The sequence below is a fragment of the Lacerta agilis genome, chromosome 4, assembly GCF_009819535.1.
Source record: "Lacerta agilis isolate rLacAgi1 chromosome 4, rLacAgi1.pri, whole genome shotgun sequence".
NCBI classification, from domain to species: Eukaryota; Metazoa; Chordata; class Lepidosauria; order Squamata; family Lacertidae; genus Lacerta; species Lacerta agilis.
In genome coordinates this window covers 30,637,594-30,762,682 of record NC_046315.1, presented here as the reverse complement: position 1 = coordinate 30,762,682, position 125,089 = coordinate 30,637,594, and the positions used below count along the sequence as shown (strand labels likewise).

At 41.4% G+C, this 125,089-nt stretch overlaps 3 protein-coding genes across 6 annotated transcripts in view; 2 read left to right on the top strand and 1 right to left on the bottom strand.

Annotated features, from left to right (window-relative positions):
- The first annotated feature begins 12,324 nt into the window (after window positions 1-12,324).
- Window positions 12,325-84,250, top strand: BOC (BOC cell adhesion associated, oncogene regulated). 4 transcript variants are annotated; one of them, XM_033146564.1, is made up of 20 exons: window positions 12,325-12,383; window positions 13,474-13,612; window positions 49,696-49,879; window positions 50,827-51,105; window positions 64,856-65,002; window positions 65,581-65,724; window positions 66,140-66,433; window positions 67,669-67,941; window positions 69,476-69,774; window positions 72,590-72,749; window positions 72,970-73,080; window positions 73,992-74,198; window positions 76,187-76,368; window positions 77,997-78,102; window positions 79,142-79,264; window positions 79,996-80,217; window positions 80,614-80,840; window positions 81,725-81,795; window positions 82,547-82,737; window positions 83,580-84,250. In XM_033146564.1, the coding sequence occupies exons 3-20, from the start codon at window positions 49,792-49,794 to the stop codon at window positions 83,759-83,761; spliced, it is 3,306 nt and encodes a 1,101-aa protein (XP_033002455.1). In that variant the 5' UTR covers window positions 12,325-12,383; window positions 13,474-13,612; window positions 49,696-49,791; the 3' UTR covers window positions 83,762-84,250. The 4 variants fall into 4 exon arrangements, with proteins under 4 accessions (XP_033002455.1, XP_033002456.1, XP_033002457.1 ...); XM_033146565.1 differs by lacking the exons at window positions 12,325-12,383; window positions 13,474-13,612 and adding an exon at window positions 20,757-20,868; XM_033146566.1 differs by lacking the exons at window positions 12,325-12,383; window positions 13,474-13,612 and adding an exon at window positions 20,991-21,254 and having other exon boundaries at window positions 81,728-81,795.
- A 445-nt stretch (window positions 84,251-84,695) lies between these two features.
- CFAP44 (cilia and flagella associated protein 44) lies at window positions 84,696-117,842 on the bottom strand. The gene is made up of 30 exons (XM_033146562.1): window positions 117,698-117,842; window positions 115,720-115,936; window positions 114,081-114,195; window positions 113,173-113,337; window positions 111,399-111,554; window positions 110,699-110,746; window positions 109,737-109,836; window positions 109,434-109,528; window positions 108,674-108,883; window positions 107,471-107,581; window positions 106,773-106,925; window positions 106,052-106,279; window positions 105,278-105,423; window positions 102,896-103,166; window positions 102,559-102,614; window positions 101,796-101,958; window positions 100,403-100,533; window positions 98,560-98,762; window positions 96,732-96,924; window positions 95,797-95,974; window positions 94,118-94,636; window positions 93,145-93,348; window positions 92,490-92,685; window positions 91,993-92,103; window positions 90,651-90,781; window positions 90,239-90,355; window positions 89,334-89,535; window positions 87,817-87,977; window positions 85,897-86,031; window positions 84,696-85,521 (listed from the first exon to the last, which is right to left on the bottom strand). Exons 1-30 carry the CDS (start codon window positions 117,723-117,725, stop codon window positions 85,336-85,338), a joined length of 4,929 nt encoding a protein of 1,642 aa, XP_033002453.1. The 5' UTR covers window positions 117,726-117,842; the 3' UTR covers window positions 84,696-85,335.
- Window positions 117,843-122,824: 4,982 nt separating this feature from the next.
- ILDR1 (immunoglobulin like domain containing receptor 1) overlaps window positions 122,825-125,089 on the top strand; it is a 17,196-nt gene continuing 14,931 nt past the window's right edge. The window contains exon 1 of the mRNA XM_033146561.1: window positions 122,825-123,014. Coding sequence (XP_033002452.1) covers window positions 122,951-123,014 — 64 coding nt within the window. The 5' untranslated portion in view covers window positions 122,825-122,950. The remainder of the gene's footprint in view (window positions 123,015-125,089) is intronic.

Below are 125,089 nucleotides of genomic sequence, written 5' to 3'. Positions count from 1 at the left end.
ATCTAGATAAAAAGCACAGGTCCCAACATCAATCCCCAGGAAGCTCCACTTTGACATCCCTCCGTTGGGAGACTTGTCCATTTATTCATACTATCTGCTTCCTGTTCCTTATCTACTTACCTCCTTGACTACTAGTCTGACACTCCAGCGACTATCCCACCCTGGTTCTCTACAGTATGAAGGCTAACAATTTATGCAAGTTAAGTACCGTAACTGTTGTATGCAAAAAGGAGGGGAAAGTAGCTCTAAACATTCAGATGTTTTCTGTGGCCCTCTTCTGGAAATGCAACCGTAGCACCAGAAAACAGAGGAGTGGAAGGGGACCTCATTTGTAACAGTGAGGTTTCTGGGACCCTGCTAGATCTTTTTTGTCATTGTGAGGCGTTGCAAGATTGGGTAGGAATGTATGAAGAAAATAGCACCTCTGGCATGCAACAACATTTCCTTCCTCCATTCCACGTTAAATTTTCTTTGCATTGCTGTGCATCCGCAGCACATGCAACCTGCCACAGTCCCACCAACAAGTTTCTAGCATTCTACACACAGAGACAGCAAGAGAAAATTAGTTGTCTCCCATAATTCAGGGAACCGTTTGTTTATTATTTGCCCTTGTATTTTTAGCCCGCCCTTCACCAAATGGTCCTGGGGCAAGTTGCAAAAATGTAACAAGTAAAAACAAATGAATTTTACATTGAAACGATAAAATAAAACCACAAAGCAACTTATGACAGAATAACAGAAAAGCAATGCAGTGCAGTGCTGTGCTGTGCTGTGCAGAAGGAAGGAAGACATCCATTCAACTAAAGATCTGGATAAAGCGCTTAGAAAACCACCTTTATGGAACAAATGGGCTTACATTATGGGGTGGGGGTAGGGAAATGACACAACAAAATATTAGGTCATTTGACCTCAATAGGCAGTTTTACTTGAGTAGGATTTGTTTCCAATTCCAAGCATGATCATTTAGGAAGGATTAATTTGCTTGGCTGTGTCCACCACAGCAAACTATGGCAAGTTCTTAAAGAATGGGAGTGCCTGATCACCTCATCTGTCTCCTGAGAAATCTCTATGTGGGACAAGAAGCTACAGTTAGAACTGGATATGGAACAACTGATTGGTTCAAAATTGGGAAAGGAGTACGACAAGGCTGTATATTGTCTCCCTGCTTATTTAACTTATATGCAGAATTCATCATGCGAAAGGCTGGACTGGATGAATCCCAAACCGGAATTAAGATTGCCGGAAGAAATATCAACAACCTTAGATATGCTGATGACACAACCTTGATGCCAGAATGGAGGAATTAAAGAACCTTTTAATGAGGGTGAAAAAGGAGAGCACAAAATATGGTTTGAAGCTCAACATCAAAAAAACTAAGATCATGGTTGGCCACTGGTCCCATCACCTCCGGGCAAATAGAAGGGGAAGAAATGGAGGCAGTGAGAGATTTCACTTTCTTGGGTTCCATGATCACTGCAGATGGTGACAGCAGTCACGAAATTAGAAGACGCCTGCTTCTTGGGAGAAAAGCAATGACAAACCTAGACAGCATCTTAAAAAGCAGAGACATCACCTTGCCTACAAAGGTCCGTATAGTTAAAGCTATGCTTTTCCGAGTAGTGATGTATGGAAGTGAGAGCTGGACCATAAAGAAGGCTGATTGCCGAAGAATTGATGCTTTTGAATTATGGTGCTGGAGGAGACTCTTGAGAGTCCAATGGACTGCAAGAAGATCTAACCTATCCATTCTGAAGGAAATCAGCCCTGAGTGCTCACTGGAAGGACAGATCCTGAAGCCGAGCCTCCAATACTTTGGCCACCTCATGAGAAGAGAAGACTCCCTGGAAAAGAGTCTGATATTGGGAAAGATTGAGGGCACAAGGAGAAGAGGATGACAGAGGATGAGATGGTTGGACAGTGTTCTCGAAGCTACCAACATGAGTCTGACTAAACTGTGGGAAGCAGTGGAAGACAGGAGTGTCTGGCGTGCTCTGGTCCATGGGGTCACAAAGAGTCAGTCATGACTGAATGACTAAACAACAAACAACAACAAAATGTGCTTGATGGGGATCCTTCCTTCATGTACAGGTGAAAGAACATGCAGTGTTATCATAGTGTAGGCCAGGGGAAAGCTCATGGATCTTGGCCCTTTCCATGAGCTTGAAGGTGGTGTACAATGTGGTACTTTAGAGGTGGAGAACGTGTGGTGACTGATATCCATGAGCCCTCAAGCACCTGGACCTTCCCTAGTAACTACACAAAACTCCATTGTACATTCCAGACATCTATCTGGATTAAGAAATATATTGCCCAGGCTCAAGTAAACATTATGGTATATTAAAGATGTTTGCGGGTTGCCTTATTGGTATCTGTGTATGTGGGTTAAACCACAGAGTCTAGGGCTAGCTGATCAGAAGGTCGGCGGTTCGAATCCCTGCGACGGGGTGAGCTCCCGTTGCTCGGTCCCAGCTCCTGCCCACCTAGCAGTTCGAAAGCACGTCAAAATGCAAGTAGATAAATAGGGACCGCTCCAGCGGGAAGGAACAGCGTTTCCGTGCGCTGCCCTGGTTCGCCAGAAGCGGCTTAGTCATGTTGGCCACATGACCCGGAAGCTGTCTGAGGACAAACGCCGGCTCCCCTGGCCTATAGAGCGAGATGAGCGCCGCAACCCCAGAGTCGGACACGACTGGACCTGATGGTCAGGGGTCCCTTTACCTTTTTTATGTAGGAAATATTCTTCTCCAGTGCATATTATATATTATTGTTGGTTTATTAATCACCTTCTAAACTACCATCTCAAGGTGGTGCACTCTACAGTTAATTAAAAACAGTTAACAACACCAAAAGAGGAATTGCATTTAAAACAAAACTAAAACCTTACAAAGGAGACTCTTGGGGTGAAGTCCTATTTATCCAGCTGGGGAAACCTGTATGTCTTGGTTGAAAAAGTGTATCAGTGTACATTTACTAGTGTACCTGCATCACTTATCACTCTCTTTTCCTGTTTTTGCCCTTTTTCTGTCTTTGCCTTGTGCCTGTGTGTCTCCTCTGTTGCTTGTCTGTCTTGTCTGACTGTATTTCCTGCCTTGCAAAGATTTAGAATTCCATCGAGCCAACTTGGCTTTCCTTTCTGCTGCTGTGTATGCAAAATGGAACGATGAATGCAAGTGATTGATTAAAGAAAGAAAAAAGAGAAAGAGAAAGAAAATGCTTTAGGCCCAGGTTTGCTGCTTCCACCCCATCCCCCTTAAAAGGCCTCTTTTTTTTAGCTTGGCTCCAAGAAAATTATCTCCAGTAGTTCAAGCCAGCAGAGGCCCTGCATGGGCCCAGTGTTCATAAAGCCCAGGTGTGTTATAGCTCTGCATGGCTGTCAGCCTTAGAACATGAGCCTCCCTTAGAGCAATGTACTCCCTGCCAAGTGATCGGAAAGAACCGTGGAGGGCCAGCCAGGGCAGGTGTCGGATTTCTGCCTGCAGAAAGGAATGAAGTTGTGCAGCCTGAAATCCCACAACTTGGGAGAGCCACAAACCTTATCAGGATTCAGATTCTGGCTGCGATAGTTTTCCTTTATTGAACTTTCTCTCCAACCCCCCCCCCCCCGCGCTTTCTTCCCCCCTCTCATCTGTTTTCTTTGACACTGGTCCAGGACCACTGCCAAATCTCAGATCCATTAGTGAGGTGCCTTGCTGACTGAAGCACAAATCAGGATGGATCCAAACGCAATTAGCAGCTGCTAGCACCTCATCTGGAAGGCATTAGCTTGGATTAGGGGTGAGGGGAGAGAAAAGAGGGAGCGACTGGAGATGCCAAACTGAATAAATGCTAGCTTATTTCGATCATATTTTGAAACACTCTCCTCGCAGCCAGTGACGCACATAGAGGTGGCAGTGTAAGCAGGCAGGGATGGAAACGTGCAGGGTAGGATAGAACTGTTGTGCCAACTTGCCACCTCCTTTTAGATGCTTTAGGACCCACATGCTCTTTTGAATGATGATTATGAAGTAAGATGGTGCTGACGATAAGGCAATATGAAAGCCACAATTGTGAAGGGCAATTTTGGAGCAGCACATTTTAGCCCCATTTTGTCCCAAAATGTCAACCTTGAGCCCTAATGTCAGCAGCTCCAGCCTCCTGTGGCGAAAGGAACAAGAGAAATATCTCCAAGGCAACATGCAGGTAAACTTGACAAGTCAGGACACATTATTCTCACAGATAAAAGAGAAGGAATTGGTCCCGGAGCATGTCATCCAAAGCCAATTCACATCATCACCACCACTTACAATTCCTTCAACCAAGGGAGACCCTGTATCCCCCCAGAAGCTGTTGTACTCCAACTCCCATCATCCTCACTCAGCATGGCCAATAGGGATGAAGGGAGCTGTAGACCAACATCAGAAGACGTACAGATTCCCTAGCCCTGATTTATAGGGTTTTTTGGGGGGGGGGGGTAAGAATTGGGCTTGGACCTTTTAAGCAGCTTTGGACTAGTCTCCCTTACTGTATAGAGTATCCTTAACAGGAAATACGGTGTTATTGGAAGACATTTGTAACTTCTGATTGCTTTGCAATCTATTATATTACCATACCCTCCAACATGGTGAGTCCCAAAACCAGGATATGCATCTTCCTTTCTGTGCTCCCATGCGAGTCACATGACCAGCATGAGATGATAAAGCCCCAAAGGCACACTTTTTAAAGGGTCATGCTCTTATAGTGCCCCAAAACATGAATTTGGGCCACTGCACAAGATCGCAGCCTTGGAAAAAGCCCTGAGCGCACAATATCACAACACCCAAAATGGCCACTGTGCTCTCGCGGAGGGAGGGGGGATGGGAGATCCCTGTTTTTCCGAGATACTTGTGTGGTATGTATTACTTTATATGATATAAGTTGTTTATTTTACATGCTAAAAAAGAGAGGAAACAAATCACCTCCTTAAAGAGGACATAAAGGTAAACTGTTAGGTCCAGTCGCAGATGACTCTAGAGTTGCGGTGCTCATCTCGCTTTACTGGCCGAGGGAGCCAGCATACAGCTTCCGGGTCATGTGGCCAGCATGACTAAAAAGAAGACATAGATATGCATAAAATTTGCAAATTTAGAATGAGTTACTGTAGTAGAAATAGAGAGCATCTTACTGTAGTGAGGTGATTGTGACCAGGTGACCTGAGTGCTTGCTCAGTCCAAGTGCTGTTGATGGGCAGCTTCAAGGCCCCTGATCTGTCTCTTATTATGCTTTGTCTTTAAACTGGGCTTGGACTGGATATTTCTTTCAAATAGGGGATAGTCCTCAGTAAATCAGGACCCATGGCCACCGTACTGAGGAGAGAGAGGTCACAGCCTGAGAGTTACAAAACCTTTAATAAAACTTAACATTGTTTTAGAGAGAGCGGTACTGTGAGCAATCCTAAAATCGGGAAGCATGTAGAAACTGTCTGGAAGCATAAACATGACGACCCTAACTTAATAAAGCGAGGCATCCCTGCCAGGGAAAAATCAATTTTCCCATTCTGTGGTGCATATTGGTTTTAAGGGGCTTGCAGCTAACCTAGGCCCAGACATTCCCAGCAGGAGATATTGCAATTAAAAAACATTGGCAGTGGGTGGCACAAGACTAATCCAAGCTCACACCAATTTTTGCAGAAGGCAAAGCTGTGTGCCATCCAGAATTGTGAACTTTGCCAAGTCAGTGAGAACTTTGCTGTGAATACTAGTTTTGGCTCCAAGCAACACAGGAAATGTGTATGTGGACTGTCTGTTGGTGGTACAGTAGCAAGTTTCTTAGCTTTTTAATAATATTTTTTTAAATGAAAATATTTTTCCCATTACTCTTGTAGGAATTGAAGCTGCTTATACAGGTAATCCAGTGTCTGCATTCTCCTACAGATGAAGATCAGTATCTTTTCTTAGTACTGCCACATGTGATCTACAAATAGGAACACTTCTGGTGGGTCTCAGTGATGCTAGTAAATGGAAGCAGCTGCCATAGATGTTGGGGTTGCGGGAAATGAGAGTTCAGTGGGGAGGTTCAGGGTTTACCATAGGGATCAAAGACCTGCTTTCGGATATATTCAGAATTAAGCTTCAAAAAAGCAATGCATTTAAAGTGCATTTGCTGTGGTGACTTGCTCTTGAGGAATAACCATGAGGAATAATCACACATGGACACAGCTTAGGGAAGATCTACAACATCACCAGCATACCTCTCTTCTCACGGGATTTCTCTTAATGGGGCCATTATCATACAAAGAAGTTCAGATCTTTTATGTGTACAATTGGCACATGATATTCCACCCACTACGGGTTTTTCCCCACTCACCATATGCATTGCTATTACAGTGCTTGAAACAAAATAGGAAATTCTTTCCAGTAGCACCTTAGAGACCAACTGAGTTTGTTCTTGGTATAAGCTTTCGTGTGCATGCAGAATTTCCTATTTTGTTTCGACTATGGCAGACCAACACGGCTACCCACCTGTAACTATTACAGTGCTTGTTGTTGATAACACTGGGTGGAGCCTTGCAGAAAATATCCTGGATATGTTTTGTACTCATCTCCTGTATTTTGCTTTAAAAAAGATATATATATATATATATTGCACAGTTCTGATTTGACAGAACTGTGTGAGATCTATATTAATGAAAACAAATTGGTGCTGCTTAGTGCTCTCACTACCTCTGTGTGTGCATGCTCTGAATTTTCTGTAAATTAACATAATTCCATTCTCCCAGACTTCTCCAATTGATGTCCAACTTCAGTTAAAGCACTTTAAAGCACCTTGGGATCCTGATGTGCTATACCTGCAAAAAGTATTTTAGCACTAAGTAAAAGACTACTTAAAAATAAAAATAAACAGAGTAATAAAATGGCCCCCGCCACAAGAGTTAACAGTGAATGTGTGCTGAGGTTCAAATACCCACAACAACCGCAACACTAACTGGTATGGACAGAACATAGTGGGGTGTTCACATAAAGAAAGCCCAATACTCTCAATAGTGTGGAAAGTCGATTGCAATTCTGCTGCATCATAAAAAAGGAAGAGAAATAGGGAGTGGTGCTAGGTGCCACTTATTTAGAAGCTGTCAGGCTTCATGTTGCAGATAACATGAAGATAACTCCCATCATCCCTAGCTAACAGGACCAGTGGTCATCTGGAGGGCCAAGTTTGCCTATGCCTGATTTATAGGATCCATAGGAACATGCCGTTAGCAAAGTCACATAAATTGTTTTGGTGCTGTTTTAGAACGATGCCTAAGAGGCTGCAGCAGGAGCTAATTTATGGAAGAATGCTAGCAGGGGTCTTGTTCTCTTTTTCATTTTATAAGATATTCTTGCCAATCCCAGTCTGTACACAGCAGTGGAATTTCTTCAGACTTGTGAAGGAGAATGATGGCCTAAATAAGCATTGGTTGCTGAGCTACTGGACTCAACATCAAGAAGGAAGAGCATTTGTTTTGGGTGGTCCAGGTCAGTAGAAAGTTGGAGCAATGAGATGAAATGAAATGAAGCAGAGTAAAATGTAGGCAGAATATCAGAAGTTTCTTAGAATTAGCTCCAGGAAATAAATGTTTGTTAAAAGTTTTGAAGACTGCGCGTTCAGTATTGTGTGACTGATATCTCCTTCCTGACTGACATTAGACTGGCACCTTTCTTGCCAAACTTCAGGCACATGGCAAAAACTTTCTTATTCCAGCAGGCATTTTAAGGTAATGTTTGCTTTGATTATGACTTTTTATTATTTTATTTGCTATATGATTTATTTTTATATACATTGCTTAGAAATGTAATTAAGCAATATATATAGGTCTTAAGCAGGACATTTGATTCTTCTGCTTGCTTTTAGATGGAGGCCCAAATAGTGCTTTAGAGATGAACCCAGTGGGTGGTATAGCCAGGAACATATTACTTCATTTCATACCCACATAACAAAACGTGTCCTTAAAAGATAGGTAGACTGTTGAACCAACAGCTTTACCTGTTGCTGTCTAAGAGGCAAAAGACATGCAGCTAGATCTGATGGGCTTGCTCATCCTCTTGTGTTTGTGGTTTTTATATATGGATTTAGAACGAGAGCCCAACTTATCCCCAAAACTCATGAAAGGTTACTGTTAACATGCCCCTCAAAGCTATGTTTCTGCCTGTCCGAAAGGCTTTATTGTAGCTAACAGCAATGCTTTCTTCCGGGGGGGGGGGTACTCAGGGGTACGCAGCACCGGCAATGTTTTTCCTTAGAAGAAGAGCACTGGCTAACAGGATTGTTGAAAGGTGCTGTCCATGTCGAGGGGGAAATTTTTTAGTTCTTAAGGAGGCAGGGGCCATGTTGAATCAACATCTTAGCTAGCCTAGCCATGCAATCCACTTGCTGTGCCTTTTCTTTGGCTATGTACCACACTTATTTCAAGTTTAACTTCTTCATCCCAGAAGAGCCAGGACAGTGAGTGTTCCTAATGTTATGGGGGAGAAGGATAATACTACATGGAAGTGCTGGTTGCCACCAGAAACAGTTGACTTAGAGCCTGCTGTGGGACAGACACCACTGCTGTGGAACAAGTAGGGACAAGGAAGAAATTTTATTCAGTTCACATTTAAGGGTGCATCTATCTAATTTACACTTTCCAGAACAATGCACAAACTGAAATTTGAAATATTCACTTCTCAGATTTTTGCAGGGCAGTTCTCTGCTGAAGTGGTTTGTACAGAAATGCATGTATGAAGACAAATGCAAAATGCAGAAACTGCTTTGAGGGGTTTTTTCCCCCTACAATCAAGACGTATATAAATTTTATGAAACAAATTTTTATAAAACAAATAAACAAATATGTTAGTGAAAATATACAAAATGCTTTATATTAGGGGAAACTGCTTTGCGAAAATGTGTATGTTCGGCAAAAGTACATACAAAAATATGTGTATTAGGAGAAATTGCACTAAAATGTTGGTAAATTTTCACAAGGACTTTAAAAAAAGGAGTGCAAACTTACATGGGTATGTGGAGAATTGAACTTAAAATTGAAAAATGATAAACCAAGAGAAACCAAAATGGACAGATTCAACCAAGAGAGTCAACAGCTAAAAAGAGGACGAAGTAAATACTTCCCACGTTAATTTTTTTTTGGGGGGGGGGAATCATAGCTCAATGGTAGAGCACATACTTTCAGTGCAACAGATTTCAGGTGCAATCCCTGGTATTTCCAGTTAAAAGGATCAATGAAATGCCTCAGAGAACTAATGCCAGTCAGAAAAGCATAACTGGGCTAAATGCGTTCTTGGTATGAGCTTTCGTGTGCATGCACACTTCTTCCAAGAACAAACTTAGTTGGTCTCTAAGGTGCTACTGGAAGGATTTTTTTTATTTTGTTTTGACTATGGCAGACCAACACAGCTACCTACCTGTAACTGGGCTAAATGGACAGTCTTGCCTGATATAAGGTAAATATTCCGTATTTCAATAGTGACAGATACTAAGACCACTAAGGCTGAAATCCTGAACACACTTTAAGAATATGCAAACGAAAGAGCCCTGCCAGATCAAACCAAAGGCCCATCTAGCCCAACATCCTGTTCATACAATAGCCAACCAGATGCTAATGGGAAACTCACAAGCAGGACCCAAGCACAACAAATAGCACTCTCTTGTTTGTGTTCTTCCACCACAACCAGTATTCAGTGCCGCACTGCTTAAGTCCCACTGTGCATAGTGAGCTTACTCCCAAGTAGAGATGTATAAGTTTGCTCTGTAAGGGGCATTTTACAGGGACATAAAGTGGTTGTGAAGGATAAAATGTCTTCCATCAGTGAAGTATCTGTAATGCAAAGCAGCCTTCCACAAGTAGGTAAAATCTGGCATACTTGATGTAATGAAGTGGGAACATGATCAGCCAGAAAAGACAAAGAAAGTGGGAAGGGAGAGTCAACTTGAAGATGAACTAAGGAAGCTGGCTAGTCTCTTTCATCTCATAGTCCAAGGGTTTGCTAAACCTATTAACATACTTGCATGAACCCCTCCCTAGCAACTAAGCAGAGAAGAGACAATTTGGTTCACTTCTGCTGAGGCAATGTGGCGGACAGGAGCAATGGGATTTGGTCTGACCTAGCAATTTTGTAGGTCACCATGCAGTCCATGGAATGTTTTGCGTTGCAGGGAAAGAAAGAGGCAGGTGTTTTTTTTGTTTTGTTTTTTGAAAAAGAAACTTCTATGAGGTGGGCTGAGGGGACTTAAAACACTGTGGAGATTTCCTGACATGCTCATTGAGGTGCCTCCCATAGATTTAAGTGCGGTAACCAGTGCATAGGTTGGTTGGTGGGAGATTTGTCTCCACCACCACCACCCCACATGATTTCTGGGGGATTCCTGACAGAAGTCATCAAGGCTGCCTTTTATCAGAGCTGTACACTTTAGTAAGTCTGTTATTGCTCACACACAATGTACTTCATGCCGGATTAATCCAACTATGATTCACACCCAGGATGTGAGCAGAAGGAGGGGAAGACAAGTTGAAAAGATTAGGAAAGTTAAACAACCTCACATCTTGAAAATGGAATTTATATTTTAAAATATAAACTTTAGAAGCAAAGAAACATTAAGCCTGCATCGTTCAAATTTCAAGTTTATTAAGCTGCAAAAAAGGGGAGGAGCACTGAACATAGCAACAAAGACAAACAGAAGGAAATAAATATATTACGAAGTCAATGAACATGGTAGACAAGGGCCAGTTAAAATGGCCATTCTTAACAGTGGTGGACTGTCTTTCTTTCTAGATTGTATTTTACACAGAGGCCAAGTTATCTGAATAATTTGCTACAAGCACAAATTGTGACTTACCATGCCTGCCATACAACACATTTTTGGAAGCCGCTTTCAGATGTTCTAGAATCTAGTGAATGTACATGGAAGAGAGAGACCCTGACCCTAATTTACAATATTTGCAGAGATTCTCCATAGTCACAACTATGCATACAGAAGATTCTCTCAGCTCATGGTTTTTACTTTTGAGGATAAAGTTGCTCAACTCTGCAGCACCTTGCAAGCCATGTTGCAAATCTAGTTGAGGTGCAGTGTCTTCCCATACTCTGTGGGACTGATTTCAGTTTATGAGGCTCGGTGCTGCGGACAAGACTCTTGCAATGATGCATGCCAGTTGGGAAGGGTTGACCAGATGGGTCCAGGCTGTGATGAATGTTTCTTTATGTGACAGAGTGGTGCCTTCTTCCATTAAACACTTGTGAAGAAGCCCACTCTAGACCCTATGGTTTATAACAACTACCACCTGCAAATACCAGGTGGTAGAGAAGGATATATTCCTGGAAGATATATACAGTGTTACCTGGGGTCAGGTGTGGTTTGGGGGCTGAATCATGACCCATATCGAGAGTGATATAGAGAGGATGTGACTCTGCTTCTGCTTCTCGGTCTCTTTGCAGCTCTTGATACCATTGACCATGGTATCCTTTTAGATTGGCTTTGTGGGATGTGTATTGGTGGTTCCAATCCTACCTACAAGGTCATGTCCAGAGTGTAGCATTGGGAAACTGTGTTTCAGCTCCATGGTCCTTAAACTATGATGTGCCACAGGGTACCATCTTGTCCCCAGTGCTGTTTGACATTTTCATCAAGCCACTGGGTCCTCCTTATGAACGCTTCGGGTAACTAACCCGGAAGAATTTTAGGGCAAAATGTGATCAATATGCTGATGACACACAACTCTACTTCCCATCAGGCACAGCCAACATGGCAAATGGTCAGGTATGATGGAACATCTATGGTCTAAAAGCACATAATGCAGCCACTTTGCTGAAGCTAAACAGTTCTCTGTGTGGTCAGTGCCTGGATGGAAGTCTGCTTGGGAAAGTTATATATTAGGGATGGGTAGCCTGTAGCCCTTCAGATGGCAGGCTGCTGAGCTCTACATCCAAGAACATAATGATCACTTCCTCAACTGAACCAGCAATGTTCCTTGTGGAGGAAGACTCTATGCCACCTACTTTTTCTGCAGCAGGTGGAGTTTTTTTTCTGATAAGAGCTTAGTTCTGTCCTGAAAGAAGATTTCAAACCTGAAACTAGAGAGTGTTCAGGATGGTTGAGTTGTTAATGCTTGCAGTTGTGTCAACCTCCCAGCACCTTCCAGCTGCCTACAGGCATATTAAAACATTTCCAGTTGGGTGAAAAGGTATCTGCCTTAGGTTTAAAAACCATGTGTAAGAAATATCTATCTTTAACTTTTTTTGTACTGTTTTAAACACTATTTTAGTTGTTCCTATGTCAGTCTGTTCTGCTTTCTTCAATAAAAATACCATGTTGTTTGATTTTTTTACACCAAGGCAGATCAGTCAGGATCAATCCACTAACGGAGGATTTGAAAACCCAACAAGACACTTTCGCAATGTGTAAATAAACTCCCACAGTTTCATTTACACAGCCCCCTCTGTCTTTATCTTCTCTAATTTCTTGTTTAATTTTCTCTTGCTTTTATGTCAAAAGATGTCTAATTCCTGAATCCCTTCTCTAAAACTCTTTTCTAATCTCTTCACTGACCAAACAAGGTTTTGTTTGTTTGTTTGTTTAATTCCGGAGAGAAACTATCCCATTTCCTATGGATTATCAAACTAACAAATAGCCTTATAACAAAAGTAAACAAAGTGAAACCAGCTTCTAAAGTCTTTAAGCTAAGGGCTTCTTATTCACTTCATTCTGAAAGTGATCCTTGCCTCTCTTATAGCAGTGGCAGTGACTTCTGAACACTTCTAATGCAGGCTGTCTCCCTCAGATTAGCTGGTCTTCATAATGAAATAATAAAAGTTCTCCTTAATCATCTCACCACCAACATGTTCTAGAGACCCCCAACACACCAACAATACATTTTTTTAAAAAGGCTTAAAAATGTATTCACTGGTAGACATTATAGACACATTACCCTACAGTTTTCATTCTCTGTTCGATTCTCACCCAGATTTTATTTTCATTTGAGTTATTGGTTGCCCAAACTCAATATTTGTTTTTCAATAGTTTAAAAATCAAACATTTTAGACAATATGAAATTCACGATTTGGGCCTTAAGCAAAGAAACCAACCCAGAGTGCTGAGAAAACCACAGAGAACTTTTTTTTAAAGTGGTAAATCAATACCGTACATTTCCACCTCTGAACTTCTGCTAGCTAGAAGCATGTAATTATTTGAGTTCCATTGTTAGAGATAAAAACAAATCACAAAATTCAGATCAGAATCTGACTTTGTCATAGTTTATGACTATTTCGATTTGGGGTTCTGATTTGGGGTGCAGTCTCTTGTTCCCTCCCCACTTCAACTATCCTGTTTATTTGCTCATTCAGAATTAGATGGCCTGGGAGGGTGAATAAATTCACCATAGCAGGATGTATGAGAATTCTCACTGGTACAACAGCCTGAATGAGCAAATTTAAAGGAGGCCGTTTCCCACTGAGGATCTTATCGAAACACCACTGTTCGATTTCTTTTCAGCACCATCTTTCATCTGGAGTGTTCCTGTGCCCCCCACCTTCAGCAGCACAATATCAAACAGCTGGAGTTTCGGCAGCTCTGAGGATGCAGAGTTTTGAAGTAACTGGGGAAGCAGAGAGAAGCCATCCATTTTTGAGCAGTGAGTTGAAAATCTTAAAACTCTGTTTTTGTTAATCAGTCACTGATGTTAAATAGATGTTAACACTGTGGAAAAAAAGGAAGCCTTTGTTAAAGGTTCAATCGACCGACCCTTTTAAAGGTGTATGGACAAAGTATAAATTAAAATCACAGAATATACAAGCCAGGGAAAATACTGATTATAAAATATGGTAATCCTGCATGCGAATCTAAACAAAATTAGAGGAACACAAAAGAAGAAAACGTTCAAGCCTTCCAACATACCAAAATTCCCCAAGCTCAAAATCTGAGATGATCTGATTCGTTTTGATGAAAGGTCATTTTGAAATATAACTACTTCATTTCTCATCTGTATAGCAGAAATTATGCTTCATTCCCGTTGTTAGACATTATAAGAGTTAGCGGTGATAGAAACAATAAGCTTTTATCTATATGTGGACAGGATGTGGAGATTTCCTGGTCCCACCTTGTTTTACATATGATGTAATATGCTTCAGACACACTCTTGCCTTCCAAGGCCGTGTCAGTACTATTGTAGTTTCAGATGCAAACCACATGCTCAGAAGTCAGTGTTAAAATGCTTACATGCAAGTTTAAACCTCCAAATAACAAAGCTTAGATGGTCAGAATGGCATTTAAGAACATAAACTTTTATGGAGAACTCATCCTGTTGTTAACTCATCCTGTTGCTGACATATGGAAGTGTTTACCTCCAAAATACCACAAAGAACACCACAGTATAACACACCTCTCAAGGATGCTGTAGTAGTAAATTTCTTGCATCAATGTGGGGTTGGACTTGATGACCTTTGAATCTCTTTCCATATGTTAGATTCTATGACCCAATGACTTCTTCTGTGCCTTGAATAGCTGAATGGTAGAGAGAGGCTTGCCAGGTGTTGCTTTCCCCATCATTTCAAAGTTATGGTGGGTGATGCTTCATCTATTGAATTTATTTCTACCATGCATCTAGCGAAGGCGTGGGAATAGTCTTCCAAGACAGAAGCTGGGAATTATTGTGGGGATAAGATCCACCAAGGAGCTTATACAGGGCAAGTGTCAACAATGAAAACTCAGAAGTTGCTGATACTGGACATTCTCTGGTATCTTAACAATTTGTTTTGAATGCAGAAAAATCATTGCCCTTCACACACTTAAAGAAACAACACATTACAACAGAAGAGGGGTAGGGTGTGTGGGGGGGGAGACACAATAGTGAGCACATTTCCAAGAATCCACCACAAAGATTGTACATACTTGTCAGACACCCTGGCTGATTCACTTGTAGCTTACCTCTTTACTTTTGTTGTTAATCCTAGTTAATCCCCACTCCTACAGTAGGATTGAACCCTGGGAAGCTATACTGTACCAGAAAGGCAAGAAAAATCAGTGACTAGTAGAGACAACATTCTAGGTGTGAATATCTGCCCTGGGCTATTAAACTGATTGAAGTTCTAGGAGGCCATTGGCATGGCACTCTAACATGAAATAACTTTGAATGGTGGGTGAGAGGGTTACAAATTCTGGCATTACCTAGAACTCATTCCACACTTGGGTGTGTTTATTTATTTATTTATTTAAAAAAGCAGGAGATTTTCTGCAATAATCTCAAGGAAGGTATCTATGTACAAGAGACTTCACCCACACCATGGATTTGAAGCACATTAAGTGCACACTTGAAGCACACAGCTTCCCTCAAAAGAATCCTATGAAATATAGTTTGTTAAGGGTGCTGGGAACTGTAAACTCTGTGAGGGGTAAACTATGACTCCCAGGATTTTTTGGGGGGGAAGTCATGTGCTTTAAATGTATGTTGTGGATGTGAACAATGTCCCAATAGATGTTCAGTATAGACCAGTGTGGGGAACCTGTGGCTGTCCAGCTGTTGCTGTATTATAACTCACATCATCACTGACCATTAGCCACACTGGCTGAGGTTGATGAGAGTTATAGTTCAATAACCTCTGGAGGGCCACTGGTTCCCCACCACTGCTGTAGACCAACTAAGATTTATCAGACTTGATCTTAGAAGCCTGCCAAACTCTTGTGGGCTTACAATTCTGAACATACATTGTTTCACAGAGCAGGGATCCATGTGCTACCTACCATGAGAGGATTGTAGACAGCTAGCCGGCAGTGCAAAACGTTTATGTGAATCTGCTTTCAAGAATTGTGACATGTGAAACCCCACTAGTTAGTTTAATGAGGTTTTTCTATTCTAAGCAAATCACTTAAACACAACAGAAACTCTGAAGAAAACATAGGAAAGTACCTTAGGCCAGATTAGATTGTTCATCTAGTGCAGCATTGTCCCACTTGAGAAATTCAACACAAATAAGGTGGAAAATTTTGAGTCCACTCACGCAAATAGAAACTAATACCAACATAAAAAAGACTTTCTATGAATGTGAATACTGTACACACATTACTGTGTTTGTGAACAGTACAGGGAAGGAGGAATCTCTAACATGGTTCATCTTTATTCCCACCAATACAGTCTGTTTTTTTTGTGCGTACTGAGGTGTTTCATATTTATATATCTTTTAAAAGTGTTGCCTAAACTACCTTATTTAAAATAATCACCACCGCCATCAAAAAGAGCTTCCACTCCAGTAAGGGAACAAAAATGTTGTTTTATCACCTTCCATAGAAAACATTAAAGCAGAAAAAAAATTCTGCTTCAGGTCTTATTATTTGTTTTCCCTGGATCTTTTTCAAAGTTTTGATTCCTGGGTAATGCAAGTTAATGTGCACACAACTGGTGCCTCTTTTTGCAATGTTCTAGTTGTGTTATGTAGAAAAACATCTCTGTCTCCCATCCTAGAGAATCAAAGGCATGAAGCAGCTTTGCAAGCTGAATCACTTTCAAAGTCAGCACATGGAACTCAAGTTAATAAGGGTGGGAAGGTAAATAGACTACAAACTTGTTCATTAAAGAAAGTTCAGATTATACTCCCTCACCCTAAACAGTTAGGAGTGTGGGCTCATCCAAACTTCCACTTGTCCTGTGCCTAACAAGTACAGGTTCAAGCGGTTTTCCCTTTGCCCTGCGCCACTTTCTGCTGTAAAACCCGCTTTTTAGCAATAAATCGGAACGAATGGCAATTCATGGGAAACCCTATTGAAGTTTGTTCTGATACAGCGTTAAAGATTGGGTTTCCTGGGGGGAAAGCGGCAGAGCAAACAGGTGTGACTAAGTCCTGCATAATAATAATAATAATAATAATAATAATAATAATAATAATAATAATAATTTATTTATACACACACACACCCATCTGGCTGGGTTTCCCCAGCCACTCTGGGCAGCTCCCAACAGATTATTAAAAATGCATTTAAACAAAAGTCATTAAAAACTTCCCTAAACAGAACTGCGTTCAGATGTTTTCTAAAAGTTAGGTAGCTGTTAATTTCCTTGACATCTGATGGGAGGGCGTTCCACAGGGTGGGCACCACTGAGAAGGCCCTCTGCCTGGTTCCTTGTAACCTCACTTCTTGCAGTGAGGGAATTGCCAGAAGGCCCTCGGCGCTGGACCTCAGTGTCCAGGCTGAATGATGGGGGTGGAGACGCTTCTTCAGGTATACTGGGCCAAGATCTAGCCTGTCTCCCGCTTAAAATAAGCTGTGAGCCACATTTATTTGAACATGGATTCCCCAAACCCTGTGATCCAAATTCTGCTTTCAAATAGGATCTCGATGGGTATCATGTGGTCAAGGAGATACTGTGCTCAAACAAATACACCATCTCTGCATTCAAAACCACTTATATTTATATCAATTATTGGGCAAGTTATTTTGTTCTAAAATGGAGTCAACTTACTCCATGTTTTACTTTAAAATCTCATTGAGGTTTTTCACGACTAGTAGGATAACACAGCTCTTATCCTTGTTTTGTGATTGACTCTACTCATGGCCAGGGCATGGACCAAGCTATACTTGGAAGTCCTGAGACTACTTAGAATTTGGTCGTAGACCAAGTGAGTTACATACTTGACCAGATGTCACCTATTGAGGTCTGAAACAGTTTCACAAAAGTCTGGTAATTTTATTCTGGGTTTTAAAACCTTTATGTGAGTTGGAATAAATTAAGCAGGATAATGAAATGAGTTTTAGTCTTGCACTTCACTATCAGTATCAGCCTACTAGAATCTCAAAGGAATCCCTCTCCTAAGATTTAGCCATGTTTTCAACCTCCTGTGAGGCTTCACTAGAAGTGGAGAAATGGGTGGATGGACATACAGCTTAGAGCAGTTTGGTGGGGTGTTCCCCCAGCCCCTTTCTAATTGCAAGATTTTATTTTTTAATTTTTTCGTGGCCAGGTCTCATGATCTGAAGACAGAAGTGTGTAAGAATGCAAGAAGAGCTCTATTGGATCAGATCAAAGTGTCAAGTGATACACATTGGGGCAAAAACTCCAAATTTCACACATAGGCACATGGGTCTGAACTGACGGTGACAGATGAAACCTTGGAGTCTTAGCTCAATGAAGATGCTGAACCAGTGTGTGGCAGCTATGAAGAAGACAAATGCCATGCTAGGGTTCATTAGGAAAGGGATTGAAAGTAAAAGTGGCAATATCATAATGCCTTTACACAAATCTGTGGCATGACTGCACTTCGAATATTGTATATTGTTCTGGTTGTCCCATCTCAAAAAGGATATTGTAGAGATGGAAAAGTTTCAGAAAAGAGCAACCAATGATCAAAGGATTGGAGCAACCTCCCATGAGGAGAGGTTACAATTTTAGGAGCTTTTTAGTTAAAAGAAAAGGTGAGTAAAGGGGGACAGGATAGTGGTGTATACAATCATACACTGTGTGCAGAAAGTGGACAGAGAGACGTTCTCTCTCTCTCTCTCATAATTCTAGAACTTGGGGACATCAAATGAAGCTGAATGTTGGAAGATTCATTATAGAAAAAGGAAATACTTCCTCATACAGTGCATTGATAAACGATGGAATTTGCTCCCACAAGAGATGGTGATAGCCACCAACTAGGATGGCTTAAAGAGGATAAGACAAATTCATGAAGCATAAAGGCAGGGTGGCTATGTTCAGCTTCCGTTCAGAGCAGTATGCTTTCTGAATACCAGTTGTTGGGAATTGTAAGTGTTGTACCCAGGTACTGCTTGCGGGCTTTCTGGTAGATGACTATAAAAACAGGTTGTTGGCCTAGATGGGTTCTTATGCCTAATAGCCATTGATAGACTAACCTCCATGAATTTGCCTAATATCCTTTTAAAGTCATTCTAAACCAATGACCATCGCCATCATGACCTGAATTCCATAGGTCCAGGATAAGTTGCCATATCAGATGGAGAAATCTGATTAAGAAATACTTTATTTTGTCACTTCTGAATCTACCACCAATTTCACTGGGTGACCCTGAGAGTGCTTCTGGACAGTTGCTGTTTTCCAGTGGGATTCAGTCACATACCTCCAAGGGCAGCTTGGGCAATTAAAGAGCATTTCATGCTCTTGTATAACAATCCTTCCCCCTGCCATTACATATTTTGCAAGGAAAAAAAATTATGGGGAAACACACTGGAAAGTGTGGAATGACAGTTGCTTGACACAATGCTGTATAACCCTCCCAGAGACACATCAGAATGAATTAGTCAGCATTGTCTAACCACCCTGTGAACTTTGTGCAAACAAATCAGGATGAATGCATAATAAGTGGGTCCTGTGGAAGTGGCCTGAGTTCTTATGGGAGAAGAAGAAATTCTTTCTATCAACCCTTTACAACCTAGCCAGATGTGTGGGGTATAAATAATAAAAATATTATTATTATTTCTAACCCTCCATCATGTTTTCACCTTAGCTGGCCTCCCCCTTGCATTATGGCCCTGCAAGCAAATCAGGGAATGCTAGAGAGTTTGAATATAATCTAACCTTTGCATAAACTTTGTGCAAGCAAAACTGGTCGACCGCTCACTCAGTGAACAGGTCCTTTGGACCTGCCTACACTATCAAACTCCCTGTGCAACCTGTCCCCTCTTGTTGGCTGCTGCACCCTCCCTATCCTTGTCCATAGCTTGTAATATGCCATAACTACGTTGTTTAAATTTATAAAAAAATAACTTAAGATGCCCTGGGGAAAGACGCAATGGCCCTCAGTTCAGAATGTGGCAGCTAGACTGGTGACTGGGAGTGGCCGCCGAGACCATATAACACTGGTCCTGAAAGATCTTCATTGGCTCCCAGTACGTTTCCAAGCACAATTCATAGTGTTGGTGCTGACCTTTAAACGGCCTTGGTCCTGTATACCTGAAGGAGCATCTCCACCCCCATTGTCCACACTAAGGTGCAGTGCCGAGGGCCTTCCGGCAGTTCCCTCACTGCGAGAAGTGAGGTTACAGGGAACCAGGCAGAGGGCCTTCTCGGTAGTGGCACCTGCCCTGTGGAACGCCCTCCCAGATGACAAGGCAATAAGCAACTATTTTACTTTTAAAAGACAACTGAAGGCAGCCCTGTTTAGGGAAGTTTTTAATGTTTTTAATATTCGGCTGAAAGCCGTCCAGAGTGGCTGGGGAAACCCAGCCAAATGGGCAGGGTATAAATAAATTATTATTATTATTATTATTATTATTATTATTATTATTATTATTATTATTATTATTTAGTTCTACAATCTCATATACGCAATGCACACCCGCCAACCCAACGTTCAACAACGTACTTATGTGCAATATAGGGGGGCTTCTGTTAGTGGTGCTAACTTTCCAGGACAAGGGGAAGTAACTTGTTTAGTAGGAGCCAAATCTAGGCAACCTCGTGGGTCCGCCGCCCCCCCCCCCCAACAGCGCGGCAGATTGTTCCGAGTGATCTGCCCTCTCCACATCCCTGCCTAAACAGCCTGCTGTGATCAGTGTAGTGTGCTCTAAAAAATGAGTCTCCGCTATAGTTAAAGACGCTGCTCCTGACTCCCCCTCGCCTCGTTACACCCCCTCCCAGCCCAGCACTGATGAATAGCGATCGGGAGCTTTGACGGAGGACTGCCACATACCAACTGCAGAAAGCAAAGGGGTGGTATGGGGAGGGAGGGAGGGAGGGAGAGACCCTCCTCCTTTCTTTGCAAAACTTTTCAGCCCAACTTTCCCAGCTTCCGCTTCTCTCGGATTGGCGAGGCCGTGACTGGCGGGGGTGTCGGTTTTCCTATGCGATCCGCTGAAACATCACCTTCCCTTCTTTAAACCTCAGGTGCAAGAGGGCGATCTGCTCTCATCCCGCTCCGGACTACTTCTGGGGGAGAGAAGGTGCAGTGATTGCTTGGCTACTTTTCTTTTTCTTTCCCCCCTGGCAGTTCCAGTTCCCCCTTTCCCCTTCTGCGGCTCCTCCCCTTTCCCCTCCTCCTCCGCAAGGGGAGGCGGGGGCAGGAATGGGAGGCTTCGGAGCCGGGTTAGCAAAAAGAAGGGAATTGTTTGAGAGTTCAGTCATCCAAAAAACCTTCTTCCATATGGAGGCTCTGGCTGCCTCGATCCCAGTGGCTTTCTCGGCTCTCTGCAGTTTCTTCTTCCTCTTCCGCTCAGCTTTGTAGGGAAGCTGCGGACTCTTCCTAAAAGCAGCCAGCTCCCAAGTACAACAACCTCCCTTTCTCCCTTAAACCTCCTCCATCCAGATTCTCAACATCAGCTTTATTTTGGTGAGTGCCTAGTTGAACTGCCCGGGTTGGGACCTCCCCAGTCTTGGGGTTTGGGGTTCTTTGTTGCTCTTTCTTTCCTTCTCTTTAAAAACTCCCTTCTTTCCCTTTCCCCTTTTCTTTTTCGGTAACCGCTCTCCCTTCGGCATCATCAGAGATCTTGGGTGAGGGAAGCAGCAGCAGCAGCAACAAAACAACCGCAAAGTTTGATTTTTAAACAAAACCAAACAAAACCGAGGAGCAAAACAAAGTCATAGGCTTCCCCGTGTAAGAGTAATCTGTGCTGCTGGGAATTTGGGAAGACAGAACCGGGATGTTTGGTTGGCTGCCTTTTTTTGGAGGGGGGGGGAGATGTAGGATGAGTTTGATAGTTTATAAGAAGTCATGATTTCCCCATGGTTCTTTTAACTTCCTCTGGTTTGTGCAGGTTTGTTTTTCACTGGGCAGGTGAGATTTGCAGCCTGGCTGTTTCACTTTTTCGCCATCATCCTGGCAGTAATGGAGGACCTGGCAATTGCTCTGTACAATTCAGCTCCAGCTCTTTGCCAAAAGTCCCCCAGAGATTGCAATGTTGTTGTTTTTAAAAAAAGAGAGAAATAAACTTTCTTTATCATCTTAGTTCGGGCTTGTAAGGCAACCTAGGAAATGCCTTGTAGCAAGCCTGCATCAGTAGGGTAGTTTTATTTAAAAGTTTTTAGAAACTTGAAAAGATTTGGGGGGGGAGCATGTAAATGCTGCAGCATCTTTTGCTTGTGACAATGCAGGCTGCTGCAACACAGAGAATGCATGAATGAGTTTGCTCAGAGTAAACAAGTTGGTTGTCTGCATCTGCCTGTTCAACTGCTTATTTTTGTAAACTTTTTGTTTCCATCTTTAAATGAAAAAGAAATTGGCGGTAGTAAGTAGAAAAGTATTTTAGAGGATTTTATATCTTAGATGCCTTGTTTTGGTTGTAAGATTTTGTCAGAGACTTGTGATTGAGAGGTAAAAGTTATTTGCAGGAACATCCCAGTTCAGCTTTTCAAGAGGATATTTAACACTTGCTAATAAAGTGGGGAGAATCCTCAAGTAGCAAAATTTATGTAAACACCTTTGGCATAATCCAGCTGCCGTTAAGCCCTTTTAAGATTTAGAGATTTCATTGGAAGAGAGTTCTGCACCTGCTTAATTCTCCAGTTGGTTTCAGTAGGTCAAAAAGGTGCTTAATGTTGGCTGGGTTGTAACCTTGGTGTTCTTGAGAAATACTTCCAAGAGCCCTCATTTCTGAAATACTTCAGTTAACTGAAAACTCTTACTAACATTTTAGTTTTTTAAAAAATTGTATGTCCATATATTGTAATTGTATATAGCAAAGCTGTATTGATATTGTGCTTATGTTAAACTTGTAAAAGTTCTAGGTAAAATGGGATTTTTCTGTGAATTATGGTATGACAAATCTAATTTTGAAAAACTTTCTTATGTTTTTTATGATCCCATCCCTATTACTTTTAAGACTACAAACCTGCAGCTCATCCTATATGTACGTAAAACTCCCTATGATTTTTTGGAAATTAAACATATCTATTATAGTTTGTTTAAGCAAAGGAAAAAATAAGATAATATTTATGTGAAAGATGCATAGCTGGAAGCCAAGAGCTGTTCACCACCCTCTGTTTAGCTTTTCAGGTTCCCAACCACTTTCTTAATGAAACCTGTAGAAGATGGTTATGTCCAGGCACAATGTCCTTGCTTGTAGCTAAAGAGTAAAGTTTAAACTGCATGTGGCTGTTTCTAACAAGGATTCAGATATTATGACAGCTATCCAGGAGATTTGTGTCTATTTAGGTGTGGATTTACCTCTCTGTGGTTTGTGTAATGGAACTGAATTGTCCTATATCAATGTACCACATGTTCTGTTGGGGTTCATTGTGCAAAATTTGGCCATTGTTTTAATAATCAAATGTTTCCCCAGCTATTTGTTTTTTAATGTGTATGTCTGTTTTTGTTGATAACTGATTTTTGGAACATCACTGGCTTAGTCTGAAAGAATGAGAGTCATAAAATAGAGAGAGTTTTTATTGGTCCTGCATCTGTTGTTGAACTGGTACATACTTGCTGAATAAATCTCAGAGGCACAACCCTTTTTAAGGTAGAGTTGACCCATAAAGAACACCACCCTAACTACTTTTAACCAGTGAAGGGTGTGTGTGTGTGTGTATTCTTCCTTTTCATCCTAATCCCCTCTCTCACACACACACAAAATATGTTGCTTCCTGTTAATAATAAACCTTCCCAGACCCTTTCCGTAATGTCTTCTTTAAAATTTGCCACTTAGAAATGTAGATTCTGCTCCCACTAATTCCCCACTAGCTGCAGAGTGCAGGTTCCAGCTTTTACTATTTGCATTTAAGTCTTCAGTTTGTAGTTTGTTTCCAGTCCAGCGGTTCCACTGCAGTGACTAATGAAGGTCCACAATGTGAGAATGTGGCAGTTTGAAACAGACCCTAGCTCTTTCTTCCAGAGATTGTATAGGGAAGGCATAGACAGTTGGGAGTTTGAGGTAGGAGTGGTATACATTCCTGCGTACAAAGCACATGATCTGGAAAGTCTATTCCTTGCTCAAGCTGACTTCTATGATTCTTTTCTACCCACAAACCTGTGATGATAACATATATCTAACTCATGAATGCAAATCATTATTGCATTCATCACAACTTGCAATAATAAATAACTGCAGCCACAATCATGTGAAAGAGAAGTTGTTAAACCAGTCACTTCAGTTGATAAAGAAAGGTTAGTAGTATTGAGATGCTGAAAATTTAGCTACAGCAAAAGAGTGAGTCAGTTTTCTGATTGATTTACACCCATCTTTAATTCCTAGAAAGGAGGAGTAACCAAAACACTTTCTTTATATAGGCTGGCAAAGGAAACAAGCACAACCCATATATATTTTAAAACACTCTCTACCTTTATAGCTTAAGGGCTTGTTTGTGGTGAGTAGCTTAAGGCCATGCCTATAACAGCTATATGGATAGGCAGAACATTGGTTGGTAGAGGGGGGGTACACTTGGGGAAGCTCTTTATCTTGGCATGTTTTTGGCTCCCAAAGGTGATGAGAGACTTGTGCCATTGACTTCAGTAGGAGTCATAATAAGTTGGTATGAATCTGGAAGGTATGGTATGAATCTGGAAGTCTCCCTGTTAGTGATGGTGTTGGTGAGTTCAGCTTGTGAACTTTTTTAAGATTGCTTCTTCATACTGAATAGCCTTCCTTGATATTCATTTTACAGGCTAAACTGATCTTGGAGGATTGCTTTATCAGTCTTTTGCATGGTGGTAAATTGAACTTTGCAAAGTTGCAAAATGGAACTTTCTAGACAAAAACAATTAAGCATATTAAAAGGTCAATGCATAATAATCCTATCTTAGCAACAGGTGTTGGCTGCTTCTGATGAAAAGCTCTGAGACTCCTTAATTTAGCTACACTTTCTTTTTAAAAATATTTTATTAAGGGTTTTCTTGTTTTACAAAGGTATATGCAATGTCTCTCTTGTATTTTTCCATGTAACGTTTTTACACATCAGTTTCATTTGTTGAGACATTAGGAAGAGAAAGGGGGGAGAAAGGTGGGCAGAATGGAGAGTTGGGTGGGGTGGGGTGGGGATGTTTCTATTTTACTTAATATATGTAGGGTTTGGTGTCAGCGTCCTTTGTGCAGCTTCTTTGTTGATCGCTTGTGTTCCTTTGGTGGTGAGAGAGGTCTGGGTTAGCGTAGGGTGTGGTTGTTCATTTGTGGTTGGCTGTGGTGGTCTTTGGTTTCCTGTGTGAGTGGGGTGGGTGAGTGTTTTTGATCAGGCCAGCTATATTGATTTGTATGCTGTTGGTAGATTTTTGTCATTGTCTTTTTGGGCTGTGTGTGTGATGAAGGGGAACCATACTGGGGTGAAATTGTCTTCTTCCGTTTGTCCCCGTGTCAGTTTCAGCTTACTGGTTAGTTTTTCTAGTAGGGCTGTTTCCCATATTACTTGGTACCATTGGTCCATGCTTACACCTGACAAGTCTCTCCAGTGTCTGGTTATGATGTTTCTGGCTGCCGAGAGTAAGTGGGTTATGAGTTCTTTGTGGTGTAAGTGGGCATTGTTGTCTTGGAAGATGTTTAGTAGGACCAATTCTGTGGTGATTTCTAGCACTTGCTTGGTTATCTTACCTATTTCTTGTATGATTGTTGTCTAGAATAGTTGGATTTTGGGGCACTCCCACCACATGTGGAGGTAAGTGCCTGTGGAGGTGCACCCTCTCCAGCAGTTATGTGAGGTTCCTGGGCATATTAGCGCTAATTTTCTTGGCGTTAGGTACCACCTGTGGGTTAGTTTCAGGGCAAGTTCTTTTCATTGATATGGATTTAAAGGGGGGTTTAGACCACATTCTAGTCCATTGGGTGGGGTTGATTTCATATCCTATGTCCTCCTCCCATTGTTTTTTGATTGCGTTTAGGGGGTTCGTGGGATTTTTAAGTAGTAATTTGTATATTGCGGATACCATCCCTCTGCCATGTCCTTTTGTCGTTAGGATGAGGTTTTCGAAGGCTGTCAGGGGTCTAGTTGCTGCTGATTTTACTGCTGGGTTGTTTAAGAGGGCATGTAATTGATGTTGTGCTAACCAGGGAATTTGGGTGTCTTCTAGCTTGTCTTGCATTTCCTGTGTTGACTTTCAAGGGATCATACAGAAATCCAGTATTCAGTACATTCATAGTATAACTACAAATACATGTTTAATGTTAGGTCTGAATGAGGTCACTGTTACAGACATTGCTAAATGTGTTCTAGCTGTGATCTTGGTATGGGTGTTGGCTTTGGTCACATTACCCTCTGACAACAGAATGGTGTATGGGTGGGGAGCTTGTGGTCCAACAGATGTTGCTGGCCTACAACTCACATCTTCTCTGACCATTGGCCATGCTAACTGAGGCTGATGGGAGTTGAAGTCCAGCAACATCTGGAGGGCTACAGGTTCCCCACCATGAACTTCTTAGTCGTGGCACCTAAGTTGCAACTTCCTGCTTAAGACATTTCATCTTTCAGTTTCCTTGCTAACTCTCAGGAAGACTTTATTTCAAAGAGCTTTAGTCTGAACTTTTCCAGTTGAAAAACTGATGATGGTGCCTGTGTATATTTTGATAGATTTTACTCATTGTTTGATTTCTTAATGTTGAAAACCAGTTTTGCTGCAGATTGGTACAGAACTTTAATGATAACTTTTAACCCATTGAGCTTCCATCTACAAACACCAAAATCTCCAAAGTTGATAGCCTTCATATGACCATATACTGTGATAATGTGTTATTACAAGTGATGATTCAGCAAATTGGGGAAATTTCGTGAGGCAAATAAACCTTCGTCTTGCTTAATAATTTTGTATTTGTGAAAGGAACAGATCTTCATGTTGCCTTGCATCTTTCTGCAAAGACTCTGGCAGGAGAGTTTGTTTCTGCAGATTTTACTGAGTCATGTTTTAAGGTGTATAGAGTTAACATTTTAAATACTACAGCTTACAATAGTATTAGGAGTTTATTTTCTTTCACAGCATCACATTGCAGAGGTCCATTTCCATAATAACAGTGAAACCATGGTTAAGCATTCAAGAGTAGGCCACAAAACCATGCAGACCTTCCTGCTGTAATGCAGTTATTCCCAATCTTGGTTAAAATTAACATAAGTCTGCTTGTAAATTAATGTTGAGAACCCATTTTTAGTCCCCTTCTGCGTTGCCAGTCAGATGGAGAAGATAGATATGGTTAGATTATTTGCATATATTCCCCAGTGACGTTGGAATGTACTATGGTTACTGTGCAGTGTGTGTGTTTGTGTGTGTGAGAGAGAGAAGAGAGCTGTGTCTTTAGTGCAGGGATGAAGTGTCTGTGATTCTGCAGATGTTGCTGGACTACAATTCCCATTATCCCTAACCATTGGCCAGACCGAAAGCAAATATAATCCAGCATTTTGTTCTCGCATTGACCAACCAGATGCCTCTGGGAAGCCAACAAGCAGGGCATGAGTGCAACAGCATGCTACCATATACTTTTAAACTACAACTATCATCCCTTCTGACCACTGGCCATGTGGGCTGCAGCTGATGGGAGTTGTAGTCTAACAGTTGTAGCAGGCTACCCCTGTGTTATGTATGGTCATGCTACATGCATGATGATCGGGCTCACATGATCCCCTCTTCTCCTCTGATGCAATTTTGAGGGGGAGATTGGAAGTACCTGCTTCTTCAAAACTTACCAGAATTCCTTGTTAATGTCTGAACTTTGGGATCTCTGGTTATTTTGAACTATGGTTAATGAACTAGCCAGGATCCTAAACAACAGTTTAATCCTGGCTTGTTTGAACTAACTAGAGTTTCACAAGTGTGAATATTATGGGGAGCTCTGGTTTGTTTAAAAGTAATTCCCATGTGGAGAGGAGGAGAGGGAATGAATAGTGTGTGAGCCTTAGATTCATTAGCATCGATTGGAAGAGAGATGGTGCCAATGTAGGTGTTCTGGGAAGGTGCCTTTGTGCTCTGTGGGTTGGCAGCATGTCAGTTCTGTCGTGTACTTTGACAAATGGAGATTCAAACCATTAATGCCTGAGTTTGTATAGTCTTCTCAGAGGAGTGTACCTCTTCAGTTTTCATATAGGAAACCACTTGTTTGAAACAAGTCAAAATGTATCACTTCAAAAAGAAGACTTGCTTTCATGTCTTCTTTCAGATGTGGTACATTATGGTGTGCGGAGATTGTACTAAAGCATTAGAGGATTATGCATAGCTGAATTGGCCCTGAGGATGGTCAGCTGACGATCTTGAGCAGGTAGGCAACTGACTTAGACTTTTAGCCAATAGCTGCACAGAGAGACCATTGTAATCTTCAGTCACCCCCTTCCTCCTATCCCGGATGACTGACTCCTACATCTTCTCTCTGTTAAACAATTCCTTCAAATTCCCCACTCCGAAAAGCAAAGTTGGCCTTATCTTTAGAGAAGCTTTTGAATGCCAACATTTGAGGGTTGGGAGCAGGAAAGAGCAATGACATCAAATCCATTAGTCAATTTTTAGCACAGTTGCCAAAGAAAATGTTTTTTAACATACTTGGGGTGCAAATTGTGTGAAGGACCTAACTGTAGATGAAATAAATGTAGGCCATTCATTTACAGAGTGATCATAGTGGGAATATTCTGGCAGAATTATGCAACAAAGATTCCTTCCAATTTGCCATAAACTTGGAAGCCTCTGGGTTATTAATAATTATTGTACATTTATGCAGTCTTTGTGTCTACCCCAAAATGAATAATGCATAGATCTAACCAACTCTCTCCACAATAAAACACTTTGAACTGGTCTATATGTTAACTTGCACCACAGACCAGTAGACCTGTGGCAAATTGTCCATATAGCTCAACTGTATTGTGAAGTCAGACTCATTGTTTGACTTGAGGGTGTCATGTTGTGAATTTCTCTTTTCCCATTCATCATGAATGGCAATCGTGGTGGAGCACAAAAATATATAGTTTGGTGCATAAACAACCCCCTTAATGGGTAGTCAGATTCCATAATAAAGTCAGTGCTATTTCTTGCCAAGTTCTGGAGCTCTTGCAAGCAGGCTTAGATACAGTAGCGTGTTACAAATGAAAAACAAATAATGATGTTACATTTTTTTAAAAAAACTTAGCTGGTCAACCCTGCTTTATGATTTGGGGTACTAAAGGCTGTGAAAAGCACTTCAAGTTTAGGCTGCGAAAGTTTAGAAGGGTAGAAAAGGTAACTGAGGTATCCATGTAAATAATTCTTGGCAAAAAAAGGGAGGTTAAAAAAACTTGAGGAAAGGCTTGAGGAAAGAGAAGGTGGAGTTTGGGCAAACATCAAAAATGAAAACCATCTTTCAAGGAGGATAGTATTTCTTGACCAAATCCCCAGTGCAAGAACTGTAGCGATCAAAGGAATAGTTTCACCCTTCATCTTTGAGTTAGATACCTCCTCTGCAGAACTGATGGTGAGAAGACCCCATTGACCTTCTTCCCCAGTCCTTTTGGGTGGGATCTTTGCTGCTCTCAAAGTGTTTCCCCTTACAGTGACTCCTCCTTGGATACTTCCTTTTTTCTGGTGTGATGTGCATAACAGCTGTCTGGATCACAAACAATTGCTGTTTCACTGTTCTGTTTCTCTAGGATTGACATTAGAGAAACAAGGTGATAACCATGCAGCATTTTACTCATTTAAAATCTATAGGAATTATTTTTTAATGTTCAAATGCTCTCAATTTCAACATGGAGAACATGGATCACTCATCCTATTAATATAGTAAAAGGTCCTAGGTGGTACCTTAGGCTGCAGTTAGTGTGATTGTTTTCACTCTTTCTAGCCCTGGGATACATCTCTAACACCAATCTGTAACATGAAGTTCACTTTCAATATTTTATCTTGTTTGTTACTCTTCCTTTTAGTCTATCGACAGTTTACATATGTGCTGCTTGCTTTATTGCACTCACTGATTCATCCAAAGTAGGTTGTGGTACTGCTGTTACAACTTACCTTAACGCCAACCAGTTGAAGACTAATGTACAGAATATTCAAGGAACGAGAATGCACAACCACACGTCACTAATTCTCAAAGACCCAGACAGCCTTGACTGAGATTGATAAGAAAAGTACATGACAAATGGAGGCTGTAGATGGCTTGCCTCAATTTAGTTTTTCTTCTTGTTCTTCTTCTTATTATTTATTTCATTATTATACCGCTTTATATTTTAAAGAAAAAAACTCAAAGCGGATTACAACCTACATTAAAGCATCAAATGAAACAATCCAGAATAAAACTTGGCAGAAGAAAGTCAGATATAAAGAATGCATTCAGAGAAACATAATTAACAGGAAACTAAACTTTTATCTTAAAAGATTTCAAAACAAAACATTACAAAGAAGGTCAAGCACAGGATGCGCATTTAATGCACCAAGAACAAATTATCTTAACATTTCAAGATAAAACATTACTCAAGGAAGCCAAATGTAAAATGCACATTTGAAACAGCATTATCAACAAGAGTATAGAATACTATCTTAAGCTGCTGTTGCTGCCAGTCCTGCCAGTGGTGGTTCATGGCAGCCAGCGGCTGTGGAAGCTCAGGCTCAATGACCTGGGTCTGCACTAAGAGACAGCCAAGAGACAGTTCTGCCTGTGAGCAGCATGTTTTGCCTGTGAAGTGCCTCTAATTCTGCTGCTTGGAGAGGGGAGGAAGAGTACCCGGAGAGTTGGCTTCTTCTGATGACTCCTGATTCATCCTGGGCTTGTGGGAAACTCAACCCTCTTGTTTTCAGCCACAGGAATGATCCTCTGAGACAGTTGTCTGTGTTCCTGGCTCTTGGGTGTGGGGCAGGATGTGTGCCAGTTCTGCTCTGTTCTTGGATGACAGTGGCTAGAAGTAGGATGCAAATAAGCAGAAGCAGAACAGAGGCGGGATGGTGGTGGAGTGAGAATTGTAAGCTGCTAAGTTCTAGCTGTAAGGGAAGGAAGGATCATATGGGTAACGGCTGGTCTCTTGTGGCCTGTTTGATCCTGGCTTCAAGACAATCTGAGATCTTCTGAGCAAAATCTCTCCTCTCTGTTATTTCCAACTTCTTTCTATAGGATATTCAGCATACAGTAACCTCTTCTCCTTCCTCTGTCCCCCCCCCCTTCTCTCCACATACAAGCGTCTTCTCCCCTCCCTCCCTTTAAATCTTCTTGGCAGAAGTTGAAACACACAATGAGCTTGGACCAAGATGAAACTAGTTGTGGAGTGTGTTGGGCAATGAGATTCATTTGTTCTGAACCTCGAGGAGAGAAGGCGGGTGAAGGAAAAGGAGGAGAGAGAGATGACCCTCCCCAGATTGGGCACAGTGCCAAAAATGTGTTTTACTTGGAAAAAGAAAGTTTTGACGTTATCCTGGAGTTAACTGTTTCGCCACCCATAATACAAGGACCATTTGACAGAGCAGCAGACATCTTACTGCCCTCCTAAGGGCCCTATAATAAACCCTGACTTAACTGTTGTACTACATTAGTTAAGATTGCCATACTTATTTTGATAGGCCAAAACCTTTAGTACTTAGCAACTAGCAGCCATCATCAAGGATACTGACAGCAAGTGGCATCCCTCGACTGAAGAGAAATGTGCATTTCTTTTTCAGAGAAACAGTTATGATTGTCACCATCTTTAAAAAGTCAGAGTTCTTCAGTTAGAGATGGAATATCTGTTCTATGTTCCCTTCTTTACTACAGGCATCATGTTATTATGATCACCCTTTAAATCAGTTCCTTTTCACTGCAATACCTATAACCCTCCTCATTTGTACAATGAGGAAAATGTTATGCCTTGCTTCACAGAATGTAGGAAGTTTGAGCTGACTATTGCTGTTTAGACAGGTATTTTCATACCGTGACATGAACGGGATTGACAAGAGCCTTGCTTTTTCACTGCCAAGTAGCTGTTTTAATTGAAAAAAAGGGGACTGCGGGGGTGAGGTGAGAGGAAAGAGGAAGAAAGATGATTAACACAGAAATGTTGCTTGCAGCAACTGAATAATCACAGCAGCTGGCATTGGATTATGGCTTGCAATTTGTATACTTTGAGTCATCACAAGGGCTTGATAAATTTTCTCCAGATGAGTGGAAAATACGGTAAATGTGGTGAAAGAGATGGTGGTGAGGACATCCATTTTCTCAGAAAAAAGTCTATAGGAAGACAGCCTCATATCTGGATTCTAGGCCTAGTAGATCTACCCAAAGCCAGCCTATTTCTTATTAGTCTTTCACATTAGCCTGCGTGTGCACATCACATTAAGACATAGTTACAATAAACCAAGGTTTAATGTGAACAAAAGGTATGCTGGTGCATGCTTCTGAAATTGGGGGCCTTCTGAAATTTCCTACCCTGATCCTGCTGCATGGTCTGGCTTGCTGTGTTGTCCAAACCCAGACTCCTTGTTTGTGTCTCTCCGCACTATGAACAGTAAGCCAAAAACAAACCTTGGCTTCTGTGAGTGGTTTGATTGTAGGTGGTAGCAGTTGGGTGATAGGCTTTTGCTTTGAGCCCCACCTCCTGAGTTGGGTCATTGGCTTAAGACAAATTTGACAAGCATAGTGCCACATGAGCTTCTCCTAAGTACTGTTATAGCACCTGCATCAGCAGGATTTCCAGGTAATGGGAGTTAATCACAAAAACAATGCTCTGTATTTTGTTGGCCACCAGATATCTTGTTTGTCTCCATTTGTTTTTTCAGTTTTTTGCCATCACTGTACTATTTTTTAGTAGGTAGACAACACTGATACTGTGATGCCTGAGGGCTCATTTTATGTCAGTATTATGTTACAGTTTGTCTTCATTACAATATATGTAGTTCAGTTGCACTGATATAACTAGATTAGATTCCCTGCTGCCACAATAAATGCCAAGACCTCAGTCCTCAAATCCGATAGCATATTCCACTGAAATCAGCAGGACATGATCATGGAGTGAATGTGCTTAGGGATGGTATTTAAATTTAAACCAGGCCTCTTGTTAGTTTGACAAACATTTTATCTTGGGTCTGTGATTTTGAGATGGTTTATTTGATATATCCCTGTAAAATTATCCTGCTGTTTTTGTCTATACCAGCCTCTTACCACACTGCTTTGGCATGGTTGCTCCTTCCCTTAACCACAATATTTTGTGTACACTGTAAATTGCTTTGTTTCCATTGTAAAAAGTATACTGATCTGTCCTTCATCTCTTTGGTGCTATTGGACCTTCAGAGTGCTAACACTTTGAATTCTGGAGATTAGCCAGTTGATTACTAATTTATTTTTTTATTTTTTTGGGGGGGGGGGGAGAGAGAATATAATTAAGTGTTTTACAAATAGTAAATCTGTAACAGCACAATCCTGTACATATCTACCCAGAAGTAAGGTCCATTGAGTTTAATGGGGCTTACTCCCGGGTAAGTAGGGATATAAGATTGCATCCTGTCTCGGAAGCAGTTGATTCTTTAGTCTGCTTGTTAGCATCCACTATAATGTAGATATAGATATGGTAGGAATTATTGTCACTGATTAATGTCACCAATTCAACAAGACTGTGTGTGAAACTCAGGTTGTCTTCTCTGTTGTGAGAAATAATGTACAGGTTGATTTTTTCCCCCACATTATTACTCTCTTTTTTCTTAACCGTAATCTTATTTTGTAAACTAAGTAAAACTCTTAGGGTTCCAGAATCATGCCAGGACTTGGATCACTCTTGATCCACAGTGCAGTTATTTTAATCTAAAACATCACTTCTAGTTTTGAACCCATAGAGGTATGAAGCTATTCATGAAAGGGTTTTTGGTGTATATACTGGCGATTTCCCTGAAAATAATACTTGGGTAGATGTTCTAGCAGAGAATATTTTTTTATACTAAGCCTAAGATTAGGTAGGACTAATCTGGTTTTGCAGCTATCCGAAAACACATCTGCAAATCTTTTGAGGAAGATTGGTCAGAATTATGGTTAGGGGTGGAAACCACATGGAACCAAGCCACCCCACAATGTTTCTACCCTGAACCTTGCAAAATACATTGGAATGGGGGAAGGTGGAGTTCAGAGGGAGTGCAAGTTGACACATTTTATTTTATTTTTAATGGTGCGAGACCCTTCTGGATCAGAGTTACCACTTCTCTGACTCTTCTTCATGTGCTCTGCTTTCTGAAAGCTGCATATATAATGTTTCAGACATATAGGAAAGGCAGGCTATATTGCAGTCAACAATGGAATAGCTTTGGACTGCTTGAGAAAACTTGATTCTGGCCTTGAAGATAAAAAGTAGATAACTGTGTTTTTAAATTAAGATGTGGGCATCGACTGAAACAGTAGCATTACTTGGAAGCAGGACAAAGTATTTGAGTTCATTGGGAGCTGAATGCATTGTTCTTTGTATTTTATACATAAGTTTTTTTGTGACTGGTGTATAATTCCAACTGTCTTTCTTGCTCTCTTTTCTTCCTATTCCTTATTCCTTTTGTAAACAGAGCATACCAAATCCAGCTTCATTGCTGGCTATGCTCCACATGTTTGATTTCTGTATACGTGCTGCTCTTGCCAACTCTGTTGGGCTTTGGCTGTTGAGAGGGGGAAGGCAGGATGGAGGGGTGGCAGAGTGACATGAGAGCAGGCTGCTGCTTTAGAAATTCATATTTGTTTAAAGCTTAAAGGCTGCTTGAGAGAACTTTTGGAGTGAGGAGAAAGTAGTAGGGTGGGAATGGGGAAGAGGAGAATGTAAACTGTGTCAGCACTAGCAAACTTTCCAGCTGGGGCCTGCTCCTGTTGCCTGCATGAAGACAAGTACTTTTAAAGATCTTAAATCTCAGATAAAGCACAAGTGGGGACTGCAACAAAATGTTGCAGTATGTCCTTGCCTACAATACATCGTTTAAGGTAGTAGCTAACTATTTTGCCTAAGCAGGGCATCTCCTGCCCCTCCCCATATATGCACATCCAGCACACCGATTTCCTGTTTTTCTTTTCTAACTGATATTCGACATTCAGTGGTTACTGTGCATGCTCAGAAATGTTAACATGATCTGAAAGCTTAAGTCTCATTTTGCAAGGCATGGGATACCCAGCACTCTGTTCTTGGACAATGGCCCACAATACGCCCCAGGAGAATTCAGAGTTATGCATTACATAGGAATTCCAGCACAAGGCACCATTCCATGGATACTCACAGAACAATGGGAAAAGCAGAATCAGCAGTAAAGACAGCCAAAGCAAACAAGACTGCAGGGGATTCTTACCTGGCTTGATTGGAATCATAGAAACACACCCTTGCAAGGAATGAACAGTAGCCCAGTTCAAAGACTGATGGGAAGGAGGACAGACATTGCTGCCCTTGGGGGACTATTTGCTACAACTCCAGGGGAAATGGTGAGACAGTACACTTGGATTCCACAAAAGGAAAGAGCTAAACAAGCAAAGTACAACACACAAAACAAAGACAATGTATCACCTGGAACAATTGCACAGGCATGAAGCGGGAAGCTGGTACAACAACCAGCCCGCCTGGATGACTATGGACCAGTGGTGAAGGCTAGGTCTCCACTGTGGTCTGTTTGCTAGCAGCAACCTGTTGCCAAAACCAACTGATTAAGTTAATTGTCTGCTTTAACAAAGATGTAACTACATGTATAGAGTTCAGAAGTAAAGCTAGATTAGCAGAGGGAGGAGTCTGAAGGAGAAACCGGAAGTACAGATAGGTGGAGATGGCAAGAAGAGAACATCATGCCCTGTAACTGTTCTGTATGAAACTATTTTAATGAAGTACACTGTTATGTGGGGAGTTGCTCCTTTGATTGCACAAACAGTGTCACCTTAAGAAGCTCTAACTTGTTCTAGATGCTCTATAAATATATGGGGATTTAGTTTTCTTTCACTGGAAGGTGAAATGTTAAATTAACTGTCTCCACTGCTCAGTGGCCAAGAGGGATTATGGGCTATTATGAGATTTCAGGGAAACAGAAGAGCCAACCTGTTTCAACTTGCTCTTAAGGTTTTCTTAGCTAAAACAACTACTCTGCTTGTTTATGGTGCTCAGGTTTGGGAACTGGCTGTACTTCTTCAATAGACAGTATCCAGAATAAATATTTAAGATCACGTTTGTGCTGCTTTCTCTCCCACCATCATTTCTGAGGCTAGAAAACAGGTTTAAATTCCTTGGAATGTAAAATCCAGAGGCTGCTTCTTAATTATTGGCTTAGTTTAGGCTCACCAGAATGAATATTTCTAATGTAGCACATTTATGTTTTAGGCCGGATAGCCAATTAGGAACCAGCACATAAATCCTTGAGATCTGTGACAGAGGAGCACATTCATAGGGTGGGTTTTTCTTACTCTTATTCATTATAGTCTCAGCTGGAGCTCGCATTACAGTTAGATTGGCTGGTAGATATAGAACATCAACATTATTTGTCCTATGTTGAAGGAGCAAAAATTTCCCATTGGTATAGTATTTCAGAATACCTGACCTGACTATCAGGCATTTTTGCTTTCCTTCAAACTAAATAAAATCTTTTCTTTATTATGGGTGGTTTCATAGAATCACAGAGTTGGAAGAGACCATGAATATTTTGTTTTGGTTTTTCATGTTTTGGTAATCACTCATGCGCCAAGACAAAAAAGTCATTTAGAAGAGTTTGGATTTGATATCCCGCTTTTCACTACCCAAAGGAGTCTCAAAGCGGCTAACATTCTCCTTTCCCTTCCTCCCCCACAACAAACACTCTGTGAGGTGAGTGGGGCTGAGAGACTTCAGAGAAGTGTGACTAGCCCAAGGTCACCCAGCAGCTGCATGTGGAGGAGTGGAGACGCGAACCCGGTTCCCCAGATAACGAGTCTACTGCTCTTAACCACTACACCACACTGGCTTTACAGTACTGTTTTACCTTTTAGCTTTCCCTACTAAATGACAGATACCCTACCTCTGGGATTTTCCTTAGTGGGAAAATTTGCAGCACCAAATTTGCAGTAACAAATTTATCTGATATTTATTTGATATTCTTGATTTATGAAGGTGACTATTCAACCTTGATTCAGCTGTGTGTGGAGGTTTTTGATAGAAGTATGATTCTGTTTGTTGGTAACTGAAGTGTAATATTTATTACCTGATTTTAATTATACTCAGAGCCCCACTTATATTTGAAAATGTTTAGTTGTGCTTGACATAGCTTAGTCAGTAGAGCATGAGACTCTTAATCTCAGGGTCATGGGTTTGAGTCCCACGTTGGGGAAAAGATTCCTGCATTGCATGGGGTTGAATTAGATGACCCTTGGGTCCCTTCCAACTCTACAGTTCCATGATTCTCTGATCTCCTGTGATCTAATTACTAGGTATTGTAATGGCCAATGCCTCAGTAATAAATTTTAATCTGACCAGGGCCCATAGAGGTTCATAGTTTGTAAGCAGAAACACTGAAAGGCTGCTCTCAGGCAGATTTGAGCATAGCAGATGATTTCATCCTGGAGCATAGGGTGATCAGGTCAAAAAGCAAGGCAATAATTGAAGAGATGCTAAAGTGGAGATTAACAATAAGACTTTCAGGCCATGCAGGAAAAGTTAGGGATTCAGAGAGGGCCTGAATCTCAGTTCAGCAAAGTTTAAAGTTCACACAAGACTGAAAGCTGAGAAGATCCAAGTCGCTAAATTGTGAGGAGAGGCATATTGTTGGACTCAATGGATCACTGGATGTTTGCATCTCTATCTCCAAGTGCAGTTTTTTGTTTGATTGGAGTATGTATACTTTCCAGCTTTCATGGCAGCACAGGAAATAGAGAGCTCATGCTTGTTCCCCAAAGACCAGGGTTTGAAGCCTACAACATCTGATGTCATGCTGCTTCTATAAATAGCAACACTTGTCCTCTCCAATGAACTAAGCCCCACATTAAAATGAACGTGCACTTAGTGTGATTACAGTCTCAATTAATTTGCAAATTATAGTCTCAATTAATTTGGTATTCCCACATGTTCTTTCTTGCAATTGGACATAATTAAGCAATATACTTGCCTTATAGCTCAAGATTGCATTTGAGATTGGCTTTGCAGGAAAAATCCTATAGAGTATCTAACATAATTAAAATGAAGGTACTTGTGCCTTAATTTTTATTTTATTTTAGGGAGTGCTTAATTTCATAATCATCATTTTACTTGTATGCGACCTTTCCATAGTTAAAACCATGCTCAAAGTGACTTACAATGTGAAAAAGGTACATAATTTTAAAATAGCCATAGACAATAAGTAAAACACATCAAAAAGTACACAAAATTGATCAATTTCTACATAAATCCTAAGGAGATTAATAACGGCAACATCCCCTGTTAAACAATGCCCAAGCCCAGTTTTTGAAGCTGGATTTAGTCAGGGCCCTGCCCTCCCAGGCCAGGTGGGAAAAGGCTAGCAAACCAGGGAGCAAGTCATTCAGAACTCACAGCCAAGATGGTCAAAGCTTACACCAAAAACTATAACTTGAAAGAATGACTTTAATTGTACGTCAAGAATAAAGTTCCTCCAGATGTAATAACCATGAAAAAAAAAACCCTGCTTTATATAAAGACATTTTGTTTTAGGAGCATATTGTGATGTCTCACAATGCCACGAAACTAGTGGTGCTAAAAATAGCAATTACAGTTGCCTGTTTGAATTCCCAGGCAGGCATTATGTGTGCTAAAGTTATGGAGGTTTTGCCAAGGATTAATGAAGTCATGGAACTTGAGATAGCTGGAAGTAATTTCTGCAATATTTCATCCAAATGTTATGTGAATTTTAATTTAATGAAGAAAAAATAGAATAGGCTCTTACTTAAGATCCAATTATAGTGTGTGTGTGTTTTTAAATTCTTTGTTACAGCAACATAATTCCATATTAGCTGGCAAGTTATGGCTCAGTATTCAGAGGGTCACTTTGACAGTTTAGTTGCCCACAAGTGGGACCTGCCACTACTTGTTGTAGTGCAAAGTGTTCCTGTTCATTGTTCCAGTCATCCTGATACTCCATTCCCTTCCATCTGGTTTTCCATCCCGTTTCCAGCAGTCCACTGAGCATACTCGGCCATCATTGGGCAGTTGTGGGGTTGTTTCTCCTTATACTTCAGCAGACCTCAGGTTTTCCTCGCAAGTACTACTGATACCGCTCCTGTACATGGAAGATGCCATTTTGGATTCATAAAGATCCATACTCAAGAGATTGAGTTCTCCGTAAGTACATACAGGGTATCGATATATAACCCAAGCTAAGTGATGCTGCTATTGTGCCAAGTCCATGATAAGAAAAACTAAATTAACTGAATAATGAAAATGTCAGTATAAACAAACTAAGGACACAATATACCCACTTGCAGCTAACTATACATGGAAAGATTGGCAGTGTTTGTCCTCTGAATGTGCATAGGCTTATCTGAAGTAGAGCCTGCTGGATCAGAACAAAAGCTTGTCAAGTCCAGTATCCTGTTCTCACAGTGGCTAACCAGATGCCTGTGGAAAACCAGCAAGCAAGATGTGAGCAAAGAATATTCTTCCTTCCTGTTTTGGGAACAGGCAGGCCATGTTTCCCATATCTCGTTTCAGCCCTTCCTCTTGCCCAGGTGAAAGTTTCTAGGGCACCATGTATACCAGTGGAGGTTAAGGGGACATGACACCTCTATTCATCTTGTGAAATGTCATCTTTGATGTATTTCCACAATCCATTTTGTTTTGTACCTGATGCATATTAGTAAGCCACTCCTAGCTGATAGAGGAGGTCGACGTTGGAGAGAAGTTGATTTCTGAAAGTGAAAAAGCCTTGGTGTACATACTAGACTGAGGAAACAAGAATAGATAACAATTACAAGTATGACAGATAGCATCTCCTCATTTCTACAGACAATGAATAAGTGCTGAAACACAAAAGGTAACTAGAACTACTGTCTGCATTGTATCTGTGTCAGCAACGTAAACATTCCTGACAGGTGGTATTACATAAGAAAAAATGAACTTATCAAAACAATCCCAAAGGAGGAAACAGATTGATTCCAGTCATAGAGAATCAATTGTAATGGTAGGGACTAGACAGCATAGGAGGTGTGCTAGCATACATTGCTAAACTCAAGAAATGCAAAATCACCATAAATGGCAATCTTAAGGTGTTGGAATTCATCTACTTCACTGGCTAAAGGAGGAATAAACGAGCTTGGTACTTGCTGATATATGGGCAGGCTATTTACGAACAAGTAACCAGTACACCCACACACAGAGTGGCCTGGTTGACAGGTAGGCTTTATTACCAGTTTATGTAATCAGCAGCAGCAAAGCTTTGCTGGGTATTATCACGTCAGGCTCCCAAGTGTAGCATGTATATGGGATCTTTATAGAAGCTTACTGTACCTAGAAAAATGCATGTGAGGGGGAAGGCTAGGCTCCATGGTTTGATGAACTGTCTGCTATTCTAATCACCTCATAAACACTGTAGTATGCAATAGAAGAAACTGAAACAGAAGAATTGCAATTTGGCATCGATGGTTCCACCAGCGCTGAAGCTGTGTGAATTGAGGGCCATAATGTTTGCATTGTGCAGTGAAAACCTAAGCATGCTGAATCAGAAGTAAGCCCTGTTTTTATTTTTATTACGTATTTTGTTTTGTTTTTTACTGCAATTTTATGCTGTGAACTGCCCTGCGACCTATGGTGGTATACAAATGATGATGATGATGATGATGATGATGATGATGATAAGAAGAAGTAGTAGAAGTGGTGCTTATTTCTTAGTACTACTTAGAAAGTTTGTAGTACTTATTACTACTTAGTGTTACTTACTACACATTAAGTTTACTTAGGATTGCAGCTTTCATGCTGAATAGTACTAAAATTTGTAATTAATTAGATTTTTAAATTAATACAATTTTCCTAAATCTACACACAAACACAACTATACACATATGTATGTCATACCTGCTAAGAGAGACTATGGCTCAGTGATAAAGCACATGCTTTGCATTTAGAAGTTCTTATTTCAATCCCTTGTGTTAGGAAAGGCAAAATTCCAAAAGAGACACTGCTAGTAGAGCAGACCATACTGGGCTAGATGGGCAGACAGTCTGATGGTGTTAGGCAACTTCCTAGATTCCTATCCAACCGCAAAAGTTTTCTAGATATACCGGTACTGTAATTGCTAGCATTTGTAACCAAAAATACATTGAGACATAGAAGCATTAATGTTGCACTTAATGATAGTGAGAGGGACCTGGTCCTTCCTCTGGCATCACAGAGGGTTAGGGGCAGGAGGGCTCAGTGCAACTACAAATAATTGCCATCAAGTAAGCCAGGACAAATTTGTGGGCCTCTGTCTTCAGGTCAAGTTTTTCATGCAGTCAGGAATCACATCCAAACTACAACAAATACAGTATCTCTCTTTATAATATTTAGTCAACACATGCTGGGATTTGGTTGGTGATCTGACAACCCATTTGGTTTCCTCAGCCACTTTTCAATACAGGTCTGGTGATATTAAAACTAGTTGTCTTGGGAGCTAAAGTAATTCCCAGACTATCCCAGGCAGTTCTATAATCTATGGATGTTGGAGGGATGAAGTGAAGACACAGCAAAAGAGAGGAAGGATGCAGATGTTTAACTTTCCACTAGGGGTCCTCCTGGCTGGAATGGTTTGTTTACATGTAGAAAGGTTTAAAGTCATCTTAAATTCCTTCCTTTCTAGATGATGCTACCTATTTTTACAATGCTACCTACATTTACTTACTTGTATTTAATTTTAATCCCACCTTTTCTCAATATTTTTACCTTCATCTTAGATTTATGGCTAACAAAAATCATTTCAGGCTAGATATGCAGAAATGAGATATAAACTTATTTGTTGGACAAGATAACATACAGAAGACTAGTAATGAAGGTGTTTTCATGCTATTGTATTATGAAAACTGATAATCCACTTCTGTTCATATACTGTAGATCACTAAATGTTGCACTGGAGGCACAATGACGTGATTTTTGTTGCTGCTGCTATGGAATAACTTCATTGTAGCTTGAAAGAACTGACATTTTACCATGCTAAAAGGGATGTGTGAATTGGCCTTCTAATTTATTAGTACTGATATTATGCGGCGTTCCCTTAGTGCTTGATACTACACATTCCATACTTGGAACACAGGGTGAATATTGTCTTACCTTATTTACAATATTCTGGTTGTTTAAACACTCTCTTTACGATAATAGAACAAAAATCTTGAGTTTTCAAATAGGAAAAAAGTGATTTACTGTTTTAGGGGATTAGTGTTCTCAGTTTTCTTGAAAGTTATTGTGGACACAGAAGGCCAGTTTTTGTTAAGCTGCTGCTGGAAATCTGGTAAGAGCTAAAGAGCTAAGAATTACATGATATGACAGCATTATGTAATTACCATATTTTTCGCTCCATAAGACATACTTTTTCCCTCCTAAAAAGTAAGGGGAAATGTTGGTGTGTCTTATGGAGTGAAGGCTCCCTGTCAAGCAAGAGGCGGGGGGTGCCAGGGGGCAGCGGAGGAGATGCTGCTTTTTCCTCCCCGCCACCTCCGTTCGCAAAACAGACTTCTTTTTGCAAACGGAGGCTGCGGGGAGGATCCAGCAGCATCTGCTATGCTGCCCGCTGCCCCCGCTGAATGCGGCGAGAGGCAGGGGTGGCGGGACCTAGCAACCCGAAAGGGGAGAGCCGCCCTGACGCTGTGTGCGGCGCTAGTGGTTCTCCCCCCTTGCTTTAAAGCCAGCTGGGGAGAAGGGACGGACCATAGTGTCCCCCCCCTTCCCCTGCCCCTTTGCCGCTGGTGGCGGCGGGTGCGGAGGAGGAACGTGCAGCCAAAAAACTGCTTTCTCCTCCTCCGCAGCTGCCTCCGCCAGGTTTGAGGCAGAATATTTTTTTCTTGTTTTCCCCTTTAAAAAATAGGTGCATCTTATGGTCCAGTGCATCTTATGGACCAAAAAATTACGGTATTTTTAGTTTATTATCCCTTATGTGTTTCTCCTGCCAACCTAGCAGTTCGAAAGCATGTCAAAGTGCAAGTAGATAAATAGTTACCGCTACGACGGGAAGGTAAACGGCGTTTCCGTGTGCTATTCTGGTTCACTAGAAGCGACTTAGTCATGCTGGCCACATGACCCGGAAGCTGTACGCCGGCTCCCTCGGCCAATAAAGCGAGATGAACGCCGCAACCCCAGAGTCATCCGCGACTGGACCTAACATTCGAGGTCCCTTTACCTTTACCTTTTTGTAAGTGCTTGCAAGTTATGTATTCTCTCTTGTGTCATTAACATGTTCGTTAGTTAGAGGTGGAAAGAGTGAGAGAGCCATTTGAGAAGAATTGTAGTTAAGATTTAATTTGTGGTATGGAGCTGTGGCAGGAAGTGCTTGGGTTGCAGAAAGCATTATTAATAAAAAGAAACATATTTGACATTTTATTGCAAATTCAGTTCCTGGTTAAAGGCTACCCCCGCCCTTTGAGCGGAGAGAGAAAATGTTAGCCATCTTCTTCAGCTCTGAATTGGTTTGTAGTGCCTGCTTCCGATAGCTTTTATCTTCTGGAGTAATTTCCTTGGCCATTCTAGTTCCTGGCACAGTTTACCTTTATCATGGATATTTACCACAGTCTAATTTGTAAGCTCATTATAACATCCTTCCATGTGGCAAGGAAAGTTTTACCACATCCCTGGGCTTCACCAGAAAGCAAGGGCTTCAGAGAACTGATAAAATCCTGCTCACCATTTGACTGGATACTGTGGCATTCCCCGTGGATTCATACCTAATTCTGGTAAACTACTGCTCGCTAAATGGTAATCTGTATTCACCTTCCACCCAAGTCATCCAAGTTTGCAACATTCCTGCGAAGGACAAAGATTCCTATGGTGAAAGGAGACTCCCTCCGCCTCTGCGCACAGGTATTTGCACGAAGAGGAGGCATTGTGGACATATTGACAGCTGGCCCACGGCATGCTTATTAGTTGCTCCTTTACTGTCCACTCCACTTCCTCATCTTCCCAGCCATCTTTCTTCCCTTCTGCAAGCGCCAAACCCTGTCCCTTCACTGAGCCCCAGCCTCTCCAGATTAGAGCTCTCCAGGGACCTTGTCTTTTGAAAAGAGGAAAGAAAGAAAAAAAAGGGAGGGAAAAAGAAAGAAAGAGGGAACAGAAGAATGAAAACAGACCCAAGGGGCAATAGTCCCTCGAGCCATCTCACTGCATTACAATGAATATGGACTCTATTAAGCTCCGTTCTGCCTGTTAGCGTTTCCCAGGGCAACACAGCTCCCATATGGCAAGCATGCAGCAGATTAGCGTAGGCCTCTAGGCCTCATTGAAGACCTGAGGCTTGACTGGCAGTTGAACTCCCTCCCCCCTTCTCCTCACACTTGACACTGCCTGTGTTTATCTAAAGCGGGGTGGGGGGGTGCATTTGGAAGGTTATTGTCCAGGGCAATGAGAGATAGGAGAGGGAATAACTGAGCCAAGCTGGGAAGGAAGAAGGAACATGGGAGGGAGTGGGGCCGGCTGGCCAAAGGAGGGAAAGAGGGAGGTGAGACAGAAGCAAAAGGAGATAGGAAGGAGGGAAGGTTGGAAGGGGGATGGCAAAACACTTCATAAATATTCAGGAAGGATGCTGAATAGGGAGAGGAGAAATAAAGCAGATGGAATTCATGTTAAAGAACAGCCACAATCACCCTCCAAAAACAAGAAAAGAAAAGAGAACTGCTTTAAAGGAGCATAGGGAACGACGTTTATCCAATTAGCAGGGTTGTCAAATTGAATTTATACAGAATTGAGGGGGGGTGAGGAGTGAAAATTAAGTGTGTGGGTTTGGGTGGGGGGAGAAATATATAGAAGAAAGGAAGTGTATCCCCCCCCCACTCCTTCCCACTCTAGTAAGGATATTTTATCCTTTATAGGGCTAAGGCAGTTTCCAGAGTGTGTGGAAGGTGGGCAAAGCAAGGGGTAAACTGACTATTCCATTTTACTGTGATGTTCTCACTTTGGATAAGAGTGTAGAAAGAAGTTACAGAAGTGAAGCATGATGCAAGAATGCCAGCATTGCTTTTGATTAAGGCTGCTTTGTGCCTGAGAACTCTATGAATTTGGGACTGGGATATTAAGTATATTGGATTATCAGTGAAAGTCCCCTATCATACACAATTGTGATAGGCAATTGTCGCTTTAGCTGGTGACATTGGTTTCTGGGTTGCAAGAGAGAGTTCACGTGCCATAATTACTTCAGTCCTTAGTCTATAAGCAAGGGTCTCAGTGGTAGTTGCATGATGGTTCTAAATGCTTTCAGTGGCAGTGGATTGATAACTGTCTAATTTTCATGTAGACTACCAAAACAGCTAGGGAAGTTTTGATGATATGACTATATGTGTGTTAATACTGATCCACTGACTAACACTGAAACAGAATTTTTCTGCTTTTTATCACTCGGTCAAATGGGCAACCTAATCTGTAAATTTCCAGGGCGGTAGGTAGCCACATCAATCTGTTGCAGCACAATCAACAAAGATCCTTGTGGCATGTTAAAGACTAACAAATGTCATCATTGCATAAGCATTTGTGGGCTTCATCATGAAAGCTAATGCCTTAATAAAATGTGTTAATCCTTTAAAGTGCTACAATACTCTTGGCTGTTTTTTCTCATAGAAATGTACCTGTATGTCTTTGATTTGTGATTGTGCAATACAGTACAGTAGGTGTGAAGACCTGGGAAAAATAAGAGTTTCCACCTGTTGTTTTTTTAAAACACCTGAGCTTTCACATCTCATTCTTCCCCTCCTTCATCGCTACTTTTTACATTTTGTCCTAATATACCCACCAAATTCAAGAATTGTTAACAATAGCAGTATGCATTCGTGGTCTATCTGTAAAGCATAGAAAACCCCAAAATTATATTTTTATTCAAAAGTCAGTTATGTGAAAGAATGCAGCAATACCTATTCATTGATCTCTTAATGAGAAACAGCTGTTGTCAAAAGCCCTATTTGGGTGTTCTTCGTCATGCAATTATAGTTCCGTGAGGAGTGACAGCGGGCCATGGTAGATGGCTCTGACCCTACTGTTGTGTCCCCTTCATCACCTTCCACACATTGGAGGGTGGGGGAAACTGAATTGGGGAGGCTGCTCTATGTGTTTAGGCTCACTCCATGATTTAGAACTCTGCTTGGGCAGATGCCCTACACCAGACCTTCCCTTTTCAGTGTGTGGAAGGTGGTGAGGGGATCATGATGGAGGGGCAAGGCCAGCAAGTGTTGTCCCACTTTTCCTCTCACTCAGCAGTAATTGCAGAAGGGAGAACGTCTGAATAGGGCTTAAGTTTCAGTGAATTCTCTACATGCCATAAACCTTGAGCTTTCACTAAGATGGATTCACATTCTACTACTCACAAGCTGTGCACACACCGTGCCTTTAAAGCACATTTAAGGCATGTTTCCCCTTCCCCAAAGAATCATGGGAACTATTAATTTGTTAAGGGTGCTGGGAACTATAACTCTATGTAGCGTAAACTGCAATTCTCAGGATTCTCCTTGGGGGTGGGGGCAAATGTGCTTCAATGGTATGGTGTGTATGCAGCCGCAGTCTCACCTCTATGGGAGAAACCACAAGTAGCAATTCAACAGCTGGTCTTAATGTGGTCAGTTAATGAGCTATTTCATAAGTATTTGTGTCACTATTCTGTGTGGGCTTACTTGACCTATGGTCATGACCTATTGTCCTTAACATATATGGAAATGTATGTGTTACTGAGATCGATGAGCTAATTTTTTTTTCAAATACTGTACATTATTTTGTTCTTTTTAAAAATTGCCCCCTGCTTTCCCCCTTCACAAATGAGTTGCTCAAAGCAGCATAGAAGAAAGCATAAAAGTAATAGTGATCCAACCATTAAAACAAAAAATGAAATTAAGCCTGTAATCTTAGTTGACTTGCAAGTGACCTACTGTAAATCTTGTCTTGCAGATAATTGCTTATCTTAATTACCACGAGCAATGATGCAGACAAAACTAATTCATGCAAACAAAAAACAATTAGAGATTACTATATTCAGATCAAGAGGGAAGCCTAAAATTTTATGAGGTCTGATGTTCACAACATTTAAATTGTGTATTTAGCTTGGCTTTCCTGTTTCTAAATTCAGCCTTCAAGAGTGGCGTATCTAGGGCTGATGCTATAAACTGGTCTGCCACCTCAGATTCCTTGTAAATGTCACCAAAGTGGAGAAGATTAATGGATTGGTTTACATCCTTGGCCTGCACTTTTTTTTAAAAAAAGCTTTGTTTTCTATCATTTTTCAGCCTCAGAAATGGGCTGAGAGCACATGGCTAATTGTGGGCATGCCTTCTCTGCAGGATCCTGCTGCTGGCTGGCCTCTGACAAGAATGGGACATCATTTCTAGTTGAGTTTTTTTTTAATCAATCTAGCCCAATACATGGTCAATATGGAACATAGTTCAACTTCATAAATACCGGTAGATTCTCTTTGGTCCCTGACAACAGGAGCAAAAGTGGCAAAGACAAGACTATCTTGTTTGGCAGCCCATTTAAAACCTAGACTTCCCTAATCTGGTTACTATAGAAGTGTTGCAATGTCTGCTTATTTTCCTGCATGATAAAATATATAACTCGTGCACTCTTCCCTTACATCTTTTCTCAGCTTAAGTAGTGCAAAGGCTAGCAAGATACTAACAGTTAAAAAGAGTAGTTATTCTTCTTCCCCCATGCCGTAGCCTTGAAGTGTTTCTTTATTTGTTGCTGTCTAAATTGTACCTGTGACTAAGCAGGGGCAAAAACTGAAAAGTACAGACTCTTGGTTGTGTTTTATGCAGTGGGATCCTATCCTTATTTACTCATAAATTCAGTGGGAATTACTACCAAATCACTGCTCATAGCACCACAGGCCAGTTCACTCAGCTTGTAGAACTTTGATACGTCAATCCCTTTGAGTGAAGACCTGGCAGAATTGCAGTTGCCCTTAGACAGGAAACCACCTTACAGGCTTTGACAATTCTGCCTGCCTGTCTGAGTTCCCTTTTCATTTCTCCTTTCCCCAAACACCTTCTCCCTTCCCCCATCGTCCTTCATCCATTCCTCAAGTTGCAGCAAAAGGCTTTCTCATGCCCAGCAGCTGAAACCCGGGCTGTTTTTCATTTAGGACCCTCCTCATAAATTTCAGATGGTGTGGTAGTAACAAGAATTGCTTGGCTGGCCCTTATTTAAGCAGCAGGGGGTCTGGAGCTGCAGGCAGCATTTCCTCAATAAAACCTTCAGATTCTAATCAACAAACACCTCTATAGCTGCCAATGTTACTATTATAGGACTCCCTCAATCTTCCTTTGTCTCTTCCTCCATCCCTCTTCTTGTTCTCCGCAGTGTATACAGATTTTTCCACATATGCACTCTTTTGAGCAGCATGGGGATAGGTAACACTGATGATATTAGCTTTTACACCTCATGCATCTGATTCTCCCCCTCCTTAATCTCTGCCAATAGTGTAGTCCTTTGATTTAATGAAAGTGACTTCCATGCCCCCAGTCCACAGACAGGAAATTGTTTTTAACCTGAAGGGAAATAATTTTTAAAAACAAAGTTCTTACTTTTCATTCCCTCTAATCCATTGTCCCTGTTGCACCTTTACTGGTGGAATAATGAAGGATGCAGTCCAGTCAAAGTTGAGCATTTTAAGAGCTCCATTGATTGAATGGAAGAGTGAAGCATGGGCTTATATCTCTTCCCCTGGAGTTAAAAATGACTTTAAAATGCTTTACTTTGACTGTACCATGCTCAAAGTAAAGTCTAAATCTAATTTGACACTGCCTTTGAAGTCAGTGGAGTTAGGATTCTAGCCCGAGTCTGGATGCATTTATATTGGTCTGGTTTTATTTTATTTTTAAATTCCATACTGCAGTATGTGAGCACTGTGTCTGTCTATAGACACTGTAGTATCTGATGTATCCTTGTGTGACAATTTTCTGTGTCTCCTTTTTACGATAATTTCTTCCCCAAAAGCTTTTCTTTTCCTGTCCCCCCCCCCCCTTTCCTTGCCTGTATTGTATCTGTTTGTATTAAGAAGAGCCCAGGGGCTGAGGAAATCTATTCATTTGTCTTTCTGTTTAAACCAAAATATTTTTTATAACCACAGCCAAGTAAAGAGGTAACAGAACTTGGCAAACAAACTATTTAAGCTGCACTTGATTGGACGTGTTCTTATTTTATGTCCTAAAAATATCTGTAATAGCACATTAGTTCACTGCGATGTTTCATTTGTGGTGGATAGAGTGTGTACAATGGGAGCTAAGCAGGACTGTGTTGTTCACATTAATTTTACTACAAATGTATGAATGCTTAAGTACAGTTGCAGCTCGGTACATTCACAATCCACAGGCTTCTATATGCTTAGTTTACATGAGTTTGCTGCTCCAAGAGGCAATTACTGCTGCTAACTTCAAGTAACCAAAAATCCACTTGTTTAAATACCCATCATTCTTATAGTACACTGCTATTTGCAGTATAATTGTGGCAGTTTTCTTGACCCTCTGGCTATGAGACCTTCTGGATCTTGTACTGAACCATTTATTGATTTGCCGACATCAGAGAAGATAAATGTGCATTGCGCTGCATTCATGTTTATGACTTCCTCTTGTAAAGGGTCCTTGCAAAAGAGGCGATAAGATCTCAACCACCTAGTTTCTTCACCTCAAGGTGCCTTCATGGCAAGATGGAATGCCACCTTCACTTATTAGGGTTAAGAGGCACAACTAACCATGTTTGCCTTTAAATTTGTAATTCCATCCTCTGAAGACAAAATACTGACTCTGGGTGTTGATGTGTGTAAAAAGAAACACCTATTCTCTTGACTAACCTACTATTTTATCTCTTATCTCCCTATCATCCAGGGCGCATCACGAAGCTGAATTTCCACCCTTAAGTCCTCTGGGGCAGCTTATGGGAACTTCACTTGGCATCTTTTGCTCCAGACTCCTCTGCATGGGATGGCCATGATATCAGAGGGGGAAAGACCAATGACTGCTATCATCGTCTGTTTGCTCTTGGCATCTGCTGGTTGCATTGCAAATTTGGGTGAGTGTTTCCCCCCCACCCCATCCCCACCCCTAATAAAACTGCTGCATTTTCAGGGACTCGGCTTTATTTCCATTTTGCTTATGGGATTGGTCCTACCTCTCTACTTTCAATGCTGCCTTCCCCTTAATCTTTTTCTGTAGTGTTATTTTCAGCCACTTAGGACCACTTTCAAATCCCAAGTCAACATTTGAGAATTATTGCTGAGTCATGAAATTTGCTGCTCACATGGAGTGAGTAGCAATTGCCTGTGGGTGAGCAGCCAAATGGCAAACTCACCTAATTCCAGAAGTCGTATACCTCTAACCATGAAGTGATGGGGACAAAATAACAGAAGAGGCCTTTCTTGCTTTATGAGATTTCCAGGGCTACGGTATATCCCTGTTAAAAACAGAATGTTGTCCTTTGATCTGACTCAGCAAGACAGTTCTTACATTCCACTTTGTACTGCTTTTTTACTTAGTCACCATAGGACAGTACTTTGCTTCTCTCACTATGGAAGCAGAGTATTACAGATGTTCCTTGTGTGTACTGTCTCTCCTGAAGTAGAGGGCAGGACACACAGAGAGAAGGCAGCTAGAATAGTGTGTGGTGGAACATGCCTTTACTTACATATAAAGCCACATATAAAAACTCAGCATGGTGCCCTTGTTGAGACTGAAGATCTATATCTATATTAATTAAAATAAAGTCTCAACAGTTGAATGTGATGTATTCTTATGATCTTACTAATAAGTAACCAACCACCAAATGCCAATAGCCTTCAACCTGTGGTATCATCTTGTTCCATTTTTATTGAATTCTGCTCAGAATGGTTAATGCATGACAAGCCTAAACAATGTGAATGTGATTAGAATGTAGATAGCTGGCACCTACAGTGTTAGTAGAACTACCTCCCTTTTGTAAACCAGTGTTCATGAGGATTTCTCAATTGTCCTCTTTTGCAGGTCAATCTCATCAGGTCACCGTGCAGCCTGCTTCTATGGTCCAGAAGTATGGTGGCTTGGTAAGCTTGAGGTGTGTGGTCGAGCCCTTGACTGTAAATGTGTCCTGGAGACTAAATGGAAAGGAGCTGTTTCACTCAGATGACATCCCGGGGATCCATATTGATCAGAGATTGCTTACCATTGCTTCCTTAAACAACGACACAGTGGGCCGATACCAGTGCATAGCCCGTGTGCCTGAAGGTGTTGTTGCCAGTGTTCCAGCCATGGTAACATTAGCTAGTGAGTAGCTTTGCTTCTTTTCCTCAATGTACAACACATTGTCTTTAGTTGCCTGATTCAGTGTTAATCAGATGATCTAGGCATCCTTCATTCTCAGACATAGGATATATTTGGGACGTGAATGCTGGCCTCATGCTGGGTTAACACTGTTACACATATGCTTCACAACAAGCCTCATTTTGGAGTAAAGAAGAGTGCCTTGTACTTGTCTGACCTCACATAGGCACTCCCACAAATAGGACTAAGTAGGATACTCAGATTGGGATGCTGGCATTGTTTAAGAGTCAAGAGTTCTAACATGGCAAGCCTACAAGGTAAATGCTATTATGTGTATGAGTCATAGGACAGAACTGCCTAGTAACCTGTCTCGGCTAGTATCAGGAGGGTTCCCTCTTCAGGGCACCACAGGGCGTGGAGGGAAATAGAGAAAGGAGATATGCCTTTAAAAGATTGAAGGAGATACATTTGTGAAAAACAGGGGCTGGTTTTGTTTCAAAGCCAAGAATTATTGGCTTGTCATCAAGATATTAATCAGAAGTGAAATGTTTAGGTTGGGCCGGGTTAGAAAAGGAGAATGGAACAGCAGCTCCAAGGCTCCATGGGAGGGGTCTGCCATTGGGTTGAAGCCTTTTGGGGATTTGGAGTGAGCTCTGCAGTTAGATTAAGTTTCGGAGAGTGCATTCCAGAGCAGAATGGGGGCTGTGTTTTGCTTGTGGGCTCATAGAGGAGGGGAGTGAAAAGGTGGATGAGATTACTCAGAGCATGGTTTGCATTTAACAGGGACTGGGAAAGTGCTGCTTGCTCAGCCTCTTAGCACAGTTGTTTTGCTTATGGGCCTTTCTAGTGTTCCCTCAAATGTTTTTTATTTGGACAAAGCTGTCATTGTTCAGCCTACCTGGCTGATGGCTATCCATTCCAGCCTCAGTGAATGAGGGGAGTCAGGCTTCCACAGCAGAGCTTCTAGTAAATCTCCTTGAATGTCCATAAAATCTGGTCCACAGATCCAGCTTGCTTTTGTAAACTGTTGCTGTTGAAATAAAACAGTTTTAATTAAAATAATGAAGACAGCAAAGTTAGCTACTGATGTTACATCACAAATAGGCCATTTAGAATATTCACTTTCAGAAGTAGCTATAGTTTGGAATAATATGTGATTATTAAATAATCTTGTATGCAAAAACTAAATGAGGCTGGTATATTTCAGCACAATGTATGCTGTTTGCTAATAATAAATGTAGACTGTGAAAATAGTATGGAAAAAGACCCAGAACACATATTTTCCTAGATTCCATGTGAAGTAGTTAAATTAGGAATGTATGTTATTAGAGAAAAGTGGAGAAAAGTAACAACCAAGAACGTGATGTCAGATGTCCAGATTCAAAGTTTCCAGTGTACACAGATGAGGAAGTAACACCTGTTTTTCTAGAGCTTATTTGAATTGGAGACACATAAAAATTTCCACCAAGTCACTTTGAATTTGAGCCCATTGATACAGGCTAAACTTCCATACATATTTACTGGAAAACTCCAAGACTCGCCAATCCAGCTTGCACATCACATTAAGCCATAGTTAAAAACAAGCTGTGATTGAATGTGCAGTGTGTTCATGCATGCAGCTAAATGGTTCTTGCCCCAGTCCTCCCTTGCTGCCGCCATACCACTAAGAAACAACTCAGAATCTGGCTTGTCATGACATTTGAATCCAGACCATGAGTAGTAACCAAGGTTTATTCTTGGTTTAGTGCTTGTGGTTTGTTTATGGGAAACAAACCACAAACCTGGGTTCAGACATCACCACAAGCCATATTGTTTCCCAGTGTTGGGCAGCAATTCTACCAGGAAAGGAGTAGAGTGAGAATTTTTCAGTGTGCACCATCATAATATGGGCACTGAAGGAACCCCTACTAAAATTAGGCTGAAGGCTTTGATAACTGACTGAAATAACACTGAGGACAGAGTCACATTAACTTGTTGGGGGACTTGTAGGGCCAATTGGATTTACCCCTTCCCTTCAGCCTGGCTTAAATTTGCACATTGTTAGATCATGTGTCATATCAAACCAGGTTGACAGGAAAGAGTTGAATCACTGTGTAACCATATTGTCAGTATGCTTATGTTGAGTTGTTAGTGAAGATTCTGTATGTTACAGGTTTTGAATTATTGCCTTTAAAACAATAGTTTAATGTTATTGTGAGTGTTTGTTCATTTGTTGCTTTGCATAAAATGAAATTTGTTTAAATAAAAGATAATCACAATATTTCCCCTTTTGTGTATGAAAGGAAGAGGCACAACTGGTAATTTTATTTCCTACATGTATGAAGTGAACACTGACAGACTGAATATGATAAACTACATAATATGCAAGAAGATCCATTATGTCTTATCATTTGTAAACACAGAGATATTCAAAAGATCTCTGTTCAAAAGATGCCCATCCAATTTCTGTTGTATGCTAGTTGCTGAACATTTGCTCCACGTGCTGTTGAGAGAAGGCCATGAACACAAATAGGCAAAATGCTCCTAAGATATTAAGAGAGCTGGACAGGTAGGCAGCAGAAAGATGGGCTTATGTGATGCAAGGTTTAGTGGCAAAGTACATGCTTTGCATGCAAAAGGTTGCATATTCAGTCCCTGGTATCTTTAATTAGGGCTTGGAAAGAATCCAGTCAGAATCCTGGAGAGCCACTGTCACTGTAGACAATTCTGAGATAGATGGACCAACAATCTGACTTGGTATAAGACAACTTATTGTGTTTGTTCTTTAGGGGAAGGATGCTGGAGTCATTGAGACTTAAGGTGTAAAGGGAAAGAGCACTGGCCTCTGGCACCAGCCCTCCAAGGAAAATGACACCTTGGAAAGGGCAAGACTAGACTAGCCACAGCCATCAACCAGAGAATGAGTAGTTGCAAGAACCGGCTCTCCTGCACCTGGAGAAAGAAGCCTGCCATGTGCCTTGGGATTGCACTAGTGAGGGAAATGTCACCCTTATCTCTGCCACTGGCCACAGCATGTTAGTTTGAAAGGTGAAGTATACTTCTGGTTGCAGAAGATAGGCAAGGAGAGCAGTATCTTGTAGGAACCCTGAAGATGCCCTAGAACAGTATGTGGTGGAGAAGTTTCAAAAAAATTGAGGAGTCTGTTGGGGTTTGGCTGAGAAAGAAGTTGCAATTCAAATCCAATGGAGGTTGTTTAGAGGTATTCAGAATAGGCATCTGGGCCCATTGTGGAAAGAGAGAAGCAGAGGGACACATAAAGAGAGAAAGGGGATGTGGGCAGACATCCCTGGTTGTCAAACAAAGATGGATCCTAAAGAATCCTTATTCAGGATTCCTCCCCTCCTTAAAAAAAAAAACAACCCTTCCTTTGGTTCTTGGAAGGTATGTTAGAGACTATATCTCCGTCTCTTTGGTGACAGTTAAGGTTTCTTACGAGGTTTACACATCACCCTTCCTGTTTCCCAAAGGCACCATGTCTGAATGGGATTATCCCTGCCAATATTTTTGACATGTTGGCAGCTGAACTTTAGCCTTGGGATATGCCTGCCTTTAGTGCAGAGATGCTGATTGACACCCTTGAGCTGGTCCCTGCTCAGGCTACTTTGGAGAACTAGTTGAGACTAGCAGTTAATTCCTGCAGCAGATTTTTTAAAACGTAGAGATAAATTGACTATTGTTATATAGTCCTTGACAGAGGAAAGGAAATGTGGAAATGGTAGACCTGTTAAAGCAACAATAGAGTTGTAGTTGCTCATATTAGCTAGTGAATGTGTGCAGCCGCTCCCAAGCAAAGGTAAATACAGGAAAATAATCTTCACACATGGCAGTGTACTTCTTTTATTTGTTGCGGTTATATTATTCATGAGGGTGAAAAGTTGCACGTGAACTGGCATTCTCTGATAAATACTACATGTTTCTGACTCTGGTGGTTGCATAGGAAATCCTGTGCACGAGGATAGGGATGCTTGAGAAATTCATTTGCTTCATATTCCAAAGTGAACTGACCTGATCTGTACCCTCCTGACTAATGTGACACTCTACATTTGTTGTATTCAGTGTTGCTTGAATCCTAGTTGTTTTCTGCCTCTGAGCAAAAATTGGAATAAAAGACCCCCAAACTAAACACACAAATGGAATGCTAGAAGGGTTCATTGTAGCCAAAGTACAGAAGGATTCTCTCCAACAGTATTTTCAATGCAATGTCCCTCCTTCCGAAGTGGATCTTTTGCTGCCTCCAGCTAGCTAGATTGGGAAGAACCCTGTTTAAAACTGGCAGGATTCACGTAACAAACCCTGTCAGCAGAAGCCCTGTGCAAGGACTTCCACTTGCCCAGTGGGGCTTCCCTCTCTTCCCCTATGTGCCCTCTAGAATTGGCTCTGGTGGCAGGTTGTGAGAACCCCCAGAACAGCCTATGGCGGGAGGAAAGGAGGGGGTTCCAGCAAGTTGCAATGTTTGTGTGAATGGAACGTTCAACACAGCAAAATGTTGAATTTCAGCATATAATTCTTATCAGCAGACACCTCTCAAATCTGAAATTGTGGCAAGATGAGGCAAGAAAAAAGATGATAAAAATGTGGAATTCAGTAAATATGTAACTAGCATATTTGCTAATATAATGAAAGAGGGCCAGTTTCAGCATAAGCAAGAACAGCTGACTGTTCTAATTAACACCAGGTGAATTTAGCATTGTATATGAAGAATTCAAAGAAGAGGCAGTCTGCTTTGTAAACAAAATTCTCTTGAGTATTACCTAAAAAATCTACAGTTTTGTGAAACATCCTTCATTTTCATTTGTATGCTCCATTCTGAATATTAAGCTATCAAAACAGCCTTCAGCTGGAGCTGGACACCTGGGTGTTAGCTTTTTGCAAAGTGGCAGTGGGCAGTGACCCTTGCACAGAGGCATCTTTGGGGACCTGGGAGCATTTGCAGCTGTCTTTTCAACAACAAAAAGCCTCATTTTTCATTTTGCTTCTGTCAGGGCCTCTAATCTGATAAGTCCCTTGATACAGCTGTTGGCTCCATGTTGAAAAGCCATTTTCACCCTCTAAGAACTTCCAGGGTAGAATTACATCGAGGGAGAGAAGGAAATGAAAACATAGGACTATTCCTGGATTTATATAATGGTGATACTAGAGGTGAGAGGAGATAAATGGAATATGTGATACACAAGTTTTGAAGGTTATATAGGATATGTATATATGCAAGGTAGGGAAGGATGTCTGAAAGATTTGTGGTGGCTATGCACATCTTTGCATATGGGGATGTGGGTTTACAATAGAGAGTGGGGGAGAGGCTGCACGTATGCAAGTACACGTAAAGTACATTTTGACAGTGGCACAGGAACACAGCAGCTGAGAACAGAAGAAGGATATGTTTTAGGTATGTAAAAAAGGTGGAAATAATGGAACTGTGAACTTACATGGGGTGGAATTCAACATCTTGCTAAGGTGATCATCCCATCAGTGCAAGTGTTTCTGTTTGCCAGATGGGAGGATCTCACCTCTCCTCCCTGACATGCTGTTCTGGGAGTTTTCTTGACCTTCCCAAACAGATTTGAGGAGGGCTCAGAGGAGGGCTCAGAGAAGTAGAGCAGGGCTGTCCAACTTCCAAGAGACTGCGATCTACAACCACTATAAAAAAACTTAGGGAAGCCAAAGTTGTTGAGCTTCTTTTCTTTTCTTTTCTTTTCTTTTCTTTTCTTTTCTTTGGGGGGAGGATCCTGCGATCAACCAGGGGCATCCCGCTATCGACAAGTAGATCGTGATCAACCTGTTGGACAGCCCTGCACTAGAGGGTCTCTGTGATCACTTCCGTTGCATAATGAGTTAGCAGAATCTGGCCCATGATGTTTTGTGGGTGTATCAAGAGTCCCAGTCTCCTAATGTTCAAGGCACCAATCTCTGTGCTGGTTGCTGCTGGGCTATATAGACTTGTAGGACCAGCATGGTTACACAACCACTGTTACACCAAAACAGCAACAGTCAGTTTAAACATCTGCTGTAGGATGTAGCTCTTCTCTCAGATATTCTTTGTTCTATGCTATTATAGCCATTTCAACTCAAAAGAGGTTTGCTTATGTTGTATATGAAGTGAGTTAGCAATGTAGCCAGAGTTTAATGGAAGCCAGGCAAAGTGTTCCACCATTCTGTATTCCTGTAGCTTAAATGTGGATTACTAGTGAAACATATCATATTCTGCTTTGCATTAAAAGAGGCTTTTAGTCATTTTCTTTTCCTGAAATTGCATCTTTCCACAGTAATCCTTTGCTGAATTTGATGTAATAATATATTTGGAGATTTGGTCATTTTAATTATTTTTTATTTCCCCCCAGGAGCACTTCTTTCTGTCTAGTACATTTTCTTTTGCCTAATATTATCCATTGTGGGATTTGAGTCCTTCAGAAAATGGGGACAAACTTAAGGGGGATTTGCAAAAATCACCAAATTTGGGCATGATGGATGGCAACTAAGTAAAGGACAGTGCCAGTTTAAAGCAAACTGACAGCAGATGTTCTTAACTTTACATTTCAGTTCAGTTTAAGAGCTCCTTGGCTTCTTATATATAGAACACAGACTTCAAGTTCCAAGCAACATCAGTGTAGGGGCTGGAAGGTTTTCTTTACGATTGCTCTGTTTTACTCCAAAGCTCGTAATAACACACAAGGCCTTTTTGTTGTATATCTGTTTTCTTCACTTTGGCTTCTCTCCCCCCCCCCCTCCACTTCTTCTTTGCAAAACCAAACAAAAATCCTGAAGCTGAGTTGTAAAGTCGTTTGCCAATATGTAGTGGTCATTACAGGCAGTTTTATCTTCTAGCTAAAGTGTGGGAAACTGGATATGGCAGGTGGGCAAGATATTGATCTACACCACTAACCCCCACGAACTATTTTGATAGGTAGGCCACCTGTCCAGCACCTAACATCACCATGATGTAAGGTAAAATGTTTTTCTTCAGCCTATATAGTTTGGAATTGTATTGGGCAGGGGTTTTGGGGGGGTTTCTATCTTAAAATTACAGGTGCGGTGAAGGCTGGACTCCGTAATACAACTATTCCAAAATAAAGTGGAGCTGTTGCTATGATTTACTATGACCCTGTTTGCACGGCACATTAGATCATAGTTTGTTTACAATGAATGCAGGGTGTGCTAGTGCACACTGCTGGAAAGTTCTTGCTCTGCTCCCCTGCTACTGTGCTTATGTAAATAAGACAGAGTCTGGCTTGTTGTGACATCCAAACCCATGCTTGTGTTTTGTTTTTCTCTAAACAAACTATGAATAGTAACCAAGCTTTGTTCTTGACTTACTGCTTGTAGTCTGTTTAGGAGATAAAAACCGTGAGACTGGGTTTGGCCACTTCAACAAGCCAGACAGTGGCTTGTTTTCCCTCTTGTGCTGCAATGTGCAGAGCAGAATCCACTTGCAGCATTCATGTTGCTGTGTGTACACATTAAGCCATAATTTTCTCTCAACTATGGTTTTTAGTGTGAACCAGGCCTATACAATTACAACTTGCTTTCTCAAGAGACAGTTCAAGGCCAAGAGGACAGAGCGTTAGACATAGACCTGTGCTTGTTTCGTGTGTTTCAGATGAGCAGTTATATGGTATATATCCCATGACAAGTGAGGTGGCTACATTTTGCCCCACATGTATGGAGAGCCACAACTGAAATAAGCTTTCTGTGCATTACAAACTGTGCATGATGTAGCTGGCAAATCTTGAATGTGTGAATATCACTGTTACGCCATACAGTATTACTTTTGCTAGGTTACTGTTTAAAGATGCAGGCACCAGTATTACAAAAGTGACAGAATATTGATGTGGAAATCTGATCTTCATATAGATCAGATATTAATTTTCTCTGTTTTCCTGTTGGGGAATTTGAGGACATGGGGAAAATAAAGTGACATAAGTAAAAAAAAGGTAGCAGAGATGTAAATGCATTGCAGAAGACAAGTCATAGTTCTTTTTTATTATGAAAAAGCCATTCTTACCCTTGTGAAACTGTGCTTGGGTTGCTTCTTCCTTCTACAAGCAAACCTTGTAATAGCAGAAAATGTTTTATATTCCATCTGCAAAGAAAGTTGCTCCCTGGTGGCTTGGCTTGCAGAAGTGTTGGGCTGTTCTTTCTCTGCTCATCGGCTGAGACGGCTTTCACTGTTTTTTGTTTAAAGCTCTGGATCTGCTTTTGTGCATACATATCCTTTGCCAGTAATTTTGGAGCCTTTGCCTTGGCTCTGGGATTCAAAAATGGCTGTGATGAATTTGGACCACCAGGATGCACATTAATTTTTCCTGATTCTATTTGTATTTTGTTGATCAGATAAATGTGTGATGTCAGCAGCCAAGCTTTCAATTCTCTTTTCTCCCACCACTGTTTTCTGTGCCTCCTAACATTTTGTCCCATGAGAAAAAGAAATGGGAAAATAAAGTCAGCACCAGTGTATCCTTAATTTTTGTCCCATCGATATCTTGGGAGTGAAGAATTAACCTCCCATCTGTCTGCAATACCCAGTGGAAACATGGCTCTCCCTCCCCAGCCTGCCTTTAAAGAATTAATCACTTTTCTGAAGTTCACCCCTTTACACCTTCTTTTTACTTTTATTATTATTATTTTAGTTGCATGATGCCAAGACATTCCTGAAGCATTAAACATGTTTGCTGCAAATCATTTTTATGTCTTTGTTAAGTCTCTCCCCTCCTTCCCTTCTTGAATCCAGGCACTAGCACGGAAATATTCTCCTGACAGCTAATACGTTTTTCATTTGGGGAGGCTTTTTGCTGTGCTGCCAAGGGAGCTGTTTTTTATTTAAAAATGTTTTTGAAGCAATCTTGCTTTAATTAGCCTGTTTGAGAAATTTCATGTCACTTTTCCATAAGCGTGGGTGGGAGAACCTTGGAGCCAGAGCTGTCTTTTGCTGTTGGAGAGCTGGTATAAATCCCAGAGAAAGAAAACATATTTTTCCACTCTTCCAGTCTGCCAATAGAGACTTGGCCATAGTTTTCAGTTCATAGGCTGTTCTAGTTTTTGCTGTCCCAGCTGCCTGAATACTTGCATTGATCCAGTCCAACTGTAGACGGCACACCCTCTCACTAGCACGGGTCATATGAAAGAAGTCAGGAATCGCAGGCTACCAAATCACAAACTTTGCAGGCAAAAATCCCAGACTCCAGTCTTATGAAAATGAAGGGCTTATTTGTAGTTTTCAGCTGAAGGTTAAAATTAAGAACTGGTGCAGTAAGGGGTATTGGTGCAGCTTTTCTTATCGCAGCACTTCAGTGAAGGAATACTTGATATCTATATCTTGTGAAAAATTCCCTTCAGTTTAACTAATTTCTTGATGTTAAGGAGTCCTTTTAGCCTTTGGACCTAGCAAACATGTTTTTAGAGCATTGCATGATGCAGCACAGAGCTGTTTCTTTCTATTTACTACATTGTTTCTCAAAATTATTGAATTCGTAGCGCCTTCCAAATTTACAGCCCCTAGATCAAAACCAGTCCTTTATTCCTCAAATGAATGTGCAGAGAGTTCCTTGCTCACAGTTGTGTGCATACACCCTTATGCTGCACTGGGGTAGTAATTCCACACAAGCATTAGGAAAGGAGTAGAACACAGACGGAATAGTCATAAGCATCTCCTTCCGAGCTCTCATTTCCCCATATCATATTGGGATGATGGGGTAGAAAGGATGCTGATCCCAATGTGGATCAGTGAGGTTCCACTGCTAAGAGGGCATTTGGTTTAACTCAGGGCTTGGCAGTTTGAGGAAGATAGCACTACAAGAAACCATGAGGACTAGATGTGAGTTCTTTAATTAAAGTCAGATTAATAGGATCCCACATAGCTACTGGGTTGAAGCATATATTTGCCACAACAATCATGCCACACTGAAGGCATTCCAAGGAGGAGTGCTATGGGCAAAGGCTTCAGTAGTTCATCTTGATATTTCCAAACATAATAGTTATTTTGTGCATGTTTTACCATTAGGAGATGTAATATGTACTAAACATGAGTTTCATATGGGCTTAGAAAATTATTCCTATTTCTGGAATAACCTGGACTTCGAAATAGTGATTTTTTAAATCAACATTTGATCAAGGGAATTCACTGGCAGTGGTCTATGTCTATGACTCACTTGATAATTGTAATCCCATACCCAGAATTGGAGTCCCCTTTAACTGTTTTCTGCTCTGGAGTCCTCAGTACCTGCTAACAAACTAGTGAGCTGCTCTCAAACACTCATTACATACTGGTAGATCCTGCCTCACCATTGGAAATCACAGTTCTAACACCACTCATTATATGTAGGTCACTCAGGTCCTCATTGCATTGCCCCACGGAACTTTGCATTGTAAGTCCTTGGTAAAGATGGCATTGTATCTCTGAGATACTATTATGTTTTGCTAGATAAGGAAAGGGGTTTACTAGAGCAAGAACCAGTGAAATAGAAAGTTGTTATTATATGACAACTTCATTAGAGGTTTCAGTTTTGGGCACCTGATTCTTGAAATCCTGTGCAGATGGTTAAGAAGTGTTCAGACACAGTAATAGAGAAAACAGCAGGGAAGAGAGGAAGAAGGAAGGCTGAGGTTGTTGGGTTGTTTTTTTTTTTGGCTGGTTGTGGTGAGAACTTGTGCAAACATTCCCTCCTAATGGATTTCTCAAATGTACTGGCAGGCAGGCAAGCAAAGGCAGGTGTCACGTCAAATACTCCGATGAAACTTGATCCATCCCTCTTGATCTGGTATACTCATTCTCACTTTTAAAGGACCTCTTTGTTGGTTGTTTTGCTCCTAAGAGCTCAGAGAATAGTGCAGCCAAGTAGTTTAGCAGTCAAAGTAGACCTCAATAAGAAACCTTTCTCTCTCTCTTGCTCTCTAATGTTAATTTTGTAAGTATATCTGGAAACCCATTATATTTCTCTTTTTCTCAAGGTTCACAACAGTAGAACATTAGGACAAGTATCGTCAACAATTACAATTTGATTACAAACATACAAAGCTGAATAACTGTTCCCTGTTGATATGGGTTTCTGTTTTGAACAACATTGAAGTTTTAAGCTTGTTTATTATGGTTATGGCAATACACTTTGAAACTGACTACTTCTTCATAAAAGAAGTTTGTTTTGAGAACTAATTATCTGTTTGGGGGGTTTGCGGTAGTGGGCTAAGTTTTTATGGAATATCCTAGATTGCTTCCCACACTAGCAGTTTAGGGCAGAATCGAATCGCCCGATTTGCCTTGTTGCGGGGTAGGTTGTAAGGAATGGAGGTCTCTCACTGCCCAGGCCAGAACAGCTGTGTCAGCCTCCACCTATGGAGTGACACTAGCATCACTCTGCCAGCACATAGCTCCCCATTCCAAATTGATTGTCTGTGTATGTGTGTTTGGGTGCTACCATGACAGACCATTTGGATTATACATTTAATACTTCAACCCACTCCCCCTCTGTCCATTGTCTTTTTCTGTCTTTCACCAGAACCGGATCTCCAATTATCTTCTTCTGAGTGTCCACAGATCCAGGCATTCACAACAAACCTGGCATCGAGCTTCAGGGTGTTCATCACTTCCTTTCTGGGCTCCTCCGTACCTTTGTGCCATACTTCTTCTTCTTGTAGAAATCTTAATTCCATGTCCCTTGCCCCCGAGCTGCCACCTCGGAGTCTGGATATTATAAATTTTCCCGTTCCAGGGCTGCCACCCCCAGAAATCGGTTCCTTTTCCCGGAGTTGCCCAGCCATTTCGAACCATCCTTCAAGCACCCCTCCTAGCTCTTTGCCAAGGTTTGATTCCATTGTATAAAACTTTTGAAAAGCCTCCTCTGTGGAAAGTGAGTCCTTTTTATTTATAATTCCACTCAAAACTTGCAGTTTCCGATTAAGCAGTTCCAGCTTCAAGACAGTGAGCATTTCCTCATCCTTTAAACCAGAGTTCAATACCAGTGCAAACACAAAGTCCAGCATTTTAGAAGGGAGGGTGAGTGTCAGATTTCAGTTCCTGTCTCTTCCTTCCTTTGTTTCAATTTCTTCCCACGACAGTCCAAGTCGTCGCCATTTCTCCGAAGCCGGAGTATAAAGACCAAAACTTCAAATGGAGATATTTTTCCCCCCGTTAACCCCCAAAGGGAAATCTCAGCAGTCTCAGTTTTCAAATTCCAGATACTTTCTATCGATTGTTGTAGCAGCAGTCACTTAAACAGTTAATTTCTTTCATCTCCCGAAGGGAGGGAGGCGGGCTGCCTTTCTTCTTTCCCCCAGATCGTTCCAAGAATACAAAGAGTCAATCAAATACTCACAGCCACTGGGTTCTTATCAGCTCGTTAAAGACAGGTAGAACTTAGACGCTCATCACAGGCTTTGTCGCCGCATTTACATCCCGGTTGGGGCAAGTCCCCTATAGCCCGGCTCCGTCGTCCCTTCACCCCCACTCCCCCTTTACAGGGGGAGCGGGGGAAGGGTTCGGAGCCACAACGGGCACAGCCGGGGAGCCCAGGGTGCGGGACGCTCTTCCCGCACCCCAACCGGAGCCCCGCTTTGCGGTAGCAGGGCTCCTAACCCCCGGGATGGACTGGGTGCTTCGCAGCCGAAGCAGCCCACGACCACCCGCAATGGCGTCGCCGCCGGAATCGGGCTTCACCAGATAATAAATGCCTTACTTTGCAAAGCAATGTGATAGGTAATTGGAAATCATATGGTCATAATGGATAATTTCAAGAATTCTGCTGACCATTTTTAAAAAGAGATCAGCTGTAGTCTACACTCCTATTTGATGTGGCAGAGAAATTAGATAGTTATAAGAATAAAGAAAACAAAAGATGACAAGCGAAAAATCAGTTGGGCTATTCAATCTGTTTCCACTTAAAAGTCAATCAATCAATCAATCCATAGGCATTATGATTTGCTTAGTGGCATGGTGTATACATCCATTATACACCATGCAAACAGGACCATGCCTTCAGGAAACTCCCCAAATGATTCCTAGAGACACAAAGGCTGCACTCTCAAGCACACTTGCATGTAAATCCTATTGATATCAGTGAACTAGCTGTCACATTGGCAAAAGCGTCGTCCTACCCACATATTGTCAAGGTGATGGGAATATTGGAGCTATTTGTGAAGGGGAGATTGGAAGACAAATGTCAGTGTGGCTTAACTCCTCCTGTGCATCCAATTTCTATCCTGAAAACATCCCACCCAGGCCATGTTTCTCCTGCCTAGGCTTGTTGTGGAGCCCAGCTAAAGAAAAATATTTAAAACTTGACATTTTGTAGGGGAATTTGCTGGACTGAATATGGAGGGTGGGAATGGAGAGAGGGAAGATTAAGTACCCTCCTCTTGTCCACCTGCACTTCTTACAAGTGAGCACTCCACAATAGTACAGTATTGCAAAGGAAATGGAGAGCTTAGAACCCCATGTTACCTTCCAGCATGCAGTTTGTTCTTTATTTCTAGGTTTAGGATCAGGAGGTTAGGAAAGAATGAGCACTTGGAGCATAAGAAATGGTCATATTTCAGACACCTGCGTATGCTATGGTTCTTGGAGTTTTTCAACAGTACATGAGATTGTGATATAATCTCATGGAAAGGATATAAGCTTCCTCAGTTTGTAATAAATGCAAATCCTTGAGCACCCCCCTCCCTTGTGATTCTTTTTAATCTACTTACATTGTCCACCACTTTTACTTTTCTACCATGTGTAAAGCCCAGCAGTTCAGCTTTTAACAGATCCTGTTGCTATCCTCTTAAACAGATCTCAAAGACTTCAAATACGATGGCCAGCATGTGATAGAAGTTGATGAGGGCAATACAGCTGTAATTGCCTGTGATCTTCCTGAAAGCCACCCAAAGGCCCAGGTTCGATACAGTGTGAAACATGAATGGCTGGAGGTCTCCAGAGGTGAGTTGTGACTTACAAAGGAAGAGAAACTGGAATTGGTGTCTGCTTTATATCTCACATACCTTCTAGTCAGTTTTTACCCCTCCCTACACCTTCTGGTCAGTCTTTTGGGCTGATCTGTACAATCATTTTTCTGAGTTCTCTTAAGGGCTATGGCTTTCTGTATAGTAGACATAGTCTTTCATAGCTCCACATTTCGGTCGTCACCCAGGAGCAATTTCTTGACTGTCCTGTAACTTTTTTGAAGCACTAAAAATATACCTGTGAAATAAATATCTGAAAGCTGAGAAGTGCTGGGAGGATGAGTGAATCCCTTATTTTAATAATAAAACCAAATGATTTCCTAATTATCATACCAGGTTTCCCATGAGAATTAAAGCTGATTGTTTTTTAACTCAATCATTTTATTCCATTCTTCCAACCATTCACCATTTTCTTTCTCTCAATCTTAGCTGGAAACTTCTTCTGCTCCTCTTATTATTACTCAATAATGTTCCTTTTGTGTTTACAATATGCTAGAAATCGTATAATACGGATGTTCCCTGCCTTAGGAATCTCTTGCTCTTTTATCTTAACAGATAACTATCTGATCATGCCATCTGGGAATCTTCAGATAGTCAATGCAAGCCAAGACGATGAGGGAACTTACAAATGTGCGGCGTACAACCCTATCACCCAGGAAGTAAAAACATCTGTGTCTAGCGAAAAACTCCGTGTGAGACGTAAGTCACTTCTTCCAAATATTTGGGTTCACTGGCTTCAGGCTGTCTTAAGGTGGTGGTCCCATTTTGCAGGTGCCACCAAATGCAGTCCTTTTAAGCTGCATGTTTTACACAAGCCCTTCATATTTGAGGGCTTGCTTTCTATACAGGAGTGTTAAATTCAAAGTATCCTCTTGCAGTGCAGGTAGCAGAAGCTTACCTCACAAGCATTGTATATTTTCTGTTGCTTTTGGTATTATATATGAAGTGATGAAGTTGTTGATGGCAGAGTTGGTGAAATTCCAGTTGGTGAAACTTCTCATTTGGTGGTTGTTGTTGTTTTGCCCCAGTAGGCTTTTCTGCCTACACAGAGCATCTTGTCCTATTCTACAAGACTGTCTTACTTTTGTTTCACTGATTTCTGTCTTGGCACTAGGCTCCACAGCTGAAGCAGCTCGCATAATTTATCCACCAGAGGCTCAGACCATCATTGTCACTAAGGGTCAAACTCTAATCCTTGAATGCGTGGCTAGTGGGATTCCACCTCCACGTGTCACGTGGGCTAAGGACGGCTCCAATATCTCTGGCTACAACAAGACTAGATTCCTTCTCAGCAATCTTCTAATTGATGCAATCAGTGAGGAAGACTCAGGGACCTACAGCTGTATGGCTGACAATGGCATGGGTGAGGCTGCAGCAGCATTCATTCTCTACAATGTTCAAGTGTTTGGTGAGTACAACTTCATTTTCCTTCCTCTTCTCTCCTGTTATAACCATGGTCTGGAGACTGCTCTGGGTAATCCCACATGGTCATATATTTCAGAACTGTTTTTGAGGTGAAAGTTAATGCTCACAAGCAAAATTCCTCCAGCTTAGATTTCACTCAGGGGCCTAACTCCTAATAACTGCCTAAGTAAGCTTTGAGGGCAGAGCCAAAGCTTTGGCTTTCCAAAAAAGAGCCAGAGGATTAAAACAGAGTTATTTATTGAGGCACAGTAATTCTAGGCACACACACATAAATATAATCAAAAGACAGAAAATTGTATTCAGTAACAAAATGTTCTAAGCTAGATGGAATGTGCTGTGAAAAGCAGGCATGCGCTTTTAGCTGAACTGTAATTTAAAGATCCTTGGGTGAATTTGGTCCTTTGAGTGTCTCACAAAGAAATTAAAGAGATATCAACATATAATATGCCAAACTTAATGATCAAGCAAAAAGACAGAGGCATTTCATAGAATCATAGAGTTGGAAGAGACCACAAGGGCCATCTAGTCCAACCCCCTGCCAAGCAGGAAACACCATCAAAGCATTTCCTTTTTAAAAGAAATAAATGTCTGGGCTATAAGCTAATGCAGGCTAGGTAATTCCTGGCCAATCAAGAAGGCTGCTTCATCTACCTGCATAATAAGCCCAATTTGATAGGATTACCTGGTATACGTGCATATAAAAGAAATACACAAAACACGCAGTTCTTGAAGGAGTTGATTTACAGAATCAACACATGAAGGTTTTACCTAGGTCCTTTGCCCAAGAAAACTGTATCAGGGAGCTCTTGGAAGAGATTGAATTAATGGAGAGGTCCATTAGTTTTCTGGTCTAGAGCCTGTGGTCATAGAAGAGCGTAGTGACTGCCCATCTGTCATGGATGCTTTAGCTGAAATTCCTGCATTGCAGGGGGGTGGATTAGATGACCCTTGGGTCCCTTCAAACTCGTAAATTTCTATTATTCTATTATCTTGAAAATATAACATGAAGGATCTACTTACAGGACACTTAATGGCTGTGCACAAGAATAAATAGGTTTGGGTATTGCTGTCTTCATAACCCCGTTTATAACACAGCAACATAGGAGGATAGCTACAAATATTTCAGTTCTGCCTGTTTCAGAGGTGAATGGTTGTTTTCACACCTGCTTGCCTCCCCCCGCCCCATAATTTGAATTGTAACTCGTATTTCCTTTTCAGAACCCCCGGAGGTTGTCATGGAACTATCTCAGCAGATCATCTCATGGGGTCAAAATGCAAAGTTCACCTGCAAAGTTCGGGGGAACCCCCAGCCATCAGTTGTGTGGCTGCGTAATGCAGTTCCTCTCTTCTCCAGCCACCGAATGCAACTCTCTCGCAAGGCCCTACGTGTCTCCAGTGTGGGGCCTGAGGATGAAGGGATATATCAGTGCATGGCAGAGAATGAAGTTGGGAGTGCACAGGCTATGGTTCAGCTGAGGACTACTGGGCCTGGTAAGTCCAAAGTGAAGTTCAAAAGGTTCATATAGGGATGATGAAGAGGCACCAAATTGTGCTTCGCACTTGCGCAGACGCGGCGCTTTGCCCTGCTTCCTTTTCTGCTAGCGGCCGGGGCTCTGGAACGGATCCTGGCCGCAAAATGAGGTACGACTGTATTAAAAATGCAATACAGCATTAAACATTAAAAACTTCCCTAAATAGTATCTCATTGCTATTAGTATTAGGGGTGTATCTGTCTGTACAGTACATGGGACTGCTTATTCTGTTTATGCCAAGTCATGCAGCTCAAGTTACTTTCTGATCTGGAAAGGAACTTCCTGAGATTCCTACTTCTCAGTTGTATGGATTTCAGTGTATTGGAGAAATGAACCTGAACAAATGCAGGTTGTATCTTGAGTAGGTCCCTCAGTACTTAGGGGGAAAGCTGCTTTCCCTGCATAGCTCTATTTCATGGACTGGGCTTCTTAAATTCTTTATCTGTCCATTTACATATGTATTAAGTGTCTGAATTACCCTCCACACTTCAGCTGCCATAGCAACACTAAAAAGTAGTTTACAAAAATCAAAATGACAAAATATTTGTAAAAATTCAGTGCTGAAGTGATAAAATAGATGATTGTGACAAAATGACAGATGTCTCTTTTCTGACACTACTCTTTCTCTATTGTTTGTTCATTAGAAACCCCATTCTCTGCCAAAATAAAACTGCACAAATTAAAATTCGCCAACTAGAACATAATTTGTAAAGGGACTGAGTCAGATGTACCTGGAATTTAATGAATGAATAGTTAACATGCATACATACATAACTTTATTTGTATACCACTACAACATAAACAATAAAAAAACTGGACAGACAGAACCAAACCAAACAGTTTCCACAGAAATTACAACAAGATCTAAAATAAAAATACAAAAAACCAACAGCAACAATTCCTCCCAAAACAACCCCCCTAAACAGTGCCCAAGCCGAAGAGCTTTTGTAGCTGGAGTCAGTCTGGGCCCCACCCTCCCAGGCCAAGTGGGAAAAGGCCTGCAAGGCAGGGAGCAGGTCTTCCAGTACTCACAGCCAAGATGCTCTCATTGGTGTCACTGAGACAACATTTGGATTTTGTGTAGACAAGAGTAGGCTGATGCCTAGTGCACCAAAATCCCAGGTGCTTAGAACTTCCCCTCTGGCTACCTAAAGCAGACTTTATATCTTCAAAGAAGCCAAAAGCCTATGAAAAAGTTAGGCTTGTTAAGTTAAGAGAAAGAAACCTAAAGCCAACTGAAGACTCATGCAGTAGTTTATAGCCATGGGAGAATGCAAGAATGGAAACTTAACCACCTTAATGGGTGTTATTCTATTGCAGTGCTAATACGATAGATAGATAGATAGATAGATAGATAGATAGATAGATAGATAGATAGATATATTTTTAAAAACATATTCTCCTTTTCCTGATCGTTGGGAGTAAGTGGGTATCAGTTTTAAGGAGTGTTAAGTGCTCCAGTGTTTGTCTAAAACATCTCTCTTGCCTTCTAGGAACAACTCTGAAGCCACAGCAAGGTTCTGTTGCCGATTCAGCTCAATCTGCCTTGTCACCTACCCTGCTTAGCAACAGTGAAAAAATGCTGAAAGACAAAGCAAACTTCCTAAGACCCAGGCCCACGACACCATCTGTGTCTGTTCAATGTACTACCAAAGAGTTGGTGTCTCCAGCTGAGGCCCCAGTCATCCTTAGCTCTCCCCGGACTACTAAAACTGATTCATATGAGCTGTTATGGAAACCACGGCATGATGGCAGAGCCCCCATCCTCTACTATGTTGTAAAACATCGCAAGGTTAGCACATTCCTTTTAAACTATTTTCTGGTAATGATGCTGAATTACAGTTTCTCTGGAAAGCTCTGTATAGCTCACATTTTCCTGCCAGTTTAGGTAGCAGCAGCCCATCTTTTGGATGGGCAGAATATTTGTCCTGTGTGCGGTCTCTGAATGTCAGTGAGTGATAGCAGTGTAAGGGACAGGCATAAGGAAGTGGGTGCTTTGGTGCAAGTTTGAGATCAGCATGGGAGAGAGAACTGCAGAGATGTATGTATCAGTGAACAGCAGCAAACCCAGGATGTACATAACCCTGTGATTATGCATATACTTTACTTAGTCTGGGGCATTTCTTCCCTCTCCCACTACCCTCCCTCCTCTTTTGATGAACTTATCCTTACCATAAGACAGATTCCTGTAAAGTAATGATTCCAGACCATCATGGTATCTTAGCTTGCTGCATGTCCCTCGCTTTCTTTGTTCGTTGGTTGTGGTCTCTCTTTTTTCAGTCGCTTCACCTGGAAGGCTCTTGGGTCAGAGGGAGTCACCATGGGTCACTGCACTTAGGACTAATATGTTTCCAGCACAGAGCAAATTCTCAGCTGGAGATTCTTTCTTGTATCTTAAAGGTCTTTACAGAAGGAAACTGTTCCTGTTAACCCTGCTATCACTTTCATTTGCGTGGCTGGTAACCAGACAGAGACCCTGAAATGGGCTTTATGTAACGGAGAAGCTGGGTTTAGCCAAATTCTGAATAAACATGATTATATCAGAGCTCATTTCAATAAATCTATTCTGACATGTGTTTACTTGAGGTGTAAGTGCATTTCAGAGAGTTTTAGCCAGCTAAGTCATACTCAGAAATGACCTATGGAAAACAATGGATAGGACTAAGTAATGTTAATTGATTTCAGTGGGTGTATTCTGCATTGGATACCATCCAGTTTATGGATTGCCCATGTGTACTACATGTGCTAACTAAATAACCTGGACTACTTAGAAATCTTTTAACTAAAGATAGCACTGAAAACTCGTTAACCCTGTGCAGCTTTGTTCAATACATCCACACCACAAACTATAACATTGTGATTACATATTCCTTGGGAGACGGGAATAGTGGTGAATGGAGAAGTGGTATCTACCTAATAAGTCAATTGATTATGGGAATTAGTAGCAGTGGGTATCAAATACCAGAATATCAGACATATGCCGGGAGACAAGTAGTTCTGCTCATTTCAGATCGCAGGTTTGTCTACAGCTATCTGTGATAAATATGGCACTGGTCTCATTTTCCTATTGGAGGCGAAATAGGATGTTCCATTTTCTTTTTTAAGACAAATTTGTAGGCTTGTTTCCAATTCAAAGAAGACACTGTAGCCTATAAGAGCCTTTCACCAATGGAATGTGATTTCAGCGATTCCTCATCCTTTTCCAGTCCCCTATGTCCCTCCCCATCTGATCCAGACTAATGGGATATTTGCAAAAAATAAAAATAAAATGCCTCCCTCTTTCTCATATTCATGGAAAATTTCACTGAAGCTAAAAGCCTGCAGTGAGTGGAGGGACACAGTTGGATACAACCTGTAACTGTATGGTAAATGCAAAGATACGCAACCTGTGTAGCTTGCAGTTGCTAAGTAGACATTGGAGTTCTTTCCTTTGAGGGTGTTGATTCCCCCCTCTACTTCTTGATGATACAGCTCTACAGCTGATTTTTCTTTCATTGTCATATGGTTACCGGTATTTTTGACTGGGAAATAGCTAATAATCTTAATCTCCTCCTACTCGGACAGAAGGGCTGTAGTTCAGTAATCAAGTACTTGTATTGCATGCAAAAGGTCCCAGGTTCTGTAGTTTCCAGAATCTCCTGGTAGGAGAGAGAGCCATTGCCAACCAGTGTAGACCGTTACGAACTAGATAACGGGCAGCTTCCCGTGTTACTTTATTCGTATGTTATCTCATACCAGTTTGCCAGTGATTATTTTAAATATGTAGCACACATGTTTAAACAATTTTATTTTATAATTCTCAATTGCTATTAGCAGGACTTCCTGTTACAACATGGAATTGTAAAGGGGTGGTATCAATTTAATAAGATCATGCTGCAAAGTAGCTTAATGCTTCTGGAAATTTACTTGTCATAGCATTCTTGCTGTTGTCATTACTACTCAAATCCAAACTGCTCTTGTCAGTTTGCATGGCACTTTGCAGAATACAAGACAATCTAAAATTTACACTGGGAAAAACATAAAGGAAGGGGAGGAAAGGAGAGGTGGGTTAAAAAGTGAAGCAATAATGCACTTGTTTCAGCTGCATTTCCTTAGGCTTTATTTCTGCATGTGCTGTAGTGAGGGGTAGATGGGTCTTATCAGCCTGGAAAAGTAGCCCATCTAAAAGAAGGAAAACCCTGATCCTAAACCTCTGCTGCCTTGTGGGATATCTTTGGGAGAAAACGGTTAAGGAGTAGACCAAACAAAAATCCAGAGTGGAGTCCCTAACATGCTTGGGTGGCGCCTTGTACACCTCCTTCTGACAACTCCTGGTGCCACAATGGTACCAAGCATATTGCTCTGCTTTCCTTTGGACCACATCTTGTCATCTGGACAGCCCAGGACCTCTGTACTTGCTTATGCCCTGGGGAAATCACTTAGGTGCTGCTAACACAGCAGTTTGACTTCATCCCTGCACTCTATTGTCTCTTAAGACAGACAGATGCCAGCAACAAGTTTATTTAGATCTTGCTTTGGCTAAAAATACTCAATAACCCTTTTATCCATAATAAGGTGAAGGTAATTGAATCCACTCATAGGTGTGCTTGTTCCTTGTCCTTCAGCAGGTAATGAATTCTTCAGACAGCTGGACAGTCAGGGATGTCCCTGCCAACCAGCACCATCTGACTCTAATAAAACTGGACCCAGGAAGTTTATATGAGGTGGAGATGTCTGCCTACAACTGTGCTGGAGAGGGGCAGACAGCAATGGTGACCTTCAGGACTGGTAAAGATGTAGTACTTTCCCATGAGTTGTAAATTGTCTCCTTGTCCTGATGCTGAAGGCTTTATCATTTAGAAATTTGCTTTCATTAATAATGTTAATAAGCTGCAGTTACATCCATGGAATGTAAGCCACCACAGAATGTTGGTGAAGTTTATCATTCAGAGCAATAAGACACTAAAAGTTTATCTCACACCATCTTTGCTATCTTTGTCTTGCTTAGGACGTCGACCCAAACCAGATATCATAGCCAGCAAAGAGCAGCAGATTCAGAAGGATGACCCTGGCACCAGCTCTCGGAGCAGCAACCAATCCGACAATACTCGCCTGTCGCGTAAGGCCATTTTCAGACTTGCAGCAGAAAGGGTTTTCTGGCTCTAGAAGTCTGGTTATTCTTGGGGGAGGAGAGCTGGGAAAGATGGTGGTGTGAATGAGAAAAAGACAAGCCTGGCACAAGCAACAGGAAGGGAATTTGCTTATCTCTGCTGCTTCTGTCCAGTCCTTATTAGGCCATGTTGCTCTTCAAGGTCTGTTTTACTGGCAACAAGCACCTATCAGACAAACGGTCTAGTAATATGATAGTGAGCGAATCATAGAATTGTGGAATTGTAGAGTTGGAAGAGACCCTGAGGGTCATCTAGTACAATCCCCTGTAATGCAGGAATCTGAACTAAAGCATCAATGACAGATGGTCATCCAATCTCTGCTTAAAAGCCTCTAAGGAAGGAGAGACCACCACCTTCCGAGGGAGTCTGTTCCACTGTCAAACAGTTCTTGGTGTCAGAAAGTTCTTCCTGATGTTTAATCAGAATCTCCTTCCTTGTAACTTGAAGCCATTGGTTCAGGTCCTACCCGCCGGAGTAGGAGAAACCAAGCCTTCTCCACGCTCCATGCAACACTTCAACAAACAGAGATTTGATTATGATTGTTGCGGTGGGGGGAGCCTTGAAAAAATATGCAATTTCAAAAGGACACTTTTTACTGAGTCCAACTTGTCAGTGTATGCACCTTTATTATTATTTATTAAATTTCTATACTGCCCTTCATCCAAGGATCATAGGGTGGTTTACAATATAAAAATATATACCATGATAGCAAGAGCACCTTTTCTCTCCCCCTCTCCATTTGTCTTTTCCCTCTCTCTAGCACACTATTTAATCTTGCAAGGAAAGTTCACTACAGCCCAGCTTTCCCAGTCTAAAACTGGTTGTATATCTGCTATTGTTATTCTTCTTTTCCTTACAGCTCCCGAGGCTCCAGATCGCCCCACCATCTCAATGGCATCTGAGACATCTGTCTATGTGACTTGGATCCCCCGTGGAAATGGAGGCTTCCCCATTCAGTCATTCCGAGTAGAATATAAGAAACTGAAGAAGCTGGGGGACTGGGTGCTGGCCACAAGTGACATCCACCCTTCTCGTCTCTCTGTGGAAATTGCAGGACTAGAGAAAGGTGGGAGATCTTCTATTCCCAGCATATAGGCTTTCTTTTGTCCTTGGAAAGACTTAATGGTGGCTTCATATCTTTCCTGCTGCTACAGAAACCATTACCCATGCCAAGGAGAAAAGGTCATTTTAGAGTTGATTAGTAATTCATGGTCTCCTTCTGGAGAAATGTGAAATTCTGCAGATGCTTTCTTTAATCCTGAAATTATTCTGTGGAGACCAAAAGCTTTGAATCACTATATCCGTGCCAAACTACATATTACCTGCAAATGTATCTAATGGCAGCCCAACAATTCTCTTTTTTTCACACCGAAAGCTACCACAGATGGGTCAGTTAGGAACAGAAACGTGTGTGCATGTGAGCAGAAGCTTAACCCTTTCCCTGCTTGCTGTTCCCCACTTCAAGTGGAACAGATTGCCTCAGGAGATGGTGGGCTCACTGCTGGAGGTATTTAAGTTGAAGCTGCCGGGGGCGGGGTGTCCACAGAGATGCTGTAGTTGCAAGAGTGCTAGATTAAGCAGGGGATCCATCACAAGTCCATGGGTGTAGTCAAAGGGGGGCAGGGAGGGCAGCTGCCCCCCTAAACCAAGTAAATCAATACAAAATAACTAACTTTAGGTTCTGCCTCCCCTAACATAAAGCCTGGCTACACCCATGCCCAAGTCTACAGTTGTTTTTTGTTTTTGTTTTTTGTTTTCTGAAAAATGCTCAACAATACAAAAAAAACACAAATCAAAATACATAAAACATGACTAGACTAACACATATCATTACTTAACATAACCTAACACAACACCCTCAACCCACCTTGACTCCCCTCCACTCCATCCCAATTTCTATTGTAAATTACCATTTTTCTGTCTATAAGACACCCCCTATTTTGGGGGACTCAGGTTGAAGAAAATGGGGGGGGGGTGTATGTGTGTATAAGGCGCCCCCTAATTTTTGACATTTTTAAGGGGGAAAACCTAGTCTTATACACGGAAAAATACAGTATATTGAATATTTGCATTGCATTTCCTTTCTAGATTTTCTGTTATATCCTTTTGAACATCATTCTTCTTATAAGCTTCTTATAATTCTATTACCTTAATCTATGCATATCAACATGTTTTTTGTGAACAGTGTTTTTCCATATATTGTTCAAAACATTCCCATTCTAACCTTAATCTTTGGTTTGACTGTAGCCTTATGGCTGCTGTTAATTTTGTTAATTGTGTGTAATCACTCATTTTGCATAGCCACTCTTTTGAGGGGATTACTTTACTTTTCCATTTACTTGCTAGTACCGTTCTCGCTGCTACTGTGGCATACAAGAAAATTGTTTTCCTATCCTTTGGAATATCTTTCCCCAGTAGGCCCAATAGATAATCCTCTGGTTTCTTTTCTATAGAAGTTCTTATATCTTTTTTATTTTCTCATGTACTGTCTACATGTTTGATGGCTCTACAAAGTCACCCACTTCCCTAGTATCTTCCCTCACTGCAAGATTTCAAGCCTTTGTTTACCCTCACAAATATAATTTTTTGAAGAAATGGCAGGAAGAAAAATGGTTAATTGCGTGTGTCCTTGTATCCATTTCTCCACTCTCCAAACTTCCACCCTAAAGCAGCTTTTCATGCAAAGATGAAAGCCACAGTTCAACTATTTTTTACACTTGTTGGCATGTAGCATGTACATTAGCACTCTTCTGTGCATCTGAAGTAAGGTAGCAAATGTGGTCTCTTGACCATTCAGACCAGGTTAAAAAAAACACCTGAACCTTTTTAAAAGCAGTCATTGTCTGGGGCAGCAAGAAAGCTCTGCGATTAGACTTTGGTTGCTATTTTGTTTCTTAGTTCATTGGGACAGGAAACACCGGCTCTGCACTATGTCATTTTGCCACCTGCTAATGTGGAATGTCTGAGTTTTCAGGAAGAGATGAACAAGGAAAATACCAAGGTCAGAGGTCTGCTCACTCTTCTCCTGCATTGTTTCTCCATTCCATATTCTAGGCACATCCTACAAATTTCGAGTGCGAGCATTGAACATACTGGGGGAGAGTGAGCCAAGTGCTCCATCTAAACCACATGTGGTATCGGGCTACAGCAACCGTGTATATGAGCGCCCGGTCACAGGGCCATACATCACCTTCACGGATGCCATCAATGAGACCACCATCATGCTGAAGTGGATGGTAAGCAGGGGAGGCAGGAGCTGGGACTAGAATTCAAAAGATAGGACAGGATTTTTTTTAATCTGTAGCAAAATGTGCTCAGTAAAATCGCACAGGATTTCTTACAACATTATTCCTGTTAACATTGCTGATACTAATGAGTGCCAAATTTTAATTATAACTACCTTAAATTTCTCTGTTGCTTCCCTTCTTCTACTCTATTGTGCTAGACACTTCAATACAGTCACTGTTCTGTGTTTCAACACTCAAGCACACATTTGATTTTATTGACTTTGTGGCTTAGATCATTTGTGTTCATTGCATTACAATTAAAATGTCCATAAATGAGCAGTATTATTCCTCTCATATGTAGCACTTTCCAGCCTCTGCAAAGTCCACATAGAGCTTTAATATTGGCATTCATTTTGAAACAGAGGTTCTCAAACTTCTACAGGGTAGTCTCCTTTAGCTAAAGAAAAATACACAATGCACTATCTGAAACACAAATAGGTGCCTTTCTTTATAGCTTGTACATTTCCCCCCAGTTTGTAGCAATTGTGGGAAAGTTTCCCATTATTTCTCCTGTTCTCCTACTGCAATATCCTGCGCCTGGGAATAGTCAGTGCAGGCGTGTTAAAAAAAAAACAACGTTATCAAACTGCTTATTGGCTAGTAGATTCTCATGCATCAGCCCCAAATCATCTCCATTTTCCTGCAAACAATGAATTCTGAATGGTTAATATGAACACAACAGCAGGAAGAAGGAATGAGTAGGCAAATGATGGATACATAGAAAAGGGGAAGAGTAGAAAGAGGTCCCCAGGGAGATGTAGCTTAATGGTAGAACACTTGCCTGGTAGTTTGCATGCATATATGAGTCTCTGGGTAAATCCCTGACATCATCCACTAATGATTTCAAGTCGCAGGGCTAGGAAATAAAACTGCTAGTGTTATACTGCCAATTAGTATTGATTGTACTGTGCTTGATGTATCTGCTCAGATGCAGTACAAAATGAGTAGTGAGCTGAAGATTGACAGTGAGAAATAGTGGCCTGCTTTAAGACATGTATCTGCCCTACAGTTTTGAGAACTGCTTTAACCAAACAAGACAGCAATTGGTTGTAGGCACAAATTGCTGGGTATTTCTTTTTTCCATATCTTCCACTAGAGAGACGACATACCCAGCAACTTGTCCCTAGGGCCATAACTCTCTTTTTGGTGGAAGTAGGAATTCTATCACAGTGATAATTATAGTGTTATCGTATCCTATGCTATCATAATGGATTTTTTAAAACTCGTCCTCATCTGCCAAATAACAGTGTTCAGGGCTGAAAGAACAAGATACATAGTTCAATTCATCATATGATGAGAGAGAACATCAAACTATAACTTGTGCAAAATATTTAAGCCTTGGATGCAGCTTTACTGAGGATCACAACACTGAAGCTGCACAATGCCCTATTCCTTAAAAAGCCTCCACACCTGGCTCTACTCATTACCACTATTTTGCTGTTGTCAGATCTTGGTGTTCCAATACACAGTGAAATAAATCCCACAATCCAGAAGTCTGCCCAGTCCTGCCTTATTCTCTGCCTCTGTGATGAACACCAACACTTTTGTTAATTTCTTCTTTTTGCTCCTTTTTATAGTACATTCCAGCCAGCAATAACAATACTCCAATTCACGGTTTTTACATCTATTATCGACCAACTGACAGTGACAATGACAATGATTACAAGAGGGATACGGTAGAAGGTAAGGACACATCAGCTGGTTGGGCCCCAAATGTTAATTGCCCCAAATAGTCTACTGAGGGCTTATCCACACTTACCTTTTCTGCCCTTTTCCCAGGCACAGGCTGCACTTTAAAGCTCCGTGTCCAAGTGCCCATTTTTGCCCTGGAGCTTTCCTCACGAAAACTCGCTCTTTAAAGCTGAATTCAGAGCAAATGCCAATCTGCGTAAAACACAAATTGCCATTTGTTGCGCTCCAACTTTAAAGAGCAACTTTTTGCAAGGAAACCTCTGGGACAAGAAAAGAAAAGAAAAGAAAAGAGTGTTCTGAGTCCCCCCCCCCCTCTGCAAAGTGTTTACATGAAAAGGGCTGCTCAGTTGAAGCTCTCTGGGTGACTCTTTGGGTTGCTGTGAAGATAAAACGGAGATGGGGAGCCATTTTGCTCCTTGGAGCAATAGAGGGATGTAAATATAATAAACAAATTGTTTGCATTGAGAGGAAAGGTCTGTTGGCTGTGTGGTGTGAAGATTCAGCTACTGTACTTCTGGCTAGTCACAGCGATACAGAAGCCCTTTCAGTACAATGTCCCCCTCCCCGAGAGGTTCAGAGGGTGGCAACAGGCCTTTCCTGTGGTAGCTCCCCAACTGTGGAATGCTCTCCCCAGAGAGGCTTGCCTGGCACCTTCATTACATGTCTTTAGGCGCCAGGCAAAAGCATTCCTTTTCAACCAGGCCTTTCACTATTACATAATCTATGACTTGTTATTATGATTGTTTTATTATGCTGTCTGTTATGATTTTTATTATGTTTTTATTATTGGTGCTCTGAAATGTATTGTTAAAGTTGTACACCACCCTGGGATATTTTGATAAAGGGTGGTATATAAATTGAAATAATAATAATAGGCATTTCCCAGCAAGTGTGGGAAAAATTTGTGTTTGCTGTTAACTGTCCCATGTCTATATTGCTGTGTGATAATACAGCGATCCATTTATGGCATTGGGATAAAGGTGTGAATAAAAGGAAAGTGACATTTGTGTGTATGTTGCTTCCTATTCAGGTGACCGGTACTGGCATTCTATCAGCCACCTCCAGCCAGAGACTTCATATGACATTAAGATGCAGTGCTTCAACGAAGGTGGGGAGAGTGAATTCAGCAATGTGGTGATGTGTGAAACCAAAGGTAACTATTCCAACACTATATTCAGGTGTCTCAGATGCTCCTCCTCCACTTTGCAATATGAATAAGCTTGTGAAGAGATCAGGAAATTTAGAAATATATTATCCATGGGTGACTGTAAAATACGTGTGAGAAACTGATTAGGAGAGCAAGTAATATGAAACTAAGGAAAGGAAGGAGTTCTGGTGATAAAAATTCATTCATTAACTGCAGAATTTGAAGGCTAGGTATAAGTCCCCCCATTGATGGAAAAAAGTGACTCAACTGGATATTATGTAAGTCAGGAGTGGGGAACCTTTTTTTCTCCCATTCCCTTCTGAGCCACCTTATGGAGGCCATGTGCCAGCATTGGGCAGAGCAAGAGGCAAAAATGGGCTGAGCAATGAACCCAAACAAGGTTCATAAACTATGAAGAAGCTGCCGTATGTGGAATGCTCTTCCCAGGGAGGCTGCCTTGCACCCTCACTACAGATCTTTAGGTGCCAGGAAAAACATTTTTCTTTTCGCAGGCCTTTGACTGCTTAAACAGTCTATGGTCTTTTAAATGGGGGGGGGGTATTTTGCTTGTTTATTACTACGTTATGTATTTTTATGTGATCCTTGGATGAAGGACGGTATAGAATTTTAATTAAATAATAATAATGATAATAATAAGAACCATGTTGAGACTGAAAGATTGGGGTGGGCATGGAGGCTGTGTAAAGATCTTAACTATACTTTTCTTTCTCTTGAAGCTCGCAAATCTGCAGGAGTGCCTGGTCGCCTCCCACCATCTACAGTATCTACAATACATCACCCCCCACCCAACAGTGGCCATAATTTCTTAGGGGCAGGGGCCATGGTGGCTCGCTCCAGTGATTTGCCATACTTGATTGTAGGGGTGGTGCTGGGCTCCATCGTTCTCATCATTGTGGCATTCATTCCATTTTGCCTTTGGAGGGCTTGGTCCAAGCAGAGTAAGTGACTTTAACAAAAGGTACCTGTAACTCTGAAATAAAGGGCACACACACAACTTTGATTGGAGTTTATGGGCTATAATAAGGGAAACCAACCCAATTTCATGATATTCCTATTCACAGGAAATGTTGCTTGAATAACTTGTGCATGTGATTAAATTCTGACTTCCCAAACCAAAGTCATTTCATGAACATAAGACTGTCTGAATTGGCTCCATGGCCTTAAAAATCCCACTCGTAACCAAGGCCCAAAGATATTCTATACTGTCCTCAGATGTTTTTTTCCTGTTTTCTTTTTCTTCCTCAGTGGCTATGCCTGCAGTATTTCCAGTTATAGCAGCAGCTCATGTTATGTTTGTGTTCAGTCTTAACATGTATATTATTTTGTCATTTCAGAGCAGAGCATAGACCTGGGTTTTCCTGGTGCAGGGCTGCTGGTGTCCTCTTGCCAGTACACCATGGTGCCCCTGCAAGGGGTCTCCACTCCTCGAGCTAATGGGCTGCGTTATGCGAATGGCGTGCATCTGCCAGCACACCAGGGAGCCAATGGCCATTTCCCCTCAGCTACAATTGGATATCCCAACACAAAGTCACAGGATTACAGCCCAGATGAGGTTCAACAGGTAAATTTATTTAGCAACAGCAGGGGGTGTTGGGTGACTTCTTTTATCTCCTTGCCTTGAATAATGGCTCATTGCAACGCCCAATGCCTAGTGTTCTATTTCTGCCTTAGGGGGCAGAAGAGGAAGGAAAATGCTTTGCCAGAAACTTCAGTTCCCAGACTAAAATTTATTTAGAAATTATATACCCTGCTGACTAACCAAAGTTCTCAGCGTGACTTACAATACATTTAAAATGCAATAAATTATGGTAGGGCAAATATAATATTTATATAAGCTTTCCCCTAGCGCCCACTGTTCCAGTTGCCACTCTGCAGCTGAATCTTCACATTTGGAAATGGCTGCTGAATCAGCCAGATGTTAAGTTCCTGATATGCCACGGTTTCTTCATTGGACTGTTGCCAGCGTTCCTTACAACCACTGCCTCTGGGAGCAGATGCAAAGGTGTTATAAGCCTTCCTCCCAGAATGTAAACCTGGAGAGGTCAGTCTTGCTTTTAGGTCTTTTGGACAAGTAGAAAATTTTGAATCTATACATTCTGAATATGACAGAATAAATAGCATGTGAGCATCTAACTGGTTATTAATGAACATTTTAAAGCATCACATCCTTTAAAATGCAGTACATAAATTCCCCACTGCCATAGAAACTGGTTTCAGAAGCCATTTGTATGCAAAGACCCAGAGAAGCAGTAATCCTATGGTTCTGGGTCGATGTAGAGTCCAGTTCCCTAAAGCAGCTCAGTTTTTATAATCCTAGAAGCAGTAATGGTTCTGAATATCTAAAGATGAACTCCTTTGGCATAATCCCATGCATTGGCTTTGGCATCTAGACTCTTTAATTATCTTCCAGATTTTTCTTTTTCTAACTTATTTTTTTATTCTCAGCAGAATGAGACCAATGCGTTTCTGCAGGGGAGGGTGCTGCAAAATGGAAATATTCCAGCTGAACACCAGAGGTATGGCTCTAGCCATCAGGCTGCATGTGTAATGGCAATATAGTGTCACAGAAATGATGGAAACGCCTCTTATGTCAGCATTTCTGTCATGCAAGATTATTTTCATTGGGGCCGTAAAAAATCAAAGCTCATACCACTTTTTGTTTGGCAATCTGTTCCCTTAAAGTTTTGTAGAAGTGAAATTGGAAGTCCTTTAATTTCATGGTACTGGTGGCACAATAGGACTGATTCACTAATTGCTTTTAAACTGAGGCAGACAAAACAAATGTATTTTATGGTAGCAGGCTAATTGCAGATTAAAGAACATCTCAGAATCAGATTAATGACCTAATAGGTAATTATCCAAACATGTCTCAGCAATTTAGTGAGATATAGCCCCACAATTCTGCTCCCCTGCCTTCGTCATAGCTCATGATCATTACCCAACCCAGTTAACCCTACCTTAACCCACCGAAATCAATCACCTATCATACCTAGTCACTGTCTGCTCCAAAATACATGGTAACCTCATCCTCTTGATAACCTCTGTGAAATGTAATGCTCAGTAATCACAACGCAATTGAAATTGCACACTATATTGTTGTGTAAGATTATATCCTACTGCAACCTAGAACAATGAGCATGGAAATGAATGTATGAACTTGTCAAACTGTGTCCTTTTTCAGTTTCTTCAATTAACTTGTATATGAGGAAGTTAATCACAGGATAATTGAAGATGATGTCCTCAAATTGGTTTTTCTCTGCAACTTAGGTCACCTAGTCCTGGACCAGAACAGAATTGTTTTCTCTATGGGCTTCCAGATGACTCCACACACCAGCTGCTTCAGCAACATGACAATTGCCATCATCATGAACAATACCTTGGCCTGGGTCACTCTGTGCCGCAAGGCAAAATGGGCAACTCCACTAAGGAAATCATGAAGGATCCTGTCTTCCATACAGGTCAGTGGGACATAAACCATAAAAGGAGATTTTTGTTGCTGTTGCTTGCTATGCATTAACCTTTGGAGGAAAGTTGCTGCTTTCTACTGTAAATCTAGGGCAGGGCAGAAAAGGACATTGATGTGAAAAGCAGAGAGAATGGTAGGCATGGACTTTGTATTCAGTTAAAGTTCTGCATTATTTGCAAGTTATATATGGTGGCATATACAGAAACTAATGTTCAAGCATTTGAAATATACAGCCTAGAAAGATAGATCCAAGTATGCAACTGGAGCATATTCATCTTTCCAGTGACATTGCTGTGTGCCTCCAGCCCAAAACTGCCCGCATCTATATCAATTTCAGTAAATGACAGAGAGTGAATTTTGAATGGGAAAATGTCAAGTATTTTATACTAATGCAGGCTTCTTTCACACAATCATTTTTGTGTTAGTGTCACAGAAATGACTGCATGAAATAACTGTGTAGCTCAGGTCTGAAATGTCAAAAACAATTACCAAAGGCTTACTTGGCATTTACTAATATGCCTTTTGCTGGCAAATGGAATAAATCAGAGTAGAAACTTGTCATTAATTGGCAGAATTTGCAGACATTTTCCAAGCGCATCACTTTTACTTAGAAAGTCTTAGCATTTCAGTATATGTCACTTCATTTTTTATATTTTCAGTAATACAATCATAGCTTGCTATCTGACAAATTGTAGTAACCTTTCTGGAAGATCTCCAGAGCAGGGATTTAAGCTCTTTTGGTGGATTTTCATAGTGAATTTCTTTCAAAGTATGTTGAAGAATAGTGGTATCTGACCAAGGACACACTTTCATTGTCCTTCCTTGTCTTCCCAGATTCTGCCTGCTGCCTTGGTCTAGTACCAGTTGAAGACGTAGAGAGGACAGATTTCTGCCAAGATAAACGACAAGTGTGGCCCCCAAACACAGTGGACACTTGCTTGGCCGGAAGCACAGAGAAGCATCTGAACAGCCTGCCACTGCATGTTCCCTTAGAGACTCTTCCTGGCACCAGTTAGGGAACTAATTGCCTTACAAAGACTATTCTAAACAGAAAAAGGGTTATTTATTTTTGTATTACATCTCTATTTATATATTTATGCACTTGTAAATAGATGTGTATCTGCCTTCTATAATGACGCTGAAAGAAATGGCATCATGTGCAAGAGGTAATAAACTGAGGCAACAGCATGTATTTCCATCAGATCACGACTTGGAAAAGGCAGCTTCCTACTCTCAGCAACAGAATAAGCACAAGGGCAAGAGCTGCATTTCCAGCTGCAAGAAGGTTCTCTAAATGGTGAGATTATGGGAAAGGGTCTTTACTTGCCTCCCAGCAGGAGGAATCTCATTGCAGAATGCCAAAAGAAAACAGATATAAAGTAGGTACCATATTTATCTGCATTAACAAGCAATATATACAAGCACAGATTCTGTGATAGTGTGCCTATATAATGAAACCAATGCCATGCTTCATCAAGTAAATAAAGACTGTTTCTTCCCTTTGACTGAAATTGTACTTGCCAAATGCATCTGCTTTAGTTAGGTAAAGCCTCCTTTCCTCATGTTACAGTCCCCTTAGCATTCATTTTTCACCAAACACACACCTCATTTTAAGCTTCTGGTTTCAGTGCAAATTTAGGGGTATTAATGTGATCAGCTTCTAGTCTATAGAAAGATGAGTCATCTAGGACATGGTTTTTACCTATAGCCATTCATTAAGCATCATGAATATCTACGGGAGCAGACAGAGACCTTTTGTTTCTTTAAAGGAATAGCTGCCCTTTGATGTCAGAGTCTGGCACAGAAATGTTTTTAAAAGTAAATCAATGCAATATATACATATATACATACACACACACTATATATATATATATAATGTGATGTGCTTGCTGAGTTCAGTACAAAGTATAAGGTGAACAGTTGCAGGGCTGAATGAGGACATCAGAACAATTGCTATATTGACTCAGATTTTATTCTCAATCTCAAAAGTATTAATCAACAACACAATTTCATGTTGAAAATACAGATATGGAGACACATCTGCATCAAGATACTAATTGCCAGATTAGGAGGACAAGGTTTTATATCCATTGTGCCTGAACTTGCATATATTTGGATCAGGAAGTAAAACATCTATTTGATCTATTTAACTATAGCATAGTTAATTGTGCCCGCCAGATGTTGGCCTTCAACAACCCTGACCATTTGGCCAGGCTGCCTTGGTTGACCAACACCATGTCCCCACGTACCCAAAGCCAACGGGGTACACTAAGTAAATGAGAGATAGATGGGGTTGCTACTGTTTTCTTAATAGTGCCTCTGTGCCTTTAACAGCCATATGAAAGACAAATTCCAGAGCTGCAACTTTCTCCCATCAATGTATCAAATGGCTGAAGGCAAGGGGAAGTTTTAACATTCTGCCTGGCCTATGCTATTAAAAGGTCCAGAATTTCCACCAAAAGGGGAAGAGCCTTAAGACCAGGACACATCATACGAAACTTAAATCTCAAAGGCTAGCTTGCTAATTATTCTCATGCAGTAGGATTGATATGCATATAAAATGAGAACAAGGGGACGACATGAAAAGGATTTAATCCAGCACCCCACCTTGAGGATATCCAGGCTGAGATGGTGGAAAGATGCGGCCATCCTTCCTGCTTAGGAGAGTGATTTCTTCTTTCAGGACTTCAGCTTCTTGGGCTTGTAACTGGACCAATGCTATCAGCTTCTCCTTCTCCTCAATATCTGCTTTGCGAGGCCCTTGGAATTCTGCTCCCTGAAGAAACAAAAGCCAAAAACTGTCCTCAATCACAGATGAAACAATGGCACTCCAGGCACAGAACACTTAAAACACTTTTGACCATAATACTACCAAGGAGCTCCCTTCTGGATGTTGGGCAAATTACTTTCTCTGGTGATTGGCTTGTGTCATTCCTCTCACCCACTGTGATTTAAATGCAGGCACATATTCAATACAAGGAATAAACCATAGAGAAAATGTGGATCGGGTTATTGAGGAACATGGGTAACACCCTCCCTAGGTAGAACAGCAGCTAGTAGGGTCAGTTTACAATTATAACCTCTAAAGCAGCCCGAGAAAAAAGTTTATTTGGCTTGCTAGTCAGGAACAAGTGATCAAAGCAGCACATACCAGGTTATTCTGTAGTGCGTCCAACTTAGTTTCAAGTGTCATCTTCTCCATACAAAATGTGTTCATTTGCTTCAGTTTGCCAGTATTTTCTTGTGTCACCATCATCAACTCTTGACGCAGGTCAACAATTTTATCCTGCAACACAGCAAAGATTTACTGGAGTGATAAAAATATGAAAGCAGAACTATGAGAATGCCATGGTCTGGAAGCTACAGAGCCAGAGTGGTAGCAGCCAACAGGTCAAAGAACAACTGGGGGAGGATGGGGAGAAGAGGGACATGGCTGAAGAGGTTTTTTGCATACTAGCCGAAAACAAAATGCATCCCCATTAGCAGTTTTAACAGAAGCTTTGCCTTAGCAACACTGGCCCCCACTGTCCTCTGGATCTCACTGCCCTGGATAAATTATTAGCCCTCCGGACATTAGTTGGGCTACCACATTCTACTTGTGCATAGATAATGACAGCAATAAGTAAGGAACCTTGCAAGTGCTTTGAGATTGCACTCTGATTACAAATCCTAGATTCAAGGGCCTGGAGTTTTGCATATAAGATCCGTCTCTCTTAATCTCTGCTGTAGAGGAGTTCCTGGGTCAGCAAATCACCATTCAGAAACCTCATTCAATGCCACAAAAAACCTGTTGGCATCTGATAAAGAGAGAAGGAAATGTGTTTCTGCAAACACCATGAAGCATGTTATATAATTTTCAATTTCAAACTGTTGTCAGCTGCCCTCCTGAGTGTTACACAGGCAGTAGAAGGCAGGAGCAAAAAAAAATTATACATAATAAAGAACTGAGCTGGGCTCTTGCCAGCAGGTTGGAAGAAAAGGTCCTTCATTTTTCTGGGTGTTCTTTAAAAAAAATAAATACTTCCCCGCTCACCGGAAACAAGGGGAGTGAAATAATTGGGACTGAGCTACATCCACTTCAGCTGGCTTAGTTCAATATCCTGTTTGAGGGTATCTTAGGGAACTTCACATCACAGCCTTCTCCATGTCTTTTCAGGGCATGCTGCCAATCCACCCCTGACATGACCTCTTTTTCAGCCCTACTGATCTTGGAGTTGACATTGGTGGGGCCACAATTGCAGAAAGGGGAATTAGATATTGGATAGCTCTCTCCGACTTCAGGGCAGGAGATCCAGTGCTTCCTATGGCCCTTGTGATCCCCTATCAGGGGCCGAAGATTGTAGGCTAAATTATATATTGCAACTGGTTTGGTGCGGAGAGGATAGTTTTGTCTCAGTCTTTGCACAGAAGCACCGAAGTAAATTCTACAGGCTTCCTAACAGAAAGGGCACAGTACCAAAATAGAAGATAAACGATTCCTCCCTTGAAAGCTATCCCAGTTATTGAAAGATTGTCCTGAATTGAGCTTCTGACAGATAATCTGGTACGCCTTCAGGGTAAGGGTGTTCTACAGTTTAGGAACAGCAAGCAAGAATAATTCACTGCATATTCTTGTTCTCCTAAATTGTAGGATGGGTGGAATAGTTTAAAAAAATGGGGAGGGGGGTGCGCGGCTATAAGATGCAATACCTCGCATATACATACATATACACACACACGCCGTGTGTGTGTGTGTGTGTGTGTGTGTGTATATATAATATATATAATAGATTTATTAGATTATAGCAGTTACATGGTTCTGACGTGCCAGGAAACATTTTCATAGCACTGCATACATGATTTTCCAGACTGAGCATTTGGATAACTACCTAATATACTTGTCCAGGATATCCCGCTCCTTGCTTGACAAGTGTACCTTCTAAATAATGATGATGCAATTACCACATTGCCTTCTGCCTCCTAACCAGGGTTTGAACTGTTTCCTGATTAAAAGGCAATTTTAGCCCTACACCCTGGTCACAATTGCAGGCCACCTGGCTGCATTAACTATGTGATTTAGAACAAGTCTTACCTCCCATTTTCTTAATTCTGCAGCATGAGTTTGCTCTTTTTCCATCATCTTCATTCTGAGTTCTTCCAGATTTGTGTTAACAGAAAGAGTCTGCAGGGCTTCCAAGTTCACTAATCGGCCAAATTTCAGCATCATCAGCTCATTGCATTTCTCTTCCAATCCTGCAAGATGAGTTTAAGGCCTTTGTGTTCTCTCTATTTTCCTTTTTAAAAATATGTATACCTACATATACAGAATACTACTGTGCATATTCAGAAATCCAATCCTAAACAGTGCAGCTCATGGTAGCACAACCTGTGGGAATGTGCAGGTAGATTAATTTGCATTGCAACAAAATGATGGATGAGGTGGCTTTGGAGAAGTTCTTCCCATCTCCAGAATACCACGAGAAAAGGTGGATGTGGTTATCCTTTTTTGTACCAGATTTATGAGATACTTCGATCCTACCAGAATTTTAGCTGTTGCGATCTTTGCCACAAGAGCCGTCCGCTGCACTTTCAAGAAGCCCTTATACCCAGAACTGTGCAGCAATAAGCCATCACTGGCACAGCAGCAGTGACAATAGCCTCCAAAGTGGCTCTGACATAGGGTCCCAAAGTTGGTATAGCATAATGTACAATCACACTGAGGAAAGGGTCTAATCCTATGCACTGCCAAGCAAGCTAATCACTGTTTGAAAGGATCATTTCCTCTTGCATATAACTGCCTGATGCCCTTCTATAGGTATCCACACACCATCAGAAATTAAGCATGGTACCCAGCTTATGGAATGCTCTCTGCAGAGAAAATCACCTGGCACAAAACTTTGTGGCTTTAAGGCACTGGGCAAAGACTGTTTTTTTATCAGCTCAGGCCATTTAAAATGGTAATACTGTCATTTTTCTGTTTTAAGCTGCTCATCCTACCTGCTGTACTATTTTTATTTTTATTTTGCAAAAAATAATAATTAAAAAACCCTTAATTTGTAAGATGTCTTGGGAGGCCATTTTTTTTAAAAAAAGAAAAAAAGGTGGGATAGAATTTTTTTAAATAAAGGAAGAAACAAAGCAAGTTGAGCAGTGCACAGGGTGAGGTCTGCAAAGTTCTCATGTGTTTTACATGCCTCAATTCATTTCAGGTTCGCAACAATCCTTTAGGTTGCTTCACACATTAAGTTGGGGAAAATAAATGTTTTCTCACAGGGGCACACACCATGGGGAGGCATGGGCAACTGGGAGTTCTCAGTAGCATGCATTCATATTGCACATGTGTTTTACATTAGAATGCTACTTTTTCACCATGTATAATATGGATACACATCATATGTCTCTGTGCAGCATTCAGCTCTCGTTTTCAGAAGTAGGAAAGGATACACATTTCTTCTGAAACTGTGGCTTTGTAGGGCATCTACGCCTCTCTGTGTAGAAAGAAGCTAAGTATACCTCCCAAGCAATAATTGTCAGTCATGTGTGATATGCAGAGAAGAAAAGCCTTCACACACCATATAAAAAGAAACTGGAAACCTAGCATACACTCACGGTCAATCTTCAGCATCATGTCCCTCCTGTCTCGAATGAGCTGTTTGTGCTGCTGCCGGGCCTTCTTATAGAGTTCTCTCTGCTCTAGTTTCTCCTCCTGCAGGACCATGATCCTCTGCTGCAAGTTCACCAAAGACTGGTTGGTAAACACCAAAGACTGCGAGAGGTCAGGGGGGATTTCTCCATTTGAGATATATTCCACCTGCCAGAAATAACCACAGACTTATAAACGTCTCTGGAGCAGAGCATGTGGCATTGTTGCATCTATGGAATTCCCCAGAAGTACACATGGCACTCTTTGCCCATGAGCTGTAACCCTCCAAGGCTACTTATGAGCAATAGGGGTCCATGGTGGCAGGGGGAGCAATAGGCAGACAGCAACTCCTCACTGGATAAAACGTAATCCCCAGAGTCCCAGGTTTCCTTTTAAAAGAAAGGGCAAGTTTCTGGCATTTGCGGAGCCTGACACACAAGACAAGATGCGCAGGCACCATTCTAATTGTTTTGTGATAAACTAACCAGCTTCCACCTTTCAGTGTTTTGGCCAATGAATGAAGCCATAGCAATGATGGACGCTGAGGAGAGAGCGTAGTCAATAAGATGAAGAGAAGGCTAGAGTGAGAGACGCTTTATACAGACCTGGAGTAGCCAATGTGGTGCCTTCCAGATGGTGCTGGATTACAGTTCCCTGAAGACCCTTGCCTGAAGAGAGTTGTAGTCCCAGCATCTGGAGGTCACCATGTTGGCTATCCCTAAGCTAGACTCTGGGCTCGCTTTTTAGTCTTTCCTGCTGGTCTTCCCTGCCGACCATAGAAAACAATTCAATTCCTACTGCAACTCATTGCAGAATATTTTGGTTATCAAGAAGTCAAAGTCGGAAACAGGAGCCCCGATTGACTTGTTACCTGGTGAAGTTTTAGAGGCACAACTACATAGAGCTCATTCAGTCTCTGCTGCTTCTCCCGCTGATAGGCCTCCAGTTCCCAATCTGCTGCATCTAGGCTGGCTGCTACTACTTTCACCTTAAAACAATAAATAAATCCAAATTCAAGCAGCAAAACCTTGCCATGAAGTCCTAAATCAGCAAGAAAGTGTGATGACTATGAGTTGCAGGGTCCAATCCGTCCATGGTTTCATGAAAAGTTGCTTCACATGATCCTTTTGGGATAGAGAACCATGGGCTGAATCAGAAAGTGTTGCAGTTCTGCCCTTGGCAAAGGACTTGTGTGACGGGTTACCCACCGTGGCCACATCCCTCAACAAAACCTAGAAATGGCAGGATTCCTGTTGGGTTGAACTGGAAAGAAGTCACTGTACCTTCTTGGCCAAGACATCGTACTCTTTTCTGACATTTTCAACAGTTTTCTTTTCCTCCACCAAGGCCTCCTCAATGTCCAGCCGCTTCTCTCGGAGCAGGAGTGTGTTTTCAAAGAGTGCCTCGTCACAATCTGAGAAAAGGAAGGGTCCGGATTAAGCAACTGCTTCTGATTGTTTTTTGTGTGCTTTGGGTTCAAGCTCCACGTTGGGCAAACGATTCCTGCATTGCAAGGGGTTGGACTGGATGTCCTCATGGTCCCCTCCAACTCTACAATTCTGGGATTCTACACACACCACATGTACAGCACTGACAACCAACATCACCACCACCCCAGGAAACATAAGAATCTGCCTTATACAAAGTCAGAGCATTGGTTCACCTAGCTCAGTATGACCAACTCTGACTGGCAAAAGCTCTCTAGGGTTATAGACTTGGGGGATTCCCAGTTCTGCCTGTATTTTCCAGGAATGGAAGCAGAGCACACAGAGAGAGATGCACACATTGGCATTGTGCCAGTTCACCAGAGCAGGGTCATTCCTGCTGACAAGAGCTGATCTGATTAGCAGTGTAATGTCAGAAGGTGGGATTTCTGAGATTGCAAGTTCTCCTCCAAGGTTCATGGAGACAGATTGCTCAGCAATATCTATGTGTAAATATGTTGATTCAGAAACTGATTTACAAAACACAACTCTTGACAAATAGGATTGCATCAGCCCCAGTGTAACAGGCCTGTTTATAGGGGACTTGTGATAATGTATTACCTAAATCTGCATAAACAAAAATAGGTCACTTGCAGTTTTTGTGAAGATTTACAAACCTATTTCTGAGAAATCAAAGTATGGTAACGGGACGTTATTGCTTCATACCATTAGATGGCAGCAAAGGGCTTAGACCAAAGTTTGAGCCACTAGGGATTTCTATACAGATAAGTAACACTTAGAAAATTAAAATTCAGTAAGAGTGTGAAATTCTTCCCTGGGGCTTACCTGTCCTCTCGGGAAAAGACATCAAGGCTTCATATCATACATAAATTGGTATTTGTCTAGTGTTAACTCCTTCATATTGCTAACATACCAACTACTATATTAGCAAAGCCACCCTAAAAATCCAGAGCTACTATATATATAATAAATATGAAGGAGGCTGAGCTTCTAGAATGTGGCCAGTTCTTGATATTCTAAAGTTTACATATAAGCAAAGCAGATAGAAGGAGATGGCCCACACAGGAGCAGCATCTCCTTAAATCTCAAGCGAATAATCTCTTTTCAAAGGCTGATACACAGCCATCTCCAAAGATTAAATGAAACTTGGTATTAGCAGGAGGAGGTGAACATGACTTACTTTTTGGACAAACGGAGTCATCAAAGACTTCATCCTCAGATCCTGACTCTTCTTCATCACTCTCCAAACTAGACTCTTCATCACTCTCTTCCTCACTCTCTTCATCTTCATCTGGAATAAGAAAGCGCCATTGTCACACAGAAAACTCCTGCTGAAGTAACACAGCCCAGAGAGCAAGCTTCTTCATCACGGGGGTCACCAGGGTAATATTCAGAGAACAAAATGCAGCCATTAAAATGGCAGAAGGAAGTGTCCAATACCCGCATGCTAATCACTGATCAGGCAGCACAAAGCAATTTGCAGAACCAACAAAGCCAAGCCAACTCACAGGCTTGTTAAAGAGGACTAGATTGAGGCTAAGGCTGAGATTACGGGTTGAATACACTGAGCAGAGGTCACAAGGTGGGACACGCATAGTTTAGTTCTGCCTCCACAGCAATGCAGAATTTGGTCAAAAGGTATACGGGGCAACATTGACATGAAACAGTATTTCCAACCTCCTTCGCCTTCCACTTCTTTCTTCTTAACACGCTTGATCCTCTTCTTTAGGACTTTAGTGAGGAAATTAGCAAATTTGTTGTTTTCTCCCAAAGACACTTGGAAAGTGGCATAAAGGATCTTCTCTCGTTCCTGGAGCTTTGCAATCTCTGCTTTCTTTTCCTCAATTTGTGCAAGATAGCTATTTAATTTGTGCTTCAAAGAAAGATAAATAGCATTTAAATTCCACGTGAGCAGCACTGGACACAACTACTACAGTTTGCTTAGCTACTGGGATGAAAGGAGGACTATCTGTAAGAGAGGACAGAAGCACTTTTCTCCCCTGTCTGAAGAGACTCCTTGGCCAGCTACCTATATTGCAGCCACCTGGGAAAATCATAAGAATTGTAGAGTTGGAAGGAACCACAAAGGTCATCTAGTCTAAACCCCCTGCAACACAGGAATCTTTCACCCAATGTGGGGCTTGAACCCTGAGATTAAGAGTCTTATGCTCTACCAACTAAACTATCCTGCATACAACTCCTTCCACCTGTGCACTTTTTGGGGAGCAGAAGTCTCCACTGATGAGGGCTGCCCCTATCACATCTAGAATGGCCCTTAAAACCAGCAGAGGAACTTCAAAACTGTATAAAGCCTTTTATATGCCATGCATACTTGCATTTCCTCCTCCTCACTGGAAAGACTGTTGACACGTTCCTGGAGAATGTTTTCATGTTTCTCAAAGTTCTTCAGGAGAAGCAGCTCTTGAAACCAAGTGATGTGACGTAGGTCAGCAGTTTTCATCATTATGTCCAGTTTCAGTTTTTGGTGACGAAGAAGGCGAAGCTCAGCATCAAAGGTAATCATGAGCTCATGAACCTGGAGAGAGTGTTAAGTCAGAAGTAGCACTCAAAAAAAGGAGTAAAAGAATAATGTCAACAATACTACTGTATTAAATGAACAGCTTTAACTGTGCCTCATTACTAAATTAACAGTTTCCTGCAATATTGTTGTCGTTCTAAAATAGCAATTAGTGAGGCTGAAGAATAGACTGAAGCCATTTCCTTCCAAATTGACATTTGTCAAAAAAAAGGGGGGGGGAGTATCAGCCAGGGATACAGTTTTTCACCTACTTCCAAAGCATGCATTCTGACTAGTGGTGGGTCAATAGTATAAATTCTCCCATGTTCATGCAGTTCATTGATGTGGGATTAATCGGAGATTTGAAAATGAAAATCCACAGAATTTTTCACAATTGCTGACATAGTTCAACTTTACTTTAGAAACTGGATAGGGTTCATGATATGCTAAATAAAGGCTAAATACAAAATTCTCCTTGCTTTCATATTATCATTAGCAGAAGTGGACCAGTTGCCTGACATATCAAAGTGGGCAAAAAAATTGGGAAATTAAAGACATTTTTATTTTGAGAAGCATTTCCAGCTGGGCAAAAGGGCACTGATTCTGTAGTGTTTTTAAACCTACATTTAATTGCATGTAGTTTTGGTACCTTATTAAAAGCTATTTTTAGTTGGTTTGTGCAAATTAATTTGAGGCCAATGGGAAAAGGGAATAGGGATGAACAAATTTAAAAGATTTCACTTGGGAGCAGAGTATGCCCAGTCGGCTTTGAAATATTTTCACTTACCCTCTTGACCAAAACCTCTTGCATATAAATGTTCCGAATCTCCCCCCTCTTTGCAATTTCCAGTTCCAAGTCTGTAGGCTCCACTGCCTCAAAGTCAAAAGATTTGACTGTCTGCCCAGCAGTTCCAGATGCTATTTTCATCGATTTCAAACTTGTTGAGCGCATGGCAGCTTCTATGTCCTTTGCTGAAGGGGCACGATAAAAGCCTCCTCCGAAACCCCCTAGACCTCCGCCCTCTCCTGAAGGAGCTACTTGCACCGTCTCCTTGAGCCTGGCCCGCTCTTCCATATCATGTTTGAACTTCATGAGCATTTCATTGTCATACTGGAACTGTTTCTCTGGAGTCTCTTCCGGAAGGAGTTGGGGAATTGGAGGAACAGGGACATGTTTGGATGGGTCGAGGGATGATTGGATTTTTTTCAATTCGTGCACCACACACTGGATCTCTTCAATAATAGCCACCTTGAGGTCTCGGAGGGACACAATCCATTTGTTCATTTCCAGTTTCTTATCATGTATCTGGAGAGGGTTAGAACAGGCTTGCATTAAGGAACTCGCATTACGTCAGTATTCATGAACCAGTCCACCAAGACACTCTGCTTCTGGTCTTAACTCTACCTAAGCAAAATAATTTCAAAAGGAGACTCCGGTGTGAAACTGCTGAATTGCAATTCATCAAAACACTCAACTCAAGCCATTTGGGTCTGAATAGAGACAAAAGTTTGCTTTCCAACTACAGATGTTCATTTGCTCAGTATGCCAGAGTGATTGTTTTATCATCTATAACTGCTGTTGTATAATGTCGCCATATTTATTTTGTATACATTCTAACTCAAATTGAATTGTTGAATTCCATTTCTATCTGATCTCACTGCTTACAACCTCTTCCCCATTTTCCCGTGTGTGTATTTATTGCTACAAAAGAGGATCCGAATAAGTAAGTGGACTCTAGTCCATGTAAGCTTATCTCATAATTAAATTTGTTAAGTCTATAAGGTGCTGGAAGACGGTTGGGGTTTGTTTGTTTTTTTGCTGTAGCAGACTAATACAGACCAGATACAGTATTGCATAAAAGATTACTATTTATAGTACAAAAGCAGGATTACACAGTAATTTTTTTTGGGGGGGGGTGTCCTGTATTCATTCATATGGGCGCCCTGTTATCTTACTCATCTGCCTCCTTTAGCTCAATCCTAGAAGTATTAATAAAAATAACTACTACATACCAAGCCAGGCCTCAACTTCACACCTATACTTCGGCCTGCCAGTTGTGGCTCCCTTCATCCAGTTTTCCATTTTCTTGCTCTCCATGATCAGGCAGCATTTAGTGGGGAGGCTTTTTCCCTAAATATTTTTTGAACTTCTGCAGAACTCAGGCTTCCCCCAAGTCTGCTAATATTTCTGTCTTGTGCATGGGTGATACGATTTGAAGTAAAGAAGCAACAGCATGCAGAAAATTAAATCAGGAATGGGATGGTTTAAATAGCTTTTTTTAATTGATTATGTTATGGTTTTATTTGTTTTTTTAAACTACTTTTGAGTTCTTTCTTACAATCAAGTGGTATATACATTTTATGAAATTATGAAGGAAAAAAGTTTCTCTGCCTTCCAGTGCAAATGCTTAGGAGAAGACAGAGTGAATCACACAATCCAAAGGGGAGGGGGCAGAATCTACTTACAGCCACTTCTAAAGATGCCAACTGATGAGTTTTCTTGTCAGCATTAATTCTCATGTGTTCAGGAATTTTGTAGTTAGTAGCTGTTTTCAATTTGAAGTCCCCCATATTCTGTTGGGCCTCTTTGATATTTTCTACATCTTGGGGGTCCTCATAGTCATCGCTTGGTTTGCTCTTGAATCTGACAAGCAACATTGGAGATAAAAGCTATCAGTCCAACAGGCAGCATCAACTCACTCACTTTATAGCGTTTCATTCATCAAAGAAGCTGCGGCACTGTAACTGCCCAGCTCTCATCTCATGCAGAGGCAGCAGGAAAAAGACTGAAACCTTTTTATACTGAAGGGAGGAAACACAAATGGCAACAGGGAAGAGTGCTGTTATACTGAGCTCCTGCTTCCAGGCTCTCCATAGGCATCTGGTTGGTCTGTAAGACGTTCTGTTCCCTTCCTACTAATTCACATGGAGGGATTACTGGAGAACAGACCTAGAAGAAGACTAAGCCCAGAGGGGCTGGTTGGCACCAGCCTGACCCCCTGCCAGGTCTGCTCTCCCAGTAAGCAAGTCTGTCTTTCTTGATGTAATTGCTACCTGCCTGCAGGTGAGAAGTTTCTCTAGCTGATTTCTGGGGGGGGGGGAGAGTGTGTGTTTGGTTGTTGGCTGAGTGGATACAGCTGGGCTGTGGTCAAGAGCCTGCCTTATAATAAGGGCAGGCTTTGCCACTAGCAATGGGGTGACTCCTTTGGGTCTCCACTTTGAGGAGATATGAGACCATATACCACTCCACATGATCCTACTGTTATGCCACATCACAATAACATTTTGAAATTTTGAAGTAATAGGGGCCAGGTATGATTACTATTTGTTTATCAGCAACATCCATCAACGATGGGCATTTAAAAAGTCCTTTCTTTTCTTTCTTTTTACTCTCGACTCACAGTTCTTCCCATTCATTCCTTCTTTGTTGGATCTTAGCTTTGGCTCTGTCTGCTTTTTCAATAATTTTTCTAAGTTTTTCCATTCGATTTTCAACAATGCGGCTTGCCACCGTGTGTGGATGCGCCTTTTTTGGCAGCTTTTCTGATTCCACTTCTTCTTCACTAATAGAAGCCTGGGTTGGAAATTTTGGCTCTGCACAAATGTGAAGAAAAATAAGGTAAAATGCTTCTGTCCATATCATCCTCATGTCAATATATAGTTCACATGATTGTCTTAGTAGAGTGCTGCATTTACATCCACTTTGACAAAAAAATGTTGTTTCATGGGAAGAGTTTCCAAATTCAGCTTGCTGAATACCAAACTGGAGCTGGCCCCAAGGGATTTCCTCATGAAAGTAGGTTTTAAATGACATCTTCTGATATTTCCTGCTCTTTGCAAAGGCTAGTCTGGTAGCATCTGAGGAATTCTCACTATGGCCCCTCAATGTTGTAAAATGCAAAGCCCACCTAAGCTTCTGTGTGCAGGAGGGACTTTGTCCCAGATTTTATCTTGTGAACCACCCTGAGATCTTTTGATGAAAAGTGATATATAAATCTAATAAATAATGCCTGAAACATTATTTCAGCATTACTTTAAATGTTAAGAGAAACCATTGTAATATTCCTTCTATATAAAAACACCACCACCTTTACTAGTTGCCTTCAACCTAAGCCAAGGAACAAATTCTCCACTTTTCTGGCTGGTTAGAGTTCCAGGGGCAACACTTTATAAATTGGCTTCCTTTGAAGGAGAGAGCACTGGAGGCTCACAACATAGATTTGGTTTATTAACAAATAGACAAAAAGCACCTAAATGGAGGTAAGCAGCAAAGCCACTGGCTTATCAAGTAGCAGATCTGCTACCCGACATCACATCGCCAGAGAGAGGCAACCTTTATCTGAATATCCTTTTAGCCTTCTGCTAACTTTGCACTTCAATCTGCCCTTCTTTTTCTATACACAGACAAACATACATACAGCTTTTACATTAGCACCCTCATCTTAGCTGGTGTGTCACTTTCTAAACTCTGATAGAATTCAAACACTCCAACAATTGCCTAGCTCCCATGGAGGAACTATCCATTAGCCATTCCGGACCACTTAAAAGCCATTTCCCTTAAAAAATAAAAAGCAAGGTTTCCTAGGCACTGTTAATAATAATAATGATCTACCAGCCTGTGATATACAATCCCATGACAGTGTTCCACATGTGTTAGCACTATATAGAAAAACTATATATATATATATATATATATATATATATATATATATATATATATATATATATATATAGGTACAATCGCACAGCTGGAAAAGAGTCACATATTGGCATGGAGTCTTCCTGCTACATTTCTGCCCTCAGTAAACACATACAGTACAATTTTGACCGGACAGAACTTCCTTATACATCAGAGTGCTAAAAGCTGACAAGTCAAAGGCACCTCTACCATCTGCTCTGATAAACTGCAAACCCAGTATATTTCTGAAGAACCAATGACCTACTTGCTTAGGCACTTACTACTCCACTATATTTAAAAAAAATAAATCACAGTATTTCACCAAGAAGAAGAAGAAGAAAGTATTGTGCTTGTGGAGGAAACTGTTGACATTCAATGCAACGTGGGAAACTGTTTTTGAGCAGCATTAGGGAACTGCTTTTTGAAATACAATGCAAGGATACCATCTGACAAACCCTCTGGTATACAACCATAACAAGTAATATAAGATGAAGGCTGGAGAAAAAAATATTATCTTATTATCTTATGCCACAATGTTTTCAAACCCTTACTGGCATCCTTTTGGGTCTCTGTCCTTTGGTCTGTGTCTTTTCCTTTATGGTCATATTTGCTCGATCTTCTTTTCGCTGCTTGACTTTGTTTACTGACATTGTACAATTTTTCTGAGATTGACAACAGTCTGTACGTGGAGATTCGGTGGTTGCTTCTCATGGCACAGACCACAATGGTGTCATATTCCAAACTGGCCCGAAACCTGAGGAATCAAAGCAAAGATCTAATTTTTTTAATGCCACATTTTCTGCTCCATAAAGTTGTCTCGGCAGGGATCAGCCAAGCAGCAACAGCCGCTATGCCAGGGTCTAGAAACCATTTTTCTGTCAAAGGCAGCATTCCCTCCAGGTTAATCCATCAAGGACTACATGGCAGCCGCTGGGAAGGGCTGGAGCTAAAATTAGATGGAGTTTGCAGCGTTGTGTAGTTCTCTCTTTCTCTGTGCCACCCAAAGAACTCCCTTCCTGGTCTGTAACTGTCAACTCAGACCCCTTTAGCGTTTATATGCAAAGTTTGGGATTCTTTACCCCAATGTACAGGTACATCATCACTTTACACTTGTTTACAAGTGTATTGACCCGGTGTGAAGCAGCTGTGATAAGGCAGATTCTATGTTAGTGAACTTTAGAAACTTTAGGAAAGGGGCTGAAAATAAAAAGCAAAAATTATTTATATAATAAAGGTAAAGGTAAAGGACTCCTGACCGTTAAGTCCAGTCGCAGATGACTCTGGGGTTGCGGCGCTCATCTCGCTTTACAGGCTGAGGGAGCCGCCGTTTGTCCGCAGACAGTTTTTCCGGGTCATGTTGCCAGCATGACTAAGCCGCTTCTGGTGCAACGGAACACCGAAACCAGAGCAGCGCACGGAAACGCCGTTTACCTTCCCGTCGGAGTGGTACCTATTTATCTACCTTCATACAAATGTATGGGTGTCCTTGCACTTGGAATACCATGTACAGTTCTTGTTGTTGCACAGCTGGAAGAGGGTCAGAAAAAGGGCAACCAAAATGATGAAGGGGGTGCAGCACCTGTCCTATGAGAAATGGTTACAACGCTTAGGTCTTTTTAGTTTAGGGGGGCAGAAGGAAACTAAGGGGAGACATGATAGAGCAGGCTTCCTCAACCTCAGCCCTCCAGATGTTTTGAGACTACAATTCCCATCATCCCTGACCACTGGTCCTGCTAGCTAGGGAACATGGGAGTTGTAGGGCCGAGGTTGAGGAAGCCTGTGATAGAGGCACATAAAATTATGCCTGGTGTGAAGAAAGTGGACAGAGAGAAGTTTTTCTTTCTCTTCCATAACACTAAAACCAAGTGAGGGTCATCCAACAGAATGGTGGGAGATTCAGGACAGGCAAAAGGAAGCACTTCTTCACAGAGAACATAGTTAAATAATAAAATTTGCTACCACAAGTTGTAGCAAAGGCACAAACTGAGTGACTTTAAAGGGGGATTAGGCAAATTCATGGAGAATAAAGCTACCAATGGCTACCTGTCTTGATGGCTATATATTGCCTCTAGGATGAAGGATGGTATGCCTCTGAATAACAGCTGCTGGGGAACAGGAGCAGGAGAGTGCTGCTCTGCCTCCTATAGGCATCTGTTGGGCTCCTGTGAGAACAGAACACTGGACAAGAGAGGCATCTGGTCTAATCCTACCGTTCTTCTCTTACGTTCAAGCAAAATGAGTAATACCAGAAATACTTCAGTTTTCAAAGAAAAGTTTCCAGCTTTTAAAAAAATAAAGTAAAAACTTAGCAACATCTTATAAAAACATCTTAAAACATTTTAGCAAATTAATAATCTCTCCCAAAATTTGAGGACAAGGGGAAATGGCACTTGCCGATTCTCTACTTTCTGCAGCCCAATGCGATGTTTCTCCTGTTCCCAGGCCAATTCCTTTAGGACGAGCCGGATCTTATGTGCAGTCTTTCTGTCCATCTCTGCACGGATTCTGCGGTCCAACTCAAATTGCTGCATATTGAAAAAGTAGCATCATTTTATGGTGGCTACGATGACGGTTTGTTTGTTTGTTTGCTGGATGTCTATTCTGCTTCTCGGCAGCGCTCCCGGGTGCTGGGATGTAATGGATCATGATGGTCCAAAGCAGAGATGGGGAAACTGTGGCCCTCCAGAAGTTGTTGGACTCCAGTTCTCATCAGCCCCATCAAGAATGGCCAGTGGTATGGGATAATAAGAGCTGAAGTCCAAAAGCATCCAGAATCAGAGGTACCCCAGCATCTGTTTACAGACAAGGGGTGGCCCATCCGTTTCACCACTTGAGGCAAAACAGGACTGTGCTGATCCATGCCCATGTTGCCTCCCCTGCTTTTGCCATCACCATAATGCACCTCTTCTCCTCCTGAATAGTTCTACCAAGGGCAAGATGTAATTTCTGCTCCCATGCTAGAAAGATTGTGATTTTATTTTGATCTTTTTGCAAGCTGGTTTTTAGAGCCTTTTGGAGCTATAGAGTGAGATAAAAGTATTCTAAATAAAATGAATGAAGAAATAAAAATATTGGTGAAATCCTAACTGCCACCAGCAATTTGCCTAATTTAGGAACAGCCTGTCAGCAACGTTAACAATATTTTAAAGCAGCCATAGTCGCGCCTCAGTTAATTCATTTCTCTACTTTCAAACTGTTCCCAATGATGTCCACTTGTAAGATTCACTGTTCAAAGCTGAATGTAATACCTGTATGAATGTAATACCTGAATGTATTAGTCAATCTCTACATATACATGGAACCAAAGCTAAATCTTGTTGTTCTTAATCCGCTTTACACTTTACATGCATGGTAAAATGACATGAATACCCTCCTAATTTACTGGTATTCTATGTTCCAACAAGCTGTTCCCTGGGGAGTACTGGGCTAAATACTTAACCATGAAAAGCAGGTTGGAACCACCTTTATAGGACAAAGCAATTCAAACACACTGAATCTGAAAACTATCAAGGCTAAACTAAGAAATGCATGCAAAGCACAACTGTAAAAAGCAAAACAGGCATTTTTCTTTTTAAGAAAATATCAGGCTTCGTTGTTTCAACTATTGGGAGTAAACACGGAAGCAGTGGACTCACTTTTGGCTGGTTGTTTTATTTAAATTGCAAACTGACCTGAGCCCTTAGCATAAAAACCCTAATACAACAAAATAAACATTGACCCATTACAAAAATACAAGCCACACTAAGACATTAATTTGTACCTCTAAAGAAAGAAAAACCATACATACTGCTCTGTGAAGTTGCATGTGAGATGGCAGCTGACGGTTCATTTGCAGCAAATTCTGAAACTCCTCCCTTAGAGTGCTTAGTTCTTGTCTCTTAATAGATTTCTTCTTTTCTGCTATCCTCATTATATAATCATGTTCCTTTTTTTGCTTGGCATTTTCAATACTAGAAATGTGAGAAAATAAAGAAAGAGAAGATAGAGCAGTTTAAACCTAAACTCTGGAAGTGGGCCTACAGAAAAGCATAACATTTCATTATGCCAAGAACAAACTTAGTTGGTCTCTAAGGTGCTACTCGAAGGAATTTTTATTTTATTTAGTTACAATTATCCTGACAAAGCCAACAGTGGCTTTTGAGGTGGTCTGGGTGGGTATGAAACCTTTATGCGTTGAAGAACTGTTTCAACAGAGTAGAGCGTATCTAGAAGTCATCTAGATCTGACCTCTTAATTCAGGCATCCCCAGACTGTTTTGGGACTACAACTCCCATCATGCCTAGCTAACAGGACCAGTGGTCAGGGATGATGGGAAGTGAAGTCACAAAACATCTGGAGGGCCAAGTTTGGGGGTGCCTGTCTTAATTCATACTGGCACCCCAGGCACCGATCCAGAAGTGAGAGAGATATTTGAGGGGAATAGCTTTAGCAACATGACTTGCCAATAGGCCACACCGGATGAGGGTGCACTGCCATTTCAAAGAGGCCATTAGCAAAACCCGTTCCTCATGAGGGATTTGGAAGCAAAGTCTCTCTTTCAGCAGCTTTACCTGTAGGCAGTAGGATCCTCAATATCTTCTGCTGCTTTCTCTTTTTCGATGCCTCTCTGTGGAAGAATGTAATTAAACAATTGATGGCACTGTTAACAGTTGGCATGGCTGTTCCTGAATTTAGGTTTGGAATTGCACGCAGCTCCTCACAAGCATAGTACTGTAATTCATATAGGATATAAAAGACACAATGGTGTCTTTCTAGTAATCAACCTCCCCGAGGCCCAACCCTAAGGAGACTGAAAAAAATGTTCATCAAGGAGAAACAGGTGAAAGTTTCCCAATAATTGTGCACTTAAAATATGAAGTAAGGCCTATCTTCTTGGCTGTTACTTACCCTTGGAGAGGGCACCTTAGCCTTTAGCACTTTCTTAACCTCCTCAGCTGAAAGGATGTTATAAGTAAAGATATTGCCATCTGCTCCACAGGTCACAAGAAACCGATCATCAAAACTTGGACATATGCCTTGAATTTGCCCATAGTTATTATCATGCATGCTGTATGACCAATATCCAGCTATATTGTCCTTTGAGAGCCATTTCTCGTGGAGAGCGTAGATCCGTACTGCTCCATCCTGCATGCCACAGATCATTAGCAAGCCAGTGGAGCTGTGGTAGTAATCAAAACGTAAACAGCTGAGGGTAATTACTTTCTCCACAATACCCTGTGAAATGGATATCTAAGGGAGCAATCCAAACCCAAGATCTACTGGTATGTGCAAGTTAGGATCCAGAAATTCAGGCTCAGACAACTGATTCCTAGCACAGCCAGCCTAGGTTGAATCCTGGTTCAACCAAAGATATGCCAGCATAACTCCCACAACCAAGCTCAGCCAGGATTTAGTCAGCTGAGCCAAGACGGGCAGATTTCACATGGCTGTAAGCCCTGAAAAATGGGCATTCTGGGGAAGTGGTGGGATGGGACCAGACAGAGGAACTTGTCCTGGATCCTAACTTCTATTCATCTCAGCCACATAACCTGTCAACTTGGCAGGACTCATGCTGTTATGAAGAGCAGTGTATGTCAAGCACTATTTCAAAGGTCTGTTTTTCCATTGCCAGGCTTACACCAGCTGAGGCAGCAGTAGTTCTGCTCTCGAACAGAGTTTGGAACAGCTCAATTGAAGGCAGTGTAAGTTCCACATGCCTCCAATATTTAGTATTGTTCTATGAATCCTAAGAAGGCCCAGGTAATGTGAGGCATCCAAAGTTCTAGTAGGAAAAATGTAATGCTGGCAAAGGTCTTTTCTGCAGCTTTTGACTAATGGATTTGTGGGGGGGGGGGGATCACAGTGTTTCCTCAGTTCTAAGTTGTGGTTGCATTCACACTACACACTTAAAGCGCATGGCTTTCCCCAAATAATCCTAGGAACTGTAATCACCCATCACAGAGCTACAATTCCAAGCACCCTTCATAAACTACAGTTCCCAGGATTCTTGGAGGGGGGATCTATGTGCTTTGAATGCATGGTGTGAATGCGACCTGTGTCACATTTTAGGATTTTACCTTAAAAAGGTATATGAGCAGAACAGGTGGGTTGGAGGTTTCTGGAGCCTTTAACATCTCTTAAATCCAATTCGGGTTACACATAAACTGATGCTTATGAACTCTTTGCATACAAAGTGACTGCTATCTTCACCACTTTGACTTGTGGCTCCTCCTGGCATCAACGCTGGCCAGCAGCAGAGCAAGCCGATCAGGCGCCTGGGGCAGCACACATGCCCTGTGCCCCGGGCCTCTGAGGAGTCTGCCTGCCTGCTCCCACTCAGCCGCCCTACAGCTGGGGGGGAGGCGGCGGGTGGACCGTTTGGGGCAGCGTGGAGCCTGCAGGCGTCCAAGCCACCGTGTCACTCCCAGGAGAGATGTGTGGCTCGGGCATGCTGCAGGCCCCACAGTGACTGCCACCTGGCATTTTGTCACCCCCCTCACTGGTGACACCCAGGGCGGACTGCACCTACCGCACCCCCCTTCCTCCGCCCCTGGCATTGGCACAGATGGACAAGGGCCGCTGACAAATGCCAATGCACTGCAATGGCCATACAATCCCACCCTCCTCTCAATCCCTTGTTTCTCTCTCTTCCATATAGATACATACAGAAGGGTATCTCGTTCACCCTTGCATCTTGCATCCAGGGCCTGCTCTACCCTGATCTCTGCAGAGAAGAGGCAGCTTCTCCTCGAGGATGCACATTTAGTGGGGGACCAGCCAACCCAGCACTGCAGCAACCCACCTCTATATCTGCATGCATATAGTGATTTATACATTATGAGGGTGAAAAGAGAACCATTGGGTCAGTGAGAAGGGGCCCCCGAGCTAGTCTGGAGCCACATTTGCTACTGGATGTATGGAAATCATTTCAGTCTTTGAAAATCCAAATACTTGGGCTTTTATAAAGAAGGGTATGAAAAAAGAAAATTTATTTCTTGTCCTGCAATATGCCCTGACCAGCATGGAGAAGTAGCCACTTAAACTAATTCAGTATGACTCAGTATGTCTAATAGTATTCCATAATATTTCCTCAAAATACTACTTTCAGGGGGTGACAGTCATGGAGTGCTAACCAGCCTGCCATTATATCAAGAGATCAGCTCCTGCAAATATATACACAGGCATATTGTCTATAAAAGAAAAACAAACAAAGACCAAGTGTTTCACACTTATTTTAAAAACCCAACTCAACCCATGAAACCAACCAACATACTGTAAAAGTCGTATTACCAAAACACAATCCGTCTAATGGCAGTGTCATCTGTATCTTCTAAATGAATATAGGCAAAAGGTTCATCTTTCCGAGCCTCGGGTTCTTTGTCGCCTTGCTGACGAGAAAATGCACAGTGGAACAAGAATCCAGTATCATACTCTCCCTAAAGGAAAGAGTTATAAAGAATTGTTAACTTTATTTCTTGATTCCTTCTTTCTCCTCCCCCCCCCCACAAAAAACTTTCTCCTTTCCCAAAAATGGTTTCATCACCAGTTGTACTTCATACCATATTATAGGCAAACATACTTCATTTCTACCTCCAGGTAAGGAGCTTCCTTTGAAAAATAAGCCTGCAATTCTGCTTAAAAATTAAACAAAAGGTGGGGAACAGCACTAGAATGTAAAGAAACAAGAGTGAAAACTATGCTTACATGTTTAAGACACATTCAGAATCAGCGTGACATTCTTGCATCTGGTGGTTTTTACCTTTTGCATTTTACCATTTAGATTTTAATCTCGCTCTGCATCTGAGGTTGGCAGGAAGAGTGCCAATCAAAATTGACAATGGGAGTGATGCCACTACTGAAGTCCTGAGAGATTGCTTAGCATCCCTCTAAGTGAAACAAAAAAAAACCCCTCAAACCTCTTTCAAACAGAACTGAGACAGAGGTGAAAACGTACAATGTGAAAAGCCAGCTCCTTTGGCGATTTTAGCTGCATTCTAAATATACTATAAAAGAAGGGAGAAACTACTCTCCTCATTTTGTTATCTGCGAAAAAGATTGGCTTACCAACGACAACCAAAATTTCCCTGGCCGAGAGTAAAACCCACACAGGATGGGGCTTGGAGTCTCTGGGATGTAGATTTCAGGCAGTGGTTCCTCTTCCACAGCTTCTTCCTCTGGAAATTCAATTTCTTCCATTGTTTTCCCCTCATTCAGTTGTTGCTTTATCCATTGCTGCTTTGCTTTCTCCTTCTCTATTCTCACTTTTTCTCTGCGTTCAAGTTCCTCTTCAAGCTTTTTAAAAGAGCCAGTAAAATAAGAGCATTAAAAAAAAAAAAAACAACTGTGTTGATCACACCAAAAGCCCATCTAGTCCAGCATCCTTCTCCCATGGGCAACCAGGAATGTCTGCAAAGTCCACAGATAGGACTTCATTCACTAACTCTCTCTCTCTCCCCCCCCCCTCTGTTTGTTTGTTTGTGTGTGTGTGTGTGTGTGTGTTGCTTAGTTTTATCTGTTTGGGAAGTGAGGGCAACAGCCCACACCTGCCATTGTTCTTTAGTGGTTGGCATTCAGAGGCAAGGCCTCTCTCATCCTGGAGGCAGACATATTCATAATCAACACGTGCAGATCCTAATATTTTAGGAAATAATTTCTGCTGGGCTACAAAGTCCTTAGCTGCAGTCTTACATCCAGGACCACAATAACTAACGAGTTCAGCATTTCTTACTTCAGTATTCTATAATGACTACGGATTGCATTTCCTTATTTGCATGTGGTGCTTTACCAGAATCCGAGATTTTATGCTGCTGAAACGAAAATATTCTGTAGGCAAGTCTTTTATCCTATAGGTGGTTGCTGCGTTGTAATTCCCAGGGTCTGGAGCAGGAACCTGGACAACAATGCCGTTCTTGCATAAAATAAGTAGCATGCTCTCAGGCTACAGAAGGAGGACATGAAACACAAGTATCAGGCATGTGTATGTTGCTGAGTTTTGACGGTGATTGTGAAACATTCTTACATTCTTAAAAATAGGTCACAGCTCAGGGACAACTGTTGCCAAAATGAAACACAAACTTAGTTGTAAACAGGAGGGAATGGAAGCGGCAGATCACCCACCACTTCCCTGCTGGCTCATGTTGGCCAAAGTGAGAGGTGCAGAAAGTGGGCATTGTATATTTCTCATGCACATTTTGAGATACTCTAAATTTCACCCATTGCTGCCAAAGTGGGGTGGGTGTGGATGGGGATTAGTTACCCCAGATCCAGGCTGGCATAGAAAGGGAGTTGAATCACTGGGGCATTCCCAAAGAACAGAGGGACCTTGGACCCAGTCCCTGTCCTGCCCCAGAAATGCTTCATGGGAGGGGAGTGTTAAATGTGTTACTGATGACAACATAACCAACATTGGATAAACACAGCATTGCAATGTGTTACAACATAAATCATGAGATGCAAATACTATGAAAAACACCCGCTACTCACATGAGAAAGAGGAGACCACTGCAATGCCTGAACGGGCCCTGGGACAGATATGAAGCCAATTGGCTCATATTTCTCTTCAACGTTAAAGAAGAACACAGTTTTATCGTTACTCTGAGAAGGAAAAGACAGAAGAATGAATAAAGCCACACATTCCACAACAGTAGCCATGCTAGTCTGCTGCAGCAAAGAACAGAGTCCCACCACAACCCAACCCTCTGTTTTAGCATCAACCTTGATATACAAAAGCCTACTTCATCAGCTGCACCTAGTGTTACAAGGATGACAAGGAACAATTAATGAGTACTCGTTAGGTTTGGTCAGTCAACCAGCTACAAATTCACCTAACAGTTACCTCATTCAACTCACATTTTACCAACTTCCTCATGAGAATATCATGGAGGACTTTGTCAGAAGCCTTACTGAAATCAAGATAAACTATGTCCGCAGCATTGCCCTGATCCACCAAGATTGTAATTCCATCAAAAAAAGAAAAAAGATTGGTCTGGCGTGACTTACTTTTGAGGTTCAGTTACAGGTGGGTAGCCGTGTTGGTCTGCCATAGTCAAAACAAAATAAAATAAAAAATTCTTTCAAGTAGCACCTTAGAGACCAACTAAGTTTGTTCTTGGTATGAGCTTTCGTGTGCATGCACACTTCAGTTAGGGTCTTATCTGCTCTAGTAAGGCATTATCTAAGTCTTCAGTCCCACAGTAAGCTCAGTAATGAATTTAATTAAGAGAAAGGACTTTTAAAAACTTTTAAAAATCAAACAATTCTTACGTAAGAAGAAGAAGATATGGGTTAAAGCATAGAACATATACAAAAACACAACACTGATGATTTTAACAAGCAAAATCAAATCTAAAACCTTTCCATGAATCCTTAAGGAACGAGCCTTTCTTTTAAAGTCTCAGCCAAATGTTCTCTCTGAGCTGGGCCTCAAAGGAGCAGAGAAGAAGCTAAGATGATGTGAGAAGCAGAGGTGTCAAAAAATCTCCTGAATAATTCTCTGAACTGACTCATTATACACTGAAACTTGTATGGATCAGCAAAAATCTCTCATTTCAAAAATATCTTGGACCATAATTCTTAGGTAACGAACCATCTGAAGTTCAGTTTGATCACCTACATCTCAGCATTTGCAGCAGTAAATTTCCACTAACATTCAAAAGAAAACAGTTTTTAGGTTTGGTTGAAACATACCCCTGTGGCAAGCAATTCCCCATTACGCTCATAGGCCAAAGCTGTTACAATAGTAGTATGAGGTTTGAACGCCTGTTTCAGACGCAAGGCTGCAGGTGCTCCTTTGTCCCGTCCAGACACAACAGGAAGTCCCTTTGGATTGAAAAGTTCAATAACGCGTACAACGCCATCTTGAAAACCTACAACCATTATGCCTTTCTTGGGATTTACCTTCAAGAAAACAGAATAACATTGCGATTAAGAGCTAATTTAAACCCTGCCCTATACATCGTCTCATAAATCTATGTGAAGTATGTAATTGTTTGTATAGAGGGAGAATAAACCATGTTGTGAGTGGCATTTTCTTCTCAAATACCAATACTAAACTATTTTCTTTCACTGTCACCGGAAAACTCGGGAGGGGGTGCAAAAAACAAAATCCATAAAAATAAAATGTTTGCCAAATAATAAATATGAAAACCCATCAAAACAAAACTGAAAACCTTAGATGTTATGGACTACAACTTGCATTCACCCCAGCCAGCAGACCTCTGCAGGTCAAAACATCTGGAGGACACCAGTCTGTGAAACTAGAGGAACAGGAATTAAGAACAATCCAGACAACCTGCTTCTCAATCTCATTATGCTCCATTTTAGGAGAGGAGCAGAAGAAACCATAAGCCATTTGTACATTAAAACAGCTAGGCTCTAGCCAGGGATGTCCCCATTCTGTCTTGCACTATCATCGATATACTTCCTCTTTCTATCTTGCACTACTTACCACGTTTGGTGCCCAGACCATTACTGTTCCTCCCTGTTTAAACCTCATCTCAGCCAACTGCACATTGTCAATGAAATCAAAGACACGAACTGAACCTGCGTTAGATGGTTAAGAGGGGATCAGGATAAGAAGGAGGCTAGATCTCTGTTGCTTTCTAAAATTTAAGCAACACATTTTACAGAAACAACACCATTACAAGTGATCTGTTGATTATTCCCCAAACATGTCTACTTAAGATAACTAATTCTAACCTTGAAAACTGAGTGTGGGAAGAGTCAGAAGGAAAAAGATGTATGTACTTACGGTCAAGACCAGTGGTCGCCATGATATAGGTGACTGGAGAAACACACATGGCTTCTATCTTTCCTGCATGAAAAGTAAAGAGGCATTCTGGATCATGAGTCTACAGGGGGAAAGAAATAAAATGAGTTTTTTTCAGAGGCCTATTTGTAAAAGTATTTTGAAAGTTTTGTGTAACAAGGTCACCTAGGGACATATCATTAAAGCCCCTCTGAAAATCTAATCTCTAAAATGCATTGGACATTCAAACTGGGGTTCCTGGTTTTCAATCTAGGGCACAAATTGAAGATCAGATAAACAAAGACAAAAAACACTGATATTTGTTAATGGTTTTAAACAGTGCTCTTTTTCATTTTAGAAAAAAAAGTTGCTGGTGCTCACCATGAAGTTGTTACAGTAAATGCCACACTTTTAACATTTGAGGGGGGGAAGGTGCTGGTACTGCACACCCTTGAGTACCCCCAGGAAAAAGCACCAGTTTTAAATCAGTATACTTTGTATTTTCAAGGAGGAAGCATCAGTGTTGCCTTATATCTGTCCTTTTTTAGACCTTGTTTGTTGAACGCTTAGGGCCAAGCTAACAAGACATGAAAGATCTGACCGGATCTCCCGCTATGTTTTTCTCTTCCTGAAAATAGCCAATGGGAAGTCAAAGCTTGGATTGGAGCCAAATTACATCCACAGAAACAGGGTAATGTCAGGGGGGGGCTATAAATACAAAAGAAGGGAAAGTGAGTGCCTCACCTTGCATGAGTACTTTCCACTGAGGCAGCAGCACCATTGGAACCACCAACAACTAATACTGACATTTCTGAGGCCATCTTTCTCTAAGTAATAAACTACAGAAGCTGCACATCTTTTAAAGATAAAATATTAGCTTCTATTTAACTATCAGGTATAACTACAGTGGAGGAATGATTGGGGGGGGGGGGGAGCAGTGGAACAAAACAGAAAGGAAAACTTACAACATTTGTGAAACTCAAATCAAGCTTCCAGATGGCTCCATTGGCATCCTAGAGGGGGGAAACACACTTAGCTTTTGGCTATTACTTCAAACAGTATTTACACCCCTCTCCTAAAAACACTGGCTTGGATTCAGAGAAATTTAGCAGCACTTTCCCAAGCAAATCAACAACTAACTTGTTCCATGTCACTGTTTTAAAATTTTTTGAAATTATACACAGCAGGCACAAGGAGGCACGAGTAGGACAATGGTGCAGGAGGGGCTTAGCTTTTTCTCCCTGCCAACAACAATCAAGATTCCCATCCCTGTAGTGACTATTCTTACATCCCAGTGGTGCCAATGGGAGGTTCCCCCTTAGGGTTAACAGGAACTGTATGAAAGGAAGTGAGAACTGAACACTCAGTCTTGCCCTTCCTCCAAGCTGCAAGGTCTGGAATAAGATTCATTGAAGCCCCTGGAGTTTTATTCCTTCCTTCCATTTTTATTTTTCATTTCATCTGACAGTGGTACTTTCCTAGTTTGGTGGCTGGTTTTTTGCTTTAGCTTCAAATGTTACCATGACATCGTCACATCCTACACATTAAAAAGGATTGTGTGCACCACTGAATCAGGGCACACATTCTCTATTGACTAATGTGCATCCTAAAAAACAACAACAACACAACCCTTATACCACAGAGGATGACTAAAACAATGCTTACCTGAGCATACCAAAATGGTTCTCCACGTTCATGAATTTTCACCATATAGTTCAGATTTACATTTTTGCCAACTAAAAGTTCATTAATGTGTTCCACCTCCAGCAGTCCAGTGTCATCCACAATATCAGCTGTATCTATTGTTTCAAAATCCCAAACCTTCATGGAGTTTGGAAAAGAAAATATTATCTATTGTTGCCAAATGTCAGTACCAATGCATTAAATGTGAAAATTTGGCTAGTATGAGCAAACCTAAGGGGAGGAGTAGTTCAAAAGGATTTTTCATTCACATGCAACTGATGGGAAGGGATAGTTTAAACCTTTCTCTCCCTACAATGCTTCTTACAAAAAATGGCCTCTTGAAGATGCTATCTGGATTTCAAGGGAAGCCTCAGTTGATGTCACTGGTGTCAATTGATGTTTCCCTTCAAATGCAGAAAGCAGTTTCAGAGAGGCAACTTTTGTCAGGACTGTGGCAGGGAAATAGTTAAATCCCCCCCCCCCATATTTCTGAGGCTGTGCAGGCTCTACAGTTGGCATTTACACAAGAAACAACAGGCACATTAACCATCACATCTATTTGGGTTCTTTTCTCTGTGCATTCTTTATTATGCGTGCTCATGTCACTATTGGGGTAGTCATATGTCACCCCGCTTTCAAAGCTATTTGTGCCTGCAAAAGTTTTAGGGTAGCCATAACCGCTTAATTCCAAGCTGTGCACATCCTGCAACTTCCTATTTCACAACTGCCCTGGTGGGTTTTTTTGTCTCGCTTTTGTTGTGCTATTGCCTCTCTGACAGCAATCATGTGGTCCAACTGGGGGGCATCACAGAATTCATCAAGAAGGGTAAAACCATCATTAATGTGTCAAGAACATGTTAGCCTACAGAATACACTGTCAATCAAATGAGATATGTTGCAGTTCGAAAGAAAGCCTTAGCAAATGAAAAAGGAAGCAATGTTCTAATATGAATGGCGTTTCTCAAAGGTGTTGAACACATTACATGATGGGTTATGCTGCCCTCTTTCCCCAAAAACAGGTCTTTGTCAGTCTGCTCTAGGCCAAGACAGGAAATAGATTGAGAAGGAGGGGGTGTCTAAAGGGCAAAGACCTGTCTGCACTTCCTGTCTTTGGGCACAGGAGGGCAAGCTTAACCCACTACCTGTTTGTATAGGTACTCTGATTGTGAAATAACCACCCCAAGCACACTTGTAATAAATCTCATTCAGTTTCAGCACCAGGTTAATGAAATATTCCAGCAGGAATCTTATTAGTAAAAACCAGTGGTCACTGTTAATAAAAAAAAAGGTAAAGGACCCCTGGATGGTTAAATCCAGTGTTTGTCCACAGACAGCTTTCCGGGTCATGTGGCCAGCATGACTAAACCGCTTCTGGCACAACGGAACACTGTGGCGAAAGCCAGAGCACATGGAAATGCTGTTTACCTTCCTGCCACAGTGGTACCTATTTATCTACTTGCACTGGTATGCTTTCAAACTACTAGGTTGGCAGGAGCTAGGACAGAGCAACGGGAGCTCACTCCATCGTGGGGATTCGAACCACCGACCTTCCGATCGGCAAGCCCAAGAGGCTCAGTGGTTTAGATCACAGTGCCACCCGCGTCCCACTGTTAATAATTTGATACAAAGTGCAGAAGAGTAAACAGTACCATCAACCCATGAATAATCCTGGGTACACTCAATATATCTCTTCTTTATACACTTAATATTTAAGAAATCACATACCCCCTCAAAAAAGACTTAAGAAAATACTCACCCTAATATATCCATCTGATCCAACAGTGACCACCTCTCCCTCATCCAGAACCAACTGATTAATTGGGCCGTTGTGGCAATTTTTACGGCCAGGTCGACAAAGTTCCACTTTTATGAGGCCCCCTTCCCAGAGCAACAAGTTGCCCCATTCTGACCCTGAAAGTACCTTTCATGCAGACAAAACAAAATGCATTAATATTCTATCATATTGATGTATATCTGAAAAGGGATCCAGGGAAGGACACATTATGTTTGAAGTAAGTTACACCCCAAGTTTTTACAGACAACAGACACATTTGCTAGGAAAATGGCAAATGAGGCATGTTTGTAAGACCAAGGCTGCAGGCACATCATACACATCTCAAAGAACCTGGGAACTGTACAGTACTGAGAATTGTAGCTATGTGAAGGGTAAACTACAAATCCCAGGTTTGTTTATTTTTTGCAATGATTTGGAAGTTAATTTCAATGATAATGTCCAACCATATGCTGCTTTCTAACTGCTGCAACAGTATTTCTTTATCTCTTTATCTTTGGTTTATTTTGTTTACAGCTAAGTGGTTTGTCACAAACCGTAAGAGGGCTGGGCACTGCATTATACAAGGATGTACCTTTAAAAACAATTCAGAAATCTCAATTACTGCAACTATTGATCGATATCAGTCTATGGGAACATATCCCACCAATTCTTAAAACATATCCACTGTTTACCAGCTGCTTTTTTAAAAAAACTTCATTAAAAAACAGAATAAACTGATCATTTTTAGAAGCAGCAGACACTGGATAGATAGGCTATGCCTTTCCACACAGCAATGTCCTGTAAATTTGGGTCAGGGCAAATGTGAATACAGAAGAAAGGAGCTCATTTTATCATACAGAAAAGTTTGAGAAGATAGAAATGTTTCTCACCTTCCCATCTGGCAGCTCCACATATCCTTCAATGTCTGTCAATGCTGTTTTTCCAAACCTACCCAGTGCTCCTTGTAGTTTCAGACCAGTGAAAGTAAGCGCCATCTTCCAAAACCTGGTCACATAAAAATCAAATCTCTATTAGTGTTTTCAATGGGTTCTTTTGGTCTTCAAACAGACCGTTATCAACCTTTCACTTGCACTAATTTGGCTGTATTTTGAAGCAAACCACAGTTTAGGTGCTATAAGGAGGTCCATGGGATTGCATACTCTCCCACCTTCCTCTCCTCCTCCAGCACAAATGCAAGGAGGAGCTCTCATTTCTGTTTCCTACTAACCACTGCTGTTACTTGTTTTGACTGAACTGAGGTTAGTGCTAATTACAATTCAGGGACGCAACCTAGGATTATAAACAATGAATGGTCTGAAGGTGGACTGTTTCTAAACCACTTGTAAGCCTAACTAGTTATCTTCATTCATACGGAATGAGCAACTGGTTAGTTGAAAATGAACATGAAAGCTTGCAATCTCCTCCTTGCTATTATGGCCAGAGAGCAGGGTAAAGGGGAGCACACAAACACCGAGGCTCATGCATGTAAACCCTAAACCACAGTTTGGAGTTATATGTGAACCAAATCAATTTGTCTGTGGGAATTACAGGCACAATCTATTGCAAATTTATGCAGCTTCAATTTAAATAGGTGGAAATTAAGAAGTCTCAAATGCATGATAGACTGCGCCTTATAACTATAGTACAGGTGGACTCCGACATATGTAATTTATTCACATAAGTGGATTTTTTTATCTGGGCATTTAAGCGGTTTTTAAATCAGACATATATCTTTATATACTTTGGTTTATTTTAGTTAGGAGAAGGATAATTCTTGCATTGTCCAGAGCACATTTTATTTGTGATGTTGCCATCCATTGCCCAGCCACCCCATTTTGCTTATAATGATACAGAATTAGGTAAGCTATCCCCCTTAACATTGGGGAACAGCTCAGTTTATTTTGTGGTCATCTGCTGCGTGCTCACCTACTGTTCTGCTGCTTCAATTCTGGCAGCAGGAAAGAGGATAAGAGTAAGGCCTCTCTTTCTTTCCACCTAGTGCTTCCACAGCAGGAAGCCAGGCATGAGGAGCACCGTGTAAGAGTACTGACAAAACTACACTTTCTAGTGCTCCTAGCTCACTGCAACAGCATCACCGAGCACCAGGAAAAGGATGCTGCGCTCAAGGGCAGCCAATTTCACAAGGAGCCAGTCAACATGGTTGCTTCTTTTCCTGTTTTCAGAAGATATTCACGACATTTCAATTGTCTGAAGATTATAACTATATTACAACATGAAACAAAAATTAGGACACTGCCAACCCAGTGCAGAAGGCTAGCTTGATTTAAAATAAATATATAAATTAAATGCACGTCATACTTGCAACGTTTTGGGGCAGCTAAATAAAATGTGGCCTTCATTGCGTAACAGCAATGTTTTAATACAGATAATTAAATTTTCATGTATAGTTAGGTACAGCTTTCTAATGTGATGCGTTTACCGATGAAATATTCCTTTTAGCCAGCATGCATGTATGCCTCTGTGGCATTCTAGTTCCTTGAGGTAAAACTATGCTACTTGCTGGCTTACTTTATGTGACCTGAACCAGATGTGGTGAGTTGCTCTTCATTTTCTGGAGAAAAGGTGACTCTAAAAACATCTTGGGAAAATGCTTTCGATCTCAATACAATCTTTTCCTGCTTCCACTCCCAAACTGTTAACATATAGTCAGGGCTGCTCCCAACTGTGGCGATCAAAGTACCCGAACGATTAAAGTCAGCAAATGCGTATGCTTCTTCAGTTCCACCTGGAAATAAGGTCATATAACAGGTTTCTTAAAGCAATATAAATGTTCAGGGAAACATACCAATGTGCTAGCCAATCAACTAGCACATACTGTAACTTAATTTTTTTAAAGTAAGTATGAAACAGATTACCGTACTTATATTTTAAATAAGTTTAAACAGTACAAAGCAACCATAAAATAGAGAACAATGAAGACCAGGCTTCCTCAACCTCGGCCCTCCAAATGTTTTTGGCCTACAACTCCCGTGATCCCTAGCTAGCAGAACCAGTGGCCAGGGATGGTGGGAATTTTAGTCTCAAAACATCTGGAGGGCCGAGATTGAGGAAGCCTGATGAAGACAGTCTGTATGAAGAGAGAGAAAACCCTAGAGCATTCAGCTCTTGTAGAAATTATGTCTCTGAGTCCCAGATACTAGTATATACACGTGTGTATGTGTGTTTACTAGTATCTGTGGTTTTTTGGTGTGTGTGTGTATTGTAGTGTGTGTGCATCATAAGCCTTTCCTTTTCCCCACATTGCCAGGATACTGAAATCACATCAATGTAAAAGATACCACTGAACTGATTTGTCAGCTTTATTTTTTTATTTAAAAAATTCAACTCAAAATATATTAGAAAAAGAAAAGCTATTGAACTGCATTTAGGTTCCAGAGTGATAGCCAACTAATAAAAAATAAACCCAGTAATGAAGAATTGAATTCCGTTATCATCCTTCTTTCAATACTTGGCCATTTAGCCATGCATCCATTGCTTTTTCTCAAACATGAACACAGAAAAAGGGAACATGGCATATGACTCTGCAAATAATAATTCCAATTCTTCTTAATCACTTGCACATATTTAAAAGAAAGAGAGTGACTACTTACAAATCTCTGTGTATTCATACAAGAAATATCAAACAGAAAATTGCTTCTATTTCTGTGACTATTCTGCATGAATCTGAAATTGTGAGACGGCTTATGTTTTAACCTACCTCGTAATACTCTGTATGGCCTTAAGGAAGGGTATTCATAGATAATCATGTTTGGCTTCCATCCTTTTTCTCCTACTGCAAAGTAGGTTTTATTAGGATGTACCTAGTAGAAGGAAAGACCTTTTTCACTCTGCATTTATCCAGTGAAGTAATGATTTGCTGATTTAGTTCATTTGACTTCTATCCCACATTTCAATCCAGGATAGCCAATGCAGTGGCCTCCAGATACTGTTTGACTACAACTGCCATCTTTCACCACTGGCCATGTTAGCTGAGGCTGATTGCAGTTGTAGTTCACCATCATCTGGAGGCACTGCCTGAAAGAAATATGGTTGCAGCTACCCCTCTGGAAAATGGCAGCATATCCTCTGCCCCCATACAGTGTTCCACCAGGACTGCAAGTCTTTCGAAGTCTAAGAACAGAGAGATAGAGTGGCAATAGCTTGGGGGAAAACTGTCTACTTTGTTAGAGCTTTTCTCTAATCCAAGATACCTTGTTACTGCCTGCATAACATTTGAAACTAGCAGTGGTCTAAAAGGAATGAATATCAATAGGACAGCCTAGTAGGTATGCTGCTATTATAAAATATTTATCTCATACATAGTACAAAATTAACTCAAGCCTTAGATAAGGGCAACAGCCAAATGCACTACCTAATGTGTGAAGAACCAGCCAAAATATTTCTCAGATTGAATGAGAGATTCTCATAATCCAAGAGCCCTGTTTATTTTGCTACCAAAGAAGATCTCAAGCAAAATACTTTACAAGATAAAACAAAAATGCCATACCGTGATTACTCCAATCCCTCCACCGCATGTGCTTCGGAGATATTTCTGAGATTTCATTAGCAGATTCAGCAGTACGAGTTGGTTGCCAGCTATGTAGAGGAGAGTGTTACTATCCAACATCTGAATGTTTGCCCGTCTAGTGCAGTCATAGCCAAAAGAGTGACTGAAGAACACTCACTAAGGAAAAGGAATGCCATCACCGAGGTTTATTTTGACCATGTAATAACACTACCACCAATAAAAACCCAGAGGTCGCCTGAAAAGTACAATGCACTGTATTGTAATTGTATTGGGAACACAATAGGGGCTTTTTATATAAATGAGAGAAAAGAGCTGAAGCTATAGAAAAAATGTAGCCCACCCATCCTTTTTAAAATTTCTGGCTTAACCATATTGCCAATGTAGGTCCCTGCAGCCCTCAAGTACTGTGCAATTTCCAAATGTTTTCTATTAAAGAAAAGGCAAAAGGCAAAACATAACTGAGAGAACAAACCACAGCAATAGTGCAGGCTTTGTTATTTTGCCAATCTGTTGGGAAATACTGGGGAGGATGTACAATTTCTCACTAGTATGGCCTTATTATATTGTTACAGGCCACCCCAACCCCTGCCAAGCAATTCAGGGGATTCCATAGGTCTTGGCCCTCAACCAGGGTCTGTGCTCCTTTGGAGAACTGAAAATGTAGTAGAGGCTGTCATAGCTTTAAGAAATATGATTTATTCTCATATTTACACCTGAGTTTAAATGGAGGTAGCCCAGATCTTACAGTATGGTCATCTGAAGAGGGTCTTGTTCCCCCCCCAGCAGTGCCAGGTCGTTTTTTTGCATTGGCTAGCCCAGGAATTCCTCTGCAGCTTTTATTTCTCCCTTCATTTCCCAAATAATTAAAATCCTACCATTTATTAATTTATTAGCAAAAGTGGATACATGAGACTGAGCATGTCAAGTGGAATGCCAGAATCTGGAGTCACAAATGGGAGTGCACACAACTCCTCATAGTTATAGTAGAAGTTTTCAGAGATTTTCTTCTCCACCTTTACTTTCTTCTTCTTCACAGGTTCTGGAGGCTTTTCAAGTACTACTGGCTCCACATCCTCTTCCTCTTCTGGATTTCAAAAACATCAACAATAATTTTATACATGCACACCCACCCACACCACTTTTCAGTCCACAAAGGCTGAAAATAAGAAGAAAGGCATATATTTTTCAGACAGAGAATTGGCCTTTGTGTCCAATTATAAAGTGACGATTTTCACCTTTGGGCTGAAGGACAGGACATTAAATAAATAAATAAACTCAGAGCTAGCACAGCCATTGTGCTCAATTTTCAAACACAGAGGTTGAGCCCTCCTGTTAGCAGTATCTTGCAACCATGAATCCTAGCCTGCTCAAATTCCAAAAGTTAGTTCTATATTTAATCTGATCACCGCTGCATCTGATCACTCACACTGGCCATAGTAGAAGGCATGGGGAGTGTGTCAATTCTCTCTCTCTCTCTCTCTCTCTCTCTCTTTCAGCTATGCTAGCTGTGGGCTGACACAACTGAGGAGCTCATGGATCAGGGTCCTCAGAGCTGTGGACTCAGTGAATCTAAGGCCTTCAAGCCCCCTGCCCAAAAACCAAAATGCCCCATTTCAGACTCACCGCTGGCTCCCACCAGTGGGAGAACTGGCACCAGCAGCTTTCCACTTGCTAGGGGAAAGCTTGGGACTCCATGGAAAAACCTGTCATCACCATCAACACTTCCCTTTGCCAACGGAGGCTGGTGAGAAGGCAACTAGGCGCCATCCTAATCCTACCCCATCCATCAACATGGAGGCAGTAAGAATGCTCTGTCAAACCCAAAGATTGATAGCAATACTTGCCTTCATCGCTATAGCCTTCACTACCTTCTTCATCGTCATATAGCTTTTCTTCTTCCTGGATTGCGGAAGATGGGGTCTTTTCTGCACACAGAAAATTATGTTAATTTCCACTCTACTTTATTTAAATACATATGCTATAATGTTTTCCCTGTTTCCCTAAAATCAAATAATTAACTGATATCAGAACAGCCATCTGTATCGTGGAGCGGAATACATTACATTACAAGATACAGTGAATGCTAACGCAGGTAAGTGCTAAAGCAGTGACAAAACAAACTCCCAATAGGGGCTGCCCATAAAATGTGCCACACTGTGAAACCAAATGCTATACCAGCTGAGCTGCTATACTCAAGCAGCTGCTAGGTTTCGGACATGGAGAATATAAACTGCTTTTTGGAGGAAGTTCCTAAAAGAAGAAAAGTATAATTTTAAATTAGATAAATGAATAGATAATTAACATACTGCATATATCCTGGTCATGCCCAATAAGAAGGTATTTCTGGACAGCAGTATTAATGGAAACTGAGAATATAACAGGTTATGCCTTAGCAGTAAACCCAGGGCTGATTCTAAATAAGGATACAATATAAGGACAGATTTAAACTATTGATTTTTGTCCTTTAACACCTAAACATTGAACAGTAAAATTACAGAACAACCTCCTGGAGATGTTTCTCTCCCAAACACAGAAATCACTACACATTCTTGTCTATCATAATTTGAATGTGCAAGCAATACTTACCATCAGCTACCTTCTTTGCTTTTTCCTTCTGTTCCTCTGAAGGTGACCCCTTTCCTTCTTCTGAATGTTCATTCTGGCCTGCAAAGCAAAATCATAAAGTATGGTGGATCTTCCAATTGGAAGTATTGGGGGAAACTGAAATTTAAATTTCTCATGCAAGTTGGCAGAATCATGCCATGCTTGCTTCATCTGTCGCAGCAGTTTTTATGTTACTGCAGTTTTATAGGAGTATATATTTAAAGTAGATGAATAAATAAGCAAATTAAGTTAATTTGGATATGCAGAAGATATTAAAAATAAATTAAAGGAACAACAGAAAGAGGGGGAAGGAAGTCAAGGTTTGAAATGTTAAAATGATTGTAAAATTAGTGAAATGCGTAAACTTGAAAAGCATAAATAAAATTTAAAATAAAATAAAATGTATGTTATTGGGGACACCTATCCTGGTTTCTCCTTCTGTCGTCGACTACTGCATTTTCTTACCTTACAGCCTGTAGAGGGGAAGAATATTTGAAAGTTTTCTAAAACAAGAACAGAACTGCTTCAAGCAGCAGCGTTTTCTACATTAGAGGAAATTCGAAAGCTAACAGCTGCTGGCAATAATGGATTGAAACCAGAAAGCGGTGAGCAAGCCTTCCTGTAAATTCACCAGAACGCTTCTTCAACCTGGATGATGGTTTGCAAAAACGTGGGGGGGAAGAAGCGGTATGTTGAAATTGCAGTATGGTACCCCCTCCGCCGCGCTCCCCACTCCCTTTGGCATCCAGTTTGAAGAATCCTGGTGACCCCGAAAGCTCGCGCACGACTTCGTGACGCTTCAGTTTCGCCCCATAAAGGTACTGTACCGGTATTTCCCGACTGTTTCTTTAAAGTGTGCCATCATGCTAGTGGAGTGTTGCCAACGTTACTGAGAGCAAGGGGTAGTTCCGAGGGTTACCCCTTGGTGGCAAGTATGGGCAATGGCTGAAGGCGGGAAATGGAGAGGGGCGGGAATGGGGGTACCTTTTGCGTCTTTCGCCTCCTGCTCCCCCTCCGGCTCCATGGCAGGTGTACGCCGGTTGCTAAGCAACCGAATGAAAGGCGCGCCAAGATCCCTGGGAAGTTGAGTTCAAAACCTGCTTAGGCTCAGAGCGCCTGCGCAGCAGCAGCAGCATAGTAAGAAGTAACATCGATGAGCAGCTTGCTCGTTTTTCTCCCCTCCCCCTTCCGATTACTCTAATATAATAATATACGCTGCTGTACACAATGGAGACAAAGCTACAAATATTTAAGGAATTCCAGGGGGAAGGAAATATTTATTTACTTTAGTCGTTGCCATTTGCAAATGTATGTAAGGGTAACATCGGTTTCTCTCCGTGCATGTGAAATCGGGGAGTCCTATTGAGTTCAATGGGCTGCCTCCCACGTGTGCCCGCTTCATTTAAAATAATAATAAGGATCGCGGCTATAATAACTGCATTAACAGGGCAAAATGGTTTTTCTACCTGGAGGTGGGGGGTGGGGAGCCTTCCTTGCTAACTTTTAATTGTTACAACGCCTGCCAACATTTTTCTGGTAGGTTTTCTGTGTTCCGAGCAGAATTTCTGCCGGTGTGGCTACAGCGAGGGAAAAAGACGGCACCTGCTGAATTTCCTCTGCCGGGGATCTTCCAGGAGGAGCAGGGAAATATTCCTGTTATGTGATAGCCAAATGAGTGCCCGTCGATAGCTCTCCCATTTTCTAATACCTATTTTGTTTTATTGGTGGGACGGCCGCATTGATCCAGAGGAGCTAATATCTGCCCGTTCCCTAAAATCTACATAGGCACGAACAATATATGCCTGCTTAGATCTGACCCCAATATAATTTAATAGTATTTTACTACATGTATTTTTTTTTTTGGGGGGGGGGGTGGTTCGTTTTGCTTTTGCTCTTGTTTTTATTACGTATCTATCTTGTATTTCTAATACTGTCAACCCCCCTGAGATCTTCGGATGAAGGGCGGAACATTAGTTTAATGAAGGATAATAATAAAGATGGTGTTTTCTTAGCGACGCTTGAACAATGCAGCCCACTGATTTTAATGAACTGGGGCGCACCTAAAACTGCACAGGATCGGGCTACGCACACAAGCAAAACCGCCTGGTGTTATTTTTTTTTTGGGGGGGGGGGTCATTCATTCATTAAAACACTTGGGTGTTAAGGCAAGCCTCTCTGAACATAGAAGCACTTACTTCAAAGAATTAAACTGCCAGGGGTCATCTGGCTTGTACAAACGAAGTTTCTTCTTCGCTCTGAACTCGGGGAAATAAAAGCGAGGGGAGAGGCCTGGCGAGGAACCGCTGCAGGTAGCGAGCCGGGAGGCGGGACCCGTCCTTCCTTGAAGGGGGAGAGGCGAAGCACCTGCCGGAATGAGCCTTAGGGCGCAGCTGGAGGAAATGGGAAAGCGCTCCAGCAACAGGTGCCGGGGGAGATCGAGCCGAGGGAGGAAGGGAGTTGGTTGCATCGGCACGCTCCTTTCCAGATACTAATAATAATAGTAATAGTAAAAGGCGCGGCTTCCTTTCCTAAGCGGAAAAGCAAGGCCAACATCTCCCGGAGTTAGGAGTAGACGGTGAGGTTTGTTTGCGCAGAGGGATCCGGCCGGTGGGCGGAGGAGGCGGCGCCATGGCCTGGAGCTGGCGATGGCAACACCTAGGGCTCTTTCTCGGCCTCAGCTGGCTCCCGACAGGTGAGTCGTGGGGGGCGGCGGGGACCGAAGCTGGAAAGAGAAAAGGAGCTGCCTCCCGATCTCCGTGATCTTTCGTCTTTCTCTTGCTGTTTTGCTGACGGCGACTGGTTTTAGTAGGTGATTCTCTCCTAAAGTTTCCTCCCGCCCGATTCCTTCCTGCTCCTTCGCTTGTTTACAGTACCTTCCTCAAAGGCAGGTCTCCGGGCTAATCAGGCATGTCTTAAGTCTCTCCATATTGTTTTTATTTTAATCTTCTTGGTCCCGGGGAGGAGAGGTTGTAAATTTGCCCAGCATATATAGGGGGGTTGTGTGTGTGTGTGTCCCCTTTTAAAATCGTATTTGCTCTAGTTGTGAACTTACATGCACACGGAGTGGATACATATGTAAATAACTTTTGTCCTCCACAAAAATGCAAGTAAGAAAGGGTGGAAATCTATGTAGTAGCTAGCATTTGGTGTCAGCAGTTTAGCCACAATTCTATTTACATATGTGTAAGCATGTGAAAAGTTCACTGGTTTATCTCCCCATTGCCCTCCTAGATATTAGGTGCAACATTCTTTAAATAAGATGTTGATTATTAATAGGACTGTAGCTCTGCTGCTTTGGAGGAAAATGCATGTACAGTGCAATATGCAATGACAATGAATTAGACTAAATTGTATTTTTAAACAAGTGTCTTCACATTCTGTCCTGTATTAACAGTGCTCACTTGAACACACAAAATAGAAGTTACAGCCGTGCAGCCAAAGATTGGTTGAGCCCAGTCCTAGTTTAATTCATTCCCGAGTAAATACATTTAGGCTTGCAGTAATAATGTCACAGCCACAAAAATAACCAGTATGTGCACTTCTTAAGCCCCTGGCCATTCATTCTTGTAAAGAGACTTCATTCCAACTAGGTGCTGTCAAGTGTGTTTGAGTAATTCTATCTAATACAGTGTTTATATTATGTTATCTCAAGTACTGTTGATATCTTTGGTATTGTTAAAGCCTTGAATACTTTTCTAGTGTTATCGTGTATACCTATGATAGGGAAAACACAGGAGTCTGGCTAACCTAATGTATATCTAAAAGCTGTTTAATAGTATTAGATAGGCCAAGTATAGTGATAGTATTATATTAAATTGTATTTGGCTATAATTGAGATTTTTTTTAGATTTAATAACAAGCTTTCTCTCTTTTCCGCTTATTTCCTTCTTGGTTATGTTTTGTCTAATGCTGTATATTGTTTTGTTGATAAACTATTCTACTTTTCATAGACTGTTAGCTGTCCCAAAAACATTTATGTTGATAGTGTAGAAATAATAGTATATATCTTATTTTTGTGGCAAAACCTACACACAAGCCTGCAACCTCCCTATTGCATGAGTCAGAAAAAAATATTTGTATTCTGTTAAATTCAAAGTGCTAGAGAAGTCTCAACCCTGATTTATCTATTACAATGGAATCATGTGTGTCAACTCACAAGTAAGAGCCATTAAATTCAATGAGTCTTGCTCCCAGTGATAGGATTTCAGTCCAACATATGAGTTGGGGCAGGATATTTTACACATATTTGAAACACATATTAGCACAGTTGCTCATGGCATGTTTTTATACACCACCGCGAACCACTGCTCTGCATTTAGGGAAAAGGCCTTTTTGGACCACTGAAGACTGGAGTCAGGGGTGTGTGTTTAATAGTATGTTTTAATCATTGTAACCCACCCTGGGACCTTAGAGTGAAAGTCGGAGGATGAAATTAATAATAAGGCTCTGTTTTGCATGGGCTAGTATACATGCCCCAAAACTAGCATGTTTTCCAAAAATAGAGGTGCACATCATGTGTAACCTATGGGTTTAGTCCAGGTAATAGAATGCCCCTGCAAGGTACAGTACTTGGAAGCAAGCAATAGATAGAAGGCCAGAACTCTTCCAGAAAATGAGTTATTGAAAATGTTGAACAAAAAGTCATGAAGGCTATTCTAAAGAAGAGGGAGTGGGAATTGTTAGTTCCAGGGTAAAATCCAAAAAGGTGGTAGAAAAGGGAGTTTTCTTTGACGTGGCAAACTTTACTGAGTGGACATGCTGGAAATG

What these genes read in the sequence shown, in the direction of transcription:
- BOC (XM_033146564.1), top strand. Translation starts at nt 49,792, where the DNA reads ATGGCCATGATATCAGAGGGGGAAAGACCAATGACTGCTATCATCGTC. An exon ending in TGGTTGCATTGCAAATTTGG is followed by an intron (nt 49,880 to 50,826) that starts GTGAGTGTTTCC and finishes CCTCTTTTGCAG; the next exon opens with GTCAATCTCATCAGGTCACC. An exon ending in CAAGAGGGATACGGTAGAAG is followed by an intron (nt 78,103 to 79,141) that starts GTAAGGACACAT and finishes CTTCCTATTCAG; the next exon opens with GTGACCGGTACTGGCATTCT.
- CFAP44 (XM_033146562.1), bottom strand. Translation starts at nt 117,725, where the DNA reads ATGCGGTGGAGGGATTGGAGTAATCACG. An exon ending in GAGGGATTGGAGTAATCACG is followed by an intron (nt 115,937 to 117,697) that starts GTATGGCATTTT and finishes CCTTATTTCCAG; the next exon opens with GTGGAACTGAAGAAGCATAC. An exon ending in CATGATGCTGAAGATTGACC is followed by an intron (nt 87,978 to 89,333) that starts GTGAGTGTATGC and finishes CTCATCTTGCAG; the next exon opens with GATTGGAAGAGAAATGCAAT.